At 40.4% G+C, this 144,179-nt stretch overlaps 5 protein-coding genes and 1 long non-coding RNA gene across 10 annotated transcripts; 2 read left to right on the top strand and 4 right to left on the bottom strand.

Annotated features, from left to right (window-relative positions):
- Window positions 1–35,633: 35,633 nt before the first annotated feature.
- S1PR1 (sphingosine-1-phosphate receptor 1) lies at window positions 35,634–40,024 on the bottom strand. Its single transcript, XM_050306812.1, has 2 exons — window positions 39,871–40,024; window positions 35,634–38,449 (listed from the first exon to the last, which is right to left on the bottom strand). Exon 2 carries the CDS (start codon window positions 38,317–38,319, stop codon window positions 37,180–37,182), a length of 1,140 nt encoding a protein of 379 aa, XP_050162769.1. The 5' UTR covers window positions 38,320–38,449; window positions 39,871–40,024; the 3' UTR covers window positions 35,634–37,179.
- Window positions 40,025–44,170: 4,146 nt separating this feature from the next.
- LOC126635496 (uncharacterized oxidoreductase ZK1290.5-like) lies at window positions 44,171–88,444 on the bottom strand. Of its 2 annotated transcripts, XR_007627728.1 has the most exons (9): window positions 88,341–88,444; window positions 72,635–72,883; window positions 66,514–66,615; window positions 56,984–57,075; window positions 51,788–51,970; window positions 51,201–51,260; window positions 48,919–49,020; window positions 46,232–46,373; window positions 44,171–44,460 (listed from the first exon to the last, which is right to left on the bottom strand). XR_007627728.1 is itself a non-coding variant. In XM_050306821.1 (8 exons), exons 1-7 carry the CDS (start codon window positions 88,423–88,425, stop codon window positions 48,925–48,927), a joined length of 867 nt encoding a protein of 288 aa, XP_050162778.1. In that variant the 5' UTR covers window positions 88,426–88,444; the 3' UTR covers window positions 44,171–44,460; window positions 48,919–48,924. The 2 variants fall into 2 exon arrangements, 1 of the variants encoding a protein (XP_050162778.1); XM_050306821.1 differs by lacking the exon at window positions 46,232–46,373.
- On the bottom strand, window positions 66,624–72,628 carry LOC126635498 (uncharacterized). The gene is made up of 3 exons (XR_007627729.1): window positions 71,200–72,628; window positions 68,821–68,935; window positions 66,624–67,287 (listed from the first exon to the last, which is right to left on the bottom strand). It is a non-coding gene; the product is annotated as an uncharacterized LOC126635498 (long non-coding RNA).
- Window positions 88,445–88,487: 43 nt separating the features above from the next.
- Window positions 88,488–108,107, top strand: DPH5 (diphthamide biosynthesis 5). The gene is made up of 7 exons (XM_050306822.1): window positions 88,488–88,726; window positions 91,736–91,860; window positions 94,977–95,085; window positions 103,669–103,789; window positions 105,746–105,785; window positions 106,868–106,971; window positions 107,858–108,107. The coding sequence occupies exons 1-7, from the start codon at window positions 88,592–88,594 to the stop codon at window positions 108,079–108,081; spliced, it is 858 nt and encodes a 285-aa protein (XP_050162779.1). The 5' UTR covers window positions 88,488–88,591; the 3' UTR covers window positions 108,082–108,107.
- A 700-nt stretch (window positions 108,108–108,807) lies between these two features.
- Window positions 108,808–133,824, bottom strand: SLC30A7 (solute carrier family 30 member 7). 2 transcript variants are annotated; one of them, XM_050306813.1, is made up of 11 exons: window positions 133,701–133,824; window positions 133,424–133,525; window positions 130,172–130,285; window positions 128,750–128,837; window positions 126,990–127,116; window positions 125,877–126,026; window positions 124,594–124,644; window positions 122,549–122,684; window positions 115,776–115,866; window positions 114,596–114,745; window positions 108,808–113,841 (listed from the first exon to the last, which is right to left on the bottom strand). In XM_050306813.1, exons 1-11 carry the CDS (start codon window positions 133,778–133,780, stop codon window positions 113,794–113,796), a joined length of 1,137 nt encoding a protein of 378 aa, XP_050162770.1. In that variant the 5' UTR covers window positions 133,781–133,824; the 3' UTR covers window positions 108,808–113,793. The 2 variants fall into 2 exon arrangements, with proteins under 2 accessions (XP_050162770.1, XP_050162771.1); XM_050306814.1 differs by having other exon boundaries at window positions 130,172–130,280.
- A 369-nt stretch (window positions 133,825–134,193) lies between these two features.
- EXTL2 (exostosin like glycosyltransferase 2) lies at window positions 134,194–141,937 on the top strand. 3 transcript variants are annotated; one of them, XR_007627727.1, is made up of 6 exons: window positions 134,194–134,375; window positions 135,935–136,005; window positions 136,892–137,319; window positions 137,852–137,952; window positions 138,675–138,745; window positions 139,355–139,430. XR_007627727.1 is itself a non-coding variant. In XM_050306819.1 (5 exons), the coding sequence occupies exons 2-5, from the start codon at window positions 136,001–136,003 to the stop codon at window positions 139,844–139,846; spliced, it is 996 nt and encodes a 331-aa protein (XP_050162776.1). In that variant the 5' UTR covers window positions 134,210–134,375; window positions 135,935–136,000; the 3' UTR covers window positions 139,847–141,937. The 3 variants fall into 3 exon arrangements, 2 of the variants coding, with proteins under 2 accessions (XP_050162776.1, XP_050162777.1); XM_050306819.1 differs by lacking the exon at window positions 137,852–137,952 and having other exon boundaries at window positions 134,210–134,375; window positions 139,355–141,937; XM_050306820.1 differs by lacking the exons at window positions 134,194–134,375; window positions 137,852–137,952 and having other exon boundaries at window positions 134,424–136,005; window positions 139,355–141,937.
- Window positions 141,938–144,179: the final 2,242 nt, after the last annotated feature.

Raw genomic sequence — 144,179 nt, 5'->3', positions numbered from 1 at the left:
AGAATATAACAGTGATTTGCATGTATATGAGAATTCACAAAAGTAGAGAGGTATCAGTGTGGCAGAATCTAGAGGCTGGGCACACTCACTCTGTCCTGTTCAAAGCATTTCTTGTAGGACTGTACTCTGCCATATTTGCCCAACACACAAAATGGAATTTTAAGAAGCAGTGTTTTATAATGGTGGTGACATTGCAAAGCAGAACTGCCCTGCTATTTGCTCTAGACTAGACCACTATGTTTTTTCTGTACCTCAGGGGAACTACTCTGGCAAGTTATTTCATTCTATATCTTTTTTTTTGCTTTTTTTATTTCTAAAAAAACAACCTTCCAACTTCCTGGATATGCAAAAGAAATTAATAAATTCTTCAAAGTAGGTACCTACACAACTGTCAACCTCATTAATGCAAACTGAGCCCTTCCTACTCTTATTCTCACGCTTACCAAGCCCCCACAGCTCTGCTACCCATCTCAATGCCAGGCTCTCCTGAACAGCCACACACAAGCATATGGATGCATAGTGTATAAAGACACAAGGGCTAAATTTTATTTCAAACACAAGCTGTAAGAGAAGAGGTATTAAAAACCAAAATATTTAGTCAACACTAGGAAAAGGCCATAAGGATGGTGGTTCAAATACAAGATTTTTTTTCTTAATCTGTGTTAAAAATTGGAAAGAATAGCAACCATCTGCTACTTTCAGTTCTCTTGTGGACACTGTATTGAATGATGCAATGTTTTGCCTTTCAGAGCTTTAAACACTGTGCAGAGATCTGCAGGAGAAGCTGAGAGGGAGGGAAAAGTGAGACTGAAGATGGCCCTGGAGTCCAAGGTCCAGACAGCTCAGCAGGGGAGCTCAGACCTGCCAAGAAGGCAGTGAAGCAACACAGCAGGACCTCACCACAGCCACACAGCAAACAGCCTGAGTGCTCCACAGCTCACTGCAGAGAGCCTTGCTGGAGCCAGGACTCGGTGGAAAATAACAGCAAGAAGGAGCTCATAAACAAAAAGACCACTGGGCTGGAGGCCGTGCTCCAGGCAGAGGGACTGTGGCTCTCCCAGAGCAGCCCCTCAGCACTGACAGCAGCTGGCCCAGCCAGTGCCCGCCTGCCACAAGCCTGAGCCCTGGCACGGCTCAGAGCCCCTCAGTGCCCCAAGCCTCATATCGGTGCTTTCTGCCACAGCTGCCCTAGATTTGCTGCAGAAGGCCAAGCTCAAAGCCACTTACACAGCAACAACTTCTTTTGCATCTTTTCTTTTTTTCTTTCCCCAGCACTGGCATATTCCTGAACTGCATAACTAAATGCCAACTCCCATACTATTTATTTCCAACTTCCACCATTTTAACTGCTTTTGTTGACTCAAAACGTTTGCACTTTTGCCCCAAAATTATTTAAAAAGTTGTAATAATTCCATTCAGTAAAACAAAAGAACAAATACTAAAGCTTCAGAGTATTTATATAATGCATATATCCATATCTGTATTTTTGAAAGCATGACAATGTTTAATTCAAGTTCCACAAAATTCAGACTTCCCAAAATGGGCTGAAATTATCAAACACAAAACATGGAAGTTCAATAAATAATATTTATAAATCATTCCATAACATTATCCTTGACACTTCATGAACTATTTCTAATATTCTGTGGAAACACCAAAGACAAATATTCAAATTCATATTTATTAAAATTCTATTTAGACAACACTAAACTAACAAGCTGGTTTTACTTAAACAATTTTTAATTTTGTGGAAAATTTCCATTAAGAACTCACCAGATTACATCCCCATTATTTTTGCAGCTTTAGTAATATTTTATTGCAACCTAAACACAGTATAAAAAGTTGAAGTCAAAATTCTAATAAACTCATGCACGAGTTTTTCATAAATAAAAATTTGTAAGAAATAGCTCGCTTACCAAACATGAAAATATAACTTGTATACATAACAAAACCAAATATCATTTCATAAGGATACTGAAGAAATATTAATCCAAAACACTTTCATGAAACATTCCAGTTTTCATTAAATAACTTCATAAAGCACTAAAAAATACCTACCACACCCACAACTCCAGAAGTCACTAAAATCAGCTCCTGTGCTCACAGTAAATGTCCTCAACCTCTAGTTTTGACAAAGCTATCTCAGCAGCTGCTTACAGACGCCTCACCTCTCCAGACCTACATCCCCTAGTTCTTATCCCAGGCCAAACCCATCCTCCCCCAAGCTCCTAGGACTTCATTATTCTGCAGCTGCTTAGATACTCACACAGTTTCTGCTGTGATTGATGTGATGTGATGATTGAAATCAGCAGCAAGTGATTAAGACTAATGATGGATCAGGTCATCAGCATCTTGCAGAATAACAGGGGCCATGATCAACACTCACACCCAACACAGCTGGGGGGAAAAACCCAAACATAAAAAATACTCCAGCATCGCAAGCCTTTTGTAGTAAAGAAACAGGCCTTTTATCAAGAAGGACTTCAGTAAAAAAGCTGAAGCTTCACTGACTGTCACATGACAACAGGCTTCTTAAACCCCAAAGAGCTGCCAATATTTATAAGTCAGAACCTGCAGGAAGCATCAGGGCTCCCATGGGACACTGAGCCCACCAGGCGTTCAGCCGGGCTGAGGCAGGTCTTGGTGTGGTGGTGGCATCTCAGTGTGATTCTGGGGTGAGCTGTCAGACACCTCATACCAGGCAGGTCTTGGTGTGGTGGTGGCATCTCAGTGTGATTCTGGGGTGAGCTGTCAGACCCCTCATACCAGGTGTGAACGGCGGCCGCTGTGAGGGGCGGCTGGGGCCCATTCCAGCCAGTTCCAGAGACACAAAGGCCCCTCAGACTGGCCCTGCTGAGCCCTCGGGGAAAGATGGTGGTGCCTCTCTGAAGAACATCTAAGAAAGGGCAAAACACCGCCCGGCAGCAAGGCAAAAAGTGTGAGAAAAAGTCCTGCAACCACCAGGATCAGAGAAGGAGCTCCAGGCACCTGATGGGCTGGTATTCACCTCCAGCCCACAGAGGATCCCAAGCTGGAGCAGGTGGAGATACTCTGAAGGAAACTGCAGCCCATAGAGAGCCCATGTGGGAGAAAGGAGGAGTGAGGAGGAAGAGGAACATCAGAGAGGAGCTGTTATGAAGTGACCATAACCCTCTATCCTCTCCACACTCAGTGTGTTATTCAATTTCCTGTATTTATACAGGAAAATCCTGTATAAATATCCTGTAATATCCAAATCCACTTTAATTGGCAATAAGCTAATGTTCCCTAAACTGAATCTGTTTTTCTCATGATGGTAATTGATAAACTATCTGGTCTTTATCTCAGCCTACAAGCTTTTTCATCCTACCTTCTTACCTTGCCCTGTTGAAAGGGAGAATGAATGAGCAGCTAGGTGGGCATTTGGCTGCAGTACACAGCCAACCCAGCACACATCTCCCAAGCGACCTTGATGACCTGACATTCCACAACCACTACCCCTCACACAGCTTGCAGTAGTTCTGCAGAGCTAAACATTTGCTGAAAATCCCTCCAAAGTTATGTGGTGCTTGTTTCATGTATCCAGATACACCACCATGATGAGGAGGACAGATGGATAACACCGTCTCTGCCTCCATCTCAACATTCTGTGGTTGTGACAGGGCAGCTCCCAGGGCTGCTGCAAAAACAGTTGTGTAGTGCTTCAAAAGGAATTGCCTTGCAAAGTCATGGCCATCTCTCACTGGAATTTCAAGTACACATCCACAAGCCTCTGTATGTGCCTGTTTTGCCTCAGCCAGCCTTGCATCACACTGTTTCAGTCATGCAGAAAGCAGGACCAGCAGGTCAATCAAAAATCAGAGTTAGTGCTCAAGGGATAACAAATGAGGAATTACATGAATTTATGAGATTCCAACATACGCTAATACAACAGCTTGCAGATGGTTTCTACTTGATATGGGGTGGAATAGCATAATCCATAAAGATCAGAAGGATGAGACAACAATTAAACACTTAATGCAGGAAGTCTTACTGTCTGAAAAGAAGTACTGACTGCAGTACAGCTGGGGTTTGTTTGTTTTGTCCACATGTATTCTCATCTCTCTGCACAAACCACAAGAATTCAGTATGAAACAGACTGCCAAATTCCAGCAGCTTTGGAAGCCCACACTTCTCTTTCCTCAGCATGGACAATATTCAGTGTGCCAGGGGCAGCTCTGGCTGATTCGACTTCTCAAATTTAAAGGTTGGTTATGCCATCAAAACAAGGATTCTTAAGAAATTAAAAATGTATCCATAGTTCTAACTTCAAATGTATCTAGAATCACAGTGTTAAAAGCAGACATCGAGAAATAATCAAATATACCTCTATCATTCCTCTCAAATACCTGTTTAATCCAACCTAAAAAAAACTTTAAAGAAAGAAGCCACCTTCTCATGGGTGATAGGTTTCCTCTGTGCTTAGAACGAAATGGTCCTCTGGATAGAAACAAAGTCAATTAAAAAACGATAAAAGAAGACAAACAGTGAACACACATACATTATAATAGAGTGATTACTGGAGACCCCTCACACAGGAGGAATCATCCTGACACGGAGATGTTTTACTAGTTAGGTCAACTACACCTTGAACCCAAATTACACTTGCCCTCATTCCTGTGGTATTTATTGATATTCTGCACACTGACCCTTTTCTAAACTTTAACCTTTCCTTGAAAGTACTACTAAGTCTTATTCAACCCAGTTATCTCCATCTCAGCCATGGGCAAAGACAGCTTGCTTCTTGATGTCATTCTCATTTATCTTTGAATTCCCATCAGCCCCCAGAGGCTCGTGGGGCAGCCCCTGGCAAATTTCTCAATCTTTCCTCCTCCCTGTGCCAACATTTTAAAGGTTCCCTTTGGTCTTAGCTCAAGTCTAGGATGAATAAACTTCACCAGATCAGCAGAGGCTACACAAACAAATCACAAGCTTTTTCATTGCTGCATTGTCCTCAAGGATCCTTGGCATTTTCTGTAGTTTATCTTCTTATAGGCACTCTTTCAGCTCTAGTTAGTTTTTAGTTCCAGCCCTGTTCAGTATAAGCCTGAATTCCTGCAGGAAGTCACATGCATAAACATAAGTACACTTGTTAAAAAAAATAAATAAATTCACACACACACACACAAAACTTGCTCTCATTCTTTAGTTACAAAAATACGTCTTTCCTGACTAGAGTAACACATCTTTAAACATCTTTAAAACAAACCAAATTACAGCCCTGAGCCAAATAGCCTCTTTTTTATAGCCAAATCATATTTCTGATGTGGATGCTTTGCTTAGGTAAAATTATCTTCAATTTAGTTTGCACTATACTTATGAAGTCGTGCAGTGGTATTTTTTTCTTATGCTTCTCTAGGTATTAAACCAAGGAGATAGATGGATAAAGGCGTATTCCAGCCTCCAGTGATTTGATTTATACTTGAATGCATTATCATTTTTAGCTATACAGACTTCTGAGTTATAAGTATCTAGGAAATCAAATTAAAAACAGATACGAGGTTTAGGAGAAATGACAAGAAAGTTATTGCACCACTATGGAAAATAAAATACCCTAAATCCAACATATCTACCAAAGTAGCATAGGCATCAAAGCAATGGGATTTATAGAACTTCTTTACTGATAAAATTTTACAGTTTTAAAAAGTAGAAAATTCTCTTCTATGTCTTTCTCATCAATATTCTGCATCTGTCTTCTGCACTTTACGTGTGCTAAATGCTTCTTTGTGCTCCTGAATGAAAAAGAGCTTAAAAAGAATTTTCCTGAGGTCTTGATTTCTAATAAATGTGGCTTTATATGCAGATGAACTAGATAAGTAGTGAAAAATACTGGGTCTGAAGACAAGGGTGTGAGCCCAGACAAGGCAGAGAGGGGAGCTGGGGATTACAGGAGGACCCATCCCACCTGACAACCCCAGCTCCAGGGATGGCAGCCAGCTCTAACCGTGACCTTCATCCATCAGGGAGGCTCAAGGGGATGAGGCAGGTTTGAGGCCAAGGTTGGCGGTCAACAAGTCTGACACAGTCTAGAGATTGCCAGACGGGCCCACAGTGACAGGACAGCTCTCCTACCAAGACAGGAAGGCTGTGCATGGACTGGAGTCCACAGACAAGGACAAGCATAGCTGTGGCTAAGCTGGAGACCAGCATTGCTCAAAGAGAGAGCGGTGGCCCATGACTGAGTCTAAACCCTGCTCCTGGCGGTGGGAGGCCCCAGGTAAGTCTGGTCAGGGCTGGCATCGGTGCCTCAGGACATCTGAGAGGTTCCTTGAAACCAGTGGGATGCTGCCTTGTGGTAGCTCACTGCTGGAAGAAGTATGTCATTCACCCTGAAGAACTACAGCTGGTGATGAATAAATTTTAATCTGTTATCAGTACTCCCATTTATCATGGTATCATCACAAGGAAACTATAACATTAATATTTGGTGACATGGGGCAAATGAAGTGACTATATCTCACAGTCTGCCTAAATCCTTTCTCCATGACAATTTAGTAGCTCTGTTAATATTAAGGATTTCCATCCACCCCCTCACCCACCACCACCCCCCATCCCAGTGCTTGTGTGGAAAGAATTTTGCTCCAAGGACAGCACCGTTCTCAGCAAAAAGCAAAAGCGAAAGGAACTGGCTCTTCCTAAAAGGACAACTTTCCACTGAACTCATTCTAAACCACTACTCCATGTGTTGTAAAAATTAGACAGGCGATTTTCTTATCTACGAGGCTTTCAGAATGCAGCTAACATTGTGCTAACATATAAATGGAAAAAAAAAGAAAAAACCTCCCAAGTCATCTCAACCCAAGGGGAATCAATCTCTTCCAGAATCAGTGAGGTCTCTACAAAAGCAATTGCTTTACAGCAACCAGAGAACCAATAAAATTCAGAGGAAGTTCCTACTGGTAGATGTGTCTAATAAATACAGCTTTCGTATCTGTTCAGATGCATGAGGTTGTTTATACTGCCTTCTCTCTAAGCAATTTCTCCATTTCTGTGTTTTATCTTGTAGTTGTGCTTGGCTGTCGGCAGGGTTTAGCTTCAACTGATCTAAATTTAAAAAAAAAAAAAATCCAAACCAAAAAGACAAATGTAACACAGTCACTATTGAACATGTAGTGATTCCTGCGCTGTTTCTAGCAAAGCACACCTGACCCAAGCTATCTCACTGGGCCCAGAGAATAAAGGTCACCTTCCTATTGAGAATCCTCCATGTTTTCTGAATCCTGCTGTGGGAGCCATTTAGAGAAACTGCAAACAGCGAGCTACCACAGTAAAGAAAGGAGGAATAATTTCAAAACCTAGTGCAAAACTCACTTAGCACAAAAAGTCCATCCTTAATCCGTTACATAGTTTGATTCAATTTGAGCATAATATGGTCTGACCTTTCAAATACCTTTTAAAATTAATTTTCTTCCCATTTCCTACTTCTTAATCTCCACAGCAGACAAACTTATTGCACATTAGGAAGGAGCAGTCCAAACTATGCAAGCATTAGCACCACCCATCTTTTTTAATCTCTAAAGTCAGGAACAATTAACTCAGAGTAACAGTTTATTTCCCAGTGTTTTGGAAATGACATAGTGTGCAGACAGTTTCACAGCTCATCAGTTTTAAAAAACATTTTATAAACAAGTGCTTGTAATTTAAGATCAATTATAATCTTACTCATGTATGATTTTCTAATGGAGTCAAATGGTGACATAATAATTTAAAAGGTATTTTTAATTCCCAGTTAGGAAGCCAGTAGTAAATCTAAAAACTCTAACATGTTTCCAACATTTCTTTTGTTAGAGCTTTTGGCTTAATACTGAAGGCAGATTTTTATTTGTGTTCAAAACACCATTGTGTCTGAAATTTATGTGTCACAAATGGAAGAAAGTTAATTTTGGTTGGATGCGTAAATCAGTTTGTTTTCTGCAAATTTACGGCATTTGGTGAACATGTTTTTAAGTTCTGCATAGCACTTTTTAATAGACTATTTATTAACAGCAGGAGTGAAACTGGCATTTATTCCTGTTCCAATTTCACACTTATTATTTGCCAGTTGTATTTCAGCCTGTCCATACTCATATCTTGAGTTAGCACGATGCAACAGAATTGTCTGCTTGCAAAGTTCAGTGCAATGTTGTCCTACTTTTAACACAGTTGGAGTACAGATATAACAAATGACTCAGGGATATTCTGAGTAGTGGTAAACAGAAGATAACTGCTAGTGCATGAACAAAGCTATTACTTCCCTGTTCCCCTGCAACGTGATTTAATAATTAAAACTGGTTAATTACTATATGACTCTTTTTTCAGTGTCGCAGTTAGAAGCGTTAAGACAATAGCATTTCTCAAGACCCACGCTAAGACTATTTTTTCCTTGTCAGTTTATGTACAAAACAATTATATACTCAAATTCTCACTTGGAAGTTTACAAGTATCTATGGCATTGAGCAGTGCTCGTTTACATGGACAAAGGGCCCACAAAGACTATGTCCCTGTCTTTTAAAGCATTCCCTGCAAAAGTTTTATCCCTTTTAATACCCATGCATGAAGAGATGTTAAGCCTCTGTTGTAAATGGGTTCCTCAAAAATGCAGACCTGCAATTTGGCTTGAACAGCCACATCTGTTGCAGGGATTAAAATCACTCTGCAGCAGCAGTTATACAAGATTTGGCTGTGAAATGCTGAGTAACAACATCAAGAGAAAGACTCTGAGATGTTGAAAAATGGAGTGGTGCTTTTGAGACAGTGGGGTTTGAGTTGCTTAGTGTGTGCTGCTCAGCCTAAACTTACTAGCTGATACAGGTTTCACAAAGGAGTTACAGCCACATCCTCCTGCCAGTCCCTAAGGGAAATTCTGTTGGAACACTTAACTTGCACATTGGAGTAGAGGAGCAGATTGTCAGAGCTCTGTGTTTGACCTTTTAGTATGTCAAGTTGAAGAAAAGAAGACATGAAAAGAAAACAGGAAAAGCCTAAAAAGCAACTGTTACATTACATAATACAAGTTGAAATTAAAAAAAAAAAAAGTGATGGACATGGATAAAAATGGTAGCCTTTGCCCCTTAGGCTTGTGCCTCCAGACTAACATAACAGAGCTGGTGAAGGAAAGTTGTAAGGAAAAGATGCGCTAACAGGCATAGCCCTACAAGAATTATGATCAATGAAATCCAACATATAATTTACCTGGTTTCAAGTTACCCTACAGATCACAAGTGTGAAGAAGGAGTTCCCTAGGACATTAACTTGGGTTCACAAACTTTTCAAGAGACTGGAGGATCCGTTCCCATGGACTGTTACTTCATTCCTGTGGAAAGAACTAGCTATGTATAACTCTTCCTTTTAAAAATATGTCCTTACAAACTAGACATTCCTTCTGCTCTCTGCCTCTTAGGTGCTGCCAGTGTCATACAAAGTGAAGGTTGGCAACGTGGAAGAGAACAGCAGCTCTGGTTCATTTGTATTCCTCACTTTTTTCTGTTTGTAGAAAGGGTTGCTATGCTAGTGTGTAAGCATAACAGATTATATTTTGACAAGATGCAATCTCATGGAAAGAGAAGTTTCAAATTCAATTATAGGTAAAGCTTAACTTGATTTCAGAACCCCTGTAGTTTACATCAGTCATAAACAATACTTCAAAAAGCACCTGATGCTGAAATTGTGCCATGTGTCTATTCTCATCAAAACTTAAAGCCAAGGAAAGAAGAAGACTTTGTTCCAAAACTCCACCCAGTAAAAGAGCACCTAAAACTACATGCAAGTATTTTTTTCTTTATTTAGCTAGTGCAAATCCAAAATTATTCTGTTTCCTAAGAATAACCCAGATTGGCCCTGTGATGTGGTCAGGAAGAGACCAGGCTGTCAATCGAAAGAAAAAGCAGAGGTTTACACAACCACTGAAATTTTCACTTTGTCACATATTCTTCACCTGTCTAAAGAATCAGAGCTGTTTATCTGCATCACTGCACACATTATAGACCTTTACCACTAAGACACAAGGCCCCCATCAGTTATTCCTGCTGTGGATAAAATTCTGTCTCAAAAGACTCATACAAACAGGAATACAAGGACTTTGTTATGAAGACCTTACCAACTGCATGATGCAGGTCAAGAGCTTTATACCTAATGACAGGATCTGCTAAGCCACAATGAGCTCTGAAGATAAGAAGTTCTCAGGCTGCAAAGCCCACTTGCCACATACTGCAAAAGAACTAAGGGAAGTTCACATTTCACTTGTGAAATAACACTGATGCAACAGTAAGGTAAGGTGGAAGAAGTTTCAGAATTCATCCAGTAATTTTGTTGCAGAGCTTGGGAATGCTATTCTAAGAATAAAAATCCTGGAGATGGGAACGAGACACGAGACAGGGAACTAACTGTGATCCCTATCATAATGAAATCACAGCTTTTTTTCTAGATGACTGTTTTGGGAAAGAGATGTTTACAGTGTTTCTAACCTGCCTGAAAACTAATGGTTGACCTCCACGTGGGGCTAACGTAGAGGAGGTAATGGCTACTGCTCCTTCTGAAAACACACTTTTGGTCTGGGCCACATTTAGCCAAATGCCACAAACTACCCGATGAGAAAAATCACACCGCCTCCTGCAGCACTGGGCGTTCAGTAGGGGCCCTTGAGGAACAGCCCTACATTTGAAACAGAGATTTCATTTCAAATTTACTTCTGAGCACAGGACTAAGTATACCATGGGCCATATAAGTGAGGACATACAGCTGACTCTAAGGCTTCTTTAATCTGTGTCACACCACAGCAGGCTCCAAGGGACCATTCAGGCACCCACTGAATGAGTGGGCTACAGACTTCCCTGTGCCCTTCCTCATCTCTAATCATGAGCTGAGCTCCAAAAGCATTCCCAGACTATGGCAGTGACTTTAATGAACTGGCTCAAACCCTAAGGTGCCAGCTCAGATCTCACTGGGTCATCATTAATTTATTAAGTAACAAAGGGCATGCCAAAAGTGTCAGTGGGTGCTGAAGCAGGCATCCATGTCATGCTGTTGCTGGTTAGCACTACCTGTGGCACAGCGAAACTACAAGCAGACCCACTGGCCAAGCCTCAGGCAGGCACTGATGGATGGTGGCATTCCCCCTGTCCCCACTGGCTTGCTGAATATTTGCCTCATGCACTGGTCATTAGCAGGAAATATTTTTGAAAGGAAAGTTATGTTGCTTTATATAAAAGAACAATAACTCCCCTCTTCTCTAGCTGCTAGTAATTTTGATTAGGAAAAACAGCTTTTATTGCTTGCATAATTAAAGAATCACACTGTTCTTCCTGTGGTTTTTCTTGCTTATAATTTTCCATTGTAAAACATTAAGTGTTACAGTATTAGCAGGGACTTAAAATACTAAATTGAATCAACACTACTTCTCACACATCAACATCTGTGATCAGAAAATTGTATATTAAATAGTGGTTTTAGTGAATTATCTGACCTTTCCCTCTCAAGTCTGCACCTTCTAGTTACAATCTTACTTATTAGGGTATAAAATATTGGCAAGGTCAAACTCTGCCATACCACCTGCAAATTTCCTCAAATGGCTCACAAAACTGGCCTATCTACTTGTACAAACCATGACTGTAAATGTGTTTGGATTATCTATATATTTTGTATTCATGAGGTTTACAGTTCTAGCTTGCAGCAAGGAAAATTGCTTTGATTTTTTTTAAGTCTCGGAGCAGAAGGCAAATAAAAAATATAATATGTTCACTCTCACACACAGTTCTTTAAACTCCTGCTACATTTCCCCTGACAATTCCTTTTCCATCAATCCTCCTGTCCTTGGATATCTCTCTGATGTTTTCTGCCATGACAGCAAAGGACATCTTCTGGTTGACATCTTTTAAAATTGATTCTACTAAAGAACATTTGTTTATTCTCTTGTACCAAAAAGCAACTGGACTTCATTCCTGGGTCAGAGAGAAAAAACCAACAGGAATAAACGGTCTTCATCTTCAATACATCATTATCTTGTTACACAATGGTTGGGTATATCTAAATATAACCTTAAAGTCCATATATTGAGCCCATCCCACAGTCATTGGGCCAGTAGGAGCTGACCAAGTGCATTGTTATTGACAAACAATGCATCTCTCCCCTGAAATCGGTACAGGTTCAAATCAATACAGGAGAGCTTCACGGAGTGTTCAGGGTGGATCTGTCTCTACAAAAACATGGGGAAAAATGTGAACCAAAAAATGAGCCACAAACAGCTCAGCAGTTAAGACATTCAAACAGTCCATGGAATACCTCTAAGTGTCCATGCCATTCTGTAGCAATTAGAGTGTATATATAAGGTCTGTAACATTACTGATTTACTCCTGGAGTTTGAGCACAATTGAAGTCTTTGGAAACACCTCCAGTTCTACCAGCAGATCTGACCAGTCCTCGAGAGTGTAACCAACCACTGGCAGCCTCAGCATGTATAAATGCTCTTTGTCCCCTTCTCTGAAAATTAGCTGAGGCAGAGATAAAAAGCAAACTCCAGTCTCACTGGCTATTGCTTTACTCCCTGTACCTTCTATCTGTGTCACACCCTCCCTCATTTGCCCTCGGCATCCCAGAGTACAGCTGCACACTGCTCTCCAGGCCTTTCATCAGGAAAACAGCAAAATGGCATGGGTGGGTTGGAAAGTTTTCCTTCTCATACTATGATTAAATTTCTCTCATCTCATTTCCAGGTAGTTCAGTTTTGGCTGGGCAGAGGTTTTTCAAACATTAACTCTACCACAGGAGCCTGTAACACTATTTTCCTTCTTAAAAAAAACATGCATAGCCAGTATCAGCTAGGAGAAGATTCATTAACTTTGATTAAGAATAGTGGAATTCCCATCCTTCTCCTTCACTCTGTGTCTTCATATCATATTCTAGTTTTAAATACCTGACTTGAATTTCAGTAGGCTGCTGGTGTGACTCTGGGGCTCCCTGAGGAACAAAGGGGTATGTCAACCCTGGCCCATCACTACTGCTGGAATACTAATATTTTTTTGCTGTGTGTATTCCAGGCCATTTGATAATTATATCCACCACTATGAAGTGAAAAATCCAGAACACAATGTAGAGTACAGCTGGCACATTTGCACTTCAGAAAATATCATATATACTGGAGTCAAGCTCCCGCCCTGCTGGACTTTTAGCAGTCTTTCCTTCACAAAAAGACTTCAGTGGCATTATGACATTGGTTTATTTTGTCACTCCATGACTTATGTGAGTGAAGTAATCATGTTTTAATAAATGAGAGTGCTTGTTTAAGAGACAGTAGGGGGAAGCTGTTGTCTTGATTTGGTTTACAATTTGGAAGGGCTTCAATAAATACAGTACACCAAGTGCTGAAGTGAAGCAAAATAGATTAAAAGAGAAGCCTTCTTTCCATAGAACACAAAATTACATTTACAGATGTGATCACATCTCACAGTACTAACAACTGGGTAAGGACAACAGTCTGTTCAGCATCATCTTTGATACAATTTCTTCCCCTTTGGAACTTAAAATCACAATAGATGATGCAGAATAAAAGATTGTCTCCTGCTGCCAACTCTCACTATTTTGGCCTAATCAGGCAACAAAAGAAGGTTTTTTCTACAGCTGTAACAACAGATGGATGAGAAGTGTGTTAGTCCTGGATGCAGAGTGAAAAATGAAGGTAAATGCAGCCATGTTCACTGGCTGCTGTCATTGCCACCAGAAATGCCAAGTTGCAAGCTGCCTGTCTTTTCTCCCCTGAACAGTTTCAAGGAGGCTGGCATCTAGGAAGAGTCCACAAAGGACTGCTACTCCAGCTGCTCCATGAACTAGATTTAAAGGATGTGCCTGGAGGGCAGCAAACCCCAGCTATCAGCACACAGCAGCACTGCCACCTGTGTCCCTGCCACAGCTTTGATATTCAAGCAGACACAGCCAGAGAAGATGCTGAGAACCAGGCTCAAGGGATAACCAAAAATGTTGAGTTTTGAAAGATAAGGGAAACCGAAATAGTGAGGATCAAGGATAGCAGAAAGCATTGGAAGGATAAGACAACCTGGAACTTGCCCATTAAAAAAATAATTGTTAAAAGCAATGAGGTGCAAATTTGATGAAATGAGACTGCAAAAGACCTGTTCATTGAAGATTCAGGAAGACCAGAGGAATGGGCTGTAAAAACCATTCTCAGAAATGGGGAAGTAAACACATGGGAAGACCTGAGAAAAATGTGAAAATTTATGCCTAGTCTGAAGTAATTTCTTTTAGTGTGATATGTGAGCCTGTTGAATGCTGACAGGAAGGAGATAATCAAACAGTTTTTTCTTTAAGAAAAACTCCCTTCAGTTCTGCAGCTTCCTTGCAACTCAGTGGGAAGACAAACAAGACAAACCAACATCCATAAGTCACTTCTCAGCAGAGCAAATGAACTCAGTCCCTCCTGCACTGGGTAGCTGCTGCCTGTACCGAGCTCCCAGCCTGGAGCTCACTCAGGCATCCCCGTGCTGCACTGCAGTCAGTTTGTTACTACAGTGTTAGCACAACCCAAGTCTGAGAAATATGAGCCTTTAGAGGTACCTGGACACCTTCAAATCCAGGAGGCTCTTCATCTTCCCACTAATCTGTTGTACAGGCTACTGTACCTCATAGAACTGATTTGGGGGAGCTGGAAAAAAAAAAATCTATTTGTTGTCATAGAAACAGCAAGAATTTTTGCTACTGTGCAGGCTGATATGTGAGGTTATTATTGTTTGGCTTTTTTCCAGGTAGCCAGATTGAGAAACACTAAAAAGCTTTTAAAAAAGCCCCTGAAATTTTGTGAAATAATCAGATCTACAGTTTATACAAATGCATTCAAATATTTACCAATGGTTATGGGAAAATCTGAAAATTCCTGGGTATGGGAAACACGGTTGAAAAAAATGTATTCATAACCCCAGGAAGCAAACAAGCCATGGACATCTTCCCAGGCTACAGGAAACGTGCAAAAACCTGTAATCAGTTATGAAGAAGTAATTAAAACTACAGCCATTGTCTTCAGTTCCCTCCACTTAGCTGAGGCTAATATTTTAAAAGTCTATAGTTAAAGCAGTAATTTAGGTTAATACTTCAAAAGCAGATATCCTGAGGGCTTACCAGCTGCCAAAATGAGCATCACTCACTGACCTCACTGAAGTGGAAGGTAAGGTGTTTACGACTTTTCCTTTACGTTCTTTGCTGCTGGAGAATAACTTAGTGTCAGTAAGTCATTGGACAGAAAGCTGGTAGTGACCAAACCTCCTAACACTCCAGGTAAACAGCTGTGTTCCCCTATCAGCTCCAGAGGAGACAGGTTTACATCCAAATTAGAGAATGACAGATCCATTTAGGTTGGAAAAGACCTCTAAGGTCATTGAGTCCAACACATGAGTGATCAGTACCTTGTCAACTAAACCACGGCACTAAGTGCCCTGTCTGCTTGTTTCTGGAACACCTCCATGGACAGTGACTTCACCACCTACCTGGGCAGCCCATTCCAATGATTCACCTTTTCCGTGAAGAAATTTTTCCTGATTCACAGGGCAATAAGGCAAGTGTCTCAGATAATCTCATTTACTTTGGACAAAAGAAGTTTTCTTTTACCAGAACATCTGAGGAAGGGGTGGGGGTGGTACGTATAATTTTTCCTAAAATACCTTTATCTTCCACTTGCAGAACAGATATTTTTTGGTTATGACAGAGTGGAAAGATAATTCTATAAGTGTTGTTAGTTCATAGAAAAGGTGGAATTTTTAACTATTCGGCTTGGCAAAAGAGTACATATGACTAGGATACATTATGCAAATATTTAGCTGTATGCTGGGCACAGCTGGGAGATAAAAAAGCAGTTTAGATTATAAAGGCCTTAATCCATCTGCATTGAAACTTCCCATTCTTATCTCAACTGTCCAATTTTCTCTGTTCCAAATAGTTCAAAACCCTGTCCCATTTAGCAGAGAAATCACCCTGCTGTAAGCCAGACAAAATGATCCAAATGGCTTTACATGCCCTGTGTGGAGAAAAAAAAAAAAAATAGCCCTGTGACTTGCAAACAGCCTGTCTCTGTCATGCAGGCATGACATCATCTGACATCTCTGAGTTAACACACAGCTGGTCTATTGCCCCATAAAAATATTCTCTGTTCTTCTTACTGAAGTAATCTACCTCTATTACAGAATACACCTTACTCTTCTCCCATTTCCACAGAAACAGTCAGAATGCCTTAGGAAATGCAAATATGCAATTATTAAACTTTCAGCTCTCTCAGGCTATGAAACTGGACTGATGTGACACTAAACTGAGCCATGCAGAAAGAAAAGGAAAATGGCTGGAGGAGCGGTTCAGTAGGGAGTGTTTTCCTTAGATTTAATTTCTGATTTCTCCTTGGACAACAGCCTAGGGCTGTGGCCAGCCAAACCAGCCAAACAGCCTCCTCCTATGCCACATCCAGCATCCATCCCCTATTCCAGCCTCCTTTCACAGCTTTAGTCCCTTCATAGTCAACTCCACTGCCAGTTCCAGGAGCAATCTAATGTAATGCAGAAGGGCACAAGCCTCTGGGAAAAGAACAGCATGTGAAAGACAAAATTGCTGGTAAAGGGTTAGTAATTTATGCTGTAATAGTTTTTGTATCATCTCTATAATTATGTGAAGCAGAACAGCAGGGCAAATGAAAAAAAAAAAAAAAAGCTGCCATTTTCTAGATTCTCCTCACTTAGTTGACTATTCAGACTGATGCCACTTGTCAGAGCTCAATAAAAGAGGGGAACTGAGAAGCCTGCGGTGATGCTATTTCTGACCTAACCATAGAACACACGGTGACTTTTAGCCCACACTCCCCTTCAATAGCAGCTCTCTGTAACCACCAGCTGGGGAAAGTCCAGCCCAAGTCCTTTTCCTTTCCCTCCATATGCTGAAAAAGTACTTTTTAAAGACAAAGAGAGTTTGATTAGATAGGTCCCTTTTTTCCAAGAGAGGAGAGGTCATGACTTTTAAAGTCCATGAGTCCAGGCTATATACTTGATCAGCAAAATAATCCACTTATTGTCAAAGCCTCTGACTATCCAAGCAGAGGAGTGTTGGTTGCTCTGCTGCATCTATAGCTATTCAAAGTGGAGTTCTTCACTGGACAGCATCTAGACAGAGAGCAATTTGTAGACACTGTGACCAAATTCAGTTGGTTTTTGAATTATCCTTCATTTACCAATATTTATAACAACAGCTATTAACTGACACGATACAGTTTGATTAGCAGAAAGTCACTTTCCCAATATAGTTTGATCTTGAGTCCCTGAACACCACAGAATGCAGTGAAAATACAACTGTATTGCATATAAACATTTAAAGAGCTGTAGGTCAAGTATCTTTCTTCTTTTTGAGACCTTTGTTAACTAAAACCTAGCAAGAAATTCAGGTCTATTTCAAATACATAAAATAATCACAGGGGCATTCTGATACTGCCTTAGGTCCCAGAAATGACAAGACATGTTCCCTGCAGGACATATGAAGGAAATTACAGTGACATAGTAAAAGTCTCAGTGCTCATTATATGCATCTTTTCCACACATGCATATGATAAAATAGAAATTTATTCAGAGGAACACTTCGTCAGAATATTTTCTCAAGGTTACAAGCAAATTCTTGACATTTCCATGACAGGAAAATGAAGATGGCCTGTGTGCACGAGACAAGGAGTCAGACTGAGACATAAGCACCAGGTGTCACCGGGCTGAAGTGAACCTCTGAAATTTCTCTGCATGACAATTGTAGGCTTGTGAAATTCCTGTAGCTACACATTTTTCTTCTGTCATATCCTGAAAAAGGGCTTTCCCTGGCTGGGCAGTTTTCTGTAGGAAGCAAACTAATTTCATAGCAAGAGTGACATCCTTCCACTCCAGCAGAAGCTATGTTGAAAGATTCTACAGGTGTTGAAAGAATCTACAGATTATACAGATTCAACAGATTCTATGTTGAAAGAGAACTGGGCCTGTTATAAGGTCGTTCTGGTGAGATATTGAAAATGAAGGTCAGATAAATTGCTTATAACTAACCAAACTGAAATCCTCAGATCCAGAGATTACTCAGATTTTGCTTCAGGAAAGAAGTAATGGGTGTCCAAGGGAGAAGCATATGCTGTGCCCCGGGTCATGCAATGACTGCTGCAGTACCAGCTGGAAGGAATCTGGTAAAAAAATAGAGGATAATCAGCATCTGAAGCAAAGGGAAAATAAAGAGTAGGCTTTGCACAATAAATAACACTGACAGTAGATACAATTTCCCCATCCTTACGTATCATTTACGTAATGCTAGAAAATTATGCTACTAACCAAAGAGGGAAAAACTGGAAAGAAAGCAGCTGATGTCATGACAGTAATGTTAAATATATCAAGTGAGTAAGGTTAAAAAAAGAATTATGCTAAAGCATCAGCTGAGAAGCTGATGTTGCAAATTTTCACTCCTTCGTCTTTACTTTTATATGAAAAGCTTGTTTTGATTTTATTTCTTCTTCTTTTTACAGATTCATAATTTATTGCTGCAATATATAAAACTCACTGTTCATGTTTTTACAGTGGAACTTTCCTTTGCAAATATTAGAAAAGGTGTGTTTATCTGCCCTCTGCTGGAAATACAGCACTGTCAGCACTGGTTTGCCTGCACACAGCAGAAATGGTTCCCTCTCCACATACAGAAGATTACTTTTCCTTAAGAAGTTGCTTCTATTTCTTGACTTCCATCCATGGCTTAACTTTTTGTTTTTGTTTTTAAACACACAGGAATTCAAACATCTGAGTGAAACATGTGTTTTCCTCACAGTTTTGTAATAACTTATTGCTGATGGCAGTCATGACAAAGAAGATTTTCTTGCAGTCTGGCAGTGCTACTACTTTTTTTAACCCAGGTCCAGTGGTGATATCTGTTAGACCAGCATCCTAACCCAGAATTCTAACATACAGGAAAAAGCATGATTGGTTAAAACTGAGAGCAACAACCCACTAATTACCATGCAGATTGTATTCTAAAAATCACACTGCTTCTTTTGCCTGCTCTGCATTTAGCTCATCTCCTATAAGCTGATACAGACCAGCCAAACCTCAGAGAGCCCAGATGTTTTTCCAAAAACAACCTTTAGGATTATAAGGCATACATGCAGCATTGCTCTTTAGGCTTCAGTATATGTGTGTTTGACATTAATTTGGTTAGCCTATATGTGGTAGCAGATGTTCAGCATTCAGATGGTGTAGATTATGGTAATGGAAAATGTAAAAATACTGCACTGGCCATCATGCAGCACTCCTGGGCTTGGCTTCACCCAGTGAAACACTTTGTGCTTTTTTCTCACTAATGCAAAATTACATCATATTCAAAACTACCACAACTGTCTCCTAATTTCGTTGCTCTACATGATGCTTTGATGCTGCTAGTCTTATATATATAAAAGAGCTTTTTTTTTATATTATTTGCTTTCCTCAAAGAAACATTTCACTCCCCCATGGAGGCTCTGACTGAATTGCATCCTATGGGCTTCACTTTCATAACAAAATTTACACTGGAGAAACATAGGATGGTAAAGACATTTATTAAATAAAACATTAACTTGTCCTCTTCTACCTTTCATATTGTTATTGTAAATTAATTTTTAATCAGTTCCTACCCCAGATACATTCCCCCTTTAAACATACACTTATCACATACTAAAGCATTTCCAAAAGGGCAATTTAAACACAGTGCCAAAGATGCTCCTCAGAAGCCCCCTAATTCACATTCATCTCTGGTATTAGCTTCAACCATGATTCTCTTCCCTTTTACAAGCTTCTAGATGTGTATTCGAGCTGTGCTTTGGATTACAATCCATTTCTGCTTTCTGAGCTTGCTGAAAGGGATTCTGTATTAAACAGGCAGCTTTCAAAGCTGCAAAGAGCCGTTAGGAATCCATCTACCACACATATTTTAGAAAGTTCCTCCTGACATTTTATGTGTTTTAAAGCATACAAGTATTAAAAATATCCAGGTACCTACACTGCTACAAAGTTTGGTCCTGAATGTATGGTCCTGTTTGACTGAAGCTCACTGTTACATAAAAGGAGAGGATGAAGTCAGTGATTCATCATACATAAATGAAAAATTATGAAAGACACAGCCAACACTGCTTAGCAATTGTCTTTCCATTGTAAACTCTCCTGTTGTTTCTCATTTGCCAAGCTTTGAGCATTCTGCCATCATTTACCGCTGAGCTATCTGCATCAGACTGAGGATTTGGGGTTTGGTTGGGGTTTTTTGGGTGGTTAGGGGGGGAAGAAGAGAAGAAAAATAAAAAACCCCAAAACAATAAAAAACCCTGAAACAAGCAATCTCATCACTTCAAATTTCTCTCTTTCACTGGGAAGTTCTAACATATCTACCTTTGAAATGTCCAGCTGAGTACACTTTTGTTGTGCCTTGTCACCACCAAAAACTTCCAGATTCTTAGCCAGTGCTAATGTGGTAAAAATGTAGGAGCTGAATTATCTGATGAGTCTCTGTCATTAAGCACTTTCCAGCACTTCATACCATGCAATGAAACCATTAAAAACACCAGTGTACAAACAAGCCCCCGGGATGGGACTTCCCAGGAGTCACTTGTCAAAGTCAAGGGTCTCCTGTGGTGCAAGGGGTACTTGGGACTTTCTGACTTCTCAGGTGTTTGGCTTTACAACTTCAACATTACATCCAGGTAGCCCTTACTGTACAATTCACAACAACAGCGTAAGACACGTGAAAACACACGTGCATTTTGCAAAAGGATTCCATACGATCATTACATTACTAGCCACTGTAAAGCTTTAAAGCCTTTAAAAATGAGCACCAAGAAAAGTACACATTCCAGGTTAGCAACTGTTTCAAAGCAGCACAACCCTTCACGGAGCGTTCTGACACCTCAGGCTGTAAGATCCACAGATCCCCAGCACACGTGCACGTCTGCCTGTGCATGTCACTGCTACAGACACACCACCCTGGCACAGATGGAACATGGCACGCAGGTGACACACCCTGCAGCAGAGCTCCTCACCTTTGGGAAGCTGCCCCCACCTTTTCATCCGTAACAGTGTAAATGTATTAACCTTCAGGCTAATACATGCAAGCCCCTCACTGATGGGTGAGGCTCAGCACAGGACACGGGGTCTAGTGCAGATTTAGTGATTAGGGCAATGATATGAAACACTTACTAAGATTGTTTATTACAGCAGTACCTCTCTAAGCTACTGCTTAGGATATATCTGGGCCAATCAAATCACATAAACTCGTAGCAACAGGCATCCAACCTATGACTTGATTATTTTCAGATCAAAGTGAGCATATGAGGTTTACAGGCTGATTGTGTCCAGGAGGGGAAGAAAGAAAAAATTTATTTTAAGTAACAGTGACTGAGGCAGAAGTTGTACCCTTTCAGTTCCCGATCACCTGACAAAAACTGATGGCACAGCACAAAACCAAGCATCATTAATCCCAGTCAGTTACTTACCTCCAGTGTATGCCCTCTACTTTAACTGTTACTGCTGTTCTAAAATGAAAATTAAATAAAACCCAGAGGGATATGGGTTTCTGTAATGGCTTATACAGCTTCAGTTTACACAAGCCCTTCTGCAGGATATTTCTAGAGACTTCACATCTTACGGACAAAAGCATAGATGTTATGGATGGATGGATGATATCTGCTAAGCCATCTGTTCTATTTCACTGCCAAGGCAAAAACTGTTCCTACTGCACATTTATTTGACTGTTACATTAGATTTAAATACTCTAGTGGACTGAGCTTCTCCTATTCCCTTGGGGAGGATGGGCTCACTACACAATACTTTTCACTGGCAGAATTTTTTTTCTGGTGTTCAGCCTCAACTTCCCCTTTTTAATTTCATTCTATGATCTTCACTGACCTCTGTTTGTGCATGTGCCAGTTTCCATCTCTCAGCACACAGGGAAGAGAAGCTGTACACATCAAGGACGGTTACTGCTACATTTACAGATTTTAGAAGAGTAAAGAGTGCATACACAGAGAGTCTCAGACAAAACAGCATCTACTCTGCTCCTAGAGAATGTCAAGACAGTGAAGTCTCAGTTTTCTTGGGTATGGGCTATAACTACATCAGTGTTATTCAACATTTCTAGTAGGAGGAGACAGACAACAGTTTCAGGACACCATCTGTGTCCGTCATCCATATGAATGCAGCAGCAACTGATTTCCAGGCCAGAAGCTCTGCAGAGACACAGTGGGCAATGTACCCCAGTTCTCCTGTTTGTGGAGGATGGAACAGGAGAGTCAGCAGAGATGGAGGAGAGCTGGATGCAGCTGGATGCTGGAGCAGTCAGCAGCCAACCTTGACTTCTCAGAGACTAACAATGGACCCAGTGTCACACTTTCCACCTGCTGCTCAGACAGGTTCAGAATCCCACTGCATGCCCAGCATAACTGCCAGTCTGTCTGAGACTCCACAGGTGGCATTTTAGTGTGCCTTTTTTGTTTTCCAATGTTACAGATCAATATTTTTCAAATCTGGGGTGCTGGTAGAAGGCTATATATATACCTGCACTAACTACATTTTGTTCTCCTCAAAACTGATTAAGATCTGATGTCTTTAATGCTTTCCTTCACTGATTGCCTTTAACATCTTCCCCTATGCAAAGGGGAAATTGTTCTCAATGTAAGGCTTTGTTCTGTCATAAGGTTAACAACAAGGGTTTTTTTCACTTAGTGAGCCTCCTACATCCTTACTAATTTGGAGATTTAGGTAACTGAAGTTAAAGTTAATCCCTGATAGGATTCAATGTCTATTTTTCCCCTGGTTTCAATGAGAGTAGGAGAGCCTTCTATGTATTTAAATCTTATATGAATACCTAAGTAACATTTAAAACCAACTCTTTGATAATTGATAAGTTTCCTACATAGCTTAAGGTCGGAAGTTTTTTGTGCTTTGTTTTGTTTGGTTTTTACTAGCAGATGAAGCTGACAAATGAAATTTCAGACAATTTCATTACAAAGTGCCACTTCCACTATTTCTCACTATTTCCAATGGGAACATTATTTGTCTTCAAGGCAGACAGTGGCCCACAGCAATACTGAGAAATATCATTAACAGAAGCATAAAGTTGATATATGTATTTTTAACACTGTACTACTGCATCTAGGTACCATATACAAAGTCTCCATAAAAAAATCCTAGGAATCTGGGGCAGTTACTGTCTCCAATGAGATTCCATAAGATTTGGTGGCACATTCTGGCTAATCTAGAACCAGATTTGCAGTCACAGCCCCACAGGTCATTCATAAAAACTATTGCCTGAGCTTTTCTATTGCCTTCACAAACAAAAATCTCTTAACGGCATCCTCTCTTCACATTTCCACCCTTTTCTGACCAGACCAGCACAGTCCGAATAACAGGACTGTCAAATACCACGCAGTCTAAAGATTCTCCTACTAACGCGCTCCTGGGGCAGTTCCCGCCGCCGCCGCCAGGTGTCGGTCGCGCCCCGCCAGGGAGGCCGGGCCGGGGGGCCGTGCGGGAACAGCCCGGGAGCGGGGCCGGGGCCGGGGCCGGGGGGATCGCGGGGTCTGGAAGCTGCCGAGGGGCACTGGGGAGCATCCTGGAGCGCTGCCGCTCCCGCACGGCTCCCTCGGCTCCCGCAGCGCGGCTAAAGGCCAAGCTGAGAGGCGTTTGTTGTGATTAAAGCACCTACGACCTGTAAGGGATATGAGCTAGGAAGTGAACTGGTTAATCCTGTAATCACCTGCTACCTGATTACACCTTACCTAATCACAGGCTCAGCAATTAACGCTTCTTTTTTTTTTTTTTTTCTCTGGGTGTATAAATTGGCCGGCTGGTAACTAAGTATGGTCAAACTAAACACTGCTTCTAGACAAAATTCAGGAGGTGGGAGGATAAACCAGGGATACAGTAGAAATGAGACGAGGGCCACTGACAGCTGTTTCACACTCATGGGAAAATTAACTATTGGGGTAGGACCATTTTCCCCCCTCCAGGGTGGCAATGCACTTCCCTTCTATTTTCCTCCCAAATCAATGCTGTGAGCATCCCTTCCATGCAGCTCTCTTCTGCCATACAAAGTGAGCAGTTTTTAATGGGGAATGAGAAGTAGAGGAGGGAATGCAGGCAGGTGGTGAAGGTGGAAGGAACAGGAAGATCCTGAAGCAGTGGGATTTCCCAGGCTATCACTATTGCTGAATCCTGGAGAAGCCTTCTCCATAACCTGGTTGTTGCTGGAATACTAAGATGTCAGAAGGCCGTGACAAAGGTGATATTATTGCACTGGGCAGGCACAGAACACACATCCATAGGAAAACACATTCCATTGCCCACAGCAGTCACAGAGGAATGTGGTTTTAAATTAGATTTTGGGACAGGAACCTATGAAAACAGAAAAGGTTCCTGTCATAAGCTGAGTTGATTGAACAAATTCTCTGCAATCTTTAACAGGTGATGGGCTGCAAGCAAAGTACCAAAGAGAGACAATTCATTTCTACTAGCACAGAATTTCGTAAGTTCTCACTAGCAAGTACCAAGAAGAACCAGACAAGCCTTTCAGAGAACACCTGTAGACAAATCAAATGCAGTCAGGAACATTTCTCCTGCTTTTATTAGAAAACTAGCCCCATTAAGTACCCATTAAGTAGCCAATATTTCTCATTCATCTGAATGACACAACAGCTTTTGATAAGCTGATGACAAAGTCTGCCACATTTGGAACAGTCCTGTGCACTCTCTTCACTAGTGCTTGTTAAAAGGGCCATTCTCATTAATTTTAAAAGACCGTTTTAAAACTGAATATATTCACACAGACATCACTGTTATTTGCTGTACACAATGGTATCTGTACAAAGCTGTAAGACCTCCTAGTTTATTCTTTAAAAAAATTATATGTAGGCTCACACACAAATACTATACAATTAAGGAGAGTCCAGAGGGGAAAATAAAAATCACTGGAGGTATAGAAGAAATTACCTTTGAGGAATGATTACTTCATTTGGGATCAGTTAGTCTAAAGACTAAGAGAATGAGGTGGCAGCCTGCCAGATTTTAAAGACATAAAAATTTTTCACAAGTGCGAGTGGAAGATGGCCTGAAGAACTTACAAGTCTTCACCTATGAAGATCTTTAAAACAAGTTGAAAATGTTTCTAGGATGACCCTGTATACTCGTTATGATTAAAGGTACAACAATATATTAGATTACTTTTCTGTTACGTGATTTTATGCAACATTAAGATTTTTGTGATATTGCATGTTTCATAACATACAAGTCTGTAGATCATGTTGACTGATCCCCAATGGAACACACAACAGTTTCTCTTGTGTCCACTCATACTGCAACTCCATGGGAATGCTGATTTCTCATGGACTTATGCCATTTCTCCTTCCATAGCTGGCAGAATCAAGAAAGGTAAAGGCAGGTTCCAAAAAACTAGTTCCAGGAATCACCTATGTTTAAAAATGAGCAAAACCACAACAGACTCAGAAGTGGTTCATCTTCCCCAAAGCCTGAATTTTAAATAAAGATGGTAGAACATTCTGTGAGAGTAAAGAAAAATAAAATGCATTTAAGTAGATATTCCCATCATTTGCACCATGTGTGAAGACTTGAGACAAAAATTCAATCTGGAACAAATGGGTGCAGGTGCCCTTGACTTACAGGAAAAACTTCAACTTCACCTCCTAACTATTAGGGCAAGTATTTAATCCCCTACAAGGTGTGAGTTGCGACCACCCTGGACTCACCTTTTGTTTGTTTTGTGGTTCTTTGATTTAGTGCGAGTTAACTGAGTTAGCAGAGACTGAGTAGCTCACAACTTCATTGTTAAGTGCCAGCACTTTGAGAGAAAGCAGCACACCATTTGCAGTGCATCTTCTGTACCACAAACTGGGGCAAACGTTATTTCACCAAATACCACTATGACATGAATTCTATTTCATACAAAGAAATAGACCCTGACACAGCTGCCATTCACTCATTTTGCTCTATTCTGGATTCTCAAGAATGAGAGAAAAAAACAGTTTACTTTTTGCTGATGCAGACTTTCTGGGTTTGCTCAACCACACATTCAACTGTGCCCGGCAGGGTGGGGCTGAAGTTTGGTTTTTCTAAACATCTCAAATTGTTGTTCTGAAACTCACAGGCGTGATCAGCTTTGCCGGATTTCCCTTTCATGCTGGGGAGCAACAAGTGAGCCGGCATGCAAGGAGCAACAGAGGAAGAATTAAAAGGTGCAACAATCATTCATTTTTCACCACAGTTCCAACATCACTTCCACACAAACTGATGGTAAATCTTTCACTGACAGCAAGAGTTTAAGGTCTGACCCAGAGCCAGCATCAGTGTATTAGGTGACCCTCTGAGAGGGTCAGATGCAGGTCTCATACAAGGGAGCTGAACTTTTAACAACTTTAATGGAGTTTCCACCACCTATTACCAAGGATCTGCATTAAATGAGTATCATCCCTACCCACTCTTGCAGTCTCCTTTCTGCTTTATGATGCTTTCCATTCAAAGTCCCACTGCTAATTAACTATTGTACAATAACAAAGACTACGCAAAAGTGCCTTTTAGAGACCAATCAGCAGAATCCTGTGACAGACCACTAAACAAGGACTAATGGAATGACACCTGACCTGCTTAAAAAAACCAAACCGACACAACAAAACAAAGCGCTTGGGAAAAGAAGGGTGAAAAACGTGAACTTTCATCCTTCTCCAGAAAAGACAAGTAAACAGTCTAATTTCAACTTCCCTCGAACTTTACATATAAAAGCTTGCTTTTGAAATACAGAACAGCAACCACAAACGGAACTGTAGTAATGCCTCTGCAATCAAAACAGCTTTGGGTACATCTGCATGCCTGGGGGCAGATAAATTAGAGTATCTAGGGCTGGCAGGATGAAAGGCAGATCAAGTCCAGACAGCAGCTAGCCACGTTAGCACTGCTGGAACTTGTAAGCCACACAAAATATGGTACATTAGCTTAGGCTGCCTTCTGGTTACCCAGCTATATAGCTTTCAGGCTCAGCTGACCAGGTCAAAGCACAGAGGAGACGTGTCTGCACTTGACATACCTTCCATGTGAAAGGTAAATTAAATTCAAACACAAACCTCCAGAAACGTGTAGCTACAAATGGAAACAAGAAGGGCAGCCTGTTCTTCTGGTCTTCTTTTGCTTTTCATCTCACTCTTCAAACTGCACTTTTGCAAACTAATAAACTCCCCAGATACTGTGGCAGCGTTTCAGAGATGGCTGGGATCAAGGTAGATGCAGGTCCAAGCCTTTTTCCTAAATCACTCTCCAGATCAAGCTCATTTAACTCAAATGCAAATGCACATACAGCCATTCAGAACCAGGAGTCAAAGGCAAATGACAGTGTTTACATTCTCCTCTCATACATCATCAGCGACAGAAACTGCTGTACCTCAACCACAACTAGTCAAACAGGCCAGACATTTCCTTGTAATGGACACAGCAGTAACATACAATCTGTGTGAGAGTGTCTGCACCCCTGAGTATCCTTCTGACAACACGGGAAATCTGTTCATGAACCCTTGTGAACTGTATCTGTGCCCATCTCTGTTAGACCAAAATTTTATTTAACTTTTAGGACTTACCTGAGTCCTCCACTACCTCCACCTTTTTCTAAAATTCCAGGTCTAACAGCAAAGTATTAGCAACCTTTAAGGGCTGTCAATTTACATGGTATTTCCAGGCCAGCATGCCATAAACCAAAGAGGGGCACAATCAGAGACCAAAGGCAGCTCAGCAGCCAGCTACCCTGGAACTGAACTGAGCAAAGATCTGAGATATGTTTGTTTCTGTCTTCAGGTAAGAAGTTCATTTTTGGCATCCTTTCCACACCAACAGCATAACAAACTGTAGGAATTACGGTGTTACCTGAATCTGCACGTATTGCATGCTTTTTAAATTCAGTGCAGGGTATGTATCAGAGATAAAATGTCATAGGCTTCATTCATTATGTCATCAAAACTCTGAACATGTAAAAGTCATAATTGTACTACTTCCAAAACCCTGGCACATGTGGACCTGCTTGATGTACCCAGGCAATGCCCATAGGTGACAAGGTCCTTTCAGTTCCCTGACTCTGAATAGGAGGTCTCATGCCTGCAATTATATCAGTGAAAATCCTACCTCTGATTTGTGGGAACTCCTCCACTTTCAGTTTCATTAAATTATTGCCAAATTATGATCACAATGAGGAAACACAGTCAAGGCATTCCAGCTGATTGATGGGGGGGGGGGGGGGGGGAAGAACTCATGCTGGAGGTTAGACTGCCATTATTTTGAAGTTCATATTGTTTCTTTCCTGACTCATTGTATTATAACAATGACATTCACTTAGAAGGGAAGGAGAAGTTTTATTACGTTGATTTCCCATAACAGGAGGCGAGTAGAGGCCACACACAAGGCTGGGGCTGCAAGTGGCACATATCAAAATGCCTTTAAATACTGCTAAAAATGCTTTGCTATTTGTTTCACTGTGCTCTGAAGATAAGTGTGGTTCAGAGCCACAGTAAACTAATGTCATGCAGGGATACAATCAAACAGGATAAAAAGCATAACATCTAGGAATACTTACGCCTTCTCCAGTGTACCTGTATGACTTTGTTTGTTTGAAGTCAATTCTATCCCTACAAATAAATGCTTTGATTAAATGAATCAGTCCCAAGGAATGTTCTTCAAGAAGGAAGATCAAAACTATGGTTATTTTATCAACAAAGTATCTGCATAAATGCACACAAGATTAACAAAAGCTTGATAACCTATGTGAGAAAGCTGGGTCCTCTCCCTGAATAAGCATTAATTTGTATCATAATTCCCAAGGTGTCAAGATGGGGTGGTAGTGACCTGGTCTGTGCTTTGTTCCCAAAAGATTGCCCACAGGTGGATCACAGATAATACTCAGGTAGGTCTGGAGGACTACAGTAAAAGCAAGACTGAAATAAACACTTTGTCTATGATCTGTGCCACAGCTTTTGCACGTGTGCTCAATGAATTTTGTAATTAAGCTCCAGCTATCAAACCTTCATTAGTTTGGGCTTTAATTTCACACAGCATCACCTACACTGCCTGCGCTTCAGCGGGGGAAGTGCCGAGCAGCCACACACACTTACACGAGCACACCAACACACCACAGTTACTGTAGGTACTACACTGTTCCCACAGGAACACCACAGCCCCCATACTGTGAGGGGACAAATCAAGCTAGACCCAAGGTCTTCCTTCCCCTTGGACGTGACACCCGAGAGCCTCTTCCCTGCCTCACCCAGGCTCCCTGTGGGGCGCCTCAGCCCTGCCTGCTCCTCCCTCCCCGCCCCAGGGGCGCAGTTCCCCCCGAGTGCCCTGTCTGTGCCTCGGGGGAGGGCGGCAGCGCCCGCACTCAGCTACACCCAGAGCCTGGCGGGGCTGGGGGCTCTCCCGGGCAAGCCCTCGGCCGTACCAGCTCCTACGACCCGCTGCTGCTGAGCTGGTGCTGCCTCAGCTAAGTGAAAATAAAAACCGAGCTTCCAACAAAAATCCTTTCATTAACAATCCCAGACCTGCAGTGCGCCTCTGTAAAAGTAAAAATAAAAATAAGTGTTTTTTTTTAAAAAAAAAAAAGAGGAAAAGAGAAAAAGAATACTTCTGGTTGCTTTCGCATTGCCACGAAGCTCCCCCTTGTTGGTGCAAGGAGAGGATGCCCGGCGGGATTGGGGAGGTGTCCGAGCCGGGGGGCCGTCCCCTCAAAGACTGGCTCTGCTCTGAGGTGGGTGATTCGGTGCTCCTCGTACTCTGCAATAGGAAGACGTGTTTAAGTACTTAAGTACCAAAAAAAACCCACGAGCTTTGCGAAAGCCTGGCCAGCTTTATACAGCTGCCGCCCTTGCATTCTCACCTTCTGGGCTCGGGTTTAACACCCCGTGTGTGACCCGGCCTGGCGGGGCCCGAGCGGCTCTTGGCGCTCTCGGAGGCGCCGCTGGAGCCTTTCGAGGGCTGTGCAGCTGCAGCCCGGGACACCCTTTAACTTCTGCAGGGCCCTTTAAACTTCTCCCCTTTGCAGCGCACGCTCTTTATTCACGTTCTTATTACCAAGATAAAAAGAGTTTTTCAGTTCTTTGTTTGTTTGTTTGGGTTGGTTTGTTCTGTCGGCTCGGGGTGCCTGTGGGCTCCCCCGTGGGACCCGCGGGGCTCGCCGGCCCCAGCAGCGATCCCAGACAGCACAGGGCACGTAGGAAGCCGAGGGAAGGGAAAGGCGGCGCAGGAAGAGCCGGGCCGGGCCGGCAGGAAAGCCACGGGGAAGGCAGGAACAGCACGCAGGAAGGGGCCCGGGGGCGAGGGCAGCGGGAGCGGTTTCAGTGGTCTCGAAAAGAGCCCGGAGAGGCTGGGAGGGTGTTTTTCGCCTCAGAGCGTGCCCCTCCTTGTCTGAGAGCCGCCGAGCACCGGAGGAGGGGGCTCCGAGGCCCCGGCTCGCCCCCCGCCCCCCGGGAGGGGCGTTCGCAGCTGGGGCCGGTGCGGGACTGCGGGGGCCGCTGGGGCTGAGGGGTGGGAGCCGTGCTGCTTTGGAGGAATAAAAAACAACCACCCTCAGTAGAGCCTGAAATACTGAGGTACTTTGAGTCTTCAGACGTCAAAATACTTTGAAAATGCTCTGAGATACTTTACATGTTTTAACCGGTCCTAGTTCCTATAGGCAGAGTCTTGCTTTTTGTCTGGAGCTTTAAAAAGTTTTCTTTCTGTACCACCCAGCACACTTCCATAGCGTAGCTGCTGGGCTGAGCATTGTGTTTCCCCATTCTCGCCGATGTGGTGGGAAAAGGCTTTGCTCACTGAGCCTTTTATGTTGGTTCATCCTATTAAAGCGCCTTGCTTTGTTGTCCTCTGAACCCTCTTTAATGCTTCTGCATTTTTCAGCAAGTTTAGTGAAAAGCAAAACTTCACCCTGTATCATGAAAGAGGCCTGACTGGAGCCACATTCATTCCCTGATGAACCATTTCAAGTTGAAAGATTCAGTATTCCTTCACTATCACCTTAGTTGTGCAAACAAGTTCCTCCCCCTCACAGATGTTATTTATTAAAAACGTAAAATACATTTTTGCTTGGAAGTGGACACTCTCAGAGACAAAATCTGAAATATTTTCTCACATTTGCAATATGAAATACAAAAACAGAAAGAGAACTGATAAAATGCAAAATGTATCAAATTTCTGAGCAGAAAAAAAAGATAAAGTTGTTACACTTTTTGGAGTTGTGGGCTGCTTTGAATTAACATCTGTGCCAACGTAAAGGATTTGTTCAAAAGGTGCATGGATCAAATAACCTTGATCAGAGAGAGAACACTAGCTTCAAGCAATTTCTTATCTTGTGCCTAAACCAGCAGTAGAAGTGGGAGTTGGATGGAAATAAAAAACACCTAAAAGTGCCTGGCTCACATGGATTCCTTGTGCAACAGGCATCAAAGTGGTCAACAGATTAGAAGAAATCGTTAGACCATAGTTGAGTCTTCCCTGAAAGGAAAAAAGATAACAATGCAGACTGTGGTGAGTTGTTTTTCAGCACTTCTTCGGAATGTGTTTTCCACCTAACATCTTGATCCTTCTTCCAAATGTGAGGATAGAGTTGAACACGTTGCTAGATTTATTTTTTTTTCTTCCACTTAAGAGTAACCTAAGCAGCATCCAGCTCATCAAAGTGCATGGAAATACTGCAAGTAACTGGGTAATAATTGACCTGGCAGACTCTTCCCCCAATTCAAAATTAACATAGATACCAGCTCTTTGAATAGTACCGCAAAATTCAAAGTATTCACTTGTAAACATCCTTGTGTGTCTATTATATATATCTCTTTGTGGGAGGGTTCATGAGACCTTGCCCAGAGTTGCTCAGGAAAGAGTTACAGATCTAAGGATAGAGTTCACAAGTGAAAATCCTCAAAATCCTCAGCTTTGTGTCTGCATTACCAGAGAGGATTCCTTCATTTCAAGTGGAAAATATCAGACAGTAGTCCAGCCCTCCTCTCCCTATCCCCCACCACAATCCCAAATTGTCCCTGATGCCTGTTCTCTCATACGCTCTCAATCTTGTGTGTCACAATCTTGTGCCAAATCCAGTTTTCACATCATGAACACATTTATAACCATATAAATTCTATTTCTATTGCTTAAAGCAGTTCACGCCCCCACCTTCACATTACACAGCTCTAGGTGCTCAGTGTGGGCAAGAATTTGTCTGAGACACTATTCCAGCAATTTATATCAGTACGCTGCTAAGTCAAGAAGTCTTGGCTTGTGCCAAGTGTATCATTGTTTAAGACAGCAAAACTACCTTTAGCAGTCAGCCCAGGTCAGGACCTGTAAGTGTCAGCTGTGGCTCACACCAGATTTGTCACAGGCAGTGATACAGTTTTCATCAATGATTTCACACAGCCCAGCAGATAATTTTAACCCAGTATTTATTCAGTGATTTCCCTCCAGCCTGTGTTTTCCAAATGTCCATTTGTTTTCAAAGCCGTGCAGTCAGTATTTTCAGCCCGCTTTTAGCTGAGTGGAGGGATTCTGAATAAAGGCTGCAGTTGCTACGTACACATCTTAATCTTTAATGTGACTCTGGTCACACATGTTTCTGATGAGCCGATTTTATGTATAGTTACTGTACCGTGCGCCTAAAAATGGATCTTCTCCAAGCAATAATTCACAAAAGCTCAAAATAAATATTGGCCTTTGTATTAGGTTTCCATTATGTGAATACTAACCCAGGCTGGTGGAAGGTTCACAGAGGGTTGACGGAGCTTTGTGAGCTCTGCTTTATTAGGACTTTTCCATGCCGGAGCATTCCTGGGTGTGGCTGATGGGATTTCCTGCCTTTTGTCCCACGAAGGTAGCACGGAAGCTCCAAGTGCAAGGAAACACTTCCCGCTTCACTCCCAAATAAGACTTTTCGGCAGACTAAGAGACTAGAAAAGTTTGTGAAAGCAGATTATAGGAACTTAGATGGATTTTATTTGGGTTTTTTGTTTCTTAAATCTTGACAGTTGTTGAGTTCAGTTGTATTGGATTAATTTCATTTTCCAAGAAAAACAGTATGAGGAATTATTGAAATACAATAGCTGTTTTCCTAGGAAATTTCAGAACCTTGGGGACTTCCCAGCATTTCATAGCTGAGCAGGTTACATAGCTCTGGTTTGCATATCCACATTTTTGGGTGCTTTGTCAGTTTGATCCTTTTTACAACATCTGATAATGCCTCAAACCACACAAAATTGAGTCAGTATTGAGATCTTCCAGGCCAAATTAGGGAATAGGAAATGTTACAGCTGGGCAATCCCTAAATTTCTTAGTTGACAGAGTAAGAAGAGGATGGATAACAGGTTTTTTACATCTTTCTGCTCCCTAGTTTTAGCCCTGGCTGCCTGTGGTGTACAGCATGCCCAAGGTTGGTTCCTGCTGATCAGTCTGTGGGGCATTCAGGCTGCAGCCCCTCTGTTGCCCAGTGCACACCCTGCTACACCTGGCTCTCACACAGGCACACCTAGGCAGGGAGTTGCCAGGGAAGCAACAGACAGATTTTATGATAATTTTCTATCCCTGTTCTATTTCTTGCACTGGAAGAACAGCTAGGGAAAAGAATAAACATCAAAGGGCCAGGTTACTCTGAATAATTGAGGCTATTCTATTTCACATAGACATTTGGTATAATGCACCTTTTCAGTCCTCAGTTCATTTTCTCTGTCACATGGCCAACAGCAGAACAAAGCTGCACACCCTTTCCGTGCACACAGAAGGCAGGCTGGGGCTGGAATGGTGATTTCTACACTGCACCCTTCAAAACTGTGCACAAGACCTCTGGCCTGACCTGCTGCTATATGGGAATGCATGGCCATGGCCAAGGAGCTGCAGAGTTCCCCTGCAGGAAGTGAGGAGCAGTACAAAATGGCCTGTCTTTAACTTTTTTCATGGCACGAACCCTTACTGTCATTAGTGTTATTATTCTATTACAGTTATTGTTCCCTGTCTGAATCTTGTCTACATGCATAGATGTGGCCTGTCTATGGAGGAAGCCGGTTTCAGTCACCATGATCTAGAGTGTAGGAAATGCTTCCCATGGCCCAGTGCCACACTCTGGTGTGTGCATATCTTTTATTGCGTGAATTACGTAGGGTTGTGAGTTCCCTACGAAAACTGGGCTCCCATCTCACAGTCACCTCCACAGGGGAAACAGTCATTTTCCGAGAAGGCCCACAGTGCAATTAGATGAGGCAGATAAGCAAGGGATACAGAAACAAAAGGCAAAGCAAAGGGAAGTGACTCACCTGTGGGCTATCAGCTATGAGTACCGAAAGGCCCCGTGGTAGTCCCGAGGGGTCAGTGGCACAGCCATGGTGATAGAGCTCATCCCTTGTCACAGGATCTCAGACATGTGGGACAAGCAACCTTAATGCCCATAAGGCTTCAGGAGCAGAAGGGCCCCCATCCCTCGGATAAAAACACCCCTACAAATTCAGATGTCCCTGTGCATTGAATCCTCATCCCTGTACATTGCCTTTATTTACTCACTGGGAGCACGAGGGCTTAACTTGGACTTCCATGGTTTCTATACTTGTGGTGCTCTGCACAGAAGTGACTTTATCCCTGGGACAAAGCAGTGCTTTCCCTCATGACTGTCAGCACCCAGTGTACACCACCCCTGCCCAAATGAAGGCCTGAGCCAAGAGACACTTTATCTTGTGCACAAATACAGATTTGCCATTTTTTCCAGCCTTGCTCAGGTCACTAATTAAAAGCCTAGGAAGTGAGCACACATGAAATCATTCCTTCCGTACAGGCAGACAGATGGAGAGAAATTCCAGCCTGTTTCCACTCTTTTGTCTTCAGGGCATTTTTGGAATTTCCTTCAGGAAGTGAGGTTACGACCCAGAGCCTTCCTCGGTGAGTAGGCTCTCGTTTCCCACAGTAAACCCCGCACAGTGATGACATACAGTAGGAGAAGGTGAGGTTTATCTTCACACTCCAACTGCATCCTGTATGAGCTCCATGGAACTTAAAAGTAATGCTGCAGGGAACAGCCGCAAGAGAGGAAATGGAAGCCAAGCCTTTGGAAGAAGTAACACAGCATCTATTGCACTCCATTGCCATGGTCTTCACTGGTGGGCCCAACGCAGCTGCAGTGCTGCTTGCACAGCTGAGGCCACCATTCCGTGTTTCATAAAATTCCTCCACATTTGGGATAAACTAAGAATTAAACTTATGAACTATACTGGTGAAACAAGTGAATTATTTCACTTATTCTGCTCTAGGCAGTCATGGTAAAACTGGTTTTCCTTCTGTTTGTACTTCATTAGCTGTTGGAGAAGGATTGCTACTACAGAGATTCTTCTAATGGCATTTCAGTAGTACAGCATATGCTGATGAAAAAGTTATAGATTAGCATCTATTTTGTATTTTACGTGATCCTGTAAGTAACATCAGGCATGTTATGTCCCCAGAGAGTTGACTTAATCCCAGCACGTACTGAAATCAAGGAATTCTTTCACTAGCTTCTATCAACAAAAAAACAAACCTGGCATGAAACCACCACAATAATGCAAAACTGCTAGTAATCTGATGACAGAATCTTTTAAAAAATCAGTTTATTAATGTTTAGAAGTCAATAAAGCTATGTGCAAATTGAACAATAAAAGTCAGAAACATTTTAAATACTATTTTTTAAACCAGAAAAAAAAAATCCAACAGTTTAATTGCACTGGAAATTTTACTACAAAGGCAGTACATTTCTCTTTACAAAATACACTTCTAGGAATTGCCAATAACTGTAAATCAGTCAATTTCTCTCAGCTATCCCAGATATACCACTTTTGTTATAGCAATACTCTAGGCGCATGAAGACTCCTGCATCTTATTAACTTATTTACATTGTACACATTCAACCCCATTAGAACAGGTTAGAAAAATAAAGGAGTAAAAATGATGCTGTAAAACAAATACATTCAATTTAATGACATGTACTTCTTCCATGAATTGATAAAATACAGACATCTTTGCTGAAATTATAAACATTAATAAAATGTGCCAAAATGTATTACATTTTGTTATGGAAGTGCATTTTTCTATAGTCATTTCACTTCAACTTTCCTTTTATTTTTCTGAAACTCAAGGTACTCTTTTCAGATTTTCCAACTGATCCTTACTTTTGGACAGCCTTTTAACCTAACACTGAAATGCCCCTTCAGTTTTTAGCTCTTCTTACTTAGGCAAAAATCCCACTGTTGTCAATAGTATTTTTTAATATTATGTATACTTTCAGTCATCCTGAAGAGAAATGACACTTAGTTCTACTTTGCATTTTCCATGATAATGCAGTTGATTTAATGCTATAGAATAAAAAGGCAATCAGTGTATGGGGCCAAATGCTGTTCTGAGCTACTCCATAAAATCTGACGCAGTCAATGGAACTGTACAGGTGAAAGTAACTGCAGGATCTAGCTCGTGGTCTTCAAATGTAATATGGACTGACAGCAAAAATTCACAGCTACGATCTTGCTAAATAAAACCCCAACAGCTTTGGACTCTGCAAATTAAACCTTATGACTTAACTAAAACCTCTGCAAAGTGATGCCAAATTATGGCTGTATGTGGTCTAAATTATATTTGTGTGATCTCTTTCCATGTTATGTGCTAAACAAACACTTCTAACCAACGATACCAGAGCCACCACTAAATTCAGTACAGAAAGATCTTTGTGTCAGTGGTTTGCTGCAAGGAGAAAAAACTTCACATTCTTCTCACATGGGGAAAAAAAAAAAAAGAAAGATTAATTCTCCCTTTCCCTCCTCCCCCTCTCTCTTTCTCTCACACACACCAGGCATCATTTCACCAAGGCATCAGTCTTTCAGAGTTACTAAGGAGATTTCAGGATATGAATGCGCCTGACAATCCTGAGCTGCCTCAGTGCAAAGACAAAACATGCTCCAGGAAAAAAAGACTTCCAAGCCAGAACAGTCTGTCCCATTTCTTGAACTCCAGCCTCACAAGTGCACCGTTTGCCTCATTAGAACTAATGCTACTTGCTCGCTCAGCCCAGGGCTGCTCCTGGGAGCAGGAGGCATCCCAGCTCCCCCAGTTCAGAGCAAGGCTCTGAAATACACCCCCATGGTTATTCCTAAGAAGATGAGGTAACATTGCCCGAAGACATGATGGTTTCAGGATGGTCACCGTCCTCCTTCTGTGGGTGTGAGGAGTTGTCAGACTTACTCCGGCTGAACTCCATCCCCCCGATGATCGGCCTCTTGAATTTGGTCCCAGAATCTGCTGGGGGACATTTGCAGCAGCACAAGATCTTGATGAAAGCCCTGCGCATCTCTTTGTTTGTCAAGGTGTAGATGATAGGGTTCGTGGCTGAATTGAGCACGGCCAGCACTAAGAAATACTCTGCTTTATAAAGGATTTGGCAGGTCTTCACTTTACACCCCACATCCAGTAAAAGCAGGATGAACAGAGGAGCCCAGCAGGCAATGAAGACACTCAGGACTATGATCACTGTCTTGAGCAAGGCTAGTGACTTTTCTGAGCTCCTGGTAGCTTTGGTAATGTTTTTCCGAAATGTCAGCCTGCGGCTCCTAGTCCTCACCATGGAGTAGATCCTGCAATAGAGGACGACAATAGATAGCAAAAGGCCAGTGAAAACGGTTGTGCAAAAGAGAATATAGTGCTTGTGGTAGAGAGGCAGCACGGTGGAGCAGTTGGACAGGAGGCTGATGCAGTTCCAGCCCATGATCGGGAGTCCCCCAAGGATCACGGAGATAACCCAGCAAGCACTGATCAGCAAGAAGGAGCGGAAGCTGTTGCTGCCATTGTGGAGTTTCATCTTCAACATGGTGATGTATCTCTCAATGGCAATGGCCAACAAGCTGAACACAGAAGCTGACAAGGCAACAAACATACTGCCTTCTCTTACAAACCACTGGGAGGGTGTGAGGCTATAGGTTTTGTGCCCAGATAGCAGGAGGTTGGCAGTGTAAGCCACACCAGCCAACAAGTCTGAAAGAGCCAAGTTTCCAATGAAATAGTACATGGGTCTGTGAAACTTCTTGGTTTTCCAGATGGTAAGCAAGACAAAAATGTTCTCTAAGATTATAAAGCAGCAAATGATGATAAAAACCACCGACGTCACTTTAATTCCACTGTCCACATTCTCATTTAGCTTCCCCGTGTAATTATAATGCTCTTTGATGACATAGTTGACATCGGTGTTGGCCGGGTTGCTGACGACCTTCAGCGGGGCAGTGGTGCCAGAGCTCATGGTGCCCGGCTGGCACTGCCTCCCCAGCGGCACCGCACGGTGACACCGACCACAAACCCGGGGGCTGCCCCGCAGAGCCCTGGCCCCACAGCCTGCCCGGTGCTGCTGCACGGCCTCAGAAACTGCAGCCCTGAGAACAAGAGGCACAAAGCCCAGAGTTAAAAGAAGGAAGGCAAACAATGTAAAAAATGATAAAGGGTTTAAGGTAACTGCTAGTTTAATTGTATATCAGTCATATAGGTATTCACACGCGAATCAGTTTCATTCAGCTGCAAAAATACATTTAAAAGAGGGTTAGGCATATTCAATAGGTAAAGCTAATAAGACTAAAAACAGTTCTGTCACACAGAGCTGAACAGGTAAACTGGAGTCAGCAAGGACTTCATTACTGGACTTCTTCCAACTCAAAAGATCTCAAAGCTCCCCAGCAGTAAGTTCTAGCCTTTTTTTTTCAGTAGGAAACACAACTTTTAATACAATAGCAGAGATTTAGAGAGGGAAAGGGCTTGCTTGATTTAACTCCAGATGTATGAAAGCCTGCACGGAAATTAGTTGACAAGAGACCTGTATTCTCCTCCATTAATAAAGCCTGAATGTGCTTTGGAAGGGGGTAGTTATGCAATTTACTGATGCCATCTCAAACAGTGGTAAATTCACCGATGTGAACGTAAACAAGAGATCATCTCAAAGCTGTAAACAGGTAAGGGGTGCCCTTGCTAAACACAAGTAAGAACATGCCTTACAAACCCCACAGCAGTAAAAAGTTTAGAAAAGCAAGAAAAATATGTAATTAAGCTACAGTGCAAGCCCATTCCATGGCTTTGAAACAAAGAATGTCAAAAAACCCCTTGCATTTAAATAACTAGTACTGCAAGCTTTTGAAATGGGTTTGATTAAGGAATACACATATAGAGGAAACTCCCTTTATATATAAAGGTTTTGTAGTGGACATTTAAAAAGAATTAAAACCGTGGTATCATGCAAGTTAAAAAGAACAACAGGCAGCGTTATTAAATTACAGCCTAACCGGGGCAGAGCAGGAGGTCCGAGGCCAGTGGGTTCAACTCCTCGCTCTGTTCCCGGACTCCACTTCCCACTGCTCCCGGGCTCCAACCCGCACAGCTCCTGTCCCGCACCGCTCCCGGGCTCCAACCCGCACAGCTCCTGTCCCGCACCGCTCCCGGACTCCAACCCGCACAGCTCCTGTCCCGCACCGCTCCCGGGCTCCAACCCGCACAGCTCCTGTCCCGCACCGCTCCCGGGCTCCAGCTCGCCCCGCTCCTGTCCCGCACCGCTCCCGGGCTCCAACCCGCACAGCTCCTGTCCCGCACCGCTCCCGGGCTCCAGCTCGCCCCGCTCCGGTTCGGTCTCTATCGCGCGTGGCTCCCGTCCCGCACCGCCTCGGCCGGACGAGGCCCCCGCCGGGCACGGCCCGGGCAGCTCCCCCTCTCCCCCCGTTTTGTTTCGGGGCCCCGGGGGTGGCCGATCGAGCCCCGCAGCGCCGGGCCCCCCATGCCGCGGTGCGGGCAGAGCGCGCTCCCCCAGCCTCACCTGGCCCAAGCGCGGCGCGGAGCCCCGGCCGGCCCTGCGCATCTTGCGTGCCCGCGGAGCAACTCCGGTGGGCGGGCTGGGGGGCTCGGTGGTTTTAATGTTTCTGCAGCTGCCGCTCTCCACCCTTTTCCGATCCTCCCTTCTAACTCCTCCCTGCTGCGTGAGGGACCTGCAGTCCCAGCCCAGCCGCCGCCGGCGGGACACCCCTGCCGCCGCCCCGCCCCGCCCGGCCCGAGCACCGCGGGCGCTGCTGCGCCGGGCTGGCACGGACATGCGGGGCCGAGCGGGGAGCCCGCCGAGGCGTCAGGAGAAGTGCTCCCCCGCGGGACCCCCGGCCCTGCCCGGCCCGAGGAGGAGGGGAAGGGACGGGGACGCTGCGGTCGCGCCCAGCCGTGCCCGCCCCGGGAGCCGCCGCCCGGCGCTCCGGGCAAGGAGGTGCTGGCAGGGCCCGGCCGGCTCCGAGCGCGGCCCCTGCGCCTCGGGGGTGCGGGGAAGCTTCCCGATCCTCCGGCTTTCCTCGCCCCCCCGGGTAGGCACAGCAGGGCTATGGCCATATGCCACCTCCGTCCTCCCTCTCACGGACCTCGGAAGTCATGTTTAAGGAAATACCTGGAAGAGGCTCTTCCATTTTTTCCCACTCCACCAAGGTGTGTTTTTGCCCTGGCAGGCCCGGTGGTGCCACCCGCACTCTGGTCTGCAGCCTCCTGCGGCGTTGGGTGACTCACGAGCGGCTCCCCCCAGGCAGGCACCGGCCCGATGGGGCGAGGATGGTGCCAGGATGGTGCCAGGCTGCACACCGGAGAGGCAGAAGCCAGCACTGACCCTTAGGGGATAGGCTTACTTTCTGCCACTGTCAAACAGCACCAGGTGTTGGTGTTTTCACAATGCAAGAAAGAAAAAAAAAAAAAATCTATGCATGTTCAGAGCATGCTGTAAAATACCTACATGTTTGAAAATATGAAGAGAAGTTTTAAATTCATTTTTTTAATAACAAAATTGGCAACGGCAACTACTTACAGTGGTAACAGTTATTACACAGAGACAAAGAAAGAAGTGATGTTAGGTTTTATAACTCCTTTCTTCAAACTTCTAAAAGAAAAAACACCATGGTGTATGTGAAATGCTAACTCTGGTGGTAATCTACCGTTGCACTTACTGCAGAAATTTTCCTCTTCCTTCCTTGCTCTGTTTTTGTTAACTCCAAATTGAAATGCAAAAGAATATCACAATAGACCAGAGCTCAATATATCAGGTCTTTCAGTTCATAGCATCACACTGGCCAATTAGCAGTAGCAGTTGTTATGGGGAAGCAGCTTTCCTCTGAAAGACAGCAAGAGTACTCTACCCTCAGGAAGAGGGTAGAGGGTCCCTCTCTTATTTATGCTAATAGTCAGGCTTCAATTGTTCCACGCCTCTCCCAGAATGACTCAGATAAATTACACTGGCAAACAGACATTAACTCTTCCACCACAAAGCTAGAAACTTGAAAAGATGTTTAGCCTCTTGAGAGCCTGGAGGAAAATACAGCCGTTAAGTTACAACTGTCAGAAAAGGCATGTGAAATAAATCATGCTTGAGGTTGACATATGCATCCCCTGCAACTGCCTCACATACCCTAGATATTTCAAGCTTTTCCCCTTGTTTAGCTAATATATAGAAAATACTAAATAAAAGTGCATTCACTGGGCATTTTCCTCTAGGAAGTAATTCGCACATAATTTTAAGCAAGAGGAACATATTAAAGGAACATGCTTTAATTAAAGGATAGAATGACTCAGGGTTTCATTAGTCAGATGTCCAGGCTTTCATGTTGGAGCTATTGGTTACCAACTGAGAGAAGTCCAATTCAGAGATGTGCCATTCAACAAATTAATTTTCAGAGGCTGTGTAAAATCATAGAATCATGGAATGGTTTGGGTTAGAATGGACCATAAAGCTCATCTAGTTCCAACTGCCCTGCCATGGGCAGGGACACCCCACTAGGCCAGGATGCTCAAAGCCCCATCCAACCTGGCCTTGAACACTTACAGGGATGGGGCATCCATTCTTTCTCTGGGCAACCTGTTCCAGGGCCTCACCACCCTCACAGTAAACAATTTCTTACTATCTAATCTAAACCTATGGCCAGTTTGAAGCCATTCTCCCTTGTCCTGTCACCACATGCTCTTGCAAAAAGTCCTCTTGCAGCTTTCCTGTAGGCCCCCTTTAGGTACTGAAGGGCCACAACAAAGTATCCCTGGAGCCTTCTCTTCTCCAGGCTGAACAAACCCAACTCTCTCAGCCTTTCCTCTTAAGAGAGGTGCTGCAGCCCTGTGATCATCTCTGTGGCCCCCTCTGGATCTGCTCCAACAGGTCAATGTCCTTCCTGTGCTGGGGACCCCAGACCTGGACACAGTACTCCAGGTGGGGTCTCACCAGAGCGGAGTGGAGGGGCAGAATCCCCTCTCTCAGAGCTGGTCACACTGCTTTTGATGCAGCCCAGGACACAGTTCACTTTCTGGGCTGCAAGCTCACATTGCTGGCTCACGTCCAGCCACTTATCCAGCAGCACTCACAAGTTCTTCTCCATCCCTGGGAGTTGCCCCAACCCAGGTGCAGCACTGGGTAAAATACCCAGGCAATTTCAGTTCCACTCCAAAAGGTTGGGTATTTGTATCACAAAAAGTATCATTAAAATTAGATGACCATACACATTTACAGCCCTCTTGACATCTCAGCAGAGAGGAAACTGAAATACAGCTTCACTCTTCTCAGCCAAATGAAGCCAGATCAGCTGGATTTGCACTGAAAGCCATCTAAACCCTCAGAGATGATAGGTTAACGTGGCTCAAACTGCACAGGTTCTAGCCTGCTTCCCAGGGCTGAAACACAGACACAAGTAAACTTCAGGTTGGTCCAGCCAACTCTACCAAAAGTGTAGATGCTGCTAAGTGTTCAGCGAGAGGGTTTACACCAGGGTTATACTCCATGCCCCCAACAGAACAAGCCATCAACAGAATGAGAACTCTTTTTCTCAGTACCTCTCCAACTGCCAGGTCCACTATTAAGGAAGCCTGTACTTGTATGAAATACGTACAGAAATCCACAGTATGCACAGCTCCTTTGAGAACTCGGCTTGGAATTGCCTACGGTTAGAATAAGAAGAAAGAACAACACAATGTTATTCATGCAGCATTTCAGAAATAACCAGAATGCAGGTCTCAGTCAAATGCCAGCAGGAGAGCTGCACACATCAGAACACTGAACCGACACGTAAGAGCTGCTTCACCTGGGTAAACTGGTTAAAAAAACTGTTTTGCAACATGTCTACAAGCATAACGAGGCAAAGGCATTTGTCACAGCAATCCTGAATATGTATATGCTCCCAGGTACTTGAGTGTTTAGGATGAGCAGAAACTCATGTTTCAGAGCCCAGCAACAACAGCAATATAACACCAACTGCCTGTGACAACCAAACTCGTGGAATTTCCAATGACAGCTTAGTGTGGCGAGGATTGCAGAAGCATGGCTAGTCACAGGGCAATTTCCTTGCAGGAAAACGCTTTGATCGTGTCAGAAAAGAAGCTGTAAGCTGGGGTCCACCCAACACCCGCATACCAACACTGGTGGCCTCTGACACCACCAGGAGATCATTCTCTCCCAGTGCTAACGCTGCTGGACAACTCACCACTGCATCAGAGGAGTGGTTGAACACTATCCTTCTGGAAAAGATAGTGAAAATCCCCGCAAGACAGATCAGCAAAGGATTTGTCTGCAACACGTCATTCTTTTGTACCTCCAAAAATCTTTATCCATAAAAGCAAAAGGAACTTTTAGTCATTCTGACACAATTTAGACCACAAAGAGAGGCACTCCTCCCTGAAGTGCTGGGTCACCACTGGGGATCCTTGAAACAGTACCAAGAGAGCAGGTCTGATCACCAAGAAAGTATCCAGAGTGGCCTCCAGAGTCACCCAAAATTCTTATGACTACAGGAAATATCAAAAACAGAGAAAAAGTCAAATTCATATTTCTGCTGCAATCCCTTAACAAATATTCCATATTTTGAATGATTTGCCAAAATGTACATGCCCTGTAGCATGCTCTTATGTGTGCCATTAAGTAACTAATACTTTTCAAAATCTGTAAGCTACTTTGTTCCTATGGGTTCAAATGACACCTTAAATGAAGTTACATGCAGGAAGAAGAAAATTACAATATTTTGAGATAACTCAACATATACGGGGGGGCTATACCAGAAAGTTCAGAGAGAGCAGAAAAAATGTAAACATTTCTGTATCTATAAGAAAGCAACACAGGAAAGAGTAAATTAAATTATTTTATTAATACGTTAACAGTAAATACAAACCATTGATATTGATTCTTGAGTGATAATTCTTAGGTATTCTCTGAGTACCTAAGAGAACAATTCAGATTTATTGTTCAGTTTAAAATGAATTAATGCTTCAGTTGCATCACTTTTGCGATCTAGAACAATCTAGTTTTAAATTATTGTTTCCACAGGCGATAGGTTAGATGAATTAATTTTCTGTTGATATTCGTAGTGTTCAAAAATTCCTTCTCTTCTTTCCTCAGATTAAAATCAAAAACCTGGTTTGGAGGAAAAAAAAAATGATGAGAACATTGCAAAGACTAAAGCACACATTTTTGTTCAGTATCAGCACTCTCCAACTTAGATGGCCTGTTTTTATGTCCTTGATATTGATCATTAGTGTAGTGTCCTATAGCTGGAATTAGTCCAATGGGATACTACAGATGGACAAGCAGCCGATGATAAATACAAATAGTAAGGCTGCATCGTTTGTATCATATTCATATAGAACACAGATTCACTACAAGGCAGTGCAAATACTTGGCCTTTTTTTTTTCCCCAAAAGTACGAACATCTTACTGGAGGCTACAAAAAGTGCCAAAAAACTAGGTACAGAAAAAGTCTCCCAGCACAGCAACACAAAAAACTGCTGGGTTGGTTTATCTGTAATTTTTACCCAATGCACAATAGTCAGAGGTGAACTTCAAAGCTTTGGAAGGGGTGTGGCAATGTGGAAAGAGTTAACTGCTTAGATTCAATCAGTACCAGCAAGAGCTATGCCACCTTTATCCCCATTTTCAAAAACGTGGGTTAACCACAGTGCAAAAAGTGGGGCAAATATTATGCAGTCTACCTGGCTTAGTGAATTTGTGAACTTACTAGTATTACAGTTTCTGTATTACACATGCTAGTCAGGAAATAATGCCTTGAAAGCCATGTTGGGGGACAGGTGTGACAGAAACACTTCTGCAGCCCAACCAAAAAAAAATTCTTGAATATGCACCTTAAAACCCCATTACCATTTTTTTCCAACGAAACATTCTTAGGTGCCTTCATCTCCGGTAATATAAAAGATGAAAATCAGAAAGAAGCAAGAAAAAAAAAGAGAGGGAGCTACTCATTAGGCAGGAAACTACTTGGATGCACAGAAAATGGTCTCACACTTTCCACTGAGTTTTAGTTTATATTTTTCTTTTCCTTATATGTTTCAAGAGAGTTCTCTTCCATTAGGAAAGGCAGCTGACTGCAGTTAGGTAGATAGCACTGATAAATTGTAGCTTCTTTTAAATAATGGTTTAACTCAACTAAAAAGGAGTGCCCCAATCAGTCAGTACCATAAATGACCTATATGATAGGGAAAAAAAATAAGTGCCTTCAGTTTTCTGGTGTATTCCTTGATCCTATTGACAAGATGATGGGTTACATGGATGAAATGGATGCATTGCTGCATCTTAAAAAGGGTCATTGTAGAAAGGTGCAAAGGTTTTCTCTTTAGGGAAAGTTTGTTTTACAGAAATAAGAGGAGGAATTTCAACCCTGGGGAAGAACATGCACATAATTCCAAGAATTCACTTGAGGGATAAATTCTGAGTTTAAAATAAAACAAAACCTTAAAAAATGAGCACCTCCAGGCTAACTGACCAAAGAATAAATAAAAAATTAAATTAAAATTCCTGATTTTGTATGTTCAGCATTTTTATATCCTTCTGGTGTTCTGTGTTCTCCTTCTTTTACCAAATATCACTCCTCCCTGCTGCTCCTAAATCTTGCTACTGCTCACTTACTAATTTCTTATTAGTTGTCTTATTTCTTTGATCAATGCTGTCAGTACTTTAAAAAGGTTCATTTAGAGGAGGTGATGAGGACTTATTCTTCAGCAGCCTTTGCTTAAAATCTATTGCCACAAGAGTTAGACCAATTCAGTTGTGGAGAGGAACATAAAATACGACCCCACTGATTCTGTCCTTCCCTCTGCAACCTGACCAGAAGTAAAAGAGGACTTACTCGATGGTTCTTAATTAACAAATACAGTGTAAAACTTGTGAGTACCGTATTCAAAGGAAGAGGCTCCAGTGACTTATCTCAAGGACACAGGAGATAACAGGGTTCCAGCCTCCTGGGGCAATTAATAGCTTCTAGCAGAAAACAATGGCTCTTAGTGAGGCACAATGTGCAAAACTGCTCATCCCACCTGGGAGAAAGATAGCTTGGGTCAGCTGAGTCCTGGCACTGAAAAAAACTTATTTTCACCTTAGATTCCACTTGACCTTGTACATAGTTAAAATTAAACTCTTCTGTAGTTCTAAAGCCACTACTTGATAGCAAAGGAAGTGCTAGGAAAGATTACAAAATAATAATAATAATGAGGAAAAAAACCCACCACAGAAAAAAAGTCCTGAACCAACAACAGTTAAGAGTGAATATAGTTAGAAAAGTATCAGATTAAAACTGTAACTTGCCACAGCTATTCCTTAAGAATAATGCTTTTTTAGTAATACTATTTCTGATTATTCCTTTAATTACTCAGTGCACTGCTTAGATTCCATGACCTAGATTAAGAAAATGGTGACTTGACTTCTAGCAAAAGCAAATGCAGACACAAAAAACCACTCTAAAATCTCTTTGACAGAAGGAACAGTGAAATATATTAGTGAATTATGTTAGTGAATTCAAAGCCATCCTCACTGTAGCCTAAAGTCACCTATGTGGGGCATTTGCAAGAAAATCTGTTTTAATTCCATTTAGCTGAGAACAGGGAGGTCATCAGTCAGCATTAAGGGCATAAAACCCACAAGGTTTCTAACCAACAAGGGACCTCCAGCCACATAACTAAGCCTTACTGATCCTGGTCTGGTAATACTGGAGCTAGAATTTGCTAGCACATATAAAGATTTAGTATGAATCATTCATGTTGGGACTAGTATGTTGATGTGATGTCTGTTTCTTCAGAGAGAACCAGAAGTGAAATTACAAATCTTGTAATTTCTGAGAGTCTTCACTACCAGAAAAGCCACACTATTAGGCCCATGAGTCACTCCTAGTCCTCATTTTATGAATTCAGATACACTGTAAAGCAAGGAGTCCCTCAACAACACAGTTTGATTTTTTTTCCATATTGCTAAGGTGTTGCTCAATAAAGTGATGTTTCAATAGTAGTATTAGCTGATAGCAACTGGTAGAAAGGTTTATTTCTGGACAACATTTCCAACTTTCATTTAGTCATTGCCATCATTTTATGCAAAAGCTTAAAAAAAGCCAAAAATTACCTTAGTTTTATAAATGAGCCTTACTGTTTGGAACTATTGAACCCCTCATCACAACAGTTAAGCCAGGTACTTGGCTGTTCCTAAACACCTCAAGTGCCATTCCCAGACCCTGAAGCAGCCCGGACTGCAGGCCATGCTTGACACTCCAGCAAACAGCCTTGCTGTGGAGGTTGTGCATCTTTCTTGAAACATTTACACTGTACAGGTATTAGCGAGAAACATTTCATACAATATATTCTTTTAATAATAAATAATACATTAATGGTTTCAGAGGCAAGTCTTGACGAATTTTTATGGAAAAGTTTACCAGGAAAAATTAGCCAAATACCCTGAGGAGCTGTTATCAGAAAGGTAAGTTTGTCTGTATTTTAGCCAAGCTCTACTTTGAGGACGTACAATGCGGGCAAGAGTATATGATTGCTGTAAGTCACTTCTTGATAAAAAAGCTGAGGAGCTTTGCTTCACAATAAGACTAAAGCAGAACAGCACTGGGAAAACTGCCTCAGGAAGTCCACACACAATATAAATCATAATCAGATTTTCAATACCTTTCTAGACACAGGAACTCCTAAAATATCAACCCAATGCAACTAGAAGTTGACTACTCAGCCAACAGACTATGCAGGCATATTTCTCCAAACAGATCTGTAAACTACACATCTCTCTATTTGTCTCTTTATATAGATACCCATTTTGTAAAAAACTCTGAGGAACAGGATAGTCTGTTAATAAACCCAAAGTGAAAACTAATTCTCACAAAAAGCTCACCAGAATTTTCTGTAAGTAATAACAAAGATGCCTCTTTGGCTCTCAGAGCTCACAGTGCAACTCTGCTGTGCAGATACTTTATTAGTAAAGGACTTCTCTGGAAAGATTTCTACTTTGTTATATCTACAGGCTACTAAGTAATATGCATAGAACTCTCTGAGTCAATGCCATATGCATAAACCTTTTTTTGGTGATGCTCAGATATTGCATATTACATAAGATTGTATTTTTGGTGGAGATTTGCAGTTTATTGTACAATATAAATACTGTTATGATACCAACTTTTTTTTTTCACCCAGCTTTTTCTTTTTGAAGATTCTACCTCTAACAAAGTACTTGAAAAATTATCTCATACTTAACACCTGTGTTATACACTAGCAGGTAGCATTTTTTCCCTACATTTTTCAAGGGATACCTCCTCATGCTCTTTGATTAAATGGCCTGATGCAGGGTCAACGGTATAAACAAGAGTCTTTGCATGGGCTTCAATGAACTAGGGTAGAGGATTTGAGATGAGAATATAAAAACTCTGTGAGGGTAGTAAAAAAGTGCTATTCTCAAAAATATCTTTTGTGTGTCTTCAATGTTAAGGATTTCAAAATAGTTACCATTAGTAGCAGACATTACTATCATAATTATATTCACACCGTAACCTTCCCTAAATTTCAATTACATGATCACTGAGAAGGAAAAAGTTCAAACCTTTGTTCACTCAATAAGGCTTGGATCCCAGGAAACATGTCTGCCATCATGCATTCCATTCAGAATTCCAACATCGTCTTCTGCTATTGTAAAATCAAACACCTATGGGAATGTATATACAGTTAACTTCATGAACATACAGAGAAGCAGCAACTTGATATAAATTCTGATATTTGACTGACCAAGATTCATTTAAATGTGAGGCAGAAGTTTTCTAAGTTTTTCCTTCTGGAAATTCTTCTTGTGTTTTGTCACAGAAAACCACTCCATTAAGCTGACAGGCTCCATTGGGTCCTTTGCTCCCGAGTGATTTTTATTTGTAGATTCTGTTAAGACGGTTTTGTAGCACTCTGGCCTCAGGCAAAGGTCCAAGACAAGAGCAGTATCAAAGCTCTTTCTGACAGCACTTGTATATTGTCACTGCTAGAGGTACAGGAATATCCTGACTGCAATCCCTTCAGGAACCTGAGCTCCATATTTCACTTACATCCCAATGTTCAGTCTAGAATGTTACAGTTCTTTTCCTCGGACCTTTAGCCAAAAAGAGTTATTAGAAAGTATCAGGACATTCACAAAGCTAGCAAACCAAAGGCTGTATCTATCTTTTCACAATTCTGCTTTGACAAGGCACTCACAGATGAGCTAATACAGAAACAGTGCTACAGTGCCTCAGTACTAACTCCAACTTGAAAGCCATCACCTGTCCCCATGCACAGGTTCTTACAGCCACTGGCTTCTCCTGTGCTGAGACCTGCAACGCGGAATTACGGTGTCAGTGGTTTCTCAGCAGGTGTCTTGTTCAGACATTATCATCAGAAAGATGGTTCTGTTGTCTTTGTCCTCCTCCATGCTCAATAAAAAGATCCTGTGGATCCTGAACTGCTGCCAAATGAGCTCCTCCCATCCTGCATTATCCAGCAATCACTGTCTGCTGGAACGACCCTTGTAGTCAAACCTCAGTGCTCACTTCAGCCTTTTAAACCTAAAGCAGGGACCTGTCACACAATAGAAACCTATATATTATCTACTGAGGGTTAAATGAGAACTGTACTTTCACCAGCTTGACCAGAAGTGGTAGAGACTCAGGGCAACACATTGGCATGGGGAAAAGAAAGAAAATGTGATAAACAACACTCGAAAACTGTGCCAGTTCCCTCCTCCTCTCCATCTTAAGTGTTTTAAGTTGTGCTGCAACACATTCCCTCAGTTATGTGAAATTAATGGGTAGTGCCATAGAGTAAACCCTGTAAGAAATAAAATTAACCTGGATTTAAAATATCATTGGGGAAACTAAAATAAAAATAATAAGGAAGGATTTTTAACCTGGTTTTGTTCTCTGATCTAGTTCACACTACAGTACCACAAGCAGCTGTGCTTGTACCACAGAAAGCTATGTGCATGTCAGAATAAATAGTCAAGGCAGGAGCTATATAAAACAGGCATGGCCACCAGCAGAAATCCTCATTAAATGTATACTGATTTGCACCTACACACAGACACACACACAGATAAAAATAGGAGACAGAAGTTTCCTGTCTTGCAAAGTTTCCTCCTGATTTGCCAAACAGTGCATACCCCAATGATATTTTTGGAAGTAACAATAAGGTTGTTGTGGTTTCACCTCCCCCAAAGAAAGCACACTTTCAGATTAGAGAAATGGAGAGAAAAATCAAGTAACGAATTAAAACAATTTGGTATGAAAAGGAAACTAAAAGAAGGGTGAGGAGGAGGAATCATGCTGCCAATCCTCATGCATGCCCTCCTTTCTTTGTCAATTCCCTTCATACTGGGACCTTTTCTGCATGTTGAGTAGAAGGAAAAAGATAGGGGAAGAGTCAGCTCTGGCAGGACTGTGATTTCCTTGGGAGGTCTGCACCTCAGAGAGAGAACCCGAAGTGAGTTTTACAGCTTTCACATAGTGTTATACACAGCTCCTTCCATTTGACACGTGCACCTATCACAAAAAGGACCAAACCATAACCAGAGTAGGATGTTCTACAATCAGCCAAGTCATAAATAAAAAATATTAATAATAAAAGCCAACTACAAAAGGTTTTCTATGGACTCTTCCTTATACACAGTGACTAGCTCTTGGTTGATTTCAGATGTTGGTGAATTATGGTTTTCTACTATATTGCAGTAATTTTATGGTATCATCATTTGCCAATTTTAACTGAGTTACTCCCGTATAAAACTGGCATAGGAAAGTGGGAAGGCAAATCAAAGTATTAAAAACTGTTATTTGGATGTAAGTCAGACTAGAGTACATATCCAAATCTTACCTTGCAGTTTTCCTCTATCCTTTCCGCTTTTGTTGACTTTGGAATAGTGACAATCCCATTCTGGAAAACATAATGCTTCTTATCATTAAAACATACACAGTTTTGAAGAAAATGATCTCTCTTCAAAACATTTCAAGACATTCCTCATGTCTTCTGATGTTTTCATTTCAGTTTTCAGGGGACATTGACATTTCTGTATGCTATTTGCAACAGCAGTTATATACACTGCATTGATTTCCAACACAGATTATGTGGTTTATGTCAACTTAAAACACTATTTCATTCCTTAGTACTTCATGTGGAGTGACAGAAATGGAATGATGCCTGATAATGCTTGTAACACTTACTTTGAAAACATCTCTTATTAGTACTTATTCTCTGGAATCAGATTCTTTGCATATTTAAAATACTGGCATGATTTACCCACTACATTCCAAATTTCCAGTACAGCAGTTAATTCACACAGTATCAACATAGGAAAGGCAGAAATACTTTCTGTATAAATTCTGGTTTGATGCATAAAACCCAAACTATTTGCACTCTTTTCCTGAGAAAGGAGACACATTTTTGCTACCTCCCTCCATTACCTGTATGCTCCAACGTATGCAAATCTGTGCTGGAGTTCGGCCGTATTTCTTTGCCATCTGAATGATAGTAGGATGAGTTAGTGCTTCCCTTTTGGCCAAAGGACAGTAGCCTTCAAAGACAATATCTCTGCTCTTACAATAATCAACCAGCTCCTGAGGTCTTTGGAAAGGGTGGTATTCAACCTTAGATAAACAGAAATAGGCTTCTAGTAAAAACCTTGGGAGTACATTTTGTAGAAAACATCATTGATGAAAATATTTTTTCTTTCTTGTTTTAAAAATACAACATGAGTGAAATCACTGTTTCTTGAAAGTAAATGTAAATGTTTTAGAAGACACACAAAGTATATTAATCAACAAGTATTTTGCCTGTAATTGGCATAATTTACTGTGTATTTTATGTTTCCCTCTGAAGCAAGGTGCAAGGAGCAGTCAGTTGTCTGCCTGACTTGCAGTTGGACTTGCACTATTGTTGTGATCTGTGTTTGAGAAATACGTGCCAATGCACAGTGCAAGTCAGTGTCAGGTCATTTTAACTGGTGCTTTGAGACTACCTTCTCTTCCCCAGATCTATGTCCTTTCCTGCTGGAGTTGCACAGGAAAGGGGAGGGGGCTGAGCAGGGACTGGGTCTGCAAGAGACCAACCAGAACAATTTGCTTAGGATGAGGGCCTGACCTTGGAAGCAAAGCCTGTTGACATGGACTGTGCATGGAAACTCCTGTATTCTAATCACTGTCACCATAAGCTTATGCAGGGAAGCAATCTTGCTGGGGAATGAAGTGTGAAGGGGACTCTTTGTAGGAAGGTAGATCACAAATCGCCAGGAGCCAGCCAAAAGAGGAAAAGTAACAAGTTACAGAGACACAGTTGTTGGGAGCAAAAGGAAAGAGAAGTTATTGGAAAGTAAGGATCTCAGAGGAGTCACGTATCCTGGCATGTAGCTAAACCCAAAAGAGAACCTCTGTAATATTCCTTAATATGTTATTTAAATAAGTATTTCCCAGTTTACACATTCTAAGAAGCATACCTTCCTCTGCATTCAGATGAAAATGGGTAGTGTTTCCTTTTACAAAACACATGATCATGTTATGTATTTTTGTGACTGGTCATCACCATTGTTCCAGGGATCGAACTCTTGCGCATTTTGAGGAAAAATACTCTTCTGAACAATTACCTCAACACATGGAATCTGGAAAATTTCTTCTGCCACAAAGAGGAAAAATGAACGTTTCCTGTTTCTCATCTTTAGTACATGTTGTCTTTGCAGACAACAATAGTCAGAACAATAGGCTGGCAGTCATTCAACATGTGCTAAGAAAAAACCGTGCCCCTGGAAGGCTGGGCTGAGTCAGCCTAGAGCCGCTATGATCTAAATTACTAGGTGGACTCGGGAACAAGGTTCAAGCAGCAGACATCCATGTCTTCAACCTTTGATGTTTCTTGACCTTTGAGTACCCTTTTTATTTCATGTTTATACGTGTAAGAGCGGTGTTTAGGTCATATGATTATTCACTCGCTTGCACCTGAGCTGACTACAAAATATTCTCATTGTATTTACGCGAAACTATGAGGGGAGAAACGAAAGAGCAAGCAGGGTGTGCTACTTGAGTATTACAATAAGAGTAATAAGCAATTTTAGCAGACATTCTTTAAGTGTAGTAGATAATGTAGATTAGAAAATATTAAATAAAGAAGGATATATTTTTATGATCAAATGCTGAAAAATCTGCAGTGCCCCTACTGCATCATGTGACTTATTTGGCATTTATTACTACTACAATTGCAAGCAGAATTTATCTGCTGGTCTAGTAAGATTCGAGGCAGCACAGTCCCAGGCTACATCAGAAATGTTTAAAGCAAGAGCAGCATGTTGAGATATCACCTGCCTGCTTCACAAGCAGCAACAACAACTACTCACCTAGGAAGATTATACTTTGTTCCTTTCACTGAACCAAGAGTCTCCCAAATCTTGTGAAATGAGTTTTGGCACAAGCAGTTCTGTGTTAGTAGCAGCAAGTATTTTTCTTCTTGAATATATTACTAAAATAATCAAATGTACACAATAAAATAAGCACTTTTGTATTTACTTTTTTCTGAAAACATTCTGGAAGGTTCTAGTAGCATTGGAATGGAAGGGACTAGGACCCTGAGCTACAAGAGCCATAAGGTGAGTGGCCAGCATGTGCTTCCCCTCAAAACAATAATTCCTCCTTCCTGCCTGGCCCCACCCTTGCCATTTTAGTCACCAAGCTGTTCTGAGGCGAGGGCTGTCCAGCACATGGTGGTAGAGGAAGATCTTGATCTTTTCTGGCACACTGCCCTGAGTGAGTTCTGCGTAAAAACTGGCATTTGTTACATAAAACAGTTTGCAGTTCACATGGTAGAACTTTTCACAGCTGATAGTTGGTCAGGGGCCCTCAAGGGACCCCTGAAGTGCTGTTTTTTTCATAGCAAAATGGGGAAAAGCTGAGTCTAATAACAATCCTGACACAAGGCCCTAGAAAGTTATACCTCGGATGATGGTACACAAAAGTCCTACTCTTTCCACCCTGCTGTGGATCCTTTTCACCTGGTAAAGCTTCCCTGCATCTGGAATTCAGTAATTTTCTCAACTGGAATGATGGGTTTTACAATTATTTCTCTTTATGAAACTAAAATACAACCCTATAAATATTTTATCTACAGAGGAACAGTTCAGGTGAGTTTATGCACAAAGGGGTTGTTTCCTAATGCCTTAAATACATTTCTACCTTGTACAAATTTACACAGAAGAGCTCAATATTAATGGCAATATCAACAACATTACTAAATCTCTCTGAGGTATTACACAGTAATATGCACCTCTTTAAGAGTGAAAAAAATATGATGAGCATTTCTACATGGAATTCAGAGAGGAACAGTTTATATTTGCTTTCAGTGTATCACTTTATTAAATGAAACATATATATTAATTAAATACTTACAAAATGTATTTTTTCCCTAATGAGTGACAGGCCTACGAGCCTTCAAAGAGACTTCAAAGATTTCTTTGAGCATAAATCCAAACTTACAACTGCCAAGTCAAATACAAACTCCAGAACACAAACCTGACACTTGCAGGTTATAATATTCATTCTACAGGATAAAGTATTTTCCATCATTTTACAAAGTATTTAGCAGTACTTTTAATAATATATTGTAATTTTTAAAGGTGCTTGCTTAGTCATAAATACCTTAATAATACCATCTTCTTGAAAAGACAGCCCTTTCCTACTTCTTTAAAAGCCATAATGATATTGGGGTTTTTTTCCAGGAACTGAGAAGAAAGCAGTACTTAACACTTGGTTTGTAAAACAGACACTGATGCTTACTTCTCCTGCCTTCCTACTTCCTCCTCCTCACAGAAAAAACAACTTTCAATTTTAGCATCATAAGAACTGTTGGAATTGTAAGAACACTCTAAATTCTAAACGGGAAGTAATTTTCCTCCAGTTGTTCTTTTACATATTTAGACTTTGTATACGGTGATTATTTGCAAATGTCTTGTATTTAGAAATAAGTCCATTGAAAGAGTACACTATTTTATGCATAAATATAGCAAAAAAATTGTATTATAAACTGTGGAAAGTGAAATAAGAACTCAGTACAGCATTTCCAGTTCCAATTTGGATTTAGGAATTCATTAGTTATTTGATGGTGCTTAAGCAATGTCACCATCAGACTCAGTAACTCTCCAACACTAAGCAAAACACAGAATAAATACTCTGAGGATAACCTGAAGTATGGTTTATAAAAAGTGTAAACTAATGCTATAACAAAACTGTTCAAAGTGGTGCCCTTCGCAGTGGCATGGATATTTCATGGCTGGTTTTTGTATTAAACTCAAAACATTGCTGTGCATCACCTTAAAGAAATGATTCTCCCACCCCCAGTATCACCACCACCTCAACACTGTCTCCACAGAAAAAGAAGTCTGTCAAATAGGACCAAGAAACAATTTGTCTCCATGAATACTACTGACACAGCAAGACTGACAACATTTGGACGTTGTGGGTAAGAGGAAATTTGAAAACAAATTCAAGAATTCACTTTTTTTCTTTGCAGTGATTTAGTAGGACTCTGAACAACTACTCTCGTTTAACAGGCAACTTGTGCCAAATTCTAGCAAGACTTCTGTAGATGTGCATTTCTTGAACCTTGGCAAACTCACTGATTCTTAAACAGTCATCAACCTGCCCACCTCAACACGTATTTCAATGGCTTATTTTGAGTAATTGAATGTAAATATTTTACAGGGGTTTATGCTAATTTAACATTGCTCATAATTGTCCCTTAGTAACCTTCTGTCCAGTGGACAGCTGAAATCAGAGCTGTTTGGTTCTGACAGTCACACTCTGAGTGACCTTTTTACGGCTGCTAAAGACATTAAACCACAAACAGCTGCCAGAAATCCTGACCACCTGTACAAAGGGGAAGAGCATGTGCCTGTGCTCCATCCACTGCAGTTCCCACGTCCACGTTAGCACAAGCACACTTTCTCTGGCAGGAGATGGTAGGAATGGGAGCATGAACTTGCAGCACAGCTGGAGGCAGAAACCTGCAACAAGGGAAGGGTTGTCAAGTGCCCTGGCAGTGTGCCCGTATGTAGGTGGCCGTTTTATATCTGCCTAGGGCAGCAAAAAAAATTGTGCCAGGGCTGTCACAGCACCTGCCTAAACAAGGAGTTCACTGAATTTAATGTGATTTTCAAATAGGAAATAAGGGGGGAGCAAGGGAAACAGCACCCTTGCATGGATATGTGATTACCTGAGGCTTCTGGTGTTGCGTAGAGGAAGTGGAAAAGCATTTGAACACAGGTTTTCCAAAATCCTGCTCTCTCTGGAGATGCTATGTGTTCAGTGCTCCTTGAATTTTATTTCTTGACTGTTTTACCATCAAAAACTGCCACAGGGATCGTTTGTTTGTGTCGTAAAACCAGACACAAACAAGTACCTTGGGAGAAACTGGGGTGGAAAATAGGAGGAAGGACTTCCCTCCCCTTCAGGTCATCTTCCTGAGTGGTTTTCAGTATGTACATAAAAATAAAAGGAGAAATTGGACGACTAAGGCTAGTTTGGGCGTAGCCTTTCAGACACAGGGGTGGGGAGGAGGTTGTTCACCAAAAAACCAAAGTAAAAGCCCAAACTCCGACACTTTAAATACATTTATCCACTCACCTGATTAACATGTGGAGTAATCCCACAGTCTTCCTTTAGTTGCTCAAGATGGCTGATAAGAAAGTTGCTTACGCCAATTGATTTACACAAACCTAATGAAAAACAGAACAAGAAAAAGTTTTGGGACAATCCCAACTCTTTGGAAGGATGATTTCAAAACTACCATTTTCAAGAGACAAAATGATTGCTCGCGTCATTTCTGCAGAGCAAAATACTGCAAAGAAACACAGAAAAACAGCACCAAAATCTAGTTTGACAGTATTATCTGAAAGCATGGCTCTGTCACAGTCACATTAGGAAATCTAAACACACTGGAAACTCCCCAGTGTATAAAAACTCCAGGCTAAATTCTGGGAAAGGCTGATGTAGTATAAGCAAAGAACAATCGGACTCCACCAGAATGAAAAGAAGGAAATGGTGTTCCGAGCAGCTTGCCAAAACTAAAGAAAAGTGGAACATTTGCTGAAGACTAATAAGGTGTGAGCAATACAACACAAGGACACGCAGCCCAAATGAACTATGTCACACTGCTTATACTTCTATTAGATCACTGCGAGATGTTACGCAAACTCGGTGCAAAATCTTCAATTAAACGAGCAGTGTCTAACAAGAACCACGAAGCTTACAAATGTAGCTAGACTTCTCAGCTCCTGTTGACATGCAAATTTTTTTTTTAAATAAGCACGTGTATAAATTAAGAGCTGACAGCCCTAGAATCAGGTGTCTTTCTTGAAACCTCAGATATGATAAAGGACCACTCCCAGTCTTGGCCTGCCACATAAACACCTCAAGCCTGACTTGTCTGGGATAGTCTGGTCCTTATTCTGTGCTGGTAGGGAAGCCAGGCTAGTAGGGGTCTCCTTGGGCTGTGGATTCTGTGGACCACAACTCAGACTAACTTCTTCAGTAGGTGAACTTTGTCTGGATTGACTTGATCTGCCCCTTTCAGTCTGTAACTCTGTGGATGGAAAGTCTGTCTCAAGGTGTGTGAACAAAGAAGTCTGATCACTGTTGTTAATCCAGTAGTTATTTGAGCTGGCCAATTCTATAAAATGTATAGGCAAGTGTGCATCTATACACAAATAAGAAACTAAATTTCTCTAGTCCTCTAGGAAATCCTGTGAAGCCACAGTTTACTGCTAAGTCTTATAAACAGATTGTTAAAGCCCTGAAAAAAAAAAATCAGCTTTCACATACTTTAGCAGCACAAGCAGATAAGATGCACAGCAGCAAAACCTGCTATAACACATACTATCACTTTTTAATGTGGCTTCTTTTGTAGAATACCAAAATCAGACAAAATACATTAGCAACTAAAGTGCTAGACATCTTTCCCTTACAGAAATTATCATTGTTCAAGATGTATAACATAATTAGGTTAAAATCTGCACTATAGTGATTTACATAATTTGTATGTAATCTGCCAGAAGGAGCAAAACCTGAGCTTTTGACAAACAACCCTGGAGTGTCAACACTAATAAATCATTATGCCACAGCAGTCAGAAAAACACAGTTTTAACACAATGGTGAACCAAAATATTATACACTATTGTTGAAGGCTAAGGAGTTACAAAAAACATGTCATTATTGCCCTTGAAGAATAAAGCTTTCATTTCAGGCTGAAATAAAACAAAATTCAATTACAGACAATGAATATGAAAGGGCTTATCAAACTTGTACATTTCCACAAAAAGCTTCCATTCTTTCCCCCCTACGGTAAACTCTAAGATGTTTTGCTTCCAGCATATTTCTCATAGGAGACTTTGAAGTCTGTTCCACTGTGTTAGATTTCCCATCAAGAAATTTCAGGTTAGTTATGTTTTGTGTTAAGAGTCATCCGAGCCATTCCTACTAAAATCACTATTACAGCACTCGTGTGTTCACAGCGATGTCGCTAAAGCTAAATTCAAAATTGCCAAGAAAGTAAACATTTTCTCAGAAAATAGAGAAACAATAATTAGAATTTTGATGTTTTTGCAGAACCAGCATTTTTTTAAAAACTTTTTTTTAAGGTAATATGCTCGAAACATTTGACTGTCATTAAATACACATATTTAGTTTTGGTGAAGTTAGAACCCTTTGTTTAAATGCCATTGTTTTGGTTTTAGTTATAGTCTAATACATGAAAGTTAAAGTGTTTTGACTTTCGCATTAAATTACAACATAAAATGATTAAAACAATTGCACGACGTAACTGTATTTAAAAAATCTTATTTAAATGCATGGTGGAAACATGAATTCAAAATGCTGGATTTTTCTGAAAAATAGAGCTTAAATGTCAACAATCAGTGGAGTCTGCTCTACAGAGAACTGCTTCCATTTGCCTGATGGAGGATTAACACAGTTGCTCAGCATTGTCCAAATCTCGGAAAGACTGTCTTAAAGCAGAAGATTACACAGAATTATTTCCACATTTAAATCTGCTGGATTAATTCCTAAGAATGAAGATTTAAAAAAAGATAGACAAGAAAATGAAGGTCTGGTTCGCTCCTGGGCCTTATCTGACAGACCAGCACTTGTGACTACTTGTATCAAACAAGATCCATGAAATCACATCAATAGTAGAAATAAAAAAACTACTTATGGAGAAACTTGTGCAAAAGTGTCCCAACTTATTGCCTTGCAATAACCTGGAGGGTGTGGGGGGTGCACGTTTCCTCACATTTCCTCATTCACAGAGCTCAAACAGAGGTAAGTTTCCCAGTTTCTGCCATAGGTCTCAAAACCACTGGAATGCTCTTGAGGGGGGCAGGCATTTGGTTTTTTCAATGTAATACCCATTTAGTATGCTTAAAAATCTCATTTCAGACAATTCAGGCACAATTCATGACTTAGCTGTTATGACAGCATGTGGGTTTTAAGTCTATAGTTCTTTCTAACTTACTCAGTTTAACTCGTTCTGGAGTTCAGGCTTTCCGAGATCAAAGTTTGCAATGTGCTAGGTACAATCCCTCTAGAAAGTACCCTTAAAATATACATTTGTACTGACTTATTTACAAAGTTGCAGAGCTTTGACTCAGGGAGAGAAAGCATCCTCCTTATCTGCTTGAGGAAATGAGTGGTCTGGCCCCTATGAAGCAGATTTTGAGAAAGTGCCAGGTGCAATAAACAAAGAGTTTGCAATTCCCCATTAGCTCCCAAAGCTTACTGAGGCTTTGTCCTACTCCTTGCCACTCTGACTTCACAGGCTCGAAGAAAAACTTGGCAACGCTGCTGCTTTTATGCATGCTAAAAACTGACTGACCACAATGGTGGAACAGAAAATTTCATCCAGCTTTGCAAACCTATCATGAAATTCCGCAAGACACATCAGAAAACATATTGGCAGGATAATGATTGAATATAATGGGAAGAAACTAAGGATCTTTTCTATTCTGCACAAAAAAATCTTGGCATCCACCCCACTGGTAATTTCATCCCACTGTATTTCTCCCAGCTGCTGTGAAGCACTGGTTTGCAGTAGAGCTGCATACTAAGCCTAAAGTATTTGTTATGGCAACCTAGAGAATGATTGGGTATTTTTTCCTTTAATCTGTATAATACCAAATCATACAAAGTTTGACGGTCACTGTTACTCTTCCAACAAAAAAGCATAAATTTAGTGTCTTGGCACCACAGCTCTGCTTTAGTACAATAGTGAGCCTTATCTTTCTCCAGCACTACTACAGGCTTTTATCAAACTCCTAAATACCCTCTGATATATGAAACGTACAAAGTTCAGATCAAAAAGGTTTTTTAAATTCCAAAACTGGATACCAGGTTTGTGGAGCCCGTTTTCCTCCCCCTCCCTGCTGCTCTACATGAGTCAGAGCAAGGAAGAATTCCCACGTCCAGCGAACAGTGCCCATTCTGTTTTATCTTCTATTCAGGCCACAGAATAAAAACACAAATGGATCTACTTTTCACAGGAGGTCAACTGCAGTAACTGTAACTTTATTGACGGAGGTTACACAGGTTAGAAAGGTCCACGTTCTCTCTGATATGCATGCTAAGAACTTCTCGGGGCTAAATCACATTACCCATAGAAACCCTGTAAGATTTGATTTCAGCACGATTTCCTAAATCAGAGCTGTGGGCTGAGTGTGCCCCACATACAGACTGAAAGCCAAAGCCTTGATAAATAAAGCAGACTATGCTTAGACAGAATCAATAAGGAATTAACTTCTAAATCTATGAAGTAACATTTGTTCCATTTCACAGGCTAAAACACACAGACTCCAAGAGGAGAAATGTCCTGTCTGAGACACAGGAAGACTGTGGCAAAACTGAAAACACAGAAGCCATACTTCCTCCCCCACAGGATTTCTTTTTAGCCTATTCATTGCCACAATATAGGTGCTTATCTGCCTTAAAATTACTTTTCTGCTACTACAATTCTATGATCATTACTCCTGCTATAGATCATCTGTGAACCGTGGTAAACTGTGAGGACAACAGGAGAGGAGGCATGAATAGAAGTCAAATTATCAGGTTCTGTGACTGAAAACTCATTAAAAACATTCAGTGTATACAACTGTGAAGTTATTTTGGACAAGGACTTTCCTTTGAAAGGTATTTCAACATTGCCTTCTTCACAAGGGTGCTTGTGTTCACACTGGGACCTCCAGGCACCTCTGTGTGGGTACAAAATGTGTACAGTTGCTTTAAATTTTTGCTTAGCTTGCTTATTTACAGCTTTGACAAAAAGGATTTGCTTGCTAGTAGAAAAGGCTCAAATCATACACTGCAATAAATCATGAAACAATGTCCTCTGAGGGCTTATTTTTACATGTAGAATTACCCATGAAGTTAACATTAAGAAAGAAAAAAAGAGCAAAACAAATGAGTGAGTTTAGATTAATTCCCACTTCTTCATCTGCACCAAAAGGATGACTTCTGTGGTAATTCTTTTTTTTAAATAAGATACTGAAAATGATGAAGATTTCTTTATGATCTTTAACATAAATAAGTGTAGCGATTTTTTTCCCTACGTCTTTATTGCTGTCTTATCTGATCAACAGGGTGTGGTGCAACCAACATCCTCACCAACTGCAACCACCTCCAACCCATGAAAACACATCTTTGAACTGTGTTTCTGATAATAACAAGCCCACGAGACGTCTTCATCTGTACAGACAGAATACTATCCACAACGTGAAAAAGAAGTGTTGCTGGGCAAATTAGTTACTTGCTTTTACTTTTTACAACTTCAGTGCAACTCATGGACACACATCCACATGTGATTTCTACCAACATAAGCACTCTCGAGGCAAACATTTTGTGGAGCTGCAACACAACAGTTTGAATTGTCAGCTGTTCATCATTTGACAATATCTGTATAGATTTAAAGTAATTTTTCAGTAGAATAAGAGCAGAATATGCCACCTAGCAAAAGATGTGCTAGAAATCTGTGCCATCTGCCCAAAACCCAGTATTTGGTTCACTGAACCCTCACTCATACTTTTAAGAATGGATAGAAAATGGAGGAAGAAAAGATGATGATTGGACTGGTCTATGCCCCACAACGAGGGCAATATTATTAAGATTGGTTAGATTTCTTCTCTCACTTGGAATTAAGCAAAACATAACTTTTTTCCAAGAACATAGTAACACAGCTTTAATTATTGGGCTAAATAATTTCTGTCTCTTTATAAGACTCTCTTCCAATCATACAGGTAATCATAACAAAAACATATGTTAACAGGTTAAGGAATTTCTGAGGTAAGGAAGGATATTCCATTTCAGCATAAGCTTCACTGTCGACACTACAAAGATAACCAATTTTACTCTTGGTAAAATGGCAGCCGAGTCTGAGTGGGATGTGAACCCAGAACAACTACCACGTTACTACTCTTGCCAACTTGAGGCAAAAGCTGGCTGGAAGCCCTCGTTCTTCCCAGCATTTTTAGATAGAGGGACGAGTAATCATGTGCATGTGTGTATGAAAAGCTTTCCAAGACGATGGGCTAGCCACAATGCCAAAGTCAAGGTCATTAAAGACGCTGCATATGGAAAGGGTCACTTTGCTAGGAACAGACCCTTTACCAGTGAGCACATCTAATGACTATTCATGATGTCAAAGCAGCTCGCCACACTGCTTTCATCTGCCAGCACAGCACTGCCGATACAAGAATGCTGCAGCTGTCAAGGGAATATATGACTCAATGTATGTATCTTGGAATGGATTCTGTAGGGAGCCTGGCCTCTGTTCTGAGGTATTGGAGAGGATAATTCCCCAAAATGACAATTTTGAGACCACAAAAATTCAAACCACAGCCTTGATATTACAAGAATCCTAGCTGATTTCAGCTGTTACAACAGAAATAACCAGTTATTACACACAAATGTCTCACTGACCAACGTTTAGAGTTTTTTCCTCCCTTTTCCCTCAGTGCTGTTTATCCCATAACCCTTTAAAGGAAAACACAAGCAAGACACATTTCTAGAATTCTCTGCCTTCGTCCTATACTTTTAGATACCTACTAAAATTCTGAAACCAGTAAAGAAAATAATAATTCTACTCCCCCATTCCTAATTCTCAATATAAAGAAGTTGCAATGGCTGATCAATGGAAGTCTCCTTTGTGAAAAATCTCAAGAAAAATGCCCAGGATTCTGGGAAATTGTTCTTAACCTAAAGTTTTGCTGCTTAGTTGCCTTAAGCAATTGAACAGTGGATTCAAACACAAGTGCTAACACATGAAAACTTCTTTGAAGTGTGTTCCTGGGACTCCATCCTTGGGGCAGTAACCCAGTTCTGTTTAGTTTCCAAAGCACGCTGGATCCAAGGAGTGTAGCCCAAAACTTCAGTACAGCAAATAATCTCATTTTAAATTGTCCATATTTCCAGTTTCTTGTGTCTACTTCTGACCAATGTGACCAATCTAAATATAAACTTTGAAAAAAAAAAAACCCTCTGCATTAAAGACTGCATTAAGACCCAGTCTTGAATACTAGCAGTTTATTTACTCTACTCCTAGGGCAACTGATAATAACAATTGACTAATGTAAATTAATAATTTACATTACTTTAAAATAATGTTTCTTGCCCCAGGTAAATAGAATTTTGCAGAATAAATATTAACCTGGCTTTAAATTGAAGTTGAAGAATGAGATTTACAAGTATCTGCACTCAAACCATCTGTGAATACAGAGAAGTGATTAAAGAAAATCTTGTTAAATTCAGCCAGATCAAAGCTTTAGGTCAACACAGACATCTTTTAACCATCTCATAAGTCTCTTGCAGACAGTTCTGTAACATGAAAGTATTATCAGTTCCATAACACAAACCAATTTGTTTTCTATAGAGAACAACCATTATTCTCTGCACATTCAGACACTCTTCAGTGTGGGCACAGTTAGTTCCTAAACCCACTGGCAAGTGGGTTTCAATCACTTCAATATTACCTTTGGGAATTGCCTGTAGAAGCACATTACTTGTTTAAATGGTCAATCCTTAGACGTGAAGTGTTCAGTTTCTATGAATTTTTTTTTTCTAGAATAAACATTAAATAAAAAAAGTAACAGAATTGCAAACAGGAACCAGTGACCACCTGAACCAATGTCAAGTTCAGAGAAGACAAAGAACTCATCTATTTAGTAAAGAACTTACAATTTTTCCCCCAATAAATGAAGATGTTATGTTTTTCCTCAAGTAAGGACTTTGACCAAATCCTACATTCAGTCCTCACTAAGGCTAACAGGCTGCTCACGTAACACATAGCAAGTCACAAAGATATGCAGCAAGTGTTTAATCTTCAGTGGAAAACCTAGTGGTTAACCATGCAAACAAATTATTTAACGTTTTGCTCAGGAATCACTGCATTTCCAACTCCAGAGTGGTTAACATCTGCGTGTCATTTCAGTAACACATACTTATGGTCAGGACATCCAGAGTCTGTATCCCCTACAGCAGAAGTGTGGAAGTTAATGTTTTAAGGCACTTGATTCAACCAGATTATTAAATTTTCCTTCCCCTGTGTATGATCTAACTGAGGCAATTTAGACAACCAGAGCTGGACAACTCATGTTCCCCTTAATGGATCGTGAGTCTACAGAATGCTTAAATTCAGAAAAAGACTGAGAGTAACAACATGCAAATTGACAAAATTGTTGAAGAAATGCAACTTCAGGAAAAATAAGTATCACATGGAATGTCTGTAAAGAGTGATCATGCATAGGATCAAAAATTAAAAGCAATTTTTCCTCTGTTTGTGTGGCCAGCTATAGTATTTCCAGTGTCTTACTAGAAGGCCACTGAATAGCTCATAGTCTTTCCCATCACGAAGATATATAGAGAAAGAAAGAGTTGTACCAGACAGGAAAGATCACAAAGACACATGGAAAAGCAGAAAAAAGCTGCTAGGATAGGAATAATAATAGAAAGTGAAAAAGACAACCTGTTTGCAGCAAATTAAGACGCCATATCTAGGCACAAATGACACACACTAACTTAAATACTCTTGAGAAAAAAACCCTTCTCAATGGAAGGATGAAATTCCTTGTGGAATAATCCGTCTTTGGATGTAAGAGTCATTGATGCTTTGAAGTATTAGGTCAGTGGAGCATTTCTTTCAAAACTGGATGTTGTAATCCAGAAAACACTTCTGGCAACTTCCCTTACGCTTAATATAAAAAGTAAGAACAAAAGATGTACCAAAGATAATTCACTTCTGCGTTTCCAGAGGCAGAGCAAAAGTAAACAAAGGGTTAAAGTGTAAGAGGAGAGGTTGGTTTATGGCTCTGATAAAGCTGGTAGTGACACACAGCCTGTAATTGTCTTTGTGCAGCTCTCCTGCTACAATCACCAGTGCAGTAACTCTGGCTTAGTGTCAGATTACTTCAGCCAAGAAGTCTTCTCCCCATCTGTGGAGCTTCTCTGAAGCTGTCAACAGGGTGGTTCACATGGCCCAAGAACTGAATGACAGGATCTTCTCTCATGACACCATTTCTAATAATTCTGCATCCTTCAGGAGCAAAATCCTCCTCGTAAATCTACATCTACTCCTCCTATTGCTATGAACATAAACTGAAGTTCGTGGAGCACCAAAACCTGAGTTATCAGAACTTGAGCAAAAGTCTTCGAATTTTCCAAAAGTTAGTACCAAAGAATCTGCAGCTGAGTATTTGCTTCTCATCCAGCCATTTTCTTTTGTCGAACCTTTTCTAAAAACACAAATGGAACTACAAAATACCACAATATATGATAAACTGGAAAATGGCACCATACAAGTAAAAAAAAAATCTAAAAGAAGTAAAACTTGGCATGATTTATACTTAAAGGTGCTCTGAAGTGTTCAAAAGTATTCTATAGTGGCATACAGACTTCAATGTAGTCAGCAGATTTTCTCAAAAAAGTATGTACATCATTATTAATGTCATGGACAGAATTTGACAATGTATTATTTACAAGCAACACCACAATTTCCAAAGAGACATGATATGAGCACCCAGTTCAAATTAAGCTTTTGAACATCTCTCACTATGACTTCCCCAAATCCCAAAGTGCACAATAATTCCTTCTGTTGAGACAGGTTTGTCTTGTTACATCACCTTTCTCATAGAGCTCTTCCATGGCTCCCCAGGTTTCAGCTCGGACCTCTCGATTGCTTTTCCCCGGAACATCTGCATCAGGCCAGTGCATTAAATACAGATCTAAAGAAGCCAAGCAGAACCAGACTGCTCAGTAAAGTGTGAGAAAAATAAATACATCGAATCATGTGAAACAGCATTTTCCCTCCATAATGGCTCCAACACATTATCACCATAACTGTTACAAACACTACTCCGTGCTCATTACTGTGCACATCCATTTAGTTTTAATAAATGAATTCTACAACATCTCATTAACAACCAAGGGTAGCAGAAATTCACATAAATTAAAGTGAGAAATGTACATGTATTGGACTCAGAGTTTCAAATGAGATTATCTAAATTTCAAAAATGACAGGACCTATAACTCCTTTATAAGTTTGTAGACACTGCTAGACATTCTGAAAGGGAAATTTAAGAGATACTTGGAAAACAATTACATTTCTATTTACATTCTAACTCCAGATTAAACAGGTAACTGCAGGCATCCCAGTCAAACAGGTCTTGGCCTTTGCTGCATACATTAGTCTGATGAAAAACAGCAAAAGAAAATAAAGGGATGACTGAAATGTACACCATTTTCTTTGTACTTTATAATATTCATTTTTTGGCAGTTCAAATACAGAGTTAAAAAATAAAAAATACCTCAGACTTGTTTCAGTGAGAAGAGGTTTTTGTTCTCTGAATACAGCACACCATTTCTTTACAGCACCTCTTTGAGAAAATACAGATTTTCTGCTTTGTGAATAACAAAAAAAATTGGGAAAAGAAAGAAAAATAATTCTTTTTATTCGCATTTAAGGACTGCATTAATGATTACTATACCAGTGGGCTGGTATATTAGTTTTCCATCTCTAAAAATACAAACTCAACCTTGATTTAAGAGGAAAAGGTAACATGAAATTCTCTCTAATAGCCCAGTTCCAATTTTGGCACATCACTGCAACACTGTTAAAGAGAGTACTTTACTTGAATTAAAAATTTTAGAACAGTACAGAGTTTTGTACAGTAAGATACAGTACAGCTCTATGGAAGAAAAAATTTTGGATGTATCACAAAAACCACAAGCTAAACTTGCACTTTCCAATATCAATAACACATTAGACTTTTAAATACAATTGCTCAGGGAAGCAAATATCACTCATATATAATGATCTGCAGCACCTCAATTTGCATCACATTTAAAGAGAAAGTTGCTCATTCTTTGCTCTTATATACATAAAATCCACTTCCAATTCCATATGCAGTCTTGTTCATTACCAACGCACAAATAATTACTTCCTCTCTAATGGCTCTGAGAAAAGAACTTGTATTTATTAGAAATAAATACCAATACATGGTATTGGAATAAATACCAATTTCTGTGACATTTAACTGAAAACTCATACTGGGAACTAATAAAGCATTCGGTGAGGTTCTGATCAAAAGTCAGGGCTACCCAAACTCTGTCGCCAATAAAATTTCCACTGAGCTATATTAGACATAAACCCAAGGATTAGCACTAGGAACTGCTAATATTAAGTGTTCATTTTGATCCAAAATTATATGTCATTGGTGGTACTTACTGCATAGAGACTGCCATGTTTGAATTTAGACTTTTTTGCTTGGATAAAGCAAATGTCACATATATAAGTAGGTGTAAGTTACTGGTATCTGGTGCCTACCTCACATAAAAATGGAATTATGTATCTTTAATTGCTGCTTGCTCTGTTTTCCAAACCAGACTAGTAAGAACTGCTTAACTATGCAGAAACACACCATTTAGCAAAAATAATCAAACTTCAGCAGAATTTCACCAAAAGCTACTTCTCCAAAAGCCTGACTATTCACTCAGACACCACAGTTTGCAAATGCTCACAGAAATAGCTACATCATGAATTTCCATATGCAGAGATGCATTGTACTCAGTCCAAGAAACTGAAGCACTCTCAGAAAAAGGACTTAACATATTTGATAACTGAAAGATCTCTGGCCTTGGACCTTTAAAAAAAATGCTGCACATCATTCTTTCCTGTATTAGTGTCTTAGGCCTCTTCAGGGTAAACATTATTAGCTGTTGGTCCCTTATTTTAGAAAGGTGATGTTACTAGCTATGTGATGTCTATATCATCCTACTATGTTTGTTTTAATATAGGGTTTCTGTTGAAATAATAATTACTTCACATTTCGAAATATGTGCATTTAGGGCTAGAAAGCCTCTACTGGATCACAAAGCACAGTCCTTCTGGACTGCAAGAAGTGTTCACCAAAGATGTGGGGCAAAGGTACCTTATCTCACAGATAAAGAGCAGAATGGTCTTTGTGCCAGTCATGGGTAAAGCACCCCCAGCACAGCCAGATCTGCCATCTTCTACTGCATCTGGTAGAAAACTTTCCACGGTACCTGCAGGCCAACAAAAACAGTAAGCTCTGCACAAACCCAGGTCTATGATTTCATCTTTATTTGTACACACATTCACACCCTACACCCACACACACTTTCTTTTGCTTAAAATATTTCCCCTCCCGGGGATTGTGAGAACACAAACACTCTTTAATTCATTTTGGAGGCAAGAAATTAGTTTAAAATCATTTATCGAAATAGCTTGAGGTTCTAGTAATCAAGAAATGTGTAACTTTATCACTGAAGGTTTTTATGAACAGACTACATTCTTCCATGTTGAGAACGATGGGGTTTTACTTTGTACCGTGGGAAAGATTAATTAACACCTTGAGCTGTCCTCCAAACATATATTTTTTAAAAATAATCTTAAACTGAAAAATCCACCGTGATTCACAGTATTGGGATGCACTTGAGAAAGAATGAAAAAACCTCCCAACATTCACAATCAATTTTTATATTTAACACCTTTTTAAAACATCCTTTGCAGGCAATCAAGCTGTAATGGTGCAGTGGTAAACGAGGGCCTGAAGTTCATTTAAATGTCAAGGCACGGTGCTGCTTTCACACATACATTTAAAATAGAACAGCTTATTACTTCTTAGCGGTTGCAGCACCTACAATCAACACAGTTCCTCTTAACTGGAAAGTGCAGGGCCATTTTACAAGTTTAAAAGCCAACAGTGTGTTGTTGTGGAAATAAAAGTTTGCAATTCTATTGAAATTCCTAATAAAATATATAAAAAAAGTCCAGACTGACTAAAACAAACGTAGTTGTGAAGAACAAGCCCTGCCTTATATCACACCTAAAAGCAAAAGAATATTTTCCATTGTTTCCCAGTTATCTTAATGCAATTATCTTCTCTCCTTTTCTCAATAGTCACTGTACTTAGTATTGACATGATGTGTTTTCCTCTCCCACTAAATCTTTGTATTTTATTTTGTTCTATTGAACGAGGATAAATGTGAAAAAAAAAAACAAACAACAAAGTGTTTTGAAGCAACTCAGAACCTGAATGATGATAATATACCCATTCCATGTGATTCATCTATTACACTGAATATGCTGAGAGTGCATTTGTCCAGCTGGGGATTTGTGATAGGCCAGATTTGCCTGAACGGGACAAACTCGGAACAGTCAAAAGGAAAATAAAATTGTTTATGAATTCCGTAACCCACAAATCACATTCAAGAAGTTATTTTGGAGGTTAGATCCAAATACCAAGGAATGTATTCTGCTACTGCCAAACCTGTAAGATCTGCTGCCATTTCATACTGGTTTACTGTGTCTGCTAGTTGAGGACCACATTTAGAAAATGCAAGGAACAGAATATCTGTTACAACCACTGCCCACAAGTAATACAAATTTCCAGCACATCATGGATATATAATCTACCAATTCAAATAAAAATCCTGGAACACTGCTCTCCTAGCACCATTTGCCTCAAAAGTGTTTATTGAAAAGGCCCCATAACACATATGTTACATGGAGCACTTTTTCTCTTAAAAAGCTGTGACTGCTTTCAACAGTTTATCTGTTTCAACAGCTGGCAGTCTACATACTGATAATGCTTGGATTTAGTAATTCCTGTTAGATTATTTCCCAGGTCCCTAAGATGGAACTCAACCTTATCCCTCTCAGAGCAGTGCAGATCACACTGTGCTTAACAGCAACTGTGGAGTTGATACAACAGAGATTAAACTCAAGTAGCCAAAGCTGTTGCTCCACCTGCCATCCCATCCTCATGGAGGTCACCATCCTCATACACAGATCGGTGACTTGCACATGAAGTATTTCCAAAGCCATCACACTTCACAAACTGTCAAGTTAAAGCAAGCTGAAGCCTGCATTGATTTAGGTCACTATGGCAGACTGAGTGGTTCAAGAATAGCTTTAGAAATCTTTCAGAAATCTCTCTATCAGTGGAAGCAAGGTGGGAAGATGGGTGAGGTTATTAAAAAAAACAAACAAAAATAAAAAAAGGGAACAAATCTAGTATGGAGACAAATTGCATAGGCAGCTGTGATACTCCCTTAGTTTGCCTTAGAAATAGGAGCAAAAGAAGTTTCAGGTCTGAACACAATCCAAGGACTCGCTCACATGGTGACAGCATTCGTGCATTTCTTGCTCTCAGATATTCTCTTCCTTCTTTCAGGTATTTCTGCTTAGCAGTAAATATGTAATATGTAAACTCAGTATTTGTGTGAGCACCTACTTCAATCAGTCTTACTGATTTCTACTACCTGAGAAAATAAAACCAACTTACAGTAGTGGAAGGAATCACTGAAACAGACTTCTTGGAAGTGAGTCAAGTTTTCCTCTCATCGACATTCAGCACCAGTACCAGAGCAAGCAGAAGAAAAAAGAAAGCAAACACAAAATAACAAGCAGAAAGCAGAGAGGAGGAATAATGTTATTTCTCAAGTTAAAGGAGATAGTCAGGGCTTGAAAGTTGGTTTATGAAAGTCTCATTACAGTGATGTGCATTTACACTGGACAGACAAGAAGAAATCCTAATTCCTTTTGCATTATTCTGTACCTGTGGAGGAAGTGAAGGGATACATTTCCAGAAAGAATGAAGCCAAAGATGTGCATACAGGTATCTGTCTTTAGCAGATATAAGAGCTTTTCCCTGTTCATCTTGCAAAGTACCCAAGCAAAACAAGCCACTAAACATAGCACACAGCTGCCACTAATATTATATGTTACTAATTCAGAGAAATTCATACTTCACAAAAGCTGTTCACTTCCTCATCAAAGTTTATTGCTAAAATGGGGATGGGGTGAGGAAAGAAACAAAATGAAGGTTTTCAGGACATTGACAGGCAGGACACTGATGATTAGGTCAACGGTTTCTTGAATATCAGCATAAAGATTATCTCCACCAGTGTCATTATTTTAGATTATTACTTTAAATTCATCTTCCTCTACCTCCATTTTCTTCTCATTGCTTCAGAAGAAGCAGCAAATACCATATTTATTTTCATCAAGTATCTCCTCTCTTATGGCCTGTTGCAAAGAATTAATTGGCATCACTATGGCAGCTCTTTGCTTGTCTAATAAGGGAGTACCAAGATCACATTTTTTACTAAAAGAAGTTTATGATAATATTAAATTTGAAAGTGCATCTGTGTTACTTAGATTTAGTTTCAGTTTTCTAAAGTCTTGCAAATACTTCTAACATTTTCCCCAAAGTATATTGCATCAGACAGACCAATCCACAGGTAGTATTCTGAATTTCAAAGAGTTAATAGACCTACAAAGAAAGTTTTAGAAAGGAGTCTCACTCCTTGAGGAAAAGAAAACAGGGTACAGAAGAAACCAGGCATTTTTGCTACCCTGTTGCCAGTATCTCATTGTAAAGTTTATGAATCCTTGTTTTATAGGTTTTGGGTGTTTTTAGCAAAAAATATAAAACCCACGTAGTTGTTCCTCAAGGAATTTAACAATGAGATAAACCTTCACAAAATATACCTTGGTCTGTTTTAAAACACTTGCAACAAGAAAAAACTCCGTGCTCTCAACTGTATGCATGTGAACTTTAGCTAGAGAACAAACAGAACAAGAAACCTGCAGGCGTGTAAATAAAGGCAGAATTTGGGTTCTGTGATCTATCCGTAACTTTTTTTCAGGAATTCATTCAACTTCGTGAGTGCTCACGTGGAAGGCACAATAAATGAGCTACATGCAAAGGTTCATACCAAGATATTCAACGCCAAGCCTTTGACATGACTCCAAGCAGGCCTTTTTTGTGCTTTCGTAGCCGTAATCACCATGCCAGAGTTTGGTAGTTATCCAGAGATCCTCTCGCTTCACGGCACTCTCTCTGATGGCCTTTTGGAGGAGAGATTCGCAGCCGTATCTTTTTGCTGTGTCAATGTGACGAATGCCACATTTTTGCAATGCGTGGACCACTGCGCTGTGGGAATAGCCACCTTGGTGGGAAGTACCTAAACAAACAAAAAGCAGAAGTGAATTGTCAGCAGTGAATTATGAGGGACACATTTTATAATGCTTCTTAATTTTTGCTTCTTTTTTTTTTTAGTATATTGTCACAGACCCTTCTTATTCAATTTTCATTTCCCAAGAGTAAAAAAAGAAAAGTGAACTGACAGATCTCTAAGTTAGGAAATACATGAAGTGGGAGAATGTTGATGTCAATCAGAAAAAACTCCATCAAAATCAAGTATCAACAGCATCTAAGTGTAAAGAAGTGATTTAAGGAATCAGGTTGGAAATCATCCAGAGAAAACACACCAACACTGTGGAAAATTAGTATATGGCACTTAATTTTCATGCAGAAGCGTAACATTTACAGATGAAAATATTAAAAAACCCCAAACAACTTTAAAAACAATTTGCTTTATGAAAAGCATATTCTGAGACCTATAATTGGTTGAACTCCTGGTAGCTCCAAGTTCTTATTGCATTGTACAATCCCAGAGCAGGCCAAACTGCAGGTGCAATTCACATAATGTCAAGCTCAGCAGTAATCTAAACAATGGAATGCTACACAAGAGTTGCAGAATGGTCATGCAGGGAGTTTCATTAACAAAGTGCCGGTACTGTCACTGGGTAGGTATTCACTGGACGTGTATTTTGCATGTGGAGGGAACGGAAGGAGGAGGAGACTCAGCAGGAAAAGCAACCAGCAGGAGACTGTCAGATAAAGAACAGGTTGAGAGCAGGGAGATGATGTTTCTCCTTACGCTTTCCTGTTAGTTGTTTTTCCTGCTGTGAGCCCCTCACCCATCCACCCTCACTCACACGCTTCCCACAAACAGTATTTTCTACAGTTTGTTGGAGGAAATGCTCGGTCAGTTCCAGTCAGCTACCACAGCCACCTCCTTCCAAGCTGATTATTGGTACTTAAAGGCCAGAGTGCCACAAACAAGAGCTGGCATGAAAATGGATCCATCACTGACTTCAAAAGGGCCCTGAACAGTCGTGAACAGTCAACTGCTGAATCTAAAATAAATATCTAAATAAATAAAGGACTTCAGGTCAAAGAATAATATAAAGTGAAATTTGTATCTGCTCTCAGCTTTCTCCTTCCCTCCAAACACAGTATTTATTTCTACACTGAACACTCTCTGCACATTAGGAAATTACCTCATGTAAATGGTCACCCAGCCTGGCAGGAAAAGGACACAAATGCAACCACCATAGGTTCTCCTTAGAGCCTCCCTAACCTGAACTGGGGAGAGAATGCCTGTGGGAGGCTGCAGACCTTTCTCACACAGGTTTAACACTGCATGCAAGAGTGACAACTTATGAAAGTCCCACTTGCATGTAAGGCAAGCCAGGTTCTCCTAAACGCTTATCATTTTTGCTCGTTCCTAACCTTAGAAGGCAAAACTCAACGCTCCAAGTCATGTAACCTAAGATGTAATATGGTCTGATATCCCACCCCTACCCCTGAGGATCATGACATTCTGCCCATCACAATGGGTCAGTTTCCACTTTAAGCCAGGCAAAATGAGGAGCGGTGAATTCTTGACGTACCTTCATGGATTTTAAAGTGATGAAACACTGTATTCCTACAACTTTGACATGAGTATTGTAGGTAATTTACTTTCCAAATGCAAACAAAGTTTTAATGTTTGAAAAGTCAAAAATTTAATCTTTTTTTTCAATAGCCACTAATTATGATCACTAATTGGCTTAATTTCTGAGCCAACTAGAAACATGTCTCTGTAACTCATTCTATGTGACAGTAAGGCAAGCTAAGTCAACTTACGTTTTCAAAATAGCTATTGCAAAATCTTCATGAATGTTTAAGAATTTCAGATGACTGCAGTGCTACTACACTGCAATTAGGGGCACAGAATAGATACACAATTTTACATTATTCAAATCCTAAAGTAATTTTATTAAAGAATTATATAACTAGCATAGAAAAATTACTATACTTTCTCATAACAAACGCCTCACTTTTAATATGATGGTATTGGTGCAAAATAAATGAGGTTGTAACTATTGTGTCTGTTTCTGGCTGAATGGACATTTCTGAGCACGGAATGAATGGAGTTCATTTAGAGGTCTTGCAAATGGACTCAGACTCCTTTCATGCATAATGGATTTCAGTAAGAACATTTAGGACAAACAACTTTTTTTTTCCTTTTTTTTAGTTTAACTCTTTAAGTTAAAGGGAGAGAGTGGAAAAGAAAGAAAATTCAGAATAATTCTGTTATTGTACCCCATTCAGTGATGGCATGCACACTTGTTACACAGGAATTAAAGACAGCAAGATCAGTCCAGAGGGATTTATCTCAATTTCTATGCCTAAAAATGAACTACAACAGTCCTGGGGCACTAAACAGTAATTAAAAAGAAAGCTTAACAGTTATTTAATATTACCATTTTGCAAGTCAACTTAATCATAAACAACAGGTTGATAAGTTAATTATGTTACTAACACAACAGCTTCTAGACTTTAGGAATTATAATTTTCTTATGTTTACTCATGTGATTAAGTATGTTACAATTCATAGATGCAGAAGGATGAGAAAAGAAGGTGGACTGACTGAAATTTCTGTGGTTTTTTAATATTAGAAATCCAAACTTATGTGAACACATTAACATTTTCACATGTTTGGGATGACCCTTTGTTCACAGAGATATAATTCACACTATACATGTATATTTAAAGACAAAATCCAATCTTGCGTTTAAAACTAACATGAACTAGCACCCATTCCATCCCCTTATTGTTTCCAAAAATATTTTATTAATAATTTTTTTTTCCTGAGAATTCTCTGGTAAAAAACAGGAATTCCTTTTAAGAAATAATGTCAAATATAAATAGGTCTGGAAAAGCTCCCTACTTTTTAGCTTTAGTATTTTAACTTGTTTTCTTAGGAAATAGCACTGTTCTCTCATTGACTGAACCAAGTTAAATTTGACAGATCCAAAGATGTCCAAGATATTTACACTCGGATTTTGTGAAAATTGGTGGTTGTGAGGGATAAGGATACTGCAGAGAAAATATGGATAGGTCAAAGGACACAAAGCCATTGAAAACTTGGCTTAATCAGTTACGTTGTTATTTTGCTACAGTTACTCATCACTTTCTTGGTACCCTGAAGAAGGCTGCTATCAAATCTGGGGTGAGAAACATGCTCTGACAGCCCATAAAAAGTTCCAAAGATTATTAGGAAGGCAGAATCTTGTTCACAATGCAGTTGCTACAGGGAAAAAACCCTAATCAGCAACACTTTCCCCAAACCCTCAAAAATACAAACCCAACAACATTTGCCTCCTTGAACCCACTAAAAATGTAAAACAACTGCCAAACCAAAACGCAAGCCCCTGTCCCAGATTTAGGCACCATCTCAGCTGACTCTCAGCCTCATTAAACTTTCTGTTCTCCTTCGCGGAAGCTGCAGAACTACAGACACAGATCCAAAGCACCAGCAGTTTTTCAAAAGAGAACCAGGACCTACTTTCCCTCCCTGCTTTCTCGCCTCCTTTGTGGAGAAGGGTGTCTTCATGTTCTTTGTGAAGTGTGAAACGATTATTTATCTGAAAATACAAAGATGTTCTGCGACATAAATAACTTTGGCTACTTGAATTCAGTGGAATAACATCAGAAAAGTTCCTGTTAGTGAAACCACAGCCAGAATATTTAGAGGTTGCATCAGAGATTAACGATCGATCTTCTGACATCAGTACCCGGTACTAAATTAAAACAATTGACAAACAAAACACCTGCAAAAATGCCCATTCCTTTCCTGATTTACCTCTAAGTATTCACTTAAGAAAAGAACTCTCAAAAGCAAAAGCTCAAACATCCTTTAATTGATGATTAGACGCTCATTGTGGACACTGTATATGCTATTGTATAGCATAATAGGCTTGAAATACCTGGTGCTGTTAGTTTTATTTTTACTATTTCAACAGTATATCAACAGAAACAAATATGAATATATGAAATTTTTTGCTGTTGATATACTTTTAGTCCCTTAATCACACTATGAGCAAATTCAATGATAAAACATAAAAGGTTGACTATACACAGTGCAAATGAACATATAACACATTTCAAGGTTTATTGCTAGTCCATTCACAAAACCACATGCCTCTTCTGTGGAATTGCTCAAGGACAGAGAATCCTTCCTTGCTGTCCTTGCTGCCTGTCTTACATCCTCCTCCTCATTCTGTATTCATATGATCCTCTGACAAGCTCATTCCGATTGTTAAATGGCCAAACAAAAAAGTACAGTTTTAGGGTTATTCATGAACCTGAATAACTTCCCAGAGGGGAAAAGCCACTTTTTCAGGCAAGGGATGAAGCACAAAAACCCTTTAGCAGTAGCAGTTAAATAATTTGATCTAACAAGTGCTTTTATTAAAATTAAAAGAAAAATAAAATCACAGTTGTCTTCAAGACAACCAACAAATGCTCAGAAAGACCATCTCCAGGAACTTGTCTCCTGGAGCCTTTCTATTACTTTGTATTATTCCCCAACACCATCCCCAGAGCTGCTCTTAGCCAGGCAGATAATGTCAAACTAATTTTCTATAACCTCAGCACTAGAAGCCAAGTACTCTTACTGCATGTTTTGGCATAGTTTTATCTTAACAGGGTCAGCTACTCTGAAAATCCTATTTAGCATCACATGGCAATGTATTCATAGCATCCTCTCTCTTCTGGAGTGTAGGGCTTTCCTCTGTAGCAGGTGAAGTCAAAGTCAACCTCACTATGAAGCTACTATTATAATACTCTACAATTTTCATAAGGTGACTAGAGAGTATTTCAAGTTACGGGATCCAAATTAAATCATAATTAATTTTACAAAATAACTTGGATATTTTATTCAGAGTCCAAGACCGGCACCCAACGTGTGTATAAAACAGGGTAGCTGCCCTTGAGGGAATGCAGCCTATGGAGACAATGGGCTGTTGGAAGAACTGGTAGGACAACACCAATGATCAGAGAAAGGCCCTGAGCAGACTCACACTATATAACCAATGGTTCTACAATTGGTCAGAACTAAAGCAGCACATAGGCTTATCTAAAAGTCATTTAAGGCAAGTTTCTCTTGCCTCTGTAAAAGTTATCTGGATTCTGGGTATTTTATATATTTTAGTACATTAGTTTTACTTCAGTAACGTTTCTCCCTCTTTTATTTTTCTGTTTGCTAAATATGATCCATTGCTTAGTGCAAAGCTGTCACTCTGGGACTGTTTTTCCCCTCTGCAACTCAGAACCCACTCACAGGATTCAATAACATGAGCAAAAAAAGTAGGCAAGCATGATTTTAAACTCTGCAATTCTACTCAGGCAAGTCTTCACAGGCACCAAGAAACAAAATGCAGGAAAATACAGTCTCGCCGCAAGGCAAAAGGGTAGGAGAGAGATATTACGTGTTTATTATGTATCCAGGGAAAGGGAAGCCAGAATTGCTAGTTTTCTCTCTTCCTGAGAGGAAGGAAGAAATGGCAATGAGCCACTGTTGACAGAAGCACTCTATTCCCTCCATCCCATAGAGGCTCTGACTGTAAGAGATATTAAGATCATCTACTGTAAAATGACCACACATTTCTGCTCACTGACCTACCATTTACGTAGTCAGAACTTCAGAAAAGAAGGCAGGTGTAAGAGCAGCTTCTCAGAATGTGTCTCATGACAATGCCAGAAAGTCTGCAAGCAGTGTCCAACATTAGCAGGATGCTATTGCCCTGATATGGCACCAATCCACTACTGTACTTCTGGCAGCACCAATTCACTATCACCCAAAAAATGCAAATATTTTTTTCAGTAGGAGTAAAGAGATTTCCACTGGTAAACTGCCAGCTATTTAAATTATTTAGCTGTAGTATATAAATATTTTAATCATGCAGAACTTATCAATAAAATCTGGAAAGAGACCTATACATTTGAAAGGCAATTATAAATGTGTAATTCATGTAGAAATTTCATAAGCAGAGCTGCAGCACACATTTATTTAAATGCCTTTACACACAGACTGCCAAATCTTGGAGCCTTTTCTTTCACTCCACACTTTCCCACCACCGTGAGAACTATTTCTCATTAACAACCAAATTGGTTTCAGATGCTCTGCTATAAGATGTTACCTTAGAAACCATTTGGTAAAAGACTGTGGCTTCCTTCCATAGAAATCTCAAGCAGTGAAAAGGCAGATTTTCTGGCATAAATCAAATCCAATTTCTAGGGTTCACTAAACCTTTTCTCCTCAGAATAATGTTTTGTGACTAGATCTTAGCAGTTAATAGTGCACGAAGAATTGCTGGTGTGAACCAGTTTTAAATTATTTTCATTCTATTTCCTTTGTTAACTCAATTGAAATTACTTCCAGTACTTACCATACCTTGATATAACTTTTAACTTCATAACTAATAAGGATATTTACTAGGTACAGCAAATAAACAGACTGAACAAAAATTTTGTCTTCCTCCTCTTTAAAACATGTCCTTAACCTACTCTATCTGATAAGGATGACATTAATTGATTAGCAAAATCAGACATTTGGAAATACTTCACAGTAAGTGAGACAGATCTGTGACAATTTTTTCCTCTTCTAAACAACTTCCACAAAAAAGAACAATAAAAAGAAAACAGAATTAAGCCCATACTCTGTACTTAAGTAGAACATTACCATAATCACTCCTGCTGAGAAAAGGTGACTTAAAAAAAGCTCTGTAAATAATTTATGATTAAGCATAACCAACATAAAGTTATGTAAAGGGACAGCAAATTTAAGAAGCGTTGCTGAACATGAGACCAGTACTTCAAAACTGCTTAAAATATTGTAAAGATAATATTAAGAAAAATTACAAAAAGAACTGTGACTTTTAGTGACACAGCTTTACACATACAGTATTTACCATTGTGAGATCCTAATTCAAGACAACGTTTAAGCTGATGGCTAATTTTGGACATAACAGTGCCCTTTGCTCAGAGTGCAGAGCAAGTGCAATTGTGAATCATGACAGATCCCACTTCTGCACCGTCCCGTGACACTGCGAGGTCTGAGCCTCGCCATGTCCCACTGCTGAGTTCCAAGGACAGGAACAATCCAGACACCCCTGGTGCAAACTAAAGCTGAACAATAAGGAATGTTTCTGACCAAACGCTGGCTTTCCCCCACATCATTTAAGAATTTAAAATGCATTTTCTCCAGGTTTCCAAGACAAATAACATCTCCTGTAGCCCCTCCCCTCACACTGCACGTTCAGCCTCAGAACATGAAGCATTAGAATGCACTGCATTTCCATTCAGGCATTAACAATGAGAAACAGACCTTACAGTTATGGAACTGCTGCAAAGCCACAAAGATGCCTTGCCTTTTTCTTTCCCCTCTCCCCCCATAATGAGGATTTTGTACCGCTCTCTGTGCTGGGGTACTTTGCATACACATTAGAACTGAAGTAAGTTAAGGAATTAGCACCTCCCTTCTCCCCATTTGGAAGCACGAGGAACTGCAGCAATTTAGGTTACAGCAGCATGTGACATCACCATTCAACGCTGCCAAAACTATGCTAGTGAGCTCTGGCAAACAAAAAAAGTATGAAGACTAAAATCTGCTACGTGAAGGTTGAAAGATAAAGTTTAGCTTTCCTTTTTTCCCCCTGCAAAGTTTGGTGTAATTTTTCTACACTACAGAAACATGGTTAAAGACAAAAGTTCTATACACGGGAGTTTGCTTCGCTGTTAACTTCAAACTGCTTACAATCTATACACGGGAGTTTGCTTCGCTGTTAACTTCAAACTGCTTACAAATCATTTGTTCTTCTCATGGACGATTAAGTTCGCAACATTTAAAAGTATTAATGGCAACAGGAAAGTTAAAAGCATACACACGAAGTGCCTCTGCTTACACTGATAATAGCTTTAATTATTAAACAACGACAGAAACCTAAACTGGTTTATTACTTAGATTTAATGAAGGACATTTAAAATTCATCTGTATCACATCACCAACAGAGTGATTACCAAAAAAAAAAGAAATCCAGCCTGAGAAAGAAGCTATTTTTCTGCTATGAAATCATCGTTCATATGCCAGAATATAAACAAAATCCCCAGCAAAAATATGAAAACCTAACCTAACCTCCTAGATTTGTAGGTGCACAAAGAGAACAGAGACAGAGCAGCAATTTCCCCCAGGTAAAAAATATTTCTGTACTGTGTACACTCTGATATAAGCAAAAGTTGGCTCAGCATTTTGCCCCAGATGCTTTTATGAGTAGACTTTAAAACAACATTTGTTGTTTGTACAGCATTCAGTCACTTTTAAGGAATAAAACAGCACCAGGCTGGAAGTAGGTAAGTTCAAAGAAAGGAAGGAAGGTAGGAGCTCACCAGGTTTAATCAGGTAGGAGAGGATAATGTTTAGTCCCACTGTCTACAAACCCACAGCTGCCTGGGCTATGGCCACATTTTGTACTGGACAGAAGTTAAATATCTGCAGGCCCTCAAAGCTCAAGTACAACTTCTCAAGTCAGATCTACTGAAACAGTGGGTGAATTGGGACAGAAAGATTTATAGAGGTGGCATTTTGTTCATCACAAGAGGCTGTTAAGGCAACTTGGTAACCATGGGTGAGAAGCAAAGCCCCGACAGAATAATAAAAAAAAATGGTTGAAACATAAAACAAAGGGAAGAAATAAACAGCCAATTCTTAGCAGGGGATAAGATTAATAGGGGGGAGTGCCATAGGTCTTGGTATCAGGATCACTGTTCCATAAATTTCTTTAAGAACCAAAGCCATGAAGAAACAAGAACCATGAATAAAAAACCAGGCAGTAACAGTAGAAAATGACAAAAAGTGAAGGCTTGACTCTGTTGCCATTGAACTGAAAAGCAAAACCTCACTTTATTCCAGTCCCAGTAGGACTGGGTCTGTTTTGACCCCAGCTACATTTAAGAATGAATATGAGCAACTCTAGGATTAAGAAGTAGGTAACTGGATTACTAATACATAACAGAAGGGAATGTTAAATACTTCCATTCAGCATTATGATTTAAGTTATATGTAGCATTTTCACTAAAAAAACCCAACACAACCTAATACAATGCAATTGGAGCAATCTGACTCTTTGCTGTTCTCCAGGAAACATGTGTTGTGAAAAGAACTGAGAACAATACAAGCAGTCCTGAGTGGCTGCAATGCAAATGATGCAATGTCTTAATGCAATCAGCAAAGTAAAAATCAGGAAAATCTTACTTTTAAGATATATCTACTTAGATAAAAGTACAGTGGAATATCAGGAATATTATCTATGGAACACCCTGAAATGAGGACAGAGATATTTTAATGGTTTCCCTTGACTATGGAGGGATTTTGTGTGTATTATTTTAACATCTTAGTAGTGCAACATACCGACAAATGCAGTAAAAAAGCAATTTAAGCAAGCTACTAGTGCTGGAAGTTAATCAACATCATATTATTTATTGAATCGATTTTTATTCTTCCCAGGCTTTGGCTGTTTGATGAGAAGCTGCTTAGAGCAGTACCTGACTGCTTTCCCAGCTACAGTACCTAGCATATGACACTGCCCATTCTGGAATGGCCCTCTGTAACAAACATTATTACTATTAATAAAATACTCACTGTGTGTGTCATGGGTAAGGCACAATGAATGCAAAGACTTGATTATTTCATTTAGTTTAATTGCCTGTCCTGATGCCCCCTCCCAAGCAAGCATGCAATTAATTTTATACTTTAATAGGAGGAGATCATTAGAGAACTTTTTGTCTCATCAAGTTGTTATTAATTCTAGCTGCTCCAAGGATTACATAGAAAGCAACTTTACACAAAAACCGTCTATGAATATTTGGTATCACCAGCTCATTTTGTCAGGAAATCACTGGCTATTTGACCAACCCACCTGAATGTAATTACTACTGTCTCTAAAAAAAACCCCACAATAAAACAACAGACAAACAAAAACACACCAAAGAACCCCTCTTCTAATATAACTACCATATCATGGGCATGAAGAGAGTTTCAATAGAAAGTGCCAAAACAAGCCTTAAGAGATGTCAACCATTCAGCATATGACCTTGAAAAAGCTTCCTAATACTTCAGTCACAGGAAGAAAAGCCCCTCTGCTACTGAATTATAATCAAATGCTTTAAATGGTAGCATTTTCACCCCTCAGACTTTTAACAAAACAAAACAAAACAAAAGTGACAACTTTCTAAGTGGGGGGCTTCCTACTTAGCAGCAGCAAGCATGAACAATTCAAATTGTATTCATTTTTCTTCCAAAACTGGATGAGGGTGATACTGTGTGCACCATTTTAACAAGCCATCTATTTTTGAGGATGCTGCTTTAGAGAAGAAGCACCAAGTATCCTGCAGTTAAGACAATGTATGAATATGTAGTTTTCTACAGCTATCTTATTAGCAAGATAGAGAATGTATCCTTTTTCTAAAGCAATCTAAAGCCATTATGAGGTAATGTACTCTCTGGGGCATAGTTTGACACTTGATACAAATATTAGGGCCAAAATCCCAACTCATTTCAGACTTGAACCTACTCCAGTTCAAAACAGCCTTGGTAATGAAAATTGACCATAAACATGCCTGACCCTGACATGAATAATATTGGCTAACACAAATGTTAGAATTGAACCATGAGAAATACAAAGTTATCAACAGTTTTTATAATCAAAATTTAGCTATACAACATATTTGCAACACAAAGGCTGCCTTATAATTGTTTGGTGTCTCAGGAAAGTCAGCATGTTTCACCATTGCCAACAGACTTGTCTTTCTGCTGGACACAAGACAGATAAAACACAATATGAATATGCATCTAAGTAAATATGGAATTCTGGATATACGGAATTTGGCATGTTAATCCAAGTAACCCTTCAGACTGAGCATAACTTTTGCATGCTCCATGGCCTTCTCTGAAATAAAAATTCATCTTTCTCATAGGAGATTTCAATGGAAATGGATCCTCCTCAGTAAGAGAGCACAGAGTCCCAGAAAGAGAATGGTAACCTACTGAAAGACCACTTAACCTCCTTCCTCTCCTCTCCTCTCCTCTTTCGCATCAAACCATGACCAACTTACTGAATTTCTCCTACACAACTCTGGAAGCCAAAGCAGCTGTGGCACAGAAAGCCATTTAAAAAAAAGAAACCCAACTAAAAAAACACCACCAAAACCACCTTTGGTAACTGAAGCCAGAACAGAAAGAACAGGTATTTTGACAGAATGCCATCCCAGGCTGCTGTTGCACTCTCTTGAGTAACATGTTCTGGCCAAGAAGCACATCACCTGCCCCCTACTTCAGCTCCCAGCTACTACAAAAGGGGTTTCATTACTTGGAAATAACTTGCATACCTGTCTGAGCTGTCTTCCAGTTGACACAACTGGATAGGTGCAACCATCTTAACAGCATATTTATCTCTCTGAAGCTTTTAGAAAGGTGATCTAGCAATAGAGGTAACACACATATCTAGAAAATTTGTCTCTGAGGGAACACAGAACAATTATGCCTTCATGTTTAGAGGGATAAGAAATTACAACCGAACAAATTTCAAATCCTCCAGAAAATGGCCCTGCAGAAAATGCATCCTCTTCGAAGAAAGTTCTCCTCTACTTTATAGCCAAGTTTCTGCACTGCAAACATTAGTTAATTGGTAAGCCTGGAACCAAAATAAATCATTAATATGGAAAAGAATACTGAAGTGCGAAGAGCCACCATAAAGATCCCATTGTATTAGGCTGCAGATCGTGGTATTAACAGCTTGACCACAAATGCAAAGGTGGTGAGTCTTGAACTTTTTTTTTCCCTTCTTTTCTAAAATTCTCAATGTTTTGCAGCATGTATAAGGATTTCTTAAAATTACCTGTTTGGTTCCTATGTATTACAAGATCCTCAAAGATCTTCACAACGTATAAAGCAATATGTCAAGTGTTACTATAGCAAGACAAGAATAGATAAGTGAAGTCAAGGAACTAAATCCTGCTGCTCATGACACCACCACCACTGTAAGTCAAGAGCAGCTCCTTGAAAGCCATCTCTGACAGAAGTTACTGGGTCAGAAAAATTCAAACTTGATTCTCTTGCATGCCACTATCCATTTACTGCAGTTTGAAATCAGGCCTTACCAAGACAGCGAAAGGACAGCGAGCAGCAGCTTTTGGGTGCAGAGTATAAAGCAGTCTTTCTGCCTGTCTACTTAAGTTTATTCTTCCTATAACCTAAGAAATATTACAACCACCAATAAAAAAAAAACCTGTTCTGTATATAGTCTGAAACACCGTTCAGCATATATTGAAAGGACAGAAGAGAACCAAGTCCATTCTCTAAAAAAGACTATTTATATTATGTTTTCTTTAATTTTATAAAAAATCCCCAAGTGAACTAAATTGACACAAAGTGTTATAGGTTAAAAGAACCAACCAACTCCTCAAAAAAAACCCCTAAAACAACTAACAACAAACAAACAAACAAACTAATAATAAAAAACCAAACAAAACAAAACACAGCAAAAGGGAAAACAATAGCGATTTTGAACAACACAGGCCCTTTTGTTCACTGCATAATGACTGTGTAAGGCACAGCTGCATCAAGTATTCTTAAGGTTAACAGATACCAAAATACTGAATTCATACATTGGGTAAACACATACCACATGTTTATGAACATATGCACACACAGAAACATAGTAAAGGCAGTTAACAACATTTTGCAGACCTTCAAATTCTTTCTTTTTTTTTTTAATCTTTGGCTGATGATGGCGAGTTGCTCAGACTTTTTGTTATGTGTGGCTCAAATCACTTTGGGTATTTTGAAACAAGCTTTACAAGCTTTATCTGCTTAGCCTTTCTGGATAAAAACCCAGACCTATTAAAATCAAAGACCAACTCCTATTGACTTAAGTGGCTTAACACACTGTAAAATCCACAGCTCTAATTTTGCCCTCCTTCACACTAATGAAAATCCTAAATAATTGCTCTGAAGTCAGTTCACATTCATAGGATAAAGACAAAAAGAGCACAAGGGGGATTTCATTTTATAGCTTAGCTCCATAGTTGTGTGACTGATTAACTCCTGTGTCACAAAGAACACCAGTGCCTTTGATTTGTATGTTTATGTAAAGAACAATGGAAAATCTGGGATATTGAATTGACCCATGATAAAATGGTATCATGAAAGACTAACTTGGAAGGGTATTCATGTTTTAGAATATGTTATGAATCAAAGAGACTTCTGGAAAGAGTCCTAAGAAGAGAAAGAAAGAGAGGCTCAAATACTGTTCCAAATAGGAGATCTTAACCAAGAGATAAATTAACTCCCTGCTGTTGCAAGACATAAAAACTAATTAATGTCAACTATATAAAAAGACAATTATTCAAAGAAACCCAGAAAGCTCTGGCCAAGTATGCAATGGTCACTGGTGTGTGTATGGTCCATGTTTGCCTCTCTGTGGCAAACCTCCCAGGTGCTCTGCTACAGCTCCTGTTCTGGGAGAGTTCGTGGTCTCTTTATCTGCTGTTCTACAGCGTGGGCAGGGCTCTGGCACCACAGAATTAGTTATTAACCCTCCCATGCTCACCTGGGCCTATGCTGACTTGGAAAAAAGGCCTTCAATAATTTAACAGTTTGACTCTTTAGAACAATTAGCAAATCCACTAATTAGATGAATTTGTAATTCAGGATAGTATAAACCTGACATTCCTATACACAACTAAAGGAGCCTTCTGCTGCAAGCCAACCTTGGGTTTATACCACATTTTGCTTGTTGAGGGAGGGGGAGAGAAAAAAAAAACAACTTTCAAATTTCAGATGTTTTCATATCTAAGTTCTCATAGCAGGATTGTATTCAGGTTAGCATACAGCCTTGTTTTCCTTGGACCAAATGCAATAGCTTTCCTGAACTAGTGTTAATTCTGATAAAGAGTGATGAAAATATAAAGCAATAATACAAGATTGTAGCCTTAGTTGCGTACTAGCTAATTTTTAGATAGAATTAGGATAGGGCCTTGCTTGCTCACGCTAACTCACAGACAGGATATAGTTAACTTTATAACAAAGACTTTAGCAGGAACAGAAAACCTTAGAGTTTAGATAAGAGGCTTTGAAGCTCATGAGAAAGAGACCTTGAAAGTTGATGAAGAGAAGCTCCTGAAGAAAACACCAGTTTTGAGTTAATTGGACAGTGCCAACTCAGCAGTTCTTAGCAAAGGTAGAAAGTTCAAGCCGAGGATGACTTCTTACTTCATCCAAAAGACCCCCAAAGACCCTCGAAAGAAAACCCCAAGGGGCGTTCCAAGGCGGAGTTATAGGAGTGGTGCATGTTAATGATTCCCCTCCCACTTTTCTGGAATTTGCTGACACAGCTAATGCATATGTAACACAACTAATGTATATGTAATACTACTAATACATATGTAACATTATACTGCATAAAAAGAGCTGAACAAAGGCAATGGGTGTGCGCGATTGGAGGAATTATCGCCCATGCACCCGGCGCCGTGAATAAACATACCTGCTTCAATACTCTTTGCGAGTTTTGGGATTTGTTTCCACAAGTCAATTCAGACAACTAATGTGGTCTTAAAAGGACTTCTAATTTTTTCCTCATGTTTACATTTTAGAAAATGAAATCTTTTAAGAATTTCTCACTAAAACACTGATAATAATATTAAATGTAAGCTATAAAAAAGCCCCTTTTGCATTTTCATATTTCCAGGCATATTTTTTCTCCTAAAAACGTATTAAAAACGTCATACACATCTGTATGAGCAACAACCCAAACCATACGTTTGTTAAGCTTCAGTATAATGTCATCAAACCGTAGTTTACAAAAAGGAAAAGAAGTAATAATAATAAAAAAAAAGTAAAAATAATCACCCCCTGGATTCTGATACCCCGCCAGGGTTTAACATTTTAATTCTTCCAACACACACAGCCCAAGTGCTGGTACAACCACAAGGCACAGGCCCTGTGCCTCTCACGAGCCGAGATTCCCACACAGGCTCTCAGCAGCAACAGGTGCAGTAAGATTAACCCTGGCTTGAAAGTCTGCACTAAAGAAAGGTCTGCTCCCAAACCTCGTAAGAAAACACACCCAAGACACCAAACCACGGCACAACGCCCCGGGGCAGGCGGGACGGGACGGGACGGGATGGGAGGGCACCGGTGCCCCAGCACGCCTTGCTGGTCCCATTCAGCAGGAGCACGAAGCTTCACTGGGCAAAAAAGGGGCTTTGGGAGCAGCACCGAGCCTGCCCTGCTCGGCACGGGCAGCTCGGCAGGAGGCTCAGCCCGGGCTGCCCCGAGACGAGGCCGGCTGCGGGCCAAGGGTAGCGCCGAACCTGCCGGGCCGGCCGGGCCAGCCGGGCCCCAGCAGTGACCCCCGCCCGCTCACAACTCGCCTGGCAGGGAGGCGGGTTCGGCCGGGCCCGCCGCCACTTACCGAGCCCCAGCACCGGGATGCTGCGGCCGCTGGCGAGCGGCACCGCGGGGACCCCGCCCGGCCCGGGCCCGCCCGCCGCCGCCATGGCCCGGGACTACAGCTCCCGGCGGCCCCCGCGCCGCGCCGGGACAGCCGGGAGCGCGGAGGTGGGAGCGGGGAGCCGGCATTCCTGGAGGTGGGAGCGGGGCCCCGGCTGATCCCTGTTCCCTTTGCCTCCCTTGGCAGGTGGTGGCTGTGCCGGGCCCCCCAACATGCTGTACCTGGTGGGGCTGGGCCTGGGCGATGCCAAGGACATCACGGTGAAGGGGCTGGAGGCGGTGAGGCGGTGCCGCAGGGTGTACCTGGAGGCCTACACGTCCGTGCTCACGGTGGGCAAGGAGGCGCTGGTAGGTCCGGCCACGGGGCCCGAGGCCTCTCGGACCGCGGGATGAGGCGGGCGCGGGGGGCTCAGCGAGGAGAGCTGGTGGTGCCCGCTCTCGGGAGGAGGATGTGCGGGACCCTCGCACACTGCCTTTTGTAGGAGATGTCGCTTTGCTGCCTTGCGAGAAGACTGCAGCGAAAATAAAATGTTCCTCCTTTCAGCTCTTCGTACTGGTTTTCATCTCAGATTCTCCCAATGCGTGCAGATCGTGAAACGCTGGAGAACGCGGTTAGAAAAATGTCTGATCTGTTTAAAAGCAAACAAAAAAGCCCCAAAGACATACCAGAATAATGCATGTTTTGAAGCCGTGGGCCTCTGTATCAGCCTGAGGTGTCCTGGCATGCCTGCTGGGAATAACAATTTGACCGTCTCACGTGTCCATGTTTTCGCGTGGGCCAAGCTGTCTCACCACGCTGAGACTCCCAGAACAGGCCCAGTTCAGTCAGAGATGAACAATATGGAGATAAAGACACCTTATGGAAGACAACGATAGTCAAATGTACAAATTGTTACTCTGATGGGTTCATAGATGGTCATAGAAAGATAAAGTTTAATGTCAAAATAATACCATCAAAAGACCATACCTGCCCACAGAACAGGGATCTCTCCTCCCAGTAAGCTGTGCAGCGCTGTACAGAGATGCTCTCTGGGTCTTGGGTGCTGTAGAGCCATAATGTACCTGTATGCATACCTGTAAATACACAGGGCATGTGAGACTTTTAGCTTGTACTCAGCATTACGTGGTTTCTGGATACAAGGTAGGCTAGAATATTTGAGGCCATCTCTGGTTTACCTGCTGTATTTTGGAATTAAGATATGCTATGTGTTTTTATGTTTCTTTTCAGTACACTGAAGCAGTCTAAATTGTAGTCAATCCATTAAAACAAAATGTTCTTTTTTGTTGCTGTTTGATAGTTGGAAAATTGCTAAACGGAAAGGATTACTTGGATATTTTTACTTCACAAAATTTGCATTTGCTATCAAAAAAAACCCCAATTCCTAGCCATCTGAAAATAAAACATTGAATAATAGAAAAATGCTGAATATTTTGGTGTGGTTATTTTGTTGGTTTGTGGGGGCTTTTGTTATGTTTTTTTATTCTTTTAAGTCTCTTGCAAACCTTGAAGTTCCAAAGATGAGATAACTGGAAAAAGTGATCAATAAAAACAAAGTAAAAGATGTCTTACCTGAAACCACCTTGTTGGCCTAAAACATGTATTTAAAGCTATTTGATGCTAGACCATCTAAATTGGCCCTTAGTTTGGTGAAAGAACAGTTTGGACCCAGTGGCCTCCCAGTGAGTCTCCATTGTCAGGAGGGTGCTTTTTATACATTCTCTAATTAGCATGCTTTGATTAGCATTGTGGAGTAGTCTCAAAGCATGCAAATAGATTCCCTTGGATGGAAACAAACAAAGGTGTGCTCCTGGGACTGCACCCAATAGTTCTGTGGTGTGCATTTGTTTACAGCATTGGACTGAAGTCAGCCTGGTGCAGTGAAGGATAAGCCCACCCAAATGGATGCAGTGTTGTTACCGAGGGCTTTGCTTTCTAAAGTCCCATACCTAGTACTCTAGCTATGGGATGGATTTTTTTTGTGGAAGCACTGCTCCCCTTCTCTACAAGTATGATGGTTCTCTCATCAATTCACTGTCCTTTGGGGGCAAAGTCACAGAAGTCAGAAAAAAATCTGGGCCATAACTGATTTAACAGTTTTATCAATTCTGCATTTATATTGGTTCATATTCGTAATTCCACCCAAATTTTCTGTATACTACATAGAACAAAAATACCTTTTCTGATCTTTGCCCTGGAAAATATATCTTAAAATGTAAAGAGCATATGAAATGCATGGTGACACGTGACTTAAGAGACAGATGTGTTCAGTACGGTTAAACATGTTCCAGAACTAACTGAAGTTTCATAACATATGTGAAGTTGATTTGGGAAATAAAGGCATTTAAAACATACAAAGAGACACAATGATTACTGAGCTGCTGAAGAAAAGTGAAAGAAATGATCAAATGCATGTTCACATGTGTACATGGTAAAGTATTTCTTCAAGAGAACTCTGGAGGCGAAGGATTAATATGAAATCATTCCTTAGATGTGGTTTGTTTAAATGTACTAATAATAATAATGGCCAGTCTTCGCGAGCGAAGATCCGGGGAAGGTCTTTACACCTTCCAGCCTGCGCATTGGATTTTTTAGGTGAGACACAGTGTGCGCGGAACTGAGCCCACCCTTTAATCCTAAGGTTCATCTGCCGGGGCCAAGAGAGCTTGGACGGTGGCAGTGAGGTCCTTAGGACGTAGGTGGGTTGCCTTTAAGGGCTAACGAGCCCCACCTGCCCGGGAGTGGCCCTGACCGGGAATCGAACCCGGGTCTCCGCGGTGATAGCGCGGCGCCTTTACCCCCTAGACCACCAGGGGCTCCAAATGTACTAAGGAAAAATCAAAAAAAAAAAAAAAAAAAAAAAAAAAAAAAAAAAAAAAAAAAAAAAAAAAACGGGTTGTGGTGTAACTAGTGTGGTGTTTGTATCTGTTTTGACGTCAATGTTGTAACTAAGCCAAGCAGTCAGGCCGTGAGGGGGATGCCTGACAGTACCAGGGCCGGATGAATGAACTGTACCAGCAGCCCAGCAGGTACCTTTGGTGTGCAGGTGTGAGCAGGTGTGACTGAGCTACCTGTGGGGCAGCTTCTCAGCTGACACAGAAGGCACAGAAAAAAGAAGTCAGTATCAGAATAAAGTGCTTGACTGGTTTTTATCAGCTCAGGAGCTGCTTGATGGGAAGCTCAGGCATTCTTCCAAGTGGGGGTGAGGTTCTCCAAGACCTGGGGCAGACTGCTGGGGAGAATATTAAAGTTAGCTATTCCACTGTCCGTTGTCTGTGTTCCTGAGTGAGCACCCAGAGAGATACAAAACCACTCCTAACTGTCTTATTTTGATGCTTAATATTAATTTCAATTTCTAGGAAGAGTTTTATGGAAAAGAGTTGATTTTGGCTGACCGAGAAATGGTGGAACAAGAAGCAGATAGCCTCTTAAAAGAAGCTGATGTTTGTGATGTCGCATTTCTTGTAGTTGGGGATCCTTTTGGGTAAGACAAAGCAACATTTTGATTATTGCTCTAGCTTGATAACTCTTTTTTTCAGTAGGAAGAAGCCAACTCCGTAACTGTAATTCTTTATGAAGAAGCTGATTTTCAGACCAGAAGCACTGATTTTATGTCTGCATATCTTTTATTGTATTAAAATATACAAGCAATTTTCTACACTTTTATCTTGCTTCAGAGTTTTCTTGCCCAGATGTTTCTTATAGGTAGGAATGTGGACCCTCCAGGATGTATGAATCTTTCCTTCAGCAGACACTTACAATTTCCTTAATTATAATTTTATCCTCTATGGTACCTTTTATAATATAATTAATATTTTGTTTCATGTTTTGTCTTCTAACAGAAGAAATTTTAGGATATCCCATAATTAAGAAATGTGCTGCTTTGGGGGAGTGTTCTTTTAGTTGCTGTTTATACTTATAAGCTGCAGCTTTTATGCTCAGTTGTTTTAGAATGAATACAGATTATTATTGGTTGTACAGTGCTTCTGCTTTGATATAGGCCAGTTTTTTTAATCACTTATGTCATTATACATGTCTTCTCATGTTGGTCTATTTAGCCTTTTGTTTCCACTTTTTATTCCTGCTGAGAAGTATAGACTTTTTCTATCACCAGAAGGATCTCCTTCTGTCTCTTTGGTCAGGCATCATCAATCTGTATTGTCAAGCCGTACAGAGGAGCTTTTAGTCTCCAGCTGGTGATTCAAGATTTATACCACAGTGTTAAGGGGCACAAGAAAAATCAAATCACTAAGCACCTTATTTGTGAGTGAAAAAATAGAGAGTTTATGAAAAAGAGGAGCAGCATGCACAGCTGTCAAAAGCGGATAATTTATGTAAATACAGGTTGAAGGGAATTGGCAAGAGAATATTATATTAAGCTACGTTATTATGGGCAGATGATCCCGTATTTCAGAAATATTAATTATACTTGCAATCCATGTTTACATTAAAATTAGGATTCATGTAGAGTGGAGAGTCACATTACCTGCACCCTTGTAAGCAGTATTTTGATCTGTCTCAGTTACCATTAGTTTCAGTGTCAAAATACTTCAGTTCTGGTTAATGAACTACGTACTTGTAGAAAACTACCTTTTTTTTGAATGAGTTGCTTCTCTCTAAATGTTTATGTTCCTAGCTTTTAATATTGCAGCATAGAACTGCTCCTGTGCCCACACAGAGCCCTAAGTAAGGATTTAGGGGGTTGTGAGGTTACTAGGAAAGAGATCTGAAGGTTTCTGTCCTCAGACAAGGCACAGGGGAGGGGAGGACGATAGAAGTCATGTGACTGCCACTGATCGTAGAGTTTCAAGTCTATTTGCAGGTAAGAGTACTTGGCAGCCTTAGGAAATACCAGGTGGTGGTGGTTAATGACTAGAGCAATAAAACAAGTTGTGCCCCATCATCCTCCTCATGGTGTTCACTGCAAGGTTTTATCAGCATATGTGGTAACAGCTCTGGATGTGCTCACAGGGACCTGGCAATTTCTGTGGTACAGTGGAAAGCCCACCACTCTAGGCTGGTATTACCACTTGTATTATTATTACCCATAAAACTTAAAATCTGTATCAGTGACAGAAAATACTACCATAGTTTTGGGTGCAGAGGGCTGACTCCGTGAAGCCTTTGCTGGCACTAGCTGAGTGCTCGTGAGGGCACTTCTGCTTTTAGCCACAGTCATTATAGACAGATCTACTGGGAGAAAATAGTGGCTGGAGCAAATTTTAGTGAATAAAGCCAGCTGATCCCTTGGTCAGTATTAGCATAACCACAAAATCCTCCAGTGCTCCTTGTCCTTTGTATGGGAAGGGAATAACATAAGGCTGTAAAACTTCTCTTAGAGCAGACATTCTTAAATCACTTTTACTTATGGAAGTCAGGAGCAACATTTGTTTACTAACAAAAGTGTTTGGTTTAGTTCACTTTACTGCATTCTCTTAGGTCTGGGAGCCTGTTTGTATAAGGGCCTCAGAGTTCCCAAATTCAGATTCCTCAATTTTTTTTTTCTTTCAGTGAATTGATTTTTTAAAAATTATTGATCTTTACAGCCTTGCCAGCTGCTGCCACATTTGTGTTCCAGTCTGGAGCACCTGCTGGTGCTGGTCAGACACACAGGGTCAAAATTATCAAACTAAATTCAGGGGAATTCTGTGAGGGTAACTGCACAAGGCCAGGGTGAAAGCAGTTTTCCTAGTTCATTGTCCTGATGGACATATGCTATTTCTTCCTTTCCTTCCTTCTTTGGAACCGCCACACAGAAATGTGTGGTACATGTTGGGAATGATGTAAGCATGCATGCAAGCAAGATACGTATGTAAACATTGGTGCAATTCAAGGATTTCCTTGATCTCTGTGTACTTACCATTTTAGAAAGGCTCTAATCTCAATTGCATAACTGTTAAGCCCAGTGATTTTTGCAGCAGTCTCTCACTGCAAGGTGTTTATTGAGTCTTAGACCTGGAGCCGAATTTAGCTCAGTCTGAAAGTTAACTAGAATTCACTCAGATTTAGGCATTGTTAATTTAAGTAATTTGGCTTAAATATCATGAAAGTTGATTTAGTCTACGGATGTCTTTTCTAAGTAGTGCCAGCAGTTCACCTCTGTCCATTTGGAGATCTTGACTGAGTGTGTTGCTTTCCTGGCACGTGCTGGTGCAGACGGGAGAGGGCCTGGCTGGGCACTACTGGAGTTTTGGAAGTCTGTGCCAAATAGAGGTGACCTTTACAGTTCAACACATGTTCCACAGATACCTGCAGAAGACAAAGGATAAATGGAGCTTTCCTTTTCAAGTACTTGCCAAAGCTACTTTATAAAGTAACAGTTGTATTCGTGTTACAGTTTTAATGATGCCAGAAAGCTGCAAAGAACTGGAATATCCTGAAGATGCCTGTGATTTCAGCTAGGGAAGATGGCACATGGAGACCTTACTGGAGTTTTTACTGTCCCATAACAATTGGTCAGGATATTGTTGCTATTTTGTCACCTCTGCATTGCCCTTGTTGTGAAGGGTTTCATTTCACTTTCAGAACAAATTATTATGCTACTAACACTTGGTAACTTCCATCTTTTCAATCTTTAATTCCTTTCTTTTCTTAACACAGGGCCACAACACACAGTGATTTAGTACTACGTGCAGTAAAACTGGGGATTCCTTACAAGGTCATTCACAATGCTTCAATAATGAATGCTGTGGGCTGCTGTGGTTTACAGGTAATATTTTTGTATGTGCAGTCAGAATTTGTTAACGCTTCCTTTTCAGCATGCAACATGTCAGAAAAAGTCCCTTTTGATGAGCACATATGAAAATGAGCAGTAACACTTTTATTTTTCTCTGCTCTCCAACTTTCCTCTGCCTCAAGAGACCCTGATATTTAAGGTTATTTTGCAGATAAAACTTTGCTCATGTTGGCTTCCTTCTACTGCTCATGGTCACCTGATAAGTTTATTCTTAAATAAGGTTGTTATCTCGTTGAGAAGTATGCTGGTCCTGTCATAAAAGAAACAGATGCACAAGCTTGTGTATATGTCCAACTCATAACTAATTCCAAAGTCTTGTATATGATGCATTCTTTCTCTCCAAGTTCAATCTGTCTCCACTTTCTGCCTGTCTGATGAGAGAGGAGGGATTTGCCTAGCCAAGGAGTAGTAAAACAAATTACAGTTTTTGTGCATCTTGAATGGCTAAAGTAGAAAAGGTCTAGTGTTCCCCAAGAAAATAGTTCCTTTTACACATGTATAGGTTCATTATTACTTTTCTGCATGAAAAATGTTATGGCAGTGTATGAATCATAACTAATCACAGATATAAATTAGATGAAGTTTCCTCCTCTTGTTTTCATTCATTTTTAACATAGGACCTGCCCTCTCACCTAAACCAAGTTCCCACTTGACCAAGCACAGGAATGTAAATGTACTACAGACAAGAGTTGAGGGTTTGAACAATAACTTCATCACTGAAGGAGGAATTCCTTCCTAGCTGTACATAAAAGAACAAAATTTGTTTTAATTTCAGCAAACAACTTCAAATTTCCACTGACAAAACTCCAATACTCCAAATGCCATTGAACTAACAATGCTGTCCAACAGCAGAAAATCTGTTACAATAAGTTGGGTATTATCTTTGGTTTTGATTAGAAATCTGAGAGCCCTGTCTGATGCAGCAGTTCAACAACAGTGCATTGACACCTGCTCCAAGATGTGAATGCTAATGCTAAAGGGAACACAGCGCAGCATTCACACTCTATATAATTCTTCCTGTGAGCCCTTTCTCAGTGATACCTGCCTATTGCTGCAAGACTTGGGCAAAATTATCTTTTAGGAAGGAAATAAGTTTCTTGGTGTCTAAAATCTACATGTAGAGACAGATGGCAGCTGCCGCATGACTGCACTTACTGGGGCGGGTAGCGCAAGAGTTGGGGCTGGGGCTCTCTCTTTCCCCTTTTGGCTTCATGGTAGTGGAAAGTTTGCTTTTGCTGTCTGACTGTTGATAAGTAGTTTCTACTGGTCACTATCTTTTTTACTGTTCTCTTGTGTTCATTCAGAAGGAAGGTGCAAAGCCCAAAGAGTTTTCTACGTTTTCTGAAAGTTTGCTTCCCCCACAGCTCCAGCTAGGCATGGGAAGGAAGAGTATAGAACTTCTGGGTTCCTTGAAAGAAAACTAGCTGGGAGTATATTACAAACAATCCATGTGCAGAGTTTTGGAGATTAGTTTACTATTTATTTCCTTATCCCATGCTGAAGGGAACAGACTATGAAGGAAACTTGATCTGTTTTTTAAACCCTGGCATTAGTCCCCTTTTCCTCCCTGGCTTGGGAGGGGCTGCCTTCTCCTAAGTCAATATTCCTGTTGTTGTATAAAGCATTTAGGAAATAGTGATCATATTACCAGACAGACTATAACCAGTTATGTGTTTAACTCTTCATTGCTCCTTACAGGCGTAAACAGCAACTGAGGTGTATCTTACATAAGAGCAGCCTGTGATTTAGAGCTGTGGTGGAAGTTCATAATTTCTTTCAACAGTCTTTACGTTCATGGCTGTCTCCTACCATCAATTTAATTTTGGAGTTATTGTGTCTCAAACTGCAGAGTTGCTGTCAAGTTATAGGAGGGATTCCTCTTTTCTTTACCACAGAAAAGGCTTGGCTTTTTTTTCTTGCTTTAATCTGATTGTGATACAAACCCTCTCTCTTTCTTAGCAGAGAAAAACAGGAAACACCTTTATACACTGTTCTGAGAGCCATGTGCTTAGTGAGCTGTAACTGCTGATTAGGCCCTCAGTGCAGCTACAGCGCAGTCTGAGCAGGGAAGGACATGTCTCTTGTCATCAGAGCCTGACTTCCAAGGTTTTACCTGTACCCACTCTCAGTTCTTTGGAACAGGCTGATTGCTAAGGCTTTTAGCCCTAGAATAAAGAGGCAGAAAACTCAGGATCTCTAAAGTACACATTTTCAGTTCTTCCTAGTCTGCATGATATTTGGGTTAGTTTGGGAAGGTCACTGGCCAAAATGGTGCTTTCAGGACAGAATTCTCTCTGACCCAATTCTGGTGATATATCTTTGAGGTAGAAGTATGGATGATCAAACCCATGAGGAAGATTCTGCATCGTACTGACCTGGGTGCATGCGAAGGAATGATGCAGCTCAAAATAGCTGAGATAATGGCATTAACATAAAAAAGAGGATTGAGAACTAAAGTGCAAAGACAGGGATGAGATAAAAGACTGAAAAGAGACACTCGTTTCTGAGTGGTGTTGCTCATTTTGAAAGCATTTGCTTTATATTTTGGTAGGGCAGCTAGGAAAAAAAACATGTTATGGCAGAGTCCTGCCTTTCTTTTGAGATGTACCCACTTTCCACCTGAATAGCTTCAGAACAAACATCTGCATGTTCCCTCGCTTCTTTCAGTGACTCATTTCGATGTTTTTTGTTTGCAGTCCAGTTAGTTCTTGTAAGACAATTACAGTTAGAAAATAGAAAATCGTCTTTTTGCTACCAGCTGATCACTTATGCAAAAGCAATGCTTACTATGTGATTTTTGAGCTTTTACTGAACAGGTGAGTACATTTTCAGTGTTAAGTTGAAAAGTATTACTTAAAGGTAAGGAAGCTGAAGGATGCTATTATAAATCACTGTGCTTATAGTCAGATAGAAAACCTGTAGTAGCTGCAGGAGTGGAACCTCTGAGTTCCACCCTCTCTCTGTGCCCTAATCTTCAAAAACCCTTTGCTCCAATAGGAGGGACTTTACATGAAATGGTTTTTATTCACTGACAGTTAAACCAAACTGTTTTCCATCACTACTTGGTTTTCTCAGTTACTACCAGCTTCTGAGCATTTTAGAAGCTGGCATTTTCTCAAGCCAATTAAAGGTTAAATTAGTGCTAGTCACACTACTTCATTACTCACAATTGCTGTCCAACTTAGTGTCATTTGTCACCAACAAGCATGATGCAGAAAAATCCATTTAATCAGAACAGTTTGTGGTATTTTTCTTTTAGCTATCTTTATTTCATATTAGTAACCTAAGTCACCAGGGTGGGAAGGAAACATTGTTTGATGTTGCTGGGAAGCGTCTTAGAAGATTATTAAAGATAAGGTAACACTACCTTGGAGAGAAAATCTTCTCCTATTCAAGTTTGCTTGTGGAGATTCTGAGTATTTTGGTAGCTGAATGTTATTTTGCTTGTGGAGTGCCCATTTCCTAAGCACAGATACAAGAGGCAGCCATAGAAAAATGTGCTTTTTCCTTCAGCTGCTTTTATGTGATTTGTCCCAGCTGTCTTTTGAAGACTGCAGTCATGTGGAGTGGGATTCCCTCAGCCAAGTGTCTTTTCTTCACAGTTCTTTTCTCTCTGGCATGTACTAAGGGGACTGGAGGTTTTTGGGTCAGCTGAGGCAATTTGTTGGCCTGCAGTACAAAAAGGAGTCATAGCCACATACGTGTGAATGGCAAAACCTTTCAATTTCATGTGAAGGTTCTCAGGAGAGGCATTTGAAGTTGCTAAATATCTGTGCTACTAAATAAGGTAGTGTAAAGGCCCAGAGCTAGGCTTGTGGTTGTTTCAATTCCAAGCAAAAACGAAGGTTGACTGATTCTTGCTGCCTCTTTGTTGATGATTGCACTGCCTAAGCTGCTATCTGGTAGAAATATATAATGTAAAGAACAGTAGGAGCCCTTTAATCTGATGTATGTTGTCTAGAGGGTTGTTAACAGGTTAGGGAGGATAAGGGGAAAAAATCCGACTTGTTAGTTTGCCCTTTTTGAGGATGAACGTTGCATAGCATCACGTCAGGATTCTTATGACAAAGGTAAAGAAAACGTGTCTTAGCTTTTCTGTGTACGTTCATTGGGATTAGGAAGTAACCTGGGATAGTGCAAGGTGCTCTGCAGTCTCCAAATTCCAATGAGGAGTAGTCTAAGGAGAAAAAGCCTCTTAGTTCCTGTCAGTGGGATGTGATCAGGCTGTGAAGAGTGTTCAGACAGAGCTCACCTGTCTGCAGTGTAACCTGCAACCACCCCAACACAGAACACAGCTGAGTAGCACATCAGTCCTGTGGGGTTTCAGTGCTTGGCTGTGTATTACAGGTAGCAGGTCTGAAAAATGCAATGACTCATTTTATCTTCTTGTCCCACCACATAACCAGTTCTGAAGCTGTTTGAAATTGTAGGAAAGCAGGTTGGCTCGTAAGTGAAAAATTGCTTTGTCACCGTTGCAGCTGATACAGCAATAATTCTGGGAAAGATGCTGTAAAAATAAATGTCTGTATTTTGAAATGTTTACTTCTTGGTTTCTCTGCAGCTGTTGCCCTACTGCCCTTTAATATGATGTTGCATCTTCTCTCCTGCTTGCTTTAGTACTTTTTAGACAGGACGGAGGATCTTCCTTTTTTAATTTCCCTATTTAGTCTCAGTCTTGTTCCTTCTTTTTAGGCCCTAAATTTTTGTGGTGATTAGCCACATTTTAAGTGAGGATGGTTGATCTGGACTGTTTCAGGTGTCTGATGTCATTCAGACTGGCCTTTAACAAAGTTGCTCAGTAGTTTTCACTGAAATTTCACTTGCATGCAGGCTTTCCAAGGTGAAATCATGAAATCATGGTGCAGCACTTTTTCTCTCATAGTTTATTTCAGCCTCTCAATTTTTAGTCTCTTTGTTTTATTTTTTTGCTTATATAAACAAGAAGTAAAATAAGAAACATCAATAACAGAAGGATTAAAATACCAACTGAAAACATCACCTCAGTACCAAAAGCTGTCAATCATTCTCTTGTGTTGCATGTGTAAATAAAATAGGAAGTTATAGGTTGGTCTGAGGTGATGTAACTGTGAGTTGAAGCACAGTTTTCTGCAGTGTTTTGCGAGGCAGAAAACTCTAGCAGCAGGGCATTGCCTCAGAGTAGAGTTCTGGCTTCCTTTCCCGACTCTCAGCTATTGTGTTGCAAAATTTAAGTGCACAAAGCTTTGCTTAAGCCAGTTACTTCTTGGGTGGGGGGGGGAGAGGTATTTCCAAAGACTGAGGTCTTTCAAAATGACCTTTTGAAATTTTTCTGTGATGTTTTTGAGCACTGGGGAGAAGGTAAGAAGGTTAATTTCCAACCTGAGAGCACAAAATATCTTTCCAACCATCTCACTGCGCCCCTTTGAAATTCTGGCACTTCTGTGCCTGAGCAGAATGTAGGCTCTAACAAATCCAATGATTAGTACAAGTGTGATGCTGGAGATGTTTTGGCTTGTACAGAACAGATATCACCTGCTCCTAAGGTCAGGTGCTTCAGGAGGAGAGCAGCACACAGCAGGCTGTGAACCTTCATTTGCTGTTGCCTTCCTTTAAAGCTGTGCCAGGAAATGCACAGCATGATCATTTCAGTGAAAACACACACAGCTCCTTATCACCTGAGTGAACTTCTTCTGAACAGTCTCAAAGCACGGCATTAATCCTCAGTTGTGCTGTAATACACCTTGGCTGACGAACATGTTGAACAGTTTTATTCCAGTGACAAGTGTGATTTCTGGATTTTTGGGGCCCTATTTAGCATTCAATGGTTGGTGGAAAGAACATTTTTTTTTAATTTCAGTGGGTTCTGACTCTAGTGGACCTGCTGTCTTCTGTAACTGCTGAGTCCTTAGAATAGTAGTGGAATTTTTGGTATTTACTGCTCTCTCTGCACTTAGGCTTTTCTTGAAAATGGGATACTTCACGTGATTTCAAGAGGCAGAAATTAAAATGCAGCAGAGGAGTATATATTAGGAAAAAGCTGATCTGCATGAGGTACAGGGAGGGTGTTAAAGGTGTAAGTTCTGATACAGTCATGTGTTGCTTCTTTAATGCAGACTTGTCCTGGTGGAAGAGCAGTTCCTGTGTTTGCATAATGTCACACATCTGCAGAGATCAAATGCTGGATGAGAAAGGAACAGTGGTTTGTGTCTGTAGAAGTGTTTGTAAGATAATTGGTTACAAGTAGTCAAGCACAATCCACTTATTGCTTCAGTTCCACAGCATTCAGACTGATGGTGTACCAGAAAGTTTCCAAAGCACTATTTCTCCCCATTTAAATTAAAGTAAAAATATGTGTGCATTAATGCTGGGAAATCTGTTCTTCACAAGATTAGTTAGTAGAGGGGTATAAGCTGCAAAGGCATTTCTAGGAGGTTAATAAAATATGTCCCATTCCATCTTATTGTTGTAGAAGCTACTTCTGTACTTCCAGGTGCTGAGAAAACAGGTGTATTTTTGTGAGACTGTAAGTAGTTTTCTATGATATCAATACTTGAAGGTATTCTGAAGTTATTTCTACTGAGTAGACAGGCCATTTCTGAGAAAAGCGTTTTATTCTTTTCTGACATTCAGACTTTAGTTTAATGCAAAACCTGGTAAACAAAGGACAGATTCAGTGAATCTGACTGGCAGGGCTTGCACAGAAAGAATAACTTGCTTAACTTCTTGTTGGCAAAAAGGATGGAGAATCTTTGTAATGAATAATGGAAAAGAGAACGATAACAATCGGAACAAGTGCTGTAGGGTATAAAGTTGAATGCCCAACTTGTTCTTAATATGTGGCAGAGTGGTTTAAAAGTTCTGATTCACAACAAAATACCTATCAGATAGTAACATTTTGCCCACTTCTGCACAGCCTTTTCTTCACTAAAAGGCAGAGGTGGAAGTTTGTCTCCTTCAGGTTATTGAAATGCCAAAGGGATAATATTTAAGGTTAATTGAGGCCACTTTCTGTCCTGAACAAGGACTGCTGCTTTTGGGAAATGGCTGCAGTGGCTTTCAGGTGGCAGATGGGAAGCAGTTAGTTGAGTTGGTACTGGGCATTTCGGCAATTGTGGAAGATTGCAGGGATAATACCAATGAGATTAAAGGTACCTTGCTCCCAGATGTTCCAGCAGTGAAGGGGAGAAACTTCTTGTATATTTTTTCTTCAGATTTGGTACAAAATGGGAAAGAGTTCTAGGCAGCCACATGGAAAATAGGCAAAGCATAGTATGGGGTTTTTTTAAATTTTCTAGAACACAGCTAAAAACTTGAAATAGTTAACAAGTTACCTCAGGAGCAATTCATTTGGTTCAACCTGTATTTACTTTACTGGAAGAACCTTTAGATTGTGAAAGGTACACTGTGTGTTCTTGTCCTTGCACTACAATGAAATACTTAAAAGAGGAAATGTTTTCAGTAGTATTCCAGGAGTCTTTGAATAAACTCTGTTTCCATCAGCATGAATGGTTAAAATTTGAGCTTTTGGTCCCTTGAAAACAAACATGTTTCTGCTTTGATTCAAGTTCTGTTCTGCCAGCATAAAGGAGTTAAAACCGCAACCTAATGCCACAGTAAAATCAGTCTGTGCAGGGAAATCCCCAAATGGCACAGGGCTGCCAGAGCTGCTTCTACACAGGGTCCTCTGCCAACAGCACACACCGTGTCTCCTGTAGCGGGCATGGAAAAGCATCTTTTCCTTCCAGGAGTCCAGAGGAAGCGGGAAGGGCAGACCATATAGCTGTTGTTTCTCTGGTGGGCCTGAACAGACAGAACGTGGGCAAGCTGTAACAATCCATCTGGGACGGCCCCATTCCAGAGCTGAACTGACCAAAATTGGTGCATGGTTTTACCCTTTTTCAGCTTGGTTACAAAAACTTCCAAGCCAAATATTGCCTTAGGGTACATATGACTTTCACTTTTGCATCACCAGAGATGATTGGCAAGACTGTTACTTCAGATGTCTTCCCTGAGACTAGGGACTTACAGTAATAAATGTGTTAAGACTGAGAACAGAATCAGTGAGTATGCTTGACATACAATCTGCCAGCAATATTCTTCTTACCATATGTGCATAAACAATGTTGCACCTCTCTGCTTCATGTGCAATCTGTCCTTTCTTCAGATCTTCCCATCTACTGTCTCCTTAGACTGTAACTTCTTTTGCATGACAGAGCTTTCTTTTATCTGCAGGAAAGTGCCATTTTAAAATAAATACTACTGATCGGTGAATCAAAACATTGCATTATAGCATTATTTGGAGTTGCCTAGCCTTAAGCAAAATAAGAAATAACAAGTAACACTTTTCGTGCTAATCTTACAAAGTTTCTGCCTTTAAAAGGACTTCAGAATTAAGTAACAAAGAATAGAAGGTATATTGGAAGTTAGTTAATATACATTGGAAGGGTGAATGCGAGAGAGAGGTAAAAACTTTACAAGTAGCTCATTACTTGTCCTTTAACATTATTGCATGCTCTCAGTTTTTTCTTATTGTGTATACATGTGTATACATGTTCCTGCATTTGCTTTGTTTTACAGTTGTACAGTTTTGGAGAGACAGTTTCTATAGTGTTCTGGACAGATACATGGAAGCCAGAAAGCTTTTTTGACAAGATCGAGAAGAACCGGCGGAGTGGAATGCACACCCTGTGCTTACTTGGTGAGTGGCTGCCCGGGCTCCTTGGCTACCAATGCAGCACTCAGAGGCAGCAGTGACAGGCCCGGGATGCTGTCTGTGATTCAGCATGTTCTTAGCTGACATGTACCTCTGAAAACACAAAAATGGAATGTTAGTGCACGTGTGTTTAGAGTCAGTTCGCCATTGTTCATGTTACAGCAGCCGGGAATTTCATAATTCCTTCTCAGAAAATCCCTACTGATGCCTTTGTAGAAGTCAAAGAGGAGCAGAAGGTCCATTTCTGCTCTTAAGTTCACTAAGATTTTGAGCTAGATCTGGCTCAGGGTCCAAAGCAGATTGCAGTGACTAGCAGCCATCTTTTATTGAGTTAATTAAGTCAACACATGTAATTTTCTGAGGAGCTAAATCATACTTTTAACCACATTTGTATTTTGTAAGGTGATATTCTTTTTCCTAACTTATCTAAGAATCTTTTGTCATGTGAGAAGCTTCAGTGTTAAAAAAATCCTTACTATCATGGAGCTGAAATGGAACACTGCTCCCACCTGATTGCTGTCCCAGGCTCTCCCGCAGTGCTGTCTGATCTTCACCCTACCCCACAGCCCTCAGCTGACAGCCACTTCATGAGAAACTCCACTAGTTTAAGTAAATCCTTCAAGATTATGCAACTCCCAGGACATAAACTATAAGGCACCTGCATTATTTGTAGATATAGTTATATATCTCTCTGTATCATAGTTTAGACACAGCTGGGACCATTCAGGGCTAAATAATTAATATCTTACATAAAAACAAAGCCTGTGGTAACTGGAGGATCCTGAGCAGGAAACAATTTAAATTTGTAAGCGTCACTGCACATCAGACTTTCCAATGCCTTGAAAGTTATTTGTTTTCAAAACTGGCTAAAAATCAGAATTCTGGTAATTTGTTTTAAAGAAGGATGACCTGACAAGGGCTTCAGACAAGGAGAATAAAAATTTTGAAACCATAAAATTGCATTATAAATCTCACATTTCAGGGATTACTGTGGTAGCTGGCATCTCATTGTTACTCAGAGCCAAAAACTACCCATTTCCAGACTAATAGTTCCCTTAATAATACTTGGTCATTTTGGTCTATGTATTGTGTTTATCCAACTGACTGGATTACTGAGACATTAAAAAGGTTAGTGCTGATAAACTTCTGAATTCAAAGTGACTCCATGGACATATAAGCAATTTGGTAAACTGGGCACTTACAGTCTTGCAGCTTTGCAATTCAAACCCTTTTCATCTGAGTCACTTTGGTTTACAAGTTAATGATATAATTAAGCAATACTTTTTTAAAATCCAAGGTTAAAAATGTATCCAGCTTTCAGTATGGTAATTTTTGGGGGGCATCTGAATACAGGTAACATTCAAATTCTTCTTGGAGAAATTATGGTCAATTAGTTTCTTAAAAATGCATCTGTGCAGAGCCTTGCCTCCCTCACTCCTTCTATTTCAGTTTTGCCCAAGCCTTTTTTTCCCCCATAGCAGAAGATTGTTCTAAATTCTGATTAGGACAGGAAGTGCTAACGAAAGTCAGGTTCCTGCAGGGCAGTGATGTAACCACTGTCAGTCAGTCATACCCTTCTACCTTTGGTGACCACGAAGTGCTCATAATTTAGGAGAAGCCTCAGTACCCTGGTGTGCCCAACTGTGCTGGTATTTAGCTATCCCATTATAAACATGCCTGCTATTTGTATACTCAGCTGTATTTTAGTTCAGCTGTGTTGCTCTGAAATCTGTGAAACCTGCCCTATCTTTGGGTAAAATCACATGCATAAAGTCAGAATACTTTGTGATTAATTAACACGTGTAACAGTACAATTATTCCTGTAATAGCTAAAGTGTTGTTATAAATTTTATAGAAACCGTTAATTAAATTTTTACCTACATAGAAAACCAAGTAGGCAGTTTGTAGGCAACCTGAGTTTTAATATGTTTTGTTCTACAGATATTAAAGTGAAGGAGCAGTCTCTGGAGAATCTCATGAAGTGAGTCACCATTTTGAAAATATACAGAAACACACAGTGCACTTACAGAGGTTTTTTTGTACAAGGAACAAAGGTTCTTTGCCCATGGCCTAATACTGAACTTACCTGCCTTCTCCTCTCGTGCTTCTCAGTGGCTACACTCTTTTGTTTCTTAAAAGGAGTGGAACTCTTGTTCACTGCAGCAGGACCTGGCTTTATTTACAGTAACTGAATAGAGTTGCAGCAGAGCTGATTTTTTTTGTAACTGTTGCTGTGAGAAGTTCTCGGTCAGAATGGGGTAGGCTTTCCGCTTGGCGAATGAAGTGTTATTTCTCCACTGTTCTGTCACGGCCTGAAACAGATTAATATCTGAAACAGCGTTCTAAATTTATTCTTCTGTACACTGGCTAGAAACAGTGTGAAACACAGCATACCAACCTTTTTAAACAGTTAAATAAGCAATATATAGAAAATGCTCTTAAATTTGTTTAACTGTATTCAAAAAGCTCTTACCACATCTTATTCATCTCTCTGCAATCTGTGTGTTTTGACAGTGGTGAATATAAATGGTTCCTTTATACACATGCTGTAACTGGTCTAAATTAACGTTTGTGAAGTCTCACGGTATCATTGAGGTTTGTTTATTCTGGAGTTCAAAATAAAATCTGTTTGACTGAATCCACAGTTGGCAAGGAAAGCAGCATTTCATTTAAGAATATATTTCTAGTCTGTAATCATCTGTCTACAGGGCATTTGACAGAAAAACAGTCATTTGCCCTTGAATTTAAGTCTAATGCATCTCCCAGGAGTAGCTGCAAAACCTGCATATTGCTTCTAGCAGCTGAATTTGCTTTTAGGACTCAAATGATCTGCCAGCGGGAGGCCCAGCTGTTTCACAGGTGTGGTGAGAGCACAAAGACTTCTGTCTTCCGTAAAAGGCCCAGCCTGTCTAAAAGGCCCTTTTGTCTAAAAGGCCCAGCCTGAGAGCCTGGCCTGTTAAAGTTCAAGTTGCTGTCTAGAGGCCTCTTGAAATAAGTTGCAAGAACGCTGGGGATAATGAAACGTGTTATATGTGAAATTTCTCTACTTTCCCTTCACGGCAGAGGAAGAAAGATTTATGAGCCCCCGCGCTACATGAGTGTGAATCAAGCTGCAGAACAGCTTCTTGCCATTATTCAAAACAGGAGGCTCCAAGGAGAAAAACCAGGTATACGACTGCAATGTTTGTGTCTGCTACTACCCCTCTCCAGTCACACCCCTTGATGAGCCTCTGGGCTCCACTCCCTTCCTCTTACTCTTGGCATTCTCTGGCTCTGCAGTGGATTTCGGCTGCTTTAAATCTTAGTCGAGATGGATTTAGCTGAGCTTGAACATGGCATAGCTCAGTGAGCAAAGCTTCTGAAGGTGCATAAGTGGCTCCTGGAGGTTTAGTCAAAGCCTCAGTTTGGAAACCATGGACTGTTTCTGTCCCTCTGTAACTGTGAGCTCTTTGATCCATTCGAGTTGCAGGAGGTGGAAGGATTCTGAGTGTTTTAGATCAGTCAAGCTTCAAAAAAATCTCTGCTATGTTTTACTTAGACTGGTCACACTCTGCTCTGCATGAATCTAGGTTAATCCAAGGATGCAGAACTGTGATTTTGACCTTGAATTCTTCACAGTAGTCAGGAGCAAACTGTGAAGCATGTTTATTGAGACCAAGGGTAAACTCACAGCAGCTATAAAGATGACTCAGTTGTGTCACATAAATTTTTTTCTAATAAAAATTCATCTAGCTCTATTCTTCTTTTTAGAAGTTCAATACTGTTAAAATGAAAATCTTTTCCTTTTATCCCTTATATAGAATGAATCAGAAGCAGCCATTTCCTGAAAGTGAACACAGTTCCTGAAGGAATTACATATTCTACTTCTGCTGCCTTCCCATTCCTCTTTATCAACATCTTTAAGCTACAGCTTTATTTGATTTTGAAGAATAATCTTCTTTCTGGGCCACTCCAATAATTTAATAATTAAAGGTTTAAGCATTTAGAGTACTTTTCCCCTTTATGATAGGATCATTAGTCAATAAATTAAGCATTTAATCTTCTTTCTTACAGAAACTACTGAAAACACAATTTGTGTTGGCCTTGCTCGTGTGGGTGCTCCAGATGAGAAGATTGCAGCAGGCACACTACAGCAGATGTCCAGCGTGGAGTTGGGAGGTCCACTACATTCCCTAATTGTTACAGGCACTATGCATCCTCTGGAATTAGAAATGCTTAAGCTTTTCTCTGTAGATAGTTCCAGTTTTGAAAATAATGCATGTCAAAGGACCACTTAAATAAAAATGAGGAATTTACGTTTTTATTCCATCTTTAATTTCGTAACAGCATAAAGTTATTCCTGTGAATATTTAAGACCTGCCTAACAGCAGTTACACTGCACATGGCTTCAGAAGACAACACTGTAGGAATGTGGACCTGCTTTTACCCGAGGCTGCAAACTGCAAGCTGCACCTGCCTGTATCTGCTTCTACCATGTAGATACCTCCAGAAAGTTTTAAACACATCAGCATGACCTGTGATCAAGGGGACATCACTTCTGCTGTAGTCCATTAACCAAGCCTACTGCATACATTGTTATAAGTGCATTAGATGTTACATTTTGCTTTTCAACTTTCCAGAAACTCAGTAGTCCTCTCACTTACAGAAACCATTAGCATGCAAAACCTGTTAGGTCTGTGTCCATCTTTACTTTGGAGAATGAATACAGACAGGTGAGAATGCTCTAAACCGAGAAAAACAAGAACTTACCCTTTGATCAGCTGGTGAAACAGATGGAGAAGCTGCACAGAATTTCTTATTTCAGAAGGCTGCAACTTAAAATAGAACTGGATTTCTTCATATGTTAATGCTAGCATTCATGAAGGGCTGGACTCAACTGCAACAACCACAATTAACCTTAATCTCCACAGACTGCAAGAATTCTCTTTAAAATCAGCTAGTGGATGGTGGTGGTCATTATTTCAACTAGTCTTCATCAGTAAGATGAGAACAAAGCAGACCTGTTTGCATTTTTTTTAAACTGAAGATTTATTGGAAAGAAATTTGATCCCATATCTTTTCAGCAATATAGGATATTTAGCATTTTATACAGACTGTATTCAAGTAGAAAAGATTACATTAAAAATTTCTTAATATTGCACTTGGGACAAGTCGTGGCTAAGCTACTAACATTAGCATTCCAGAACAAAATCAGACATAGTCTCCAGAACTTTAGTGAGCTGCCTTGTGATTTCTTCACAGGTACTTTGACATACTGTGCTATTCAACTTTAGCTCACTGCTAAGAGTAATTCCTGTAATTTAAAGGTAAAGGCAAGCAATATGCTATCTGCTACCAGGAATGATTTTGGCAATTGCTTCATTCACATTATTTCACACTTCAGCCAAAATACTGTAGCCATTCACTTAACTCTTGTACAAGATCCCAGCGTACACGTGAGAGACTCCAATGCCCATGGGAAGTGAAATACCCACCTCCTTTTACTTATTATTTCCGCCAAATTACCACACAGGCAGGAACTTTTTGTGGCTCACTGAAACAGAGAAGCAGATTAAGGAGTATTTGCACACAGCAAGACACAGTCTTCACATGCCAAGCACAGCAGAAGCACGACTGGCATCTTCACATTATAGCAGTGTCTGGCCAATGGAGTCCCAGCAGGGATGGTCACTGCAGGAAAGCCTGAATGGGGGACAAATCCAAGAGGGAATAGAAGTGTAAAGGAGGAATTAACTACTGAGTCAGTATTAGGGATCAGACAGATTATTTAAAAAAAAGAAAAAAAATCCTGCTTAAAGGGGTGGATAATCAAGAATCATAGCAAGTGGCAGTCTGATGGCTTCTGGAAGAAACAGGACAGGGCTTAGTTATTAAATAAAACTGTTGCTCTGAACTGGTATTTAAAGACCTTGTTTCATGAAGAGGGAAAAGGGTTTGCATTTTACAGAAGCATGCAACTGAAAATTTGCACTGTGCAACTGCAACTGAAATCTGCACTATGAGAGAAATGCTGTGGACTCTACAATCTGAACACAGAGTGTGTGCAAAGGGTGGAAAACTGCAGGTCAGCAGCAGCTTCTCTCCCCTCTTGTATCTTGTTTAAATTCCCAGAACAGGTTCACTTACAACAGTTAAAAAGAGGTACCCTTACTTTCCTTCACCTTTAAAGCCAGTTTTACTTAAAAAAAAAAAAAAATTAAGAATGTTGAGTCACTAATGTCCATTTTATTATTAGCAGCAGTTTCAATTTTTATGTAAAAATAGTGTCAGCAGCTCTCACTAATGATGCAACTAAACTTTTGTTTTAGTAAGCAGTGTTACATAAAACCCAGAGTCACTTATTTGCTTCTTGCACTTTTTGCCTTAGTTTAGCAAATCACACAAGTAACTCTGCAGGGCCTGGCTGATGGAAGGAGCCAGTCTATCCATATCTGTAGACTTACCGGATTAGCCTATAAAGGACCGATCTTCACTGTGCATATTCATAACAGTAGTTTTCTTCTACTGTTATTTACCATAAAAAACACTGGGGCATTTTAATACAGACACTCTGCAGCCTTTGTTTTATCTCCTTCTTTTGCTGTAAGTGTGGTAAAAAACATGCAGTTCACAGGCTTGGTCTTTGGGACAACAGGGTTGGAAGTTACTGGTGTTTCAGTCACAGAAAAAAACCCACAAAGACAGACTGTGTTTAACCCCACAGTAAGCTCAGCTACATGAAAACATGAGAAAACCATACCTTGAAAAGGTGGAGTAAAACTCAGTAGTGAATACCAGGAAGCTGAGTTTTAGCAGATGATCTGCAGACATTCATCCATCTCCGGATGTCAGTCATTCACACAAAGCTCTGTTTAAATGATGCCATGCATCTCCAATAAAGTGTCAAAAGCAAAGTGTTACATAAGCAGCCAAGTGTTGGGTAATTAGCAAAACACAGACTAATGGTGCTTTGGCTCTCAGGGTAAGAAAAGCTCCACTGTCAATTCGGTGATTTGTACTCTCCCAAAACCTGAGCAAGTATCCCCTCAGTAAGTGAAAAAAATAAATCTGATGCCACTCGGTTTACTGACATACCAGACATGACTGTAGTTACCTACCGGAGATGTCATATAGTGTCTTCTGTAGCATTTTGTGATGCTTATCCTTTTTCAGAAAGCCAAAAAAGGCTTAAAGTCTATTTTAAATCTGACTTCCCTACACTATCCCCAATTATATTTGACAAATGATACATTTCTTACTATAAAACACCAAGTTTAAAAAATAACGAAGTGCTATCTTGGTTAGAAAACGCAGACTTGTACATATCCTTCCAACAATCCGATAAATCATAATAAGCAAAAAAATAAAAAATCAAAAGTCATTAAAATGGTTATTGTATAATTATAACTGGCTTATAGGCTTTTTCACTCCATTTCCCATATTAAATAAGTCTGCAGATGTACATTTAAAAAAATACTACTACCAAAAAAACCCAACTGCCACTCGGCCAGATTGTCACTTGGAAACAAACAGTAGCAGTTGTCTTTTCATGAAGAAAACTAAAATAGTGGCCAAGCTCAGTGACTAGGGCAGCACTACATATTTTAGCAAGTCCAGGAATACCCAGTCCCAAAATGTGCTGGTGTAAAAATGATTTAAACCAAGGCCTGCTCTTGGATCATGACACAATTACACTGAAGTTGGCTGGTGCTTGCCTTTAAAGTAGTATCAGTTGATCTTCTCTAGCCTCAAAAAGCAGTAACACTAACTATTAAAAAATGAGGAAGTCATGCTGTCAGCCAACAAGCAGCAGTCTATATGCAACACGCTACAAAACAGTAACTCCACCCTATAATCACAACCAGATTTTAATCACCTTTTCTATGAACACACATGCACACGGGATCTTAAACTGCAGTGCTCAAATCTGCTCAACAGATTCTTGCAGCTCACCCTGTGCTGTGTAATCCCAGATCCCATCTTTCAGTCAGGAAAGTCTGGGCCTGGCAGGGGATCTGCAAGGTGGGATGGGGAGGGAGCCTGACAGTGCCAGGCAGGAGGCCAGAAGAGAGATGGGGAGCGGTGCAGCCAGATGGAAAGGCACCCTGCACCCACATCCCCAGGAGCAGCCAACAGGGTGAGAAACCAGCAACAGGGATAAAGAAGGATCTGAAGACTGGAAGAGACTGTAAAGCTTAAAAGCAATAACATATGTGGCTTTGTACTGCTATTTTTCTTTGTGCCCAGTTTTCGGTTCCAAGCACAAGAGTACACCCCCAAGCTCTGTACAAAATCAACATTCATGTTTCAATATCCCATCTGGAAAAGTCAGGAACCGCCTATCAATTTGGCAACTGTTGTGTTTTCACGTGAGAAGAAATCAAAATTCAGGTGCTCTATAGGAACAAGAGTAAATGCAAGAAACTCTTCATATCTGCTATGAATTCAACAATATTAGTGGTAAACATTTCTGCACATCAATCTTCAGTAATTTCGTAGTGCCTAGCACTTACTACACAGACATTGTCAGCTTCAGAGGGCCTTGATTTCACTGTTACCACATAACAGGTACCAAAAAAATACTTAAAATCTACACCAGTCAGTGGCAGCTATGATTTATCAGAAAAACGCCTGCCTTGTTTTTTACTCCAGTGTTCTGTTTGTAAAATGTCCTCTTAAAAAGTCTTGCATTACTAAGTTAACTACTACGGCATAGTGGAACTATCATCTGTAATACCAAGTATAGCAGATTGGTTTTGAAAACAACACTCCGATATCTGAGTAAAATGATTATAAATGCTAGAAAAATATGACAGACTAATGTTTCTGGAGAAAAACCCAAACAACCAACCCAAACTGCACTAAGAACTTTCTCCCCCATGAAAACATACAAAAGCTACAGCAAGATAGGCAAAGATATCAGACTTGTCAACCTGGGAAAAGCATAATCTTAAGCATGAAACATGGTCCTTATTTCCATGTTGGGTATAGCCACCAGGAACAACTATTTTCAGTATTTGGAAAGGCAAAAACTTATCTCACCAATCACTTTAATAAAAATTATTACAACCTATTAAAATCAAGGAGATTTAAGCTTTCACAAACAATTTCGAGATTTAATTTTTTCCACCAGGATTTGGAAAATAAAAAACTTCAAGCATTGCTTCCATCACCAGCATCTTCCCTCAGCTGCCTGTTGCTTAAGTGACTATAAACGTGAGTAGCATCATGTAGTGTCTCATTACTTTCAACAGTATGAAGAGACTAAGAATTGGAGTTAAATCTTAATGTTTTGACTAAGATAATTTTCACAAGACATGTGCAACAAAATACCCAGCTTGTTTTGGAAGCAGCTTTGTATTTAACATTTAGAATTCTTCTGTCTGGTAAGATGCAAGTATAATGGAAGTCTAACATCTACAGTTATGCAAGTACACAACCCCCCCACATACATCACTAGTAAATAATCAGACTGCATACAAGATTATTTGTAAAAGTAATAAAACCCTTTGATGCTCCATATTTTTATGCTGGCAAACAGCTCTCCTGATATAAAAGGCACTTTGAAAACCCAATATGGTTTGGTTCATTAAGTTTGCAAAGTACAAACAATTGTACAAACATACAATTATATTGAAGCATGTCAGCCATTGTGACATCATCTACAAAACACGTTTCCAATTGTCAATAACACTGGTTTCATGGGAATGAGCAGTGGTTTCAGCAGCTTTACTGAAGACATGACAGGGTTTCCAGTACCGCCATCTTATTAAGTAAAAACCCCGCAAAAACTTACAAGTTTGGGGGCCCCAAAAAAACCAAGACCCAAAGTCCATAACATTCATTCAACAGTTACTCCTTAGCAGTGAACTCCACCCATGGCCCAAGGGCAGGAATCTATTCAGTCGATTGCAGAACAGTGGTGGAGGCAGGCTCTGTCTCGAGAAGTAGGTTGTTATACCAGTACAGTACTGAAAACTTTGGTCCAACAGCACAATTCCAGAAATTCACTACATGGCTGCAACATCAATCTGTATGTAAAGCTGTCTTACTCCCGCCTATGGAAAAGGGAAGGAGAATTAAAAACCCACTAAAGCCAAAGCAATTTACCTGCCCTGAACATCAGTCCACATCAATAAATTACCTAGCAAAAAACCCTCAATGTCTTACTTATCTGTAATTCATCTCCCACATTTAGCACATTCACTGAGCGCAGTGTGAATACAGGGTTCTTCACACAGTCAAGTAATGATATATTAGCATTAGCTTTGCTACATTACCTCCTCTGATTCATCCTAAATCACTGCCACACGTGAAGCTGCACAAAAGCAATTCTTACTTTCTTTTGTACAAGTTTAACTTCCTCAAAAGCAAGCTGCTTGAAGAGCTGTCGGTTTAAAATGGAGCTAAGCACAAGAGCGTAACACAGGATTTTGTTGTTCAAACCAAAATCACTCTACATTATGATTTTGGCAAGAAAGTCATCACATGTGCAAGCAGCCAGTGCACCGAAAAGCTTGAATAGGTCTGTGGTCAGAAGCCCCATCCCAAGGGAGACCTCAGCTATTTTCTTGGTTCCTCATAGGTCAATATAGGTCAACCCAATTTGATACACATGAGGTGTTATTTCCATTAAGAGGCATCAAAAACTAATGCAGAGAGGTACAGTAATTCCACCTACAAATTGTTCTATACAGCTGGAGCAGAGAAGCTTTCCAAAACACAGATTCCAAACCCAGAAACACTTAATTTTGCTAGATAGATATCACATCACTTGACAGGCAATTTATGTTTGGAGATGATAAGACATACCTGAGTAAAAATATTGTGAGTCTGGCTTAGAATCCACCTTCCATCAGCATCAGGAGCTACTAATAATTTCAAAGTCCCTATGTAAACATCAGTACAGAGGGTCCAGAAATGTGGATCATGTAAACTGTAAACTCCTTGCAACTGCTGCACCTAAAAATATGGCAAATTTCAGAAAATACATTTGAGAAAGTGTTTGTCTGTACTATGGTTTTTATAGAAAATATTATAAAAGCCAATGCACTCTTTTCCTTCTAGTTCACTGTGCAATTTATGATCTTTCAGCAAAATTCCTCGTTACTATCTCAGTCATCTTAAGCAAGGTGAAATCGTGTAACAGATTTGTGTATGTGCTGTGATTTTGTACCATGTATTTACATTCTACATATATTTTACTGAAACCATTTCTGAAAATAGAGGTGTCCAAGAGAAAAAAGTCAGTTACTGAATTTTTGAGAGGGCATTCAATTAAAATTGCAATGTTTGCAAATGTGCTAATTCTGCCATGAAACAATTTGTGAGATTCTAACTTCAGTGGAAAGATATTCATATATAATTTATATTCATTCATACTTTAACATTTCTGTAAATATTCAGTGAGGGCTTAGGTTGGTCCTGCCAACCCCCTTCTTTTTCCTCTGTCCAGTTTTAGCAAACCCTCCAAGTGACCAATTTCAATCTGTAACTTCCCCAGGGAAGGCAGCATTCCTACAAGTGCTTTGTATTAACTTTGCAAAGACAATTCAGTGTTCAGGTCATGACACAGTAATAGATTAGTTCAACAGGAGAACAGGTCAAACCCAGAGTAACCTCTGTATACTCAAATACACTTCCAATGTTACTCCATCTCACATTACTAAGAACTAGATTTGAGGGAGACAAAAACTGAACAAAACAGAAAACCATTCTACACTTTGTACAAGCACAGAATACTTTGGGAGGAAAAGCTTCGGGATCTATTTTTCTCAACTAACACACCACATTTTTAAAGCACAAACTGAGGTGAAGCTACACACAATTTAGGACTTCAGGAAAACATTCATTATAATTGGTACTTCCACTTGTATATTCTAAGGAACCTTTACAGGCATTACTGAAAAAAACATCATTAAATATCCTCATACACACAGCTGAGGCTCAATCAGCCAGCAGCTTGATGAGCAAAGATGGCTTAAGAGCTCACCCTCTGGTAGCACTGGGGCAGGGCATTTTCCAAGGAAGGAGGAGTTCGCTGCATCAAAATCCCAATGGATTCTTTTAAAAGTGGAACAATACTAGAAAGAAAAAAGGAAATTAGGTATTATTTATTACATTTTCAAAAGATGCAACCTAAGATTCCTTAACACACTTGAGACATTCTTCTTTAGTTGTTTCACTAAAAGCTGAGAATGTTGCCATGAAAACCTAATGCAGAAAACAGAAGGATTTACAAAATTGGTGTGGTGTCTCACCAAAGGTAAGATTACTTCTCCCCCAGGTTTTCCACAGAACTACCCAGTGGCTGATCACAAAAGATTAATAGTTTAATCACGGGATCTGAGATGAAAGCTCTTAGTATTTTAGAAGTTACACAACAAAGCAGGTGATCAGTAGAGCTCAAAACCTACTTCAGTGGCAAATCATTGACAAGTACTCAGAACAATATCCAACTGCAATGGGTTTTGCTTTTGTGTTTGGGTTTTGCTTAAGGCATATTTTTCTTATGACCTAAGATAATAATAGGGCAATCATAAAATGAAATCAGTGTGGAGCAATCCAGCTATAACAAAGTTATTTTGTCAGAAACAGACAACTTTGCATATTCTTGAAGTGAACTATGGGTAGGGTCTCATCCAAGCTCAGGGGTTAAACATTTGGAAGCAATTAGAGGTTCCCTCCTGGCCAAATGGTCTTATTTAATCAGCTAACTAAGAAGACATTTAATACCTTTTTTTATTGTTATTACTTTTTTTTTTTTTAATAAAATCAGGAGACCAGTAAGCCCATACCCTGAAGCTACCACTAAAAAGTTATACTCTTATTAAATATTCAGCATGGTGACTTTTTTGTTTAGGTGTAGTGCACCATGCCTGGTCCAGTAGAGCATCCCAACACTTTCAAAAGGATGACAAATATCTATAACCCAACACTAAAGCTTAAATAGCAACCTAATTTCAAGAGCATACAACTCACTGAACACTCTGGATCAAAAGTGACTATATATTGCAGAAATGGTAAGCTGAATTTCAGAGTTCAGCACTGGCATCACAGCTGCACTACACAGAGTGATGGGATTGAAAGCACACCCAAAACATTTGTAAGAGATTAACCAAGCTGGTTGTTAAAGAAAACCACAGAAAGTTTGTTTAAAATCTCATGAAGTGATGTGGAACACACTGCCCAGACCAGCTGCGTATTTGCAGATGGTGGACAACGTGACCTAACCAGTTTTTAACATGGTTCCATGGAAGCAGTGCTGGCTGACTGACTGCTCAGCTCACCCCTTGACTAAACCTTAGCCAGGGGCAGGAGGGACTTAGAGGGTGTGTGACTCCTGTCTAATGAACCTCCTGGAGAAACCACCACCCTAAAATTAAGTCTTCTTGCAGGGACAGTGGTGGTTCCAGCCAAAGTCACTGCTGGGTGCACTCTATCACATGGCCTCACACAGTTGTGCTGCTACCAAAGCAGCAGTTCAGAAATAGGAAGAAGCAATTAGGGACAGGCAGGAGTTGCCTGAACTGGACCTGTCACCAAGACAAACGTTTAGCAGTGCAATAACTGTCAATCTGTCTAAAGGAAGCCTAATTGGAGTGTCACATTCTAGAGTGGATGACAGAAGCTTAGGGAAAAAGAGGTTCTCTTATTAATGGACCCATCTCACTAAATAATGTCCATGTCACAAGCATTACATCAAGAGAAGCTGGAGCTGCCAAAACACTCCACTGATGAATTGATTTCAGTTTAACTCACTATTTAAAATGCAGGTTTCCTTCTTAATAAAAACCTTGAAAGACCAATACACAAGTTCAGGATGCAAACTGAATACAAGAATTTTGAACACCGACTCCATCCCCATAAATTTAACAAGGCCCCTCTAACATATGCATCCAAAGGCTTCAAAAACCACACACGTACAGGCTGCATACTTTTTCCCAGGGAAACAACTACAGGAATGGAGAATGTGATAGCCTGCCTTTTAATTGAAACATACCACTATGAGTGAAAAACGCTAGGACAAAAATCTAACAAAAAATGTCTAATTTGCACAACTTATTTACATTATTTGATAAAATTGGTGTACATTATCTGATGGAAGGGAAATTAACTGCCAGTAGATTTGGAGAAACAGTCTATGAAAGAAAAACATCTTAAGAGTCCAAAGAACAGAGGTAAATCAGGATGTGGCTTGATACCGTTGGTGAAGTTGAAGCATATCCTGGGTCACACCTTCCTCCTCTGTCTTAGTGTTCAGATACAAATGTCATCTTTTGAAAAGCTGAAAAGGCTTTTTGAAAAGCTGTAGTGATGTGACAGGCCCTCACAAATGCTGTTAAGAGCACAGAAGGCCATGGATACCCCTCTGCATCCAACGGGATACTATCTCACAAGATAGTCTTACTGTAAGCCAAACTAACACCACAAACAACAGAATCCAGTTTGATGATGTCTGATGTTTTCCATTGTTTCATGCATGCTACTTAAGTACAAAACCTTTAATTTAAAAACCAAAACTCCACACACTATGCTCTTTTCTCAAACATTAACTAAACACAGTAATCCTTAATCACAAGGAGGCACTAGAAATATCAGTTCCATCTCATGTGACTGAAGAAAACATTAGGAAAGATGACAAAACCAAGCAGGCTGAAAATGTGGTTAGAGAATTTGATGAAGTTTCCCTCTTTTTTTTTTTTTTTTGATTAGTCATTAGTGAAAAAAACACATGCCTGTCTCTGCAGCAACTATTGCAATGGTACTTCCCCTCTTTTTTGTTTTAAATGATAAGATCATTGAGGAAAATAAATAATGCTGATGGCTCATCAAGTGGAAAGCTTTCTCATGCATAAGCAGTCCTGAAGCTTTGCTGCTAAAGCAGACTCAGTTTTCCAGTGGTCTCTTGATTACCAAGCCCTATGTCTAAAACACCACACTCTTTTACCAGGCAATGGGATTTGAAAGAGGTGCGAACCTACAGCAAGACTTGGGATAAAAACATCTCCTCTGAAAAAGCTAGAACTGCAAAAGCAGCTGATGTTACAGCACATCACAGTTGCACTTGACAATGTTACAGAAGAAGTGAAAGGTGTTCAAACACATAAAAGCTATTTATATGAATCTGATACATCCACCCTGCCACTGACATAAGGCTTGATTAAAAATGAAGAGTGAAAACATCAAACTCTTAATTAACCTGCATCACGTTCAGATAATATTCGTCCTCATTCCAGTCCCATCCTGTTTATGCCACTGTTGTAGGCACAGCTAGCAGGACCCTGGCATTGTTATAGTCTCAGACTGCAGGGTAAAGAACCCTTTTCACAGTCATTGCACTCAGAGCACAGCAGGAAATTCATTCAGTGCTCTCAGCACTACAGGAAAGAGAGGATATTTGTGATAGACTTTGTGGAAGGTAAACAAACATTGCTAAGGATCAAGACCAGCTATGGTTCTTCAAATGCCGTAGCTCAAAATCTACAGCCACATTTCCACACTCTTTTCTTTTCTCCCCCTACCACCATCCATATCCACAGTGCCAACACTGTCGGCCTATTTGAGAACTTTAATAAAATTTCTCTACTAGGCAATGGCAACTTTAATCAGACTGCCAGCTTTGCTCAAGGCAAGGATCGCAGGTTTAAAATTTACTTTACTGATTCTGAATTGCTTGTTCTCATAACAACACAGTACCATGACTCTCAAGCAAGGTTGGCAGGTACCATTACCCTGTAAATAAAAGCAGGGCACGACATTTAGCAGTAATGGCTTAAAACACCACCATTGACAAACATGATAGTTTCGGAGGAGCTTTGCTATAAAACATTGCTTCTGAACCTTAGTGAATGCAGCACTTCATTTAAAAAAGTAATTTTTTTATATTGTTATGCCTCAAACATTAAAGGCATATATCCCAAACAGTACTGGCACACCCTCCCCCAAGGCTCTTTCATATTATATCATGTTCAAGAAGCTTTAGATTTTATGCAAAAAATTTATGTAACCCATGGAAACAACTTCACTAAATGTAAATTGCCCCGTTTCTTTGACCACTTAATGTGTAGTCTGCATAGCCCATGCAATCTAGTATGAGATTTAGTCTACTGTGCCTTTCTAGAAACATGTGGGTCTAATAGTGGTTTCAGACAAACTCAATTTATACCAGAGTTGTGGCTTTTGTGTGCTGACTAATTTCACATAGCTGACTGAAACACTAAAATTGCTTCAACGTTTCTGAATAAGGCTTAGAATACTAAGGCTAAAAACTAAATGAATATTTAGTTTTAAATATTAAAAGCAGTTTAGAGACTTGAGAAATTGTATATTGATTCAGGCACATACGAGGACACCACCTTGGAAAAAACAAGAGTGTCAACCTGAACAAGTATGAAATGGCCAAGCTTTTGTTAAAATAAGAAACCTTAAAAATGCTAGTAAGACACACTTGTCTATTTTAAGCATGTCCTATTTATAATTAAATGGACACTTGCATGAGATAGTACCAAAAGTAATCAAAGAAAGTTCATTAGATATTAGCAGTTGCATCCAGGCAAACTCAAATCCCACAGCAGATTTTCACTGTGCAGTCAGAATGTTCTGTGCTAACTCAGGAGGTGTTAGGCAGAGAATATGTTACCCTGGAGCAGCCTGAGCAAAGGATCACAGGAGCAACACAGAGAAACCGTGTCAGCAGCTGACAATTTGCACTAATTAGAGATGTTGTCTACAGCAAGGCTCAAGCATTTCATTTAAAAGCACTGCTTGACTTCTCTGAGGAAGCGTTGCTCAACCCTTCTGCCTCTGCACGACACAAAGCAGGTTACAAAGCAGAGTCTGTACAGCTTTATACTGCAACAGTCAGCTTTATGGTCATCTTATACAGGGATTTTTATGATTTCTCTTGGCAAGTGTGGCCATCATTTTAGAAACCTCAACAGAGAAGATCCACTAACAGAAGCAGGTGAGACTCAAGTAAATCTGAGAGAACTGCCCCAGCACTGAAGCAAAGCAAACACTCAATAAAAAAATGAATGAACAATTATCTTCACATAGACACTAGCAACCCTGGATCAAGAGCAATGATTCATTCCCCTCTGCACTCTCATGCAACTGATTTCATATTCTACTAGCTTATCAGAAAGTTCTACAAAAGGGAATAAGGATTTGTGTTCTGGCTTTATTCCTTCTTTGGATACATAAGTATCATAGAAAGAATACAGATTAAAAGAAAAAAACACCACAAACTCCAAAAAAACTAACAACAACAACAGCAAAAAAAACCCCAAGTTAAAAAGAGCCCAGGATCAAACCTACCCCTACTCATGCCCTGCAGATTCGAGGTCAAGATCAGACCATTAAGCAATAACTTGGGAGGATACAGTTCCAACTAGGGTGAAATACCCAAACATCATTAGAACTTTTGGACTTTATCAGACTGGCTTTTGCATCTCTGACTCAAAACCATGCTTGCTTTATTACAGTCACAAAGATCCTGATTACGGAACAGATCCTGATTTTCAAACACACATGCATGGGGTCCACTTGTTGTGGCGCACACACACACTCTAACCCCACTTTACCTTATCAAAATTGGTTTAACTAGTAGAAGGGACACACAAAAAATGGACAAATAATCCTTTGAAACAGCAGACAATTATTTAATCTATGAACACTAATCTTAGTGTACGGAAACCTGTGTTTTACTCAGCTACTACCTTTACCTCAGCAACAGTTTCTTCCCTCTTGTTAACCTGAACATTTTCTTTCCCATATTTTGAGATTTCAGTAATAGAAGTGGCTTGTAATAATTTGTCCTTTATGAAATTACAAGATGTTTAAGTCAAAACATTAAGAGTTTGTACTGAAATGATAACAGTGTTCTCTAGCAGAGAGCTTTCTGTGGGCGTTGTGTCTGAAGCACACTGCCCTACTTCAATAGATAGGGAGATTCACATCAATAATCCTGTGAATGCTGCCATGCATATGCTGTAAACATGCCATACATGGTATAAGCATCAGTAGCTGCAGTTCAGATGACATTCACCACTGCTGAAGAGACAAAGGTGTTCAGTTATTAGGTTGTAGCTGAGTTGTGGCACGCTGCCCTGTGCCACCAGTGAAACTGCTGCCAGAAAACCCCAATAACAGCGTCACTGAATGAAATATTTCCTTGTCCAGTCTAATCCAAATAGCTTCACATTTACAGTGATCTCAGTAAACAACAACTGGAAAAGTCTAGAGCTACTTGAAGCATTTCCATCAGATCTTAAAAGGAATAAGGATGTCTCAGAGTACAAATACAAAGGAAAAGACAGTTCTCGCCAGGGAAAGAAAAAAAAATTAAAACCACCAGCCTTGTCAAGGACAAGGGCACATCCTGTGCCAGGAGACTCAACTCTGCTGCCCTGAAGCCATTCTGCTCCATTTACTGGAGTACATTGGTTTATATAAGCATGTACTAAATACAGAGAGGAAGCTTTCTACAGCTTGAACCTGAAAGACGTTTTTGTAGTATTATGCAAACAGGCAAAATATGCAGATCTAAGAGCAAAAGCTGTACCTGTAGAAAAGAGAGAGAAAATAGCTCATACAAGAGCTCATCAGAACAGCTGTACAGAACAGAGGTAACATACCCCTCTCAGAAGAAAAGCAAACATTGTAAGTCATTAGCAGAACAGACAAACCTTTTCTTCTGAGCTGTAATTTCTGCTGTAAATAGCATCAGAAATACTACCAAACATCAGAGATAGCAACGCTTACCTTACACCTATAAGTAGTGCTATCAGCATGGAACAAATAGGATCTGCTATCATTAGACCGTAGTTCTGCATCAATATAGCAGATATGATCACACCAATACTTCCGAGCGTGTCTGCCACAATGTGCAGAAATACACCTGGAAAAGATCAGTTGACATCATTACAACTTGGCATTCTCAAAGGTAATGGAGTATTTCCATGACATTTTACAGAGAAGAGTTGCAAGAACTAGATAACATGATTTATACTTGTTTAATTTGTGGTCAATTTTGGGTCAAGCACACAGAAGGTGATCACAAGATTTTAACATATTTGTAGAATACAGACCATTTGAAGAATTTACATTCTTTTCTTCAGTTAGCAGAAAGGGGTATTTCACTTAAACAGTGATTAACAGATGCAGCTAGATTTTTTTCATACAATACCCACCCACGTTATAGCAAAGAAACTCACATTCCCTGATGCCTCCAGACAGTGCTAAGATGGACAGACTATTAACAGAAACAGCTCTGCAAAGCTTTGAAATATGCTATTGTTTCATTGACGACATCTTCCAGAAGTTATTTGGCAAAGAAATCCAAGACAAATAGTTTTGAGAATTAAACAATACTGCAGACATGAAAAACTTCACTCTTATTTTGAAGAACAACACTGCCTTAAAATACAAAGAAAGATGTACTTTGCAGCTAAGCCAAAATTTAGCCTTTGGAGCTCTCTGCTGGCCACGACGGGAAGTCATTCGGAAACTTTCTGAGAACAAGTCTCCAGACAGATAATCCCTCTTGTAAAAACAACACCCAACTACAAATCAGCTCTTAAGTGATTTTTCCAAGTCTGCATTTGTAGTGGGCCTGGCTGGGACAGAGCCAGGTTTTCTCCACAGCAGCCTGCACGATGCTGTGGTTTAGACAGCATCAAGGCCTTCTGTTTCTCACGGCCCCCACAGCAAGGAGGCTGATGGGAGCAAGATGCTGGGAGGGCACAGAGCCAGGACAGCTGACCCAAACAGACCAGGGGATACTCCATACCATCTCACACCATGCTCAGCAATAAAACTGGGGTGCTATCTTTTCAAAATAGCTGCTCAGAGACTTCCCTGGACATTGATCTGCTGGTGAGAGGTGACTGTCTTTGTGAATGATTGTCTGGTAAGTGATTGTCTTTGCATCACATGGTGGGGTTTTCTTCCCTCAGTATTGAAATATTAAAATAAAATTGAGTGGGTTTAATATGCTTCAATTAAAATGAGGTTTTCACGAAAAGACTGACTTTCAAATACCCTCTACTCAAGTATTGAGTATACATATGCATAATATGGGGTACTGTAAATTCTGGAAGAGGTTGTAAATGTTCCTTTTCAAACAAGACTGAAAATCATCCAATAAGAGAGAACACTATGTACATTTGAGTATGCCAAATAATTACTACCTCCTACCTCTCATAATTGTCTCCCTCTACCTTTTAAAAACAAAACCAAAACCAACAAACAGCCAAGCAAAGCTCAAAACCAATACCTAAACTATCCATAACTAATGCTCAAGAGATCATGGATTCCAACACTTCTTCAACAAATTTAGAGCAAATTACCATCTTCTCGAAAACAACTGTAAGAGCTTGAAGAAAGGCAAGTTTTAAACTCAGATACTCTTTTAACAATTATATCTGCATTTTTCAAATACATTTATCTTAATCATACTGTTTTTCATTTTCCAGAACATACATTGCAATTGGGCTCCTTAGGTTCCTGCTTTTAACCACTCTTTCCTAGTTTTTCATTATTTGATTTTTCAGCGTCAGTAAGAGAAACTGAATCCCAGATTTTGGGATCTCTCTTTTAAAATGTGTTGACACTGCACTACATTTAGACTTCAGTGAATGACACATGCACAGGGTACAGCACTGCTCTGTTTACAGGGGGAATGGGATTTCATAGAACAGCTCCTCTAAGCCAAATGTGGCATTTATCCAGAGGAGCCCTCTAAAACAGATGAGTGACAGGCAGACCATGATAAAACCAATAAACCATTATACTTAGTACCATCATACCTTGTAAAATCTGTTTGCTGGATCCAGTCACTGCTTCAAGTGAATGGTCATCTGTGAAGACAATTATTGACACATTAACCTAGACAAAGGCTCTCTCTAGTGGTACATTCTGTTACAGTCTTCCTTTTGGACATTTCTAATTGCCCAACAAGGATAAGACCTGGAGAAGGTAGAACTAAGCAAAGAACATCCAAGCAGATTAATGCCTCTGTGGAACATACCAGAAAGATATGTTGAGAAAAACTTGTTAAAGGATAGCAAATGACTTCTAGTGAAGATACACAATATATTACACAAAAGTTGATTTGAATATCAAATTGCACAACACAGACAGCTACATTCACTGTTCCACTGGCTGGGGAGTGTGGGGAAGGCAAGGAAGAAGCAGAAGCAGGGAGCTCCTACTCTCCAACCAAATACCAGGAGAACTCCTGGAAAACAAGCACCACTTTTCTGCTAAGAATAGCAAGGAAGAGAAAAGTAAGTATTTTTACACTCTCTGTCACCTCCTGTCTGCAACTTGCCATGCTATTCCCTGCTCTGAATGTGCACATTTTCAGTCACATCAGATCCTAGCTTAGGGCTAAGGCAGGAAGGACTGACAACCCTGCAACACCACAAGGCTTTCACCTGCATTGTTTCAATAGGTTGCCTCTTCTCCCACAGTGAAGGTTACTGATCATATTTTCGTGAACCTCTCTTCCCACATTGTTTGCCTTTACAGAAAAGATTTAAACATACCTAAGATAACAAGCACCTTTTTCATAACCACCTTTTTGAAACAGATTACAACTACACAAGATGTGGAAAATCTTCTTTGAAATCACAAACCAACTACAACTAACAATCCATAAGTACCCAAAGTTTGTTCATATTTTCTAATACCTTGAGCTGTAAGATTATTCAAATGGAGAACATTAGCAAAGCAGCTTAACTTTGCCTATTGATTTAAATGAAAAAATTGAAGCCGAGTACTTAAAAATTTCATTATATTGCCACTGCATACAGCTGTTCTATCTTTTGCCAACACATAACATTAAGGTGAACATTCAAAAACCACAGGTAAATCACAGCCTTTAAAAACTAACACCGAACTTACTGCAAGTGACACACAAAACGCACCACGACACATGGAGTGGCACAGCATACTGGACATGTCATGAAACTACTTCCATGTATGATCGCAACAAGCTGCCAACACCCTCTCTTTTTTTTTCCCACTAAGTCATTGTAGCACATTTAGACCAAGTCAAGATGGTCTAGGACATTACCTAAGTACTTACCATGGCAATAATCCTGACCATGAGAGTGTCCATGGCCGTGACCATGACTGTGTCCGTGGGAATGTTTCTGTTCGTGGCTGTGCCCGTGACCTCCGTGGCTGTGCCCGTGGCCGAGACCACCATTGAACAGAGAATGACTGTGCTCATGCCCTGTAACAAATACCACCGTCAGAGTATGAACTTAATAATGAATTAAACTACACTTACATTTGGTTCTAAGCCACTCAAAACCTATTTGCCTTTTAGGTCATCTTAAGGTAAGTTTTAAATAAGTTAAGAAACTAAACAAAACAGTTTGTCATCTACAGCTCTGCTGTGCAGCTATATAAAATATATATATATATACACACACACAATAAAATATATACCTCATTTGAGAAGTCAAGTGCTTTAATGCATTCCCACTTCTGAGAAGTTGTGCTACACTTTTAATACAATTTGAAAAATGTTCACCTAATTAGATGTAATCACATTAAAAGTAGCTGTTTTAAGAAACCAGAAATTAGCTATCATTCACACATTCAAAATTCAAGCTTTAGATTGCTGCTCAAAGACAAAAGACTGTTCTCTTCCACTGGACTATGTAAGTTCATATGTTAAGCTGAATGAGACACCAATAGGCTTTGCAGAAAAAACCCCAAAGTGTTCACCACATGTATTTAGGCAAATAAATTCTGCATTTCAATTCGAAGACACTTGAGTTGAGAAGCACCTGAAGCTGAATCATCCCATACTTAAAATTTGTTTCAGACAAGGTTTTCCTAATTTTTTGGCAACAACCTTGCTTAAGTCCAGCTTAATTTTTAACAAAAGATACTCTGCAAATCTCTTTCAAGAAGGTGCAGATGAGTGCCTGTTCAGAACAGTGCCTGTTCCAGAAAGCATACTGTAGAGTTCCAGGTGCTCCAGTTAATGGATATTAACATGAGAAGTAAAACAGTGACTAAGGCTAGTGATAAAACACCTAAGTCAGAAGTCACATATACATTTGGCTAGGATTGCTACTAAAAAGACATTAAAATTTAATACTGGGGTTCTCATGGAGGATTATAAGGTCCTGGAACACAGGGTGCCAAGAAAGGAAACGGTACTGGAAAGGTGCAGACATCCTACCAGCTCCATGTGAATGCCCGTGACCTCCGTGCTGAAAAACAAATATTCCTATAAGATTTACAATGAATCCTAGTATAGAAACAGGAAGAAGTCTCTCATGATGCACATCAGGAGGCTCAAGTGCTCTCTAAACAACAAAAAAAAACAAAAACAAAACACAAATGTAGAGTTTTACAATTTCTTTATATTATTAAAAGGTGCTGAAAAAACTACTTAGATACAGGAGCATTCTCATACAAACACATATACAGACATACCTAGAAATTACTCAGGACTACCAGTTTCTGGGATGATAGACTAATTCTTATTGTCTGAAGCTGAAATTTTATTATTTAAACTCTGAAACTACAGTAGAATATTCTGATAGTGTAGCTAAGTGTTACAAGATTTCATTTTGCTGTGGGATGTGGCTCAACACCACATGAAACCATTCAAGTTTGTTCTAGTATGTGGATTGCCCAAGTCACCTAAACAACTTCCAGCAGTCTAGAACACTATTTCTTCCTTTCTCCAGAGAAGGGTGAGGCAATGAGGGAAACGAAATGAAGACTGAGAACAAATTGTGACATTTTTTAGAACTTCCAAAATCTAGATTGATTTTTGGTTTTTAAATTCTTTTTTACCCTACTTTATTTGGGATTTTTTTCTCAGTGGGACATTACAGGCCTAATACATTTTGCATCTGAAGTTAAGTGTTGACAAGCGTAAATTACTGTTGACAGAGGAGAAAAACATTCACCATCTCTCCACAGGAACGAAAGGTACAGGCAGTAGCAAGACAATGAAACTTCCAGCAGAGGTAAAATTTTAAAGCAGCAATGAGAAAAGAAGTCACCATCACAAGGAAAGGGAATATTTCCCATAGGGGCTAAGACCAGTAGGAAGATAATTACGTTTCACCAATACTCCAACCAATCAGCTTTTAATTTTTCTAGTAAGTTTTGTTCCTGTTTCTAGATCTGAAGTTGTCCAAGCTTACAGGCAATTTCAGCCCAGCTTGTACTGATTCTAAAGTATTTATAGGCTTATCAGTGCAGAAGACCTGTTCCTAAAAGCTCTTTCCAGTTCTCTATTAAAAAAAGAAAAATTCACTAGAACATCTTATGAAGTAGAAGTCTAAACAAATTTACAGTCTATCTCCCACATTAAAAGTAAAAGCATCAATGCAAGCTGATCTGAAATAGTTATCAATTTTACTCTTAATCCTTTATGTTGCCCTTAATATCTAAATTTCAATCTTGAAATTATCACCTGAACCATCATATAAAAAAAAATTCAAGAAAAGAGCCCTTGTAAATCTCTAAGCTATTAGTACTTGCCATTTATATCAGACTTCAAGATTTGGAGGAAAGTGCTCTTTCTTTAACAAGTTAGTGCCACTTCTTTACAGAATGTGACTTATGACTAACTTTTCTACTCTGAGTGGTTACTTTCGACCTTTCCTTCTTGGCCTCATTTGTCCTTTAACAATGAGAAGTGAACATCTTGCTATGACATACTTAACTGGCTCAAAAAAAGGACAGGCTGCATCTCCCAGAATCTTTACACATAAACAAAATACACCATTTAAGAAGCTAGTACAGATACACTGAAAAAGCTGGGTTTCTGTGTCACAAAACAGCAGTATCAGATGGCCCTATTCTCTGTTCAAATCACAGATTTTTAATCAATTATGAACTTAATTTATTTAATTCAATAATTTCACCCCTATTAATCATAGAAATGTGACAATTGACAGTGTAATTTACTTCATAACATACCTCAACGCCTTCAGAAAAAATGAAGAATGCTGTAAAGATGAGGAATAAACCATTCACAAAACCAGCAAGTACTTCTGCTCGAACATACCTGCAAGAAACAGAAAAAGCAATAGCAGATATTACCACATTCATTTAAATGCTGAAATTTAGAGGTGGAACTCAAGAGACTGGAGTGCAATCTTCCAGTTCTCAAACAGTTGTGTTACAGAGGAATTTGCTAAATGGAAGATGCAGCATATAAACTAAGAGTATGAAATGGATTAAATTGTATTTCGACAGACACTACCTGATCCACATCAGCTATCACCTGCTCTACATGAAAGAAATCTTTCAATATGTCAAAATCTTTCCATTTAAGATCATCTCTAGTGGAAATTACGGTATAAAGATATATTTGGGGAAGCCACAAACTAAGATAAGCATACGAGATGTAATCAAAGTCTTCTTTGATTTGCTTCCCATCTAGAAGGGGGATTACTAGTAAAAATTTTAAGAAGAAATTATTTCAAACATCAAATTTTGCCAATAAAAACCTGCCAGGTTAGAACAACATGTAATTTCCACGTAGCAAACACAAAACTTAATAAATTATGTCCGTTCTCTAATAAATAGAACACCAGCTCTTTAAAGGAAGAGCAGTAATTAATACACAACCTGTTTTCATTGCAATTGAGTTCATAGTACAATTCTTCCTAAATTGATTTTTGGGCACACTGGAGTTTCCACCTTAATGAAACTGTGCTTTAAGTTTCAGACTACATGATTCACACTTAAGCAAGACAGCTGAAGCTAAACGATGTCACTCAGGTCAGGGATGTCATCGGGAGTGCAGCAGCCCATGTTACACCTCATTTGCTGTTAATCAGTATTACAACCAGTAATATTGTACCGCCAGTATTGTTTTATAGGGCACAACTGCAATGTTCAGTGAAACCAAGTGACCCTCAACCAGAGCCAGCTGCAGCAGGTATATCCTCCAAGGGCGCGATGGGATGACACCTCAGCCTTGAGGATCCGGATTAACAGCAGCCACAAATGGCAGATGCCAAATCCTACTGATTCCAAGAATCACAGCTTATAATCTCAGATGCAGCATCTCTGCCATTTAACTCCTTTCAGCTGTAACTTTCTGTTCCAAAGAAGGCAAGGGACACCAGAAGCCAAAGCCCCTGTAACGCTCCTCACTGCACTGTGAGGACAAACCCAGGATGCTGCTCTCTCTCTCTTCACTGGTGCCATTAATATTTTTACTATTTCTAGGGGGATATTAACCTAGAGATTTACATAACTCACCTTAAAAACCCTCACACTTTCAACATAGCTTTTCCATGTTCTGCAAAAAGAGGTTTTGTTTATAGAGGGAAAAATGACTGCCTAAACATTTGCTACAGTACATTAAGGTAACAGCCTGAAGTTTCTTACCCATATGAGAAAGCATCGTTTGACCTCCATTTTGAAATAACTGAAGCTGCTAATCCAGCCAACAGAGCAGTACAGTCAAAAAACATATGAAAAGAATCTGATATTAGACCTAAACTGAAAGAGAACAAGAAAAAATGTTATGTTCCACATGTTGAACGTGAAAAAAAAATCCACAGCAAATAATCTTTTACACACTAGCAGAATACACTGTGTTTCTGAGCTTCGGACGTGATTTTGCTAGCACAGAGGAGAAATCCGCAGTTCATCATCAACATAAATATAATGCTCAAACTGATTTTGTCAGCACTTTGAAAGGCACTTTGGAAGAGTGCTTGGCAAAAAAAATCCTCCTAGCGTATGATTTTGGTGCTGGTGAAAGGTGGTTTCCCCTGACACACTCAACTGTGGAAGAAGTGGATTTGGAAGAGAGGAGAGAGAACAAGTATCTTGATCTATATATTTACATTTACTTTATGGACACATACAGAGTTCTCTGTATACACACAACTGTAACATTTAAGGCAGAAAGATGATGGCATGGTGAATTGTCCTCAGGTGCTGCAGCCACCAAAGCAGGAAACAGACGAAGTTGTTCTGAACAAACTTTAAAAGACCAGCAAATGTTTTAGCTGGATGCCTATGAAGTAGCAAAATGGAATTTGCTACTGAATTCTTGCAGTGTGTTGGTGACAGCTTCCCCCTGTCCCAAACCAGGTGGCATCTCTAGGGAAACTCATCGCTTTAGATTTGGTTCTTGATAGGGAAGATTCAGCGGGGGAAAAAAAACCCACAAAACACACCAAACATTTGGGAAGAAAGTAAATAGGGTGACAGTAACTCTAAGTTGTAATGATTATGAAATGGGGGGAATAAGCATAGCTAAACAGAGATAGCTAATGGTTTCTGTTTTTGGTGTTTTGGTTTTTTTTTTCAATAGAGTCTCCTAGGGAAGAGAAGTATATAAAGGCTGTTACTGAAACAAAATCCCACACTAGCTCCAGAACCAGAAATCACACAGCAAGTTACCATGGCACTGTGCTCACACCTGCAAACCTCAGCAAGGCAAGACTTAGGGTAGGTGCAACAACAATACAGCTGTGCTGCTGTTCCAAGACCTAAGCTCACAACTCCAGGTGGCCAGAGGCATGTGGATTTATCAACAGGGAACAGCATAGCCTGTGTCTGCAGTGCAATTCACCACATGGCATAACCATGCCCTGGATCATGGGTACAGCTATAAGTGATTTAGCTGCACAAGTGGCAGGAAGCCTGATAAGAGGCCAATCTCATTTCATCTGAGGCTTTTTTTAAGTGACCTATAAATTAACAAGACTTTTTAAAAAACTGTGTGCAAAGTGATTATTAAAGTAAACAAGCAATTCATGTATGGAAGAACTTTGTTTAGAAATGGAACACACCATCCAGAGTATAAACTAGTGTCTAAGGGAGGACACTTCCACAGCTCATTTAATAAAACAAGTTTAATACCAAATTACACAAGTGTACATGTAATAGCATTTTAAAACAGAACAGCCCAAGTAGCAGATTTCAACTTTAAACAAGCGCTCAGCTAACAAAATACCACATCCAGTTCTGTTTTCTGTGCTTCAAGACTGTCAGCATTCCAAAGTATTTGTAGGATGATCACATAAATGACAAACCAGCTATGTGAGTTCAGGAAGCAACCTGCCTGGCAAACAAAAGCTAATCTCTCATGTTGGGAGCAATGGAGCTGTGCTCTGCAAAATGAAGAAATAATTTTCCCTGCATAGCTCCTTGTTTTCTTGTTCTTCCATGGCATGAACTGTCTGTTTTGACTGAAGGCATTCCTCATCATTTTCTCTGCTACCCCTCTCCACTAAAGAGGTGCTTGCTAAGACATTGTTTTGTTCTAGCCCAAAATCTAGGCCTAGAGATACCCAAAATTAGTGACTTGAAGTGTAAACAAAAGGTTCAACTAATGCAATCACAATTCTTAACCTCAGTTATGAATAAAAATAAGTGAGTCTTCTCAGTTTCAATTGTCAAATTCTATAGTGACAAAGTTCTGCCAAGTGTCACTCCTAATTACCTCATATGCAGGACTTTTTTAAGTCCCACTATGAAAAAAACTATTATGCTTAAAAGACAGAACAAACTCACATGAAGATAAACCTCTTTATACTGAAACAGACTATGCACATAATAACCCTCACAAAACTGCAAAGTGAATCAACATCAAAGCCAAAACCACATAGTCTGTGTGCCACTGAGATATTCTGTGCCCAAGATAACACCGGGTGCTCACTAGTGATACACTGTAGCTTTGATTAATTACCGTAATCAAAGTAAGGATTTTATAGTGTAGGTTGAGAGAGTCACAAAAACAGGCTGTTAGGATGCAACTGTTTCCAAGTCCGTATTGCTCCGTTTACTCAAGACTCTTAAAAAAGAAGAGTCTCAGTAATTTGTGTCCATTCTACAGCTTTTGGTGAGGACTACTTTAGGTTCCATGTGGAAGGACACTGCTGGGCTTAAATGACATTTCCATGCCAGTCCACTCTGAACTGAACTATTGACAAAGAGAGTGAAATACTACCATAAAACAACTTCTCTATCACGAGTGAAGCATGATGGATACTAGCACCACTGTCTCCCTGTATACCATACATCAGTACAGCAGTTACTTTGCATTTGTGTTTATATTTTGCTGCAGATTTTTCGGTAGCAATTTAGTCAAGTCTCTCCTGTTTTTTCCACCTTTGTGAATTTATGTGCTTTGTGAAGTACCACTTAATTATACCTGGATGTGCTAATTCCTGTTTCTTCCTCGGAAAGAGGAAGGAACCCAGGAATCAGCCTACAGACTGCACCACGCTCCCAAACAGAGGATGTCTGTGGCAAGCGGCGGCACGAAACGGTTACAACCCCCGAGTCCTGAAACTGGGGCCAAGGCCAGGCTTCCTCCTCAGCCCAGAGCCGAACGCGACAGCAGTGCCGAACAGGATTCCCCCCTGAGGCGCCGAGCCGCGCCGCCCCCGCACCGCAGGGCCCCGGCGGAGGGGCGGCCGAGCCGGTCGCTGCCCACGGGAGCGCTCCCGGCCGGGGCAGCGCTCCAGCAGCCCCAGGCTGTGCCGAGCGGCCCCTCCGCAGGCGGGCGGGAGGCCCGGCCCGGCCCCGCCGAGCGGAGACGTGGCACTGGCCGGGCGGGAGGCGCCGCTTCCTGCGCGCTGGGGCCGCGCCCGGCCCGCCCCGCGCCCCCAGCCCCGCTACCTGTTACTCCAGATGCCGTAGAGCAGCTCCACGAAGGCGAAGGAGAGGTTGAGGCAGAGGAAGGAGAAGAGGTTGCGGGAGGTCTTGTCCGCCAGGATGGACCTGCGCACGGAGCACAGCGCGGGTCACCGCGGCCGGCACAGCGGCAGGAGGCCGGGCCGGGCCGGACAGACCGCCGGGCGGCCCGGGCACCCCCGGCACCACCTTCCCCGGCCCCTCCGCGGGGGCTCGGCCGCGGCCCCCGCTGCCCCCAGCCCGCCCCGAGCCGCTCCCTCACCTGAACCAGCCCGACACCTTCCTGAGCAGGTTGAGCCTGGGCGGCTTGTACTCATCGTCCTTGACGGAGAGCGGCAGCATCTCGGCGGGGCCGGGCGCGATGGGGCCGGGCCGGCGGCGCGGGCGGGGGGCGGGGGCGCGGCCCGGCCGGCCACACGCCGCTTCCGGCCGCCAGCGCGCCTGCGCCGCGGGGCAGCGGGGCTGTGGGGGCGCGCCGGGGGCCGGGCCGGGCCGGGCCGGGCGGGGCGGAACGCGGGGCAGGGAGCGGGGCAGGGAGCGCTGCCCGCCGGGGACACTCAGCGCGCCCGGGCCGGGAGCCCCGGTCCGCCCCGCGCCGCGCCAGCCGCTCCCGCGCGTTCCGCCGGCGATGCCGGGCGCTCCCGGCGCAGCTGTGGCGGCGGCGCTCGGCGCGGGCCGGGGCTGGGGCCGCGGCGCGCCCCGCGTGTGACCGGCGGGGCCGGGGCCCGTCCCGCAGCGCGGGGCCCGCCGGGAGGAAGCGCCGGGACGCCCCGCAGGAAGCGGCGCCGCCGCGGGGCCGCCCCTGAGTCACCGCAGGCGGCTTGTGCGGGCGGCGGGGCCGCGCCGGCACCTCCGCTCCTCCGCCCTGCCCTGCCCTGCCCTGCCCTGCCCTGCCGGTGCCGCCTCGGGAGCACCGCCCGGCCGGAGGGAGCGCAACGTGAGCGAAGCCGCGGGCGCGGGGCGGGAGGTGCCGATGCTGCGGTGCTGCTACCGGGGTGCTGCCCGCCAAGGGAGGGGAACCCGCTCGAGAAGTCTTTTTCTCGGAAAGAGGATTAAGACCCTGGGTTTTGACAGCGGGGTTTTATTTTCGTCGTTTTTATTTTGTGTTGTCTGCAGGCAGTACTGTACGGTGTCTCAAAAGAGGTCAATCCTGCATTGCAGTTTCATAATTTAGCTGGCAAAACTGATCTGCGTTTTCGCGGCACATCAGAAAGTGCCATGATGCTAATTCTAAAAAATCCAAATAGACGCTTATTTTTATTAGGGATTGTATAATAATATAATCCTTGCTTGTCACTACGTGTCGTAAACACTAGAATGTGTTATAAGCAAGGAAGCCTAGTAGACAGCAAACCATATTGTATGCTTTTAAATTTTAATTTATCATTATAGTAGTACTGGTAAGTATTGTTGCAACTAGGTTGCAAACTGATGAAAGAGGATCTAAGGTTTTCAAAAGCACGTAAGATGAGGATACAGTGGACCTCATAAATGCTGAGTAGCCACTGCTGGTAATAATTTTTAGAAGTCGTGTGTGATTGTTTAAACCTATAAAATTAGGCAACGAAAACAAATTATTAGCTTCTGGAAATAGTGACCTCTCCTCACAAAGTAGTGGTAAGATTGGAACTCGGATATCAGGAAGACCTGTATATGTGGACATATTCTGATTGTTATACACACAAATTGGCAAATCTGTATCTTTAAGAAGCAAGTTTATATAGCCCAAACAATTTCCCCTGTGAGATTTCACATCGGTTCAATTATTCAACAAGTGCAGCAAATTCTTGTTCTCTTGAGCTTTCACAGTGCCTTTCCTAAGTCAAAATTAAAGACTCTTTCTTTGTTCAGCTAGTTTTAAAGGAACAAAAATCCCTCCCACAATCTAGGAGCCTTAACAGACACAGGTTTCTTATATTGCTGTCCTGCAAAAGGAAGGATCTTGTACATCCTTCCTTTATGTGCTTACACTTAGATTTTCCAAGCTGCCAAACCAGATGGGAAGAACAAAATGCTGTGTCTTAAACCCCTGATGTAACTCATGAACTTAGTGGAAGGAGACCCTGAAGGGGATGAACCATAACATAAAATAATTTCATTGGGAGTACTTGCCTGACTGTGGTAGCCAGATATATATTTTAGTGGTTCCTGGTGGCAAAGCAACAGCCAGTGAGGTTCTGGAGAACTACTTGTATCTCTATAGTTGAACCTAAGGATGGAACACATAGACATTGCACTGGCACAAGGTGACAATTTTATAAGTAGAGAAACATGCTGTTCTTTTCTTTTTAACCATCTGGTGTAGTAACTTCTTTCTGGAGTGTTCACTGAAAGGCAGAGACAATTCAACTGAGCAGTAGGAAGAAGGATGGGATAATTGCCATGAATGCATATATCAGTCAATAATTGAGAGGAACTTTTACTTGTAAAAGAATGCTGGGTAGCATGTGGATAACTGTTTATCTTCAATTATAGAGTCCCTTTAATTTCCAACAGATTTAAAGATCGCAAACAACTGCCCTGTAAAAAGAAGGGGGGAAAAAACGATCCTACCTGGCAACAATGAGGTGAGCTGCGAGGCTTTTTAGAGTGAAATAATTTATATACCCATTTTCAAGCTTGGTATTTGCAATTTGGAAATTACTTACGAGTAAAGGAGGAGAAAAGGAAACTATGAAGTTTAACAAAGACAAGTGCTGGATTCTGCACCTGGGACAGGGCAGCCCTGGATATACACACAGACTGGGGAATCAGAGGTCCTGGGGTCCTGGTCCCTGGCAAGTTGAATGAGTCAGCAGAGCCCTGGCAGCCAGGAGGGCCAACCGTGTCCTGGGGGGCATCAGGCACAGCATCACCAGCTGAGTGAGGAAGGGATTGTCCTGCTCTGCTCTGACCTGGGGCAGCCTCACCTCCAGGTGGTCCTGTGCAGTTATACATGAATATAAGAATTAATGTAAGAATACAGTACAAGAAAGATGTAAAGCTATTAGAGAGCAGCCAAAGGAGAGCTACAAAGATGGTGAAGGGCTTTGAGGGGAAGCTGTATGAGGAGCTCTTGAGGAAGCACCTTTTCTCCCTTTTGTTTCCCAGCTAAAGTAGAGCTCCTGCAGTGCTGAAAATATTGAATCTGTACAAATTTGCTTTCTAATACTGATGAAGTATATCTGTGTTCAATCAAAACCACAGTACTGAGAAAGTAAGAAACAATGAACAATCTGAAGAATTATTCTGGCTTCATTTTCACAAAAGAATGAAATTCAAAGATAAAAAAAACCTGAAAAACAAGTAAACATGGAAACAGAGTACCAGAAGTATCTGTCTTGACAGTAATTGGCCAAAGTCCTAAAATCCTCCTTATTTATTTACTTAAACAAAAATCTGTTTAATATTGTGGGAGTTTTGCTCATTAACATGGATTTAATGACTTTCCCTTTCTTGTTACTTGTTTTGAAGGTATTTTCACTTCTGTAAGCTTCCAGGAAGAGTTATGGGAATCCGCCTACTCCGCTTCACCTCTGTGGTGATCATCGTCTTACTTCTTGTGGCAGGTGCTTTAACAGCTTTGCTTCCCAACATCAAAGATGACAAATTGCCCAATTTGAGAAGGGAACCAAAACCTCAGAGTCAGCCTGCCTTGGATTCATTTACTCTTATTATGCAGACATATAATAGAACTGACTTACTGCTAAAGCTCTTAAATCATTATCAAGCCATCCCCAACCTACATAAAGTAATTGTTGTGTGGAACAACATTGGTGAGAAGACACCAGAGGAGATGTGGAATTCCTTGGGGCCTCATCCTGTCCCTGTTGTCTTTAAAGTTCAAAGTGTAAATCGCATGAGAAACAGGCTGCAGAATTTCCCTGAGCTGGAAACAAAAGGTAATCAGCAGTTCATATCACTACTACTGATATTACTTTCATGCTTAAAATCTGAATGCTAAAAGAGAGATGGTTTGAGTTATACTATGTAAATAAATCCACGGATGTGCTGGGTCACTTAATAGAATGTGGGTAGTACAGAGGAAACCGATGTTCTGATATCAGATGCACACCACCAACAGGCTGTCAGTGAAGAGTAAGGACAAAGAAGAGGGATGTCAAAGTATTTCATGGGCTTTTGCAACTGTTCCCCATTTCCTTTGTCAGGCAGACATTGGTAGTTCAGCCTCTCTTCCTTTTGTAGCTGAAATTCATAATGCGTGTATTTGTTGCGTGTGCATTAACCTGGACTGAAGTCATCTGGTAAAGACTTGATTTAATCCATTCCTTTTAAGACTAAGTTCTCAAGCATGTTCTGCTCTTCTGAGAAACCTCCCTCCCTAGCTGTCTGGCTTTTTATCTCAAATTATACATCCCTTTCAAGAGTATTTTCCCCAGTCTTTTGGCTATTCATCTAAATATTCTTCCTAAGCTCTTTCCAGGAGGTGTACAACAATAAGTCCTGTTTGTTTCAAGTGGAAACCCCCCCCATATCTTGCATTACAGACCTGACCTTACTCTTGATTAGTAAAGGTAATTCTATTTACTGCCCCCTTCCTAACATGCCTTGCTACTCCAAACCCATGATTTCTAGGAAGACATTAGAAACTTCAACTTCCCAAGTGTTTTATTTACTGTAATAGGATTTGTGCCTACTGCAAACTTAAAAAGCTTTAATGCATCTGGAGTTCTAAGAATATCCTTCCTTTTCCACTTCCCGATAGTCTAAAATTCAAGGCAGAGAGTTTTCCTTCTGTAGTTAATCATACTGAATGTTACCTGTGCAATTTATTTAACTTGCTTACTTAGAACTTGCAAGTAGCAAGGAGATGAGTAAAATTTTACACTAAGAATCCTTTATAAGGCTCATATGCTAAAGAAAGCTATCTAACTCTATTTTAGTTGTATCTTTACACAAGATCAGTAGAATTTTAAGCTGCTTTGCCAAACACTCCCAAGTTTTCCAACACATATCTCTCCAGTGTACTACAGATGATCAAAAGTTGCTGGGTTTTGTTACAGCCTGGCAAATAATCTAAAACTTAGGTTTGCTTACAGCTACCACAAAGCTGCAACCTTGCTTTAGCTTTGAAATATAGTTATGTTTTCTCAACCTACTTTCAAGGAGTTGTAATTCAGCCTAACAGTGATAGAAATTTCACATTTAATTAGTCAAATACTGTGCTGCGTGCTGTGCTCGTGTATTTAATCTTTTGATAAATTAAAAGTTTTTCTTTTTTTTTCCCTCCCTGCAGCTGTTTTAATGATGGATGATGATACTCTAGTCAGTGCTCATGACCTTGCTTTTGCCTTTTCTGTTTGGCAGGTAATGTTTTGCATCTTGGTGGGCAGTATTTGTGACTTTAATTAAAACCATTAATCTCAATTGTGAGTAATACTGTATTACTGTTAATATAAAACTGTTTGACTGTTGGTTTTCTAGCTGTAAGGTTAGATTTTAAAAGGACTCAAGTGCTGAATAGTAGGAATTGCAAAAATATTCTCTAATAGTAGCTATACCTGTAATCTATAACTTTAAAAATGTAACTCTTGCATACAAAAACATGAAGCTACTAACTGCTGAATTTATTGAAATTTATTGTAGTATAGTAGTTTGTTAAACAAAACTGTTACGCTTTGCAAAACAAGAGAAAATGTCTGTAAAGTTATTTTCAGTGCCAAATACACAGCTGCAATTTGTGGATAGATGTTTCTTGGCACTGCATGAAGTGGAATGAGGCATACTGTGTCAGTTTTGTGAAACTGTTTAATTGCAACATTTATGCAGATCAAAGGACCATATGTCAACAATTTAATTCTTTCCCAGCAATAATGTCATTTAAAAAATGCATAAATCTCTCTTATGAACGTACTTAACACACATTTCACAGTGTGGGCTTGACTTTGATTTTTTTAAATTTCTTTTTTCTTTCAGCAATTTCCAGAGCATATAGTGGGATTTGTTCCTAGAAAGCACATTTCTACTCCTTCGGGCGTTTACAGTTATGGCAGCTTTGAATTGCAGAACCCTGGATTTGGAAATGGAGATCAGTATTCTATGGTTCTTATTGGGGCAGCATTTTTTCACAGTGGATATTTAGAAGACTTTCAACGACAGCCAGAAGCAGTTTACGCCTTAATAGATGAAACTCAAAATTGTGATGATATTGCCATGAATTTTCTGGTAGCCAAGCATACTGGAAAGCCTTCAGGAGTGTTTGTGAAGCCTGTTGATATAAGAAATTTAGAAAAAGACACTAACAGTGGCTATTCTGGAATGTGGCACCGAGCAGAGCATTTGTTACAGAGATCCTACTGTGTAAATAAACTGGTTAATATTTATGATGGCATGCCCTTAAAATATTCTAATATCATGATTTCTCAGTTTGGTTTTCCTAATTATGCCAATCACAAAAATAAAATGTAAGCCAATGAGTTTAAGGTGTTAAATGTTAAACTGTACTCAGTAAACTGCACTGAGTTCAAGGAGAGAAGAAGGTGTAATTACTGCATCTTGGCCATCCCTCTGTGTAGCCTCTGATTTTTCTCCATTGGGCTTTTTATGTGGTTTTTTTTTTCCTTTCTAACTAATTCACCAAGGTAAGTTTTCTCAAAACTTAATATATAGCAATGTTTAGCTGTGATAAAATCATCCTCTTTCCTTAAAATCTGAAAAACTACTATAATTGATTGGGCCAATTCTTCAGAAACATGCAGAGAAAAATGCACTTCCCCCCTCAGATCTTACATTTGGGTGTTTGTTTTTTTTTCTTTGAATATATGTATCTAGTCTAATGAGACCTAGGCATATTTTTGATGGTTATATGTTGAGATGCTTCCTTGCCTTCCCTCTCCTCACCTCCTTCTGTTCCCAGTGAAGCTGTAGAAGAGCTCCAGGGAACTGCTGGCCAGGCTTCTACACTCGTGTACAAAACCCCTTTGAAGTTTGTATATAAGCTGTTCGGTGTCCTGAGATGTTCTGAAGCTGCTATGAAAGCAAGAAGAGTACCTCACCTTAATCTCAGATATTACTAAAACCATTGCCTACCGTATCTATTCTTGCTGAGATAGTGGAAAATGATCTGTGATGTGGCTTTTTTTCCTATTATTGATCTGCCTAGAGTTGCTGAAACACTACAAGCAGCTGAAAGGTAAATCCTAGAAGTTGGAAATGTAAGAAACATGAATACAGGAAATATGACACATAAGCAGTCAAAGAAATGGATGGGATGTTATTTATTAATACTCTCTTTAGTACTTAGTTTTATTTTGATATTTTGCATTTATGTTGATAGAAAAATGTGCCCAGGAAAATCCTCGCTTGTTAAAAAGTCTTATTTACAATTCCTAGTAAGAGCAAGCTGTTCTACTTTCATTACAGTGTACATTTTGTAATTTTACAGGTCTGTTGTTTTTTTTAACCTCTCTTTCAAATGTGTATTTACTTTGTAGTTCCTTCTCTGTTTTTGGTGACAATGACAACAGAACTAAACTGTGCAATGAATGGGTAAAGCATTAGGAAAAACAAGTATTTTACAGCACAGTGATATTTGACAGAGATGGACTATTACCAGTCTTTGAATTCCCTGGCTTCATTTATAGCAAGAAACAGAGCTGCTGTCAATAGCTTTTGTTAAACTGGGGCTCTGTAGTTCTGGAAACCTTGTGTTAGCATAGACAGGGCAAACATTTTCCATTGCAGTTGCAGAAGGGTTGTTTTGGGGGTTTTTTGTGGTATAGAAGAAAGAACAAAAGACAGTGATTTTCCTGGACCACAGAATCAGATTTCGCATCCAAAGCTTTCAGCTTTCAATTGATTCCTAGTATAAGTTCAAAGGTATCTGTGGGCAACCAATAACAGCCAATACCCAGTAAACAAATAGCATCTGCACAAAAAGTGTATAATTTTATCATCTCTTTGTAATACATTAGCTGAACAAAAAGTGATGGAAGAATATGACAAGTTCTTTACAGCAGGGTGTGAGTCTTTGGGGGGAACAGAGGATTCTATTGCCTTGTTCTACCAGTGTTAAAGTATTTGATTTCTGTTCAGTGAAGTCTTCCTAGTACTTTTGTAAGATTTAAAGGGCAAAATCCTAACATGGCATTGTAAAGTCTGCTTAATTTTGTTGTAATAGTGAAAAGTAGTTTTTAATTATTGTGCTGTAGTGCTGAGTAGTATACAAAGAGGTCTATCATTTTTCCAGAAATGCAACTTTCCAGTGGTAGTTTGCTGTATTCCATTTACTTACTGGTCTTCCGTAATTTCTGTTCTGTGCAGTATCAACTAGAATTGTGAAGACTCACAGTTGATGTTTATCTTATTTTTAAAATGTGAAACAAACTGTCAACTCAGCCAAATCTTAGTATTGGGCTCTGTGTTGGAGGGAAGGACTTGTTTTGATTTGTTTTGGTTTTTTCTGTTCTTCTGTATCCGTGAGAAAATGAATAGAACAAGCTTTTAATGATATTGTTAAATTTAATTTGTACCATTGTCAAATAAAATACAGAAAGCAGATTTGTGATGATTTTCAGATTATTTACCAAAATTTGTAGTGTTCAGATGTCTAAAGTAAGCTCACAGTTTGCATACAGATGAGCAGCACCAAGATTTCTATTTATAAAAAGGTGTACTTGTTGGCACATACAGTCATTTAATTTAGGTCTAAAGGCCCACTTGTGAGGGAAGAAAGGACATCAAAAAACCCACAGCTTTAAGGAGTTAGTCTTAGATAGCAAAGAAAATTCAAAGGTAAGATTTCAGCTCCAGTCATAATTCATTTTGTTTAGTAACCAAAAAGGTTTTGTTTGCTTATTTTTAAAGGCTGATTTTTATCCTTTGGTGATTACAAAAGCGCCTTGTGATTCTTTAGTGAAAAACAAAACAATATGCATGTGATTATTTCTTCTAAGATATTATCTAGATGTCATTAGAAAGGATTTTGGAGTCTAAACAGATTCATCACCACCTCTGAATGCTCTGTAGAAATTAGTGTTTATGCAACACAGGGTTTTAAAATACCTAAAAGATAAATCCTTGTTGAAAAAGTCAGAATATTAGTGTTCAAATAATGCAACAGGACTACAAGAAAATTGCTTCTTTACCAAAAAATGCCACAAGATGTCACTGTAGCCTTGATATTTGATATCAAGTGTTAAAACGAGTAATTGGAATTGATTATAATAACAACTGGTTGAAAACATTCTTAAAGCTAGAATTTTACAAGGTGGAATTAGTTAAATAATCATAGTAAAAACTACGAGATGCAATACTGGATTTGAAAAAACTTGGTTATTCTGTACATATTTTAACAGGGAAGAAAAGAAAGATTAATTTAAATGTATCTGGTGCTTACAAAGGCTGTTGCTAATTGCCACAAGTGAGAACTCCTATGCAACGAAAATAGTACTTGTAATTTTGCAAAAGGTATTAAGCAGTATGCAAACATTTGACAGCAGGGCTTCAGTTTCAGTTCCTGGTGTCTGCAGCCAGCTAGATGAGTTTACAAATAATAGGCTTCGACACAAACAGTTTCTAAGGATTCTAGATTCTGGATAGCAGGATGTTCCACTGCTCCATCTTTGCTTCTGTTGCCAAAGAGAGCATTGTTAAGACTACTTTAAGTATGCTCATTCAAACTCCCCTTAAGTGCAGCATAGACTTAGAAATGTTACCTTGAACTGTAGTGAAGGTTTGATCAAAGGGTGTTATAAAAACTATGGTTCTGGAGAAAACACCTTATTACCCCTTTTCTTACAGGTAAGGCTATGGTACCCTTTAGAAAATTGCCTGTAAGTAAAAATTAAAAAAAAAAAAATTATTTAATTCAGAGTTAAATATAAGCAAAAATCCTATAGAACAATATAAGGAAAAATAAACACATTGATTTCCATGAAAAGTAAATACCTTCCGACAACATTTATTTTATTTGCTGTTCCAGAAGACTGTGGTCTCAGCCATGTAGGCATCTTGTACAGAACAGTACTTACTACTGAGAATGATGTTACTGATCCAAGTTCACAGGATCAGGCCCAAACAAAGTCATATTTACGAATATTAGCTCTGGAGCTTTTTAAAAAAAAGTAAATGAAGCAATGAAAGAACATAGGTACAAATTATTAGAACCAAGACAAAAAATAAATAAGCAACTGCACAACAAGTTGCACTAGAGAAGTGTTTTCTGTAGCACTTCATCTTATTTGTAAAGCTTTAAAGATTATCCAGTACTTATAACACTAGAATAAAAACTGAGGAGTCAGAAGTGTTTCACGCTCATGTTTAGTCTCGTTTGCAGACACACTGGGATTAATTATCTGAACTGATAGTTACAGTAGGTTATTTATATTGTATGGGAAAGATGGTGATAATAATTTCAACCTCAGGGCTGCATATGGCTTTGTATTACAACACCTTTTTAAGGTGTTGGGTGGAAGAATAACTCTTTTTTCTCTCCTTTTTCTTTTTTTCCTCCTCAAGTTACCTGTCCTTCGCAACTTTTTGCTTTAGTTGTAAATAGAGACGGACCGTCTGCCTTGTTTGCCACTTATTTTTTTCTAAAGGGGAGGGTGGCAGCGCTGGCTCATTGGCTGGAGGCGCGGGAGGGCGGCCCTTCATTGGCGAGCCGCCCTGTCCGTCACGGTGAGCGGTGCCCCAGGTAGAGCAGCGAGCGCTGCGCGGTTCCCCCGTGCTCGGCTCCCCCGGAGCCGCTCCGCCCGCCCGCCCCCGGCCGGAGCTCGCCCTCAGCCCGCCCGCGCTGCTG

Source organism: Myiozetetes cayanensis, unplaced genomic scaffold (assembly GCF_022539395.1).
Source record: "Myiozetetes cayanensis isolate MyiCay16 unplaced genomic scaffold, myiCay2020 scf12, whole genome shotgun sequence".
In the NCBI taxonomy this organism is placed as follows: Eukaryota; Metazoa; Chordata; class Aves; order Passeriformes; family Tyrannidae; genus Myiozetetes; species Myiozetetes cayanensis.
Note: the sequence above shows the minus strand (reverse complement) of the source record. Positions and strands in the feature narration are given on the sequence as shown.

Coding starts and splice junctions, on each gene's coding strand:
- SLC30A7 (XM_050306813.1), bottom strand. CDS start 133,780: ATGCTGCCGCTCTCCGTCAAGGACGATGAGTACAAGCCGCCCAGGCTC. Junction 130,286..133,423: donor TACGGCATCTGGAGTAACAG/GTAGCGGGGCTG, acceptor GTTCTCTTTCAG/TTTAGGTCTAATATCAGATT. Junction 115,867..122,548: donor GCACTACTTATAGGTGTAAG/GTAAGCGTTGCT, acceptor TTTTCTTTCTAG/TATTGTTCCACTTTTAAAAG.
- S1PR1 (XM_050306812.1), bottom strand. CDS start 38,319: ATGAGCTCTGGCACCACTGCCCCGCTGAAGGTCGTCAGCAACCCGGCC.
- LOC126635496 (XM_050306821.1), bottom strand. CDS start 88,425: ATGGCGGCGGCGGGCGGGCCCGGGCCGGGCGGGGTCCCCGCGGTGCCG. Junction 51,261..51,787: donor GCATACGTTGGAGCATACAG/GTAATGGAGGGA, acceptor TATGTTTTCCAG/AATGGGATTGTCACTATTCC. Junction 49,021..51,200: donor GGATAGAGGAAAACTGCAAG/GTAAGATTTGGA, acceptor ACATTCCCATAG/GTGTTTGATTTTACAATAGC.
- EXTL2 (XM_050306819.1), top strand. Junction 137,320..138,674: donor CCCTGAGCTGGAAACAAAAG/GTAATCAGCAGT, acceptor CCCTCCCTGCAG/CTGTTTTAATGATGGATGAT. Junction 138,746..139,354: donor TTGCCTTTTCTGTTTGGCAG/GTAATGTTTTGC, acceptor TTTTTCTTTCAG/CAATTTCCAGAGCATATAGT.
- DPH5 (XM_050306822.1), top strand. CDS start 88,592: ATGCTGTACCTGGTGGGGCTGGGCCTGGGCGATGCCAAGGACATCACG. Junction 103,790..105,745: donor GCACACCCTGTGCTTACTTG/GTGAGTGGCTGC, acceptor TTTGTTCTACAG/ATATTAAAGTGAAGGAGCAG. Junction 105,786..106,867: donor TCTCTGGAGAATCTCATGAA/GTGAGTCACCAT, acceptor CCTTCACGGCAG/AGGAAGAAAGATTTATGAGC.